The 121,896-nt window shown below is 42.2% G+C and overlaps 2 protein-coding genes across 3 annotated transcripts in view; one reads left to right on the forward strand and one right to left on the reverse strand.

The window, feature by feature from the left end:
• anks1b (ankyrin repeat and sterile alpha motif domain containing 1B) overlaps nucleotides 1-4,868 on the forward strand; it is a 316,968-nt gene extending 312,100 nt beyond the window's left edge. The window contains 2 exon segments of the mRNA XM_084049725.1: nucleotides 2,022-2,113; nucleotides 3,225-4,868. Of these exon segments, the coding sequence (XP_083905851.1) occupies nucleotides 2,022-2,113; nucleotides 3,225-3,273 (141 nt within the window). The 3' untranslated portion in view covers nucleotides 3,274-4,868.
• Nucleotides 4,869-52,421: 47,553 nt separating this feature from the next.
• On the reverse strand, nucleotides 52,422-116,275 carry apaf1 (apoptotic peptidase activating factor 1). Of its 2 annotated transcripts, XM_084050318.1 has the most exons (27): nucleotides 116,193-116,275; nucleotides 114,405-114,582; nucleotides 113,764-113,953; nucleotides 112,179-112,376; nucleotides 111,214-111,403; nucleotides 110,753-110,865; nucleotides 110,420-110,551; nucleotides 109,841-110,079; nucleotides 109,258-109,425; nucleotides 108,141-108,272; nucleotides 107,897-108,010; nucleotides 107,189-107,373; nucleotides 106,899-107,025; nucleotides 106,646-106,771; nucleotides 105,868-106,008; nucleotides 105,577-105,702; nucleotides 104,628-104,780; nucleotides 103,415-103,543; nucleotides 102,205-102,330; nucleotides 96,750-96,869; nucleotides 95,925-96,050; nucleotides 89,297-89,422; nucleotides 85,873-86,004; nucleotides 85,273-85,398; nucleotides 80,547-80,672; nucleotides 76,796-76,942; nucleotides 52,422-55,070 (listed from the first exon to the last, which is right to left on the reverse strand). In XM_084050318.1, the coding sequence occupies exons 2-27, from the start codon at nucleotides 114,546-114,548 to the stop codon at nucleotides 54,924-54,926; spliced, it is 3,783 nt and encodes a 1,260-aa protein (XP_083906444.1). In that variant the 5' UTR covers nucleotides 114,549-114,582; nucleotides 116,193-116,275; the 3' UTR covers nucleotides 52,422-54,923. The 2 variants fall into 2 exon arrangements, with proteins under 2 accessions (XP_083906444.1, XP_083906443.1); XM_084050317.1 differs by lacking the exon at nucleotides 116,193-116,275 and having other exon boundaries at nucleotides 114,405-114,590.
• Nucleotides 116,276-121,896: the final 5,621 nt, after the last annotated feature.

Below are 121,896 nucleotides of genomic sequence, written 5' to 3' on the forward strand. Positions count from 1 at the left end.
GGTCTCAACTTAAAGCTGCAATCCTATAAGAAAACATATCTGTATGGTGAAGTTCATTAATGCAACATAACTAGCACATCGGCAGTGGTTGGAGGTGGACTCCCTACTCCTCCATTGAGACGTTTACACCCTGGTGTCGGGTAGGGCACCTGCTGATTGATATGTATTCCTGCCTGAAGCTCATCAGCCCAATATTTCCCTAGGATATAAAGTAGGATGCCCTTGGGTTTGAATCCCAGGCGCTACAGTTGCAATTACCTCTCTCTGTCGTCGAGAGGACACAACACTTAGGGATTGCTGCTTTTTAGTGGTTAGATATTAGTAGAGAGCCAGTTTGTGAATAGAACAGTGGTTCTCAACGTCAGGTTCGGGTACCACAAAGGGGTCTAAATTGACCTTTACTGGTCTGTAACTCAGAGAGTGTACAGATGGAACCTTACACTCTCTGAGTTAAATAAACACTGTGAATTTTACAGTGTAGACTGGGGTTCCAGTAGTTTGGCTCAGTGATGCACAACCTTTTTCATTTTCAAGGATCCCCCAGTTTGATATGCATTAGACTACGAACCCCCCATTTGATACAGTTTTGTATCAAATGGAGTCTTTTAACTCTGAGGTTTCAGCCCCCTGTGAACTTGTAGATCTGCTATTTTTGGCTTATGTTCCCTTCAAAGTTGGGATTCTAGGGTTGAAGTTGTAAAAAGAAAAATCCATATCACACAAAGTTTGGGCCCCCCTGTAGTAACTCTGAGCCCCTGCTGTAAGGGTCCATTTGGACTCCTGGTGGTCCCCGGACTTGACACTGCACGAGAAACAGTGAGAATGAATGAATAGAACACACAGAGCAGCAACCCTGTGTCTGTTTCTATGTCGAAACTCAACTGCACATCCTCTGCTTGCTTGTGGTGGAGAGCCATGCATTCCTCCTGCAGTGTTCACAGTCAAAGACCCCCCTCCCTAACCCCCCAAACCCCCAACCCCCCCCCCCCCCCAATCGTCTTGGATTCAATCTCAGAATAAACCAATGGATTGGAAGAAAAAGCGCCCTTGGCAACAAAGCCAAGCCTTTGGATTGGTCGCTCGCGGACAAACGCTGGTGGAAGGGGAGCTTTTTAGGGTTATTTTAGAAAGCTGGCGTTGTCGACTGTGTGTGTGTGTGTGTGTGTGTGGCTTAGTTTGGGAGCCTCTCAGCCGTGTTAGCGGCACACATGGCAGAGAAACAACCAGAACGAACGGCCAGAGCATTATTATGATTTTAATCTGCAAAGTAGATAAATATAGAAAGGAATTTGACCCTGGTCACGTCCGTACAGAGACAGATACAGTAATAACACACATATACTGTACATATTGTTGTTGTCGGACAGAAACCTCTTTTCTCCATATTTTCACTTTTTGTGTTTTTTCGTAAATGAATGCCCTACTTGATCATACCACAGCGTCACACAAAAGCATCAAAAGTAGCAGATCTGCAAGCGCGAAAGATTTTAGCTTGTGGATCTGCTATTTTTGATACCTGAAATGTAACAGTTTTGGACATTTGAGGTTTCCACCCGACTCGTCCATACTCGACTCGGTATTGCTGGTGAATAGAAAGTGCTTTTGCTGTTAGTGCACTATAGCAGTGGTTTTCAACCTTTTTCATGCCAATGACCCCTAAATTGATATACATGTGTATATCAATTTGTGCCAGGGACCCCCAGAAGCAAAGATTTGAGTTAAAAATGTATGTAATGTATTGTAAATATATTAAAAGATTTGCACACATTTTCAAGATTTTCAAAAATAGCAGACCTGTACAAGCTTGTGTATCTGCTATTTTTGAATAGCCAAAACTAAGTGGTTAAAATGATTACTACTAATTTTGCTGGGGACCCCCTGGTACTCCCCCAAGGACCACTGGTGGTCCCCGGACCACTGGTTGAAAACCACTGCACTATAGCGTCAGACTATGTTTTCTCTCAGCCTGACACATTCTCTCCGTCTGTCTGTCTCTCTCTCTCTCCCTCCCTCTCTCTCAGATGGAGCAGCCCTCCATGGATCAGAAGGGTCACGCCAACGTGCCGTGGATTGTGGAGCCGGGTCAGGAGGTCAAGAGAGGAGTCAACACCAAGTATGAGACCACTATTTTCTAACATACACCCGCCTTGTCCACTCCTGTGTGTGTGTGCCTTTCAGAGAGCGCCCTCTACTGGGCCCCACCCCGCCCCCCGCCCCGGAGGGGGGCACGAGCGAGCGACGCACGCTGCCGCTGCGCCAACTCACTGGCCGAAAAAAAAAAAAAAACACAGAAAAAAAAAGCAAACCACTTAACCAAACCAAACCCTCCTGCCCGCCGCTAGCCGAGCCTGTCCACTGCATGATGATGACGTTTGCCCGCTGCGCTCTCTCTTTTCGTTCCCCTGCCTGTCTCTCTCTCTCTCACCCCCCCCCCCCCCAACCCAACCCAACCCTGGCCCCCTATCCTCCTGCCTGCAGGGCTGGCGCATGACCTTTGACCCTGACACTGCGGTGTACTTCTCTGCCTTCACCTATAGGGGGAGCGGGCAGCTCCGTGTTTTTTTATTTTTTGCCTCTACCTGTTTGTCGGTCAGTCGGTCAAGCGGTCGGTTGCTCTGCTGCCAGCTGTTCTTTTTTTTTCTCCCCCCGTTAGGGGGTGCAACCGTTTGGCTGTCTCCCTCTCTCTCTCTCTCTCTCCCTGTTTTTTAAGCCTCCATCCCTCGCTTCTCTCTCTTTATCTCAGCCCCTTTGTCCAGCTCCCCCCGATGAGCGGAAGGAGAAATGAAGCATTGTGCTGCTAGGAGCCTCATTCTGCAGTGCAGACGCTGAAAACTGAACCACTGCGCAGTTTATTGTTACTAGTGAGGGATTTAAGAGAGGACATGTTACTGCGTAGTTTAATATGGGTCAAATTGACTCATCCAAGAAGGTATTTGAAAATAGAACATTTTTCCTTATGTCCCCATTTTGTGTTTGAGTAAGTGTTTGAAGTTTTTTTTTTTTTTAGCAAGTTACATTTTTTGATTTAGTTGAGAATTGAATTGCAAATTACCATTTTCCCCAGCTCCCCCCCCCCCATAAACCTTATTTTATTTGACAAAAGAAACTAAAGAAATAGGAGAAGCGCATGGTGGTCATTTTTTTTTTGATTGATTGAGCGAGTGGGCCGGTGGAGAGGCGGGGTCTGAGGGCTCTCTGGATAAGTGATGTCATCTCATTCGCAGGGCAATGGCGGACCCTCATGTCTATTACTGTGGAATGCAAAGAATGTAGCCAGCCCTAAACACGGACCTTATCACACAATGCAATGCAAAATGGACTACAGTGTCAAAGGACTACAAACATGGACGCCCTCTCACAGTGTTTAAGGTTGACTACAAAAAAAACTAAACAAAACATTAACATCTGTCATCCACATGAGTGATGCTCGACACAGCAAGCATCGAACCAACAGAATGGACACACAGTTTCACCAAAATACACACATTTACACACACACACACACACACACACACACACACACACACACACACACACACACACACACACACACACACACACACACACACACACACACTGGACTGCATCTTGACGGACGGCCGTCTGCTCTGAATGTACACTTATTTGAAAGAAGCCACCGTTTCCTTCATGCGGCCAACCGGGAGGCATGACCTTTGAACTCTAAACTTTGGGGAGGTCACAGCATCTTTTTGGAGTATGGTTACTAGGGCGTCTGTGGGGTTCACCATGGGGCATGTGTCTATATGGGTTCAAGGACTCCTGGCGAACTCTCTTTGGTCTTATTGTCTTTTCTTTCTGGTCAAAAACCATACCGATATATTATGCACAAACAAACAAATGTGATTGGACGAGCTGCAAGCGCAGCCGAGATGCAACGAGTCGCGTCACAACAGAGGATGGACCTAAAGTGATCGAAACAACTGTTTAAAACAAAAGAGAAAAAAAAAGAAGTATTCTATTCGTATTGCCCGACATTTTAATGTTTACTATGAGAGTATTATATTACCATAATGATTATGATTATTCTTGTGCAATTCTTGTCTACTGTTGTCTTTAATGTTACATTATTTTTCTATGATATGCTGAGATGATAATTTTGAGCTTGAGAATGATGGCCATCCTTTAAAAAATAAATATATATGAATATAGATATATATAGATATATATTATGAAAGAAACAGCATAGTTCTCTACAGAGACTGAATGTCGCGGGTGGCTAGCTACAGTAACTCTTGTCAGGTCAACTTGTTATCTTTTCCCTTGGGGCTCTTATCTCACTCGTAGATGTAATATTTTAAACGCAGTATTACTGTATTATTTGGATGAAACATATATCCAGACTATAAAATGTACATAGATATTTTGCCAACTCATTGTTCATACATGTAATGTAATAAAGAAAACATGAAAAAGAGGACAAAAAAATATGGTTTGCAGTACATGGCACTGGAAACAAGGTACCACGCTGTAAAACATCAGTGTTAATTTAACTCTGATATCAGTGGAGATCAAAGTTCAAGGGATCAAAGATAAAAAAGGATCAAATGGACCCTTGTAGGGTGCATTTGGTTCCATTTGTACACTCTCTGAGTCACAAATGGACAAATTAACACTGAGGATTTTACTGTGCACAATTACGGTCAGGGTTGAAAAAAACAACAATCAGAGGTGATAGATTTTAAGTTTGTAATTTGAAATAAAAAGTGCGAGGAGGTTTATGTGGTGACATCACTGCTGAATAAGTAATGTACATAGGCTTGGGGCTTCCAGCACAAAGACTTTTGTAGTTTTGGTCATTATGTATATCCTTGTACAGCACATGGAATAAAATATGACTTGTACAACCATTATTCATCCTTGGTGTATGCATATATGAAAATATTTTATCTCATTCATTACACAGATTGACATAATACTCAGGGGTCTGTGATTGATTGATTGATTGATTGATTGATTGTTCTGTGTATGAGGGACCATTTTTAAACTTTTTTTTATTTATTTCAGTTTAGTTTTAGTTACTTTTTTTATTAGTTTTAGTGTTTTAGTTTTTTATTGTAATAGTAGATATTTTTCAGGGGCAATATTCAAAAAGGTCAGGAAAAGTATTCGCTGCCATTTAAAACTGGCACAACAAAAAAATTGGAAGCTAGATTTCATATCCACACAAAGCTTATTTATGGAATGAATGGACAAAAATAAGGACATGTTCTGATTTTCTTATGAGGGTTTCTGCATATTGATGTCTTCAGTCACTGATGTGTCAAGTTGGACAACACAGAAGAAGAGAGCCGGAGGCGAAGCTTTTGGTGACGTTTGTTTTCATCAGGAGTCCGGCATTGGAAAACTGCTCCAATATGTGCAACAAGGTGTTGCTGATTCAAGTTTGTTACTGCAACTCCAAGTGGGGTAACATAAACGTTAGTTTGTTTGTAGTCTCGCAAGCCAGACTGTTGCCTCCCACAATTTTCAAACGCTTCCGTCATACAGTCTGGAGCACGGAAGCTCTGAAAATGATAAACGCGGTAAAGCGGATTTGAAGCCTCCTCCCCGCTTCCGTTTCGTCTTTATAGTCGCTATATAGCTTGCTGCTTAGCAGAAATATGTAAAGATATTTTTAAATATATTTTCGTGAACGGAAATTATGAACAGATGACAGCTTCTTGCCTCGGATTTCGGGAGGTGTACTGTAGTTCCAAACTCTACATAGCATTCGGGGATTGTGGAATAGTTGTCTGGCTACGCGAGACTAGTTTGTTTTTAAACAAACGTTGACAAATATTTGTTTAGCGTTTGTTTTGACTGTGTCCATTTGTAAACACTTTGTGTGCCATATAATTTTATAGAGTAACACCACCTTCATGGTGCTTGTCATCATATTATTGGTTGAAATGGTTCCAGACCTGCTGAATCACACATCACATTTTAGGGACTTTTGATATCAAAATACCCAAAATGGAGTTATTTTCAGCTTTTTTGGCATCTGTTGTGAACTATGTCCCCATTATGACCCACGGTCCTTCTCAGCTCCTGTAGTCTCTGGCCGAGCACTATGGACAGCACCCTGCGTCTGTGAAGTACTTTTACAGTATTACAGTATAGTAGCCTTCATATCAGTAGTATTAGCCAGAAACTCATAAACTGAGTACTTTTATGAAGTTATGAATGTATTAACCCATTAAGACCTGAGGCCGATTCTACAAATGCCTTCTAAATCAGTAGTTCTAAAACTTTTTCGTGCCATGGATCCCCCAAAATGATATACAGGTATATATATGGCCACACGGTCACCAATCTGAAAATGTTTTGTGCCAGGGACCCCCAGAAGAATACATTCAAAATTATTCAAACATTTTTGACAAACACACACAAGATTTTTCAAAAATGTTCAAAAAGGTACAAACTCGCTGTGAGCTTGTATATCTGCTGTTTTCGAATAGCCAACGCTAAAATCTAAAATGTCACAGATGCTTTCCAGGTTTTCATTGGTTAAGAGTACCAGCTCCAGTACATAACACCTCTCTCTCTCCCTCTCTTGCCCTGTTTAATCCATTAATTAGTCAAAAAGAACCAAACCTAACCCCCCAAACTGTCATGCCATTTTTAGAGGCTGACATTTTGTGGAGGTGTAAGGTAAATCAGAGATCCCCAACCAACCCCTGGTGCGTGTGCGTGTGCGTGTGCGTGTGTGTGTGTGTGTGTGTGTGTGTGTGTGTGTGTGTGTGTGTGCGTGTGCGCGTGTGCGTGTGTGTGTATGTGCGTGCGTGCGTGCACGCTGTACTGTACATCATTGTAGGGCTCTGCATGCACAGAGGCATAAATCAGCCATTACACTGAGCCAATTATAGTGGCCCTTGGCTGGGATCCCAGGGCCCATGCAGACAGGCCTGGGTAACGTGCGTCTGTACATCTGTGTGTGTGTGTGTGTGTGTGTGTGTGTGTGTGTGTGTGTGTGTGTGTGTGTGTGTGTGTGTGTGTGTGTGTGTGTGTGTGTGTGTGTGTGTGTGTGTGTGTGGTGGGCCACAAGTCTCACTGGAGCTCGATGAGAACACTCTGCACAAGGTGGCTGTCAACCAGTGGTGGACAAAGTACTCAAGAGTAACAGTACATTCAACAGTCAAAGTATAGATACTCCTGGTCAAACTACTCGACTACAAGGGAAAGTTGCCATGTCAGGTTTGTATTTGAGTGTTTAACCCCTTAAAACCGGGAAAGCATCTGTGTCATTTCAGATTTTAGCGTTGACTTATCAAAAATAGCAGATCTACAAGCTCACAGTGCGTGGCGCGCTGCATGCTTGTACATCTGCTATTTTTGAATATTTTAGATTTTTTTTTAAAGTGTGTGGTCCCTGGGACAAAACATTTTCAGGCGGGGTCTGAAATATATATCAATGTGGCGGTCCTTGGCACGAAAAAGTGTGAGAACTACTGATTTAGAAGGCATTTGTAGAATCGGCCTCAGGTTTTAAAGGAGTAGTTCACCCAAAAAAATACTTATTTTCAATCAATTACACACACTATAATCTATACTTTGACTCAGTGCTGGGGTTGAGTACTTTGTCCACCACTGGTCCTGAGAACATGGATCTTCTCTATGTGGGATGAGGAGCTCTGCAATCAAGCCAACGCTGTCCAGGTGTGTTGAAGCTGTCTTTAAGCAATGGGGGACACAGTTCCTGAATCAACTGCAACAGTAAGTTTATGCATCATTCCATCATCACATGATGTCCAAACATTGCATACAGCACTTACAAATAACTGCTATTCACTCAGTTAATAAAAACAGTGATGGGCAGTAAATTTATCCTTTATCTACCAGGTTCTATAAATATTATTATTATATATATATTATAATATAATATATTCTATAAATAGATATTATAGAACTCCCTTTACAAGAGTTCTATAATAAATGATCCAAAGGTTGTGGCACACATCTAGCCATATGGTTCACATGACGCTCGTCTGTCACGATCGGCGGCCATTTTCTCAGAGTTATAATGTATCAGAGTGCAATACACCTCCCAGCCGATAGGGTCGCGTAGTTGAAAGCATATGGAGAAAACTCTGAGAAAATTGCCACCGATCGGATTAAAATGCTTTTTATTGAACAATACGGAAGATACAGGTACTGAGACGCGCCCGATGTAAATTGTAACATCCGTGGCCATGGGGTAAGCACTTTATATTTGAAATCTGATGTTTTTTTGCCTTTTTTTTACCTAAAGTTTTAGCTCATGCCTCCTTCAATGCATGAGAGCTGGCAAGCCGCCGCTTATCACCCGACAGAGAGGAGTATCCCTGATTAGACGTAGCACGTGGAAGGAACACATTATTCCAACCAGTTCCTTTCCCCTCCATCAGGCGCCCCAGCTGACCAGGGGGATGCAGTTTAGAGACCAGGATTACTGCATGTTTTTGTGAGGGTACCTACCCTGGGGGACATGGGGAGAACATGCAAACTCCACCCAGAAAGGCCCTTTCCACCTAGGGTATGGGCACTGATGACGCGGAGGAGAGAACTGATGTTTATAGATGTACGGGTTGTACGGTGCCAAGCTCCGCCATGACTGCCTGATGATGAGGTCTGGCACACATGCATGCCTTTAGCTAGCATGCATCCTCACACAAAACGTACTGTTTTAAAAAAAATAGCACATGTCACAAAATAGATTGAAACTGAACTTTTTGTATAGTGGTATTAGTCCGGGAGTCAAAGGGTGATTTTTGGCTGAACGTGGTTTCGTCGGTAAAAGTTTTTTTCTCAACTGATTCTTGCTGCTGGGGGTCCCCTCTTAAGGATTCAAGAGGGTGCCCAGTGAAATCCCTTGGGCATTTTTTATTATTAACCCCTTAATGCCCAAAACACTAAAAATTCACCCAAAATAGACTTCTATGGTATTTCATGCAAAATACTTGATCTAAATGCTTACATTTGGTTTCTACAGTGTGTATCCATGTAAGTGGATGTGTACAGTGCATTACATTTAATATTTATGCATTTTTAACCCCTTCCTGCCCAGAACAACATAATCTTTAAACTGTGATATTGTACATGTACAGAAATCAAATCAAATCAAATGCATTAGATCTGCTTTATACAATAGTGGAACTTGTTTCCTTTTGGATGAATGCACATTAACCCTTTCAGGCCTTCCATCTTGAGCATCCTGCACAAAAATATCTACAGAACATATTCCCCTGGGGGGGAAAAAGAAAAGAAAAAAACAAATATATATATATATATATATATTCCCCCAGCCCTAAGCCACCACTGCCTCAACTTATCCGCCCCAATAACCGCGCGAGCCACCTTCCGGATAACCTTGTCATTGGACAACCCGAGTCGGAAGGCTCGGCGGGCCTGGGCTGCAGAGACAACCGAGCGGAGCTGCAAGAGGCCGATGCCGCCATCGGAATTGCTTGAGTAGAGGATCCCGTTGCTAGACGATTGATGCAAGCGGAACCACTCCCTCACTCTGAGGTGTGGGGGCGGTGCCTATGTGATCCGCGGCGTAAAGAACCCTCGGTAGGGCAAAGCGGTTCAACAGATCAAACTTCATTCGGGGATCGAGGGGGGCCCTGCCGATCCTGTCACTCCACGCGGAGACCGAGGCTTCGCAGGCCGGAGACGAAAAACCGTCAAGCGGGCTCACTCTGAGGCCGAGATATTTCTCGTAACCAGCAGGATCGATCAGGTGCAACTGCTCACCGTCAAAGGCCCAATCGGTGTTAACATTGTAGGTCAGCCGGCTGCCCTTCTTTTCGATAAAGAACCCATGACACTTACCGGCGTTAACCCGCATGCCGGTAAGTTGGCAGAAAGCCCCCAGAATGTTCAAGTTTCTCCGTATGCCTTCCCTTGAGTCACTAAACAATGCTAGATCGTCAGCAAACGCCATCGCCACCACGGAGACATCCCCGAAGGAGAATCCCCGCCCTTCGCGTTCGATAGTGGTGATTAATGGATCAACCGCTAGATTGAAAAGTAGAGGAGACAGGGAGTCACCCTGTTTCACACCCACCTTCATTTCAATGTCTGGTGTTGTCCCGTCCCCACACCTGACCCTCGTCGTACATCCATCGTAGCCCGCAAAGATTACGTCCGCCATGTGCCGGTCGAGACCCCGCCTCTCCAGCACCGCCTGGAGGTGTTGATGCGAGACCGTATCGAACGCTTTTTGGAAATCGATGAACACCACGCCCAAAGGTTTGCCCTGCCCCTTACTGTGCTTTAACGCTGACTCGAGTAACATCAAGTTCTCCGAGCAGCCAGACGAGGGAATGAACCCCCGCTGTCGAGGGTGTAAGGGGCAGGCGGCTCTCATTCGCCCGTCGAGGATACGGGAAAAGAGACCGATAATCACCGAGGTGATGGTAATGGGCCTCCAGTTGCCAAGTAGGACTAGCTTGGCGGGGTCATCACTTTTAGGGATAAGCGTCGTACGGCACCGCTTCAGGCACTGGGGGACATAGCCAGCGACCAACCACGACAAGTAGATGTGCGCGAGTTGCGAGCCGTCAGGGTCCCATAGTAGCAACTCAGAACGAGTGATACCGCCGGGACCCGCCGCTTTGCCGTTCTGCATGCGCTAACAAGACAAGAGTGAACCTCTTCACCCGAGACCAAATCGCCGAGGACAGTATTGTCAGCCCCACCAAAGGAACGGAAATGGCCCAGTCCAAGAAACGGTCGCTCTAGCCCCCAAGCATTTTGGTAGAAACGATGTATTCCATGCATGGGTATCAAGCGCCGAAAATGGTACTCGGGAGAACCAAACCTTTAGGGGTAGTGGCTATCCTGGGCGAAACAATAGGACACCGTGCACGCCCGCCCCAGTCCCTGACAACACCAACCACCCGGAGGGCCCACAAGCCCGCCGCTCAAGAGCGACGAGACAGGACCCAGGGGCGATTAGGTGTCATACGAGGGCCGAGGGTAGGTGGACGGGTACCCAGTCGCATAAGTTAATGAGTCCAACTCGACACGCGTCAAGGAAGGTACTCGGAGGTATAGGGCTTTAACGCCCTGATACTCTCGAAAGGCTGTGTCCCCACTATCTCCGGGGCACAATTCATTGGAACCATAACTGATTTAATGAGCCTTTCGCAGTTTCACTGTACAAGCCGTTTGTACTTAGACATGCATGGCTTAATCTTTGAGACAAGCATATGCTACTGGCAGGATCAACCAGGTAGGCCTCCTGTTCCGCCGCAACAGCGCGCCCAGCTGAGGCGCGCGCCGTGGGGTTGCAGGTCCGCGGAGGCCGCCCAAGGCCCCCCGTGAGAGGGGCGGGCGGTGGTCTCCCGGCGGCGTGCACTGCGACGGTCACCACTTCCTCCTTTGCCCCCTAGCCAGGTCGACGGCATGTTACGGGGTATCGGCGCCCGTGGCCCGGTACGCAGCTGTTTGGTCGGTCGCCGGAGTACCCGCCGCATACGGATCTCCTCGCCAAAAGGCGAGGCCGACAGCGGGGGCCCTCAGGCGGTCTGTGGCAGGGCAACTTGGTCAGACGGTGCGTCTCGGTCTCGCTAGGCCGGGGTCGGCAGCGGAGGAGTGCGGAGGACAGGCCACCGAGGCCTCTCCGCACGTGGTCCCTCCGCGCCTGGTCGGGCCCGCAGGCTGCAAGCAGCGTCCGTTGACGGGCATCTTCCACCAGCATGCGACCCAGTGAAATTTGGATTGGAAATGCAGCTGCAGAGTACATGGTTTGCCATGCACATTGTCCTGTCACTGTATTTTGTAGGATGCTCAAGACAGTTTTAGATAGGATTCTTTCCTTTTTCTTTTATACATTCCTTTAAACTTGGTTCTTGTCTCCGTCTCTGATTCTGGTGTCTCAGGAAAATGTGGTTAGTTGGTATCATTGGACCTTAACATAGGATATGCTGTATATGACCACTTCCACATAAACATTATTCATTTCTTATACAGCTAATTTGAAGCATTTGAATTGATTTACTGTGCATAACATGTCATAAATCAACATTTTTAATGGATTTTGGTGCTTCGGGTGTGAAGGAGTTAATATCTATGAAATGTTCTAATGTGAAATCAAAAAACAAAATTTTACACATCCACGTTCATTGATAAACACTGTAGAAATCAAATTTGATGCGCTAAATCAATATTTTTGCATAAAATGCCATATAAAACGTTTTTTTTTTTGGGCATTTAAGGGTTAATGATTAAAAGATGGTTGCCCTCAAAGGGTTAATATGCATTCATCCAAAAGGAAACATGACCAGTTCCACTATTAGACTTAGTAGAAAGCAGATCTGATGCATTTGATTTCTGTGCATGTTCTATTTCACAATATCACAGTTTAAAGATTAAGTTGTTCTGGGAATGAAGGGGTTAATATTTAAAAGTTTACAAATATTAAATCTAATGCACTGTACACATCCACTTACATGGATACACACTGTAGAAAGCAAATTTTAAGCAATTAGATCAAGTATTTTGCATGAAATACCATAGAAGTCTATTTTGGGTGAATTCTTAGTGTTTTGGGCATTAAGGGGTTAACAATAAAAAAATGCCCAAGGGATTTCACCGGGCACCCTCTTGAATCCTTAAGAGGGGACCCCCAGCAGCAAGAATCAGTTGAGAAAAAAACTTTTACCGACGAAACCACGTTAAGCCCCATGACTCCCGGACTATATAGTTTTCAAAAATAATGTGTGGTTGTCCCAAGGCACACCTGGACATAATAATAGCAAGGTGTTCCATAAGTGTGAATATAATGGCGTTCGCCCACTGAGCAAGAGCATCTTCTTTAACTACAGTAGACTGACATGTAGAGCGTGCCTTTGAAAGGCTGACCAAGCATTGTCGTGTGCCATAAACCACCGCGATGAACGAACGCCCACAATCTGGAGCAAGTCGAGCAGGGGCGATCTGTTAGCTGAGGCCAGTGACAGCCAGGCTGTTTTGTAAGTCTCAGGGGATGGGGGGTGGGGAATCCATGCCCCTGCATTTGATATCCCCCGTCTGGTCATTCATCATTAAAGGGATATTTCACTTGCAAAAAAACTTTGGGTCATTTTATCGTCTACACAGGCTTTTGTGAGCCCCCCAGACAGTTTTTAAGTTGCTTGATTCAATATTTAGATATTTGATATTCATTTTATCAGACACGCCCCCTTCCTATACAAACCCATTATAACTTCAAACTCCATTTTAACATGTTAGATTCATCAAAAACACCCGTCCTTGGTTCTGGTGAGTCACCCTGCCCTCCTAATACGCGAGGGGGCCGTGTTTTTTAGATTACTTTTTTCATTTATTTTATTTTTTTATTGTATTACATTTTTTTCATTTTCTAAAATCTTTTTTAAAAATAAATGAAAAAAGTAATGGAAAAAAAATATTTTTTTTGAAAGTGAAATATCCCTTTAAGTTCGGTTGGGATTATGTTTTGTCCCTGCTTCTGGTCAGACTGAATTAAATACATGCATTTCCTGTTGGGAAATGTAGACTGTCTGATATATGTTTGGCATACATGTAGGCTATATGGGTCAATGACGTGAGGCTATTTTTTTAGGAATGAGGGCAAAAATGTCAATTGGTGTAGCCAAAAAACTTTGATGGAAATAATTCAACTTGCTTAAAAAGGTTATCAATAAAACACCCTATCAACTAGGGCATGATCTCACATTAAAAATATGGAATAGTCATTGAAAGAAATGGATCACCACAGCTCTGAATATAATAATTCATTGAAATGGGGAATACTAACTGAATTAGGGTTGCCAACCATCTCTTGAAATACGGAATCACCACCCTTATAGTAAGGGACACACTTTGTTCCTAATTTTTGGGAATCAATCAATGACGCATATCTACAAGTTTAAACAGCTCATATACATATACTATAATACAGGTTGTTAACCACCACTTCCCTCTAGACCAGGGATAACTGAACCTGAGTTGTCTCTGTACTTGGACCGCTTTTTTCTGTCTATATCAAATCTCTTTGCCAAAAATAGCCGAACTACAAGCATCAGGACCAGCTGAATCTATTCTATGTTATTATTTTTAGTGATGTGTAATGATAGGATTCGGATGTAGGTACACACACTCACTCACTCACTCACTTTCTTACATTTTTGTCCTGATTAATTGTTGTCAAGTGAAATTAAATAAAGCACCTTAAATAAAGCACCTTGACCGTATTGACAAAATATTTGCTTGATTTTCAGTGTCACGTTATTCATCCGAGTCTTTTACTGTAGAAGCAGCATTGTCAATTGGTGTAAACATCATTTTTCATAAGAATATGATAATACACAGGGAAAACTGGAATAAGTTGTCATTTAGAAAACAGGTTTTCTCAGCATTATGTCCTGCTCAATGTAACAACAACTGCCATAAAATAAATCTAGAGATGATGCTAATACAATCGCATAACATTTCATTTGATATTTTTTTACATGTACCCCAATTGACATTTTCAGGCGCATTCTGTCATTTTCATTGTAAAAATGGTGCAAATGTCTTTTCAAATTACATGAAAACAACATGAGTACAAAATGTACATTTTAACAAACCTGATACATGCCTTTCAATTTGTCATCTTTGCAACCCCATTTTGTCACTGAGCCATATGCTAATATCACAATTTAACCATTTTATTAAAAATATACAGGTATGTTAGTCCTTTTCCTTTATGTTATTCCCTAGTTTGGGAATAGTTGTCAAAATGTGTACATTTATTATGTTTTTTAATTTAAAAAAATGTCAGATCTACAAGCTTGAAGATCATCAGCTATTCTTGCTATTGTATTTATTTTAAACAAATCGAACCCTGGTAAGCACAGTGGAGAAAGGATTGGGGCTAAACCAGTCACTGGGTTACTAAAACCTTAGTGCCAACATGCCGTGCAAGAAATACAAAAGGAACCCATGGTATTGTTTGTGCGAGTGCAGAGATGTGGGTTGGAGCTGGGAGGTGGTGTTGGAGCTTTACGTTCAGGCAATTTAAAGTTGATTGGTAGTGACTTTTTTTTTGGTCCCTAACATTCATCGAGCTCTGGACTTAGTAATTTTTTTTCCGTTTCAGTAGTGACACTACCGAAACGAAAAAAAAATTGTTCCCCCAAAAACCTGTTAGGAGTACGTTTCAGGCAATTTAAAGTTGATTGGTAGTGACTTTTTTTTTGGTCCCTAACATTCATCGAGCTCTGGACTTAGTACTTTTTTTTCCGTTTCGGTAGTGACACTACCGAAACGAAAAAAAAATTGTTCCCCCAAAAACCTGTCAGGAGTACGTTTCAGGCAATTTAAAGTTGATTGGCAGTGACTTTTTTTTTGGTCCCTAACATTCATCGAGCTCTGGACTTATTACATTTTTTTCCGTTTCGGTAGTGACACTACCGAAACGAAAAAAAAAAAGTTCCCCCAAAAACCTGTTAGGAGTACGTTTCAGGCAATTTAAAGTTGATTGGTAGTGACTTTTTTTTTGGTCCCTAACATTCATCGAGCTCTGGACTTAGTACATTTTTTTCCGTTTCGGTAGTGACACTACCGAAACGAAAAATAAAATGTTCCCCCAAAAACCTGTTAGGAGTACGTTTCAGGCAATTTAAAGTTGATTCGTAGTGACTTTTTTGTGACTTTTTTTTTGGTCCCTAACATTCATCGAGCTCTGGACTTAGTAATTTTTTTTCCGTTTCGGTAGTGACACTACCGAAACGAAAAAAAAATTGTTCCCCCAAAAACCTGTTAGGAGTACGTTTCAGGCAATTTAAAGTTGATTGGTAGTGACTTTTTTTTTGGTCCCTAACATTCATCGAGCTCTGGACTGAGTAAATTTTTTCCGTTTCGGTAGTGACACTACCGAAACAAAAAAATAAAATGTTCCCCCAAAAACCTGTTAGGAGTACGTTTCAGGCAATTTAAAGTTGATTGGTAGTGACTTTTTTGTGACTTTTTTTTTGGTCCCTAACATTCATCGAGCTCTGGACTTAGTAATTTTTTTTCCGTTTCGGTAGTGACACTACCGAAACGAAAAAAAAATTGTTCCCCCAAAAACCTGTTAGGAGTACGTTTCAGGCAATTTAAAGTTGATTGGTAGTGACTTTTTTTTTGGTCCCTAACATTCATCGAGCTCTGGACTTAGTACATTTTTTTCCGTTTCGGTAGTGACACTACCGAAACGAAAAAAAAAATGTTCCCCCAAAAACCTGTTAGGAGTACGTTTCAGGCAATTTAAAGTTGATTGGTAGTGACTTTTTTTTTTGTCCCTAACATTCATCGAGCTCTGGACTTAGTACATTTTTTTCCGTTTCGGTAGTGACACTACCGAAACGAAAAAAAAAATGTTCCCCCAAAAACCTGTTAGGAGTCCGTTTCAGGCAATTTAAAGTTGATTGGTAGTGACTTTTTTCACTACTCTGGGCCCTACTCCTCCCCCTACTCTGGGCCCTATTCCTACTCCTCCCCCTACTCTGGGCCCTACTCCTACCCCGGGCCCTATTCCTACTCCTCCCCCTACTCTAGGCCCTACTCCTCCCCCTATTCTGGGCCCTTCTGGGACCTACTCCTACTCCTACTCCCCAACTATATTCCCTCTTTACTCTACCCCTACTCTACTCACTACTCTACTCCGCCTACTCTACACACCCTCTATCTATCTCAGTAACTGAGACCGAATTGGCCAGATTCGGTTTCAGTTACTAAGGTGGTGACTGGATTTGAACCAGGACACTCCTACAAGTTATTCTACGGATATCAGTCAATTTATCCGCTGCCCCAATTTACCGGGGACTTGACGTTAGTGGGAATCGAACCCAGGACCGCTCGGTCCTGGGTCAATTACTAGAATTATCATTCATGTTAAGCAAATGATGCGTAAGACATTCGTAAAGAGTATGTAAACCATTTGTGGTGTTAGGGACCAAAAAAGTCACTACAAAGTACTACCAATCAACTCTAAATTGCCTGAAACGTACTCCTAACAGGTTTTTGGGGGGACGATTTTGGCCTTCACACTTAGTGATTATTTCGGATTTAACTTTCGTTTCGGTGGTGACCAACTTTCGTTTCGGTAGTTTGATTACAAAATGTAAGTTGTGTAAAAAATAATCTGACTATACTAAGTTGTTATTTGTTTGTTTAAGTCAGGCTATACTCTACTCAGAGTCATAAGTTTACAAAATGTACTAAAGTACAGTGAACGTCTGTGCGGTTTGTCTTCATCACTGAAAATAACGTACATGTAAACTGATGTCATGTGCAGTTGGGGTGAAGAAACACAACCATTTCACTCCTAATAATACCTATTTGATTTGACATCCTGACTTGCTGCTGTAGCTGAGGCTTGAACCTGTTACCTGCGGCTCACTAGTCAGTGACTCTATCCATTCACCTACAGCTGTTTCCTTGGAATCTGTGGTTCTGAAACGTTTTGTTGTCAACCCCCCAAATTGACATGTATTTGGGCAGTGGACCCCAATGTGAAAAGATGTAGTGTCAGGGCCCCCCGTGAAAAAGATTTATATTTATGCTGTAACACATTTTTTTAAAGTTATTTGTCTTGTTTGTTGTTCAAGTCAAAGCACCAGGAAGGCTGTACTTGTCAGCCAGCTGTTAGCTCAATGGGTAGAGACGCAGTATTCATGATCCAGAGGCCATGAGTTCAAATCCCATTGATGTCTTTCCTATGATTCTTTCCTTTGCAGACTGGCTTCCAGAAGATCAACTGAAAACTACCAGGAAGGCTATATTTGTCATCCAACTGTTAGCTCAATGGGTTGAGACGCAGTATACATGATCCAGAGGCCATGAGTTCAAATCCCATTGATGTCTTTCCTATGATTCTTTCCTTTGCAGACTGGCTTCCAGAAGATCAACTGAAAACTAGCAGGAAGGCTGTACTTGTCAGCCATCTGTTAGCTCAATGGGTTGAGACGCAGTATTCATGATCCAGAGAACATGAGTTCAAATTCATTGATGTCTTTCCTATGATTCTTTCCTTTGCAGACTGGCTTCCAGAAGATCAACTGAAAACTACCAGGAAGGCTGTACTTGTCAGCCATCTGTTAGCTCAATGGGTTGAGACGCAGTATACATGATCCAGACGCCATGAGTTCAAATCCCACTGGTGTCTTTACTGTGATGCTTTCCTTTGCAGACTAACTTCTAGAAAAACAAGTTAAAACCACCAGGAAACCTGTAACTCTCAGCCAACAGCTTAGCTCAACTGGTAGAGCGTCTGTCCAATAACATGACTTGACTTGACTTGACTTGAGTGGGTTCGATTCCCACTCGAGTCAAGTGTCCCCGGTAACTTGAGGCAACGAGTAGATTGACTGATATCCTTAGTGATGCTTCCCTTTGCAGACTAACTTCTAGAAAAACAAGTTAAAACCACCAGGAAACCTGTAACTCTCAGCCAACAGCTTAGCTCAACTGGTAGAGCGTCTGTCCAATAACATGACTTGACTTGACTTGACTTGAGTGGGTTCGATTCCCACTCGAGTCAAGTGTCCCCGGTAACTTGAGGCAACGAGTAAATTGACTGATATCCTTAGTGATGCTTCCCTTTGCAGACTAACTTCTAGAAAAACAAGTTAAAACCACCAGGAAACCTGTAACTCTCAGCCAACAGCTTAGCTCAACTGGTAGAGCGTCTGTCCAATAACATGACTTGACCTGACTTGACTTGAGTGGGTTCGATTCCCACTCGAGTCAAGTGTCCCCGGTAACTTGAGGCAACGAGTAAATTGACTGATATCCTTAGTGATGCTTCCCTTTGCAGACTAACTTATAGAAAAACAAGTTAAAACCACCAGGAAACCTGTAACTCTCAGCCAACAGCTTAGCTCAACTGGTAGAGCGTCTGTCCAATAACATGACTTGACCTGACTTGAGTGGGTTCGATTCCCACTCGAGTCAAGTGTCCCCGGTAACTTGGGGCAACGGATAAATTGACTGATATCCTTAGTGATGCTTCCCTTTGCAGACTAACTTCTAGAAAAACAAGTTAAATTGACTTGACTCGAGTGGGAATGAGTTGACTCGAGTGGGAATCGAACCCACTCAAGTCAGGTCAAGTCATGTTATTGGACAGACGCTCTACCAGTTGAGCTAAGCTGTTGGCTGAGAGTTACAGGTTTCCTGGTGGTTTTAACTTGTTTTTCTAGAAGTTAGTCTGCAAAGGAAAGCATCACAGTAAAGACACCAGTGGGATTTGAACTCATGGCGTCTGGATCATGTATACTGCGTCTCAACCCATTGAGCTAACAGATGGCTGACAAGTACAGCCTTCCTGCTAGTTTTCAGTTGATCTTCTGGAAGCCAGTCTGCAAAGGAAAGAATCATAGGAAAGACATCAATGGGATTTGAACTCATGTTCTCTGGATCATGAATACTGCATCTCAACCCATTGAGCTAACAGATGGCTGACAAGTACAGCCTTCCTGCTAGTTTTCAGTTGATCTTCTGGAAGCCAGTCTGCAAAGGAAAGAATCATAGGAAAGACATCAATGGGATTTGAACTCATGGCCTATGGATCATGAATACTGCGTCTCAACCCATTGAGCTAACAGATGGCTGACAAGTACAGCCTTCCTGGTAGTTTTCAGTTGATCTTCTGGAAGCCAGTCTGCAAAGGAAAGAATCATAGGAAAGACATCAATGGGATTTGAACTCATGGCCTCTGGATCATGTATACTGCGTCTCAACCCATTGAGCTAACAGTTGGATGACAAATATAGCCTTCCTGGTAGTTTTCAGTTGATCTTCTGGAAGCCAGTCTGCAAAGGAAAGAATCATAGGAAAGACATCAATGGGATTTGAACTCATGGCCTCTGGATCATGAATACTGCGTCTCAACCCATTGAGCTAACAGTTGGATGACAAATATAGCCTTCCTGGTAGTTTTCAGTTGATCTTCTGGAAGCCAGTCTGCAAAGGAAAGAATCATAGGAAAGACATCAATGGGATTTGAACTCATGGCCTCTGGATCATGAATACTGCGTCTCAACCCATTGAGCTAACAGCTGGCTGACAAGTACAGCCTTCCTGGTGCTTTGACTTGAACAACAAACAAGACAAATAACTTTAAAAAAATGTGTTACAGCATAAATATAAATCTTTTTCACGGGGGGCCCTGACACTACATCTTTTCACATTGGGGTCCACTGCCCAAATACATGTCAATTTGGGGGGTTGACAACAAAACGTTTCAGAACCACAGATTCCAAGGAAACAGCTGTAGGTGAATGGATAGAGTCACTGACTAGTGAGCCGCAGGTAACAGGTTCAAGCCTCAGCTACAGCAGCAAGTCAGGATGTCAAATCAAATAGGTATTATTAGGAGTGAAATGGTTGTGTTTCTTCACCCCAACTGCACATGACATCAGTTTACATGTACGTTATTTTCAGTGATGAAGACAAACCGCACAGACGTTCACTGTACTTTAGTACATTTTGTAAACTTATGACTCTGAGTAGAGTATAGCCTGACTTAAACAAACAAATAACAACTTAGTATAGTCAGATTATTTTTTACACAACTTACATTTTGTAATCAAACTACCGAAACGAAAGTTGGTCACCACCGAAACGAAAGTTAAATCCGAAATAATCACTAAGTGTGAAGGCCAAAATCGTCCCCCCAAAAACCTGTTAGGAGTACGTTTCAGGCAATTTAGAGTTGATTGGTAGTACTTTGTAGTGACTTTTTTGGTCCCTAACACCACAAATGGTTTACATACTCTTTACGAATGTCTTACGCATCATTTGCTTAACATGAATGATAATTCTAGTAATTGTTTGGTGTCTGCATTCATGAAAGCCAGGTAGTTTGCAACAGGTAAGGAGAAAGTCCACATTAACAGACAGTCATAAATGATGAACTGTCTTCACTTTACTGTAGGGCACATAATAACATGTACAAAGGATTTATAGATATTTTAGGAATGTTTTACAAAGCATGTTAAACATGAACAAACACATTAACAGACAGTTGTAAATGATGAACTGTCTTCACTTTACTATAGGGCACATAATAACATGTACTAAGGATTTATAGATACTTTAGGAATGTTTAACAAAGCATATGTTAAACATGAACAAGCTACCAATAGCTTGTATATATTATGTAACATCAGTTACAAATGATTTAATAATCATTTACAGATGTATTATACATGGCTTATTCATGAATAGTTACTAATACCTTTATAGATGATTTGTAACCGTAGTTATAAAGGTTTTAGTAATCATTTACGAATGTCAATAAACAGGTTGTTAATGATTTGTTAATAGTCTACAAACTGCTTATAAACGTTTATAAATGCTTTAGAATGGGTCGTTACAAATGATTTAATAATCTTTTACAGATGTATAGAAATGGCTTATTCATGAATAGTTCACTACTTACTAATACTTTACAAATGATTTGTAACTGTAGTTATAAAGGTTTTAGTAATCATTTACGAATGTCAACAAACAGGTTGTTAATGATTTGTTAATAGTCTACAAACTACTTATAAACGTTTATAAATGCTTTATAACGGGTCATTATTGTAAAGTGCTACCCAATATTGTTTTCTTACTGAACAGTAAACAAACCTAGCTTTCTGTTGTGCTTGCCTGTCTTCTATGGTGCTTCCGATACACAAATCCACGCAGCGCTGCCCTGTAGGTGGCGCAACCCAGTCAGCTGCAGTCACTGACTGCTCACGGTACGAGTGACTAACAAATAATATAGTCACTTATCAAACATAATTTGATAACACATTTCCCTTAAGAAGGATCGATCTTTACTAGGTTTAAGGACAACACCGTTTTCTAGTTTTCTAGATAGTTTTCATGACACCTCCTTTCGATGGAAAGTTTATAACATAAATGTTTTTAAATTTACCTCCCTGTGTAGATCATCTGTTTTTGCTTTTTGCCACCCCTCCTTTTTTGCTGAAATTACACCTCTGAGAAGGGATGAAAATACAATGAAAAGCAATGCAGATTTCTGCATCTACATACAAAGAGAGCCAATATGAAGACGATAACTATGATTTTATTGGTGATTAGACGATGATGGCGATCAACTACGTGTTCGACTTTCAGCAGAGGCCTGTGAGAGGGAGATATGGAAGGACAAGGACGTCACTATTTTTTCTCTGCGTTTCCCCCGGGCTGTGAGACATGGCCAACATCCCAGATGGTTGTGTCTTGCCTGTGGCCACCGACTAGACGCAGGCAACAACTATTTATGTAAAGATGGCGATTATATCTCTGGCAGTCCACTGTCTGGGCACACTCCACCACCGAGCTTTCACTTAATAAATCCACTGGAAAAACACATCTATAAACACATTTAGATTCTATTCTAGAATGTTCTTTTTCCTGTAGCCCATGTATGTATTCACACAAAGGATTATTGGAAATAGAGCCCGACCAATGTGCAATTTCTGGGTCCAATCAAGATTTTGGAGAGTTTTCCTATTACCGACCACTTTACCAACTGTGTAGGATCCCGAATGAAGCTAGCTGGCTGCTGCATGCTAGGCTTCATATCTTTCCCTAAAAAGTTACATCTGCCATTCCAGCACCTTTCATGCCAGCATGGCTCAAGAGATAAATCAGGTTCAAAACTCCTGAAGCAGGGGCGTCACTACCGTCACGCAGACAACGCGGTTGCGTTGGGGCCCATGACGTTAGGGGCCCCTATCCCCACCCAGAAAAAATAAAATAAAAAATATATATAAAAAAAGATAATTATGAATTAAAAAATAAACCTGGGTGGGCCCTTAACATTGTAATTGTTAAGTAGTTGTTACAAAACCGTTGTTTATGTACCCGAAATCCGTCACAAACCCGCGAAAAAAGAAACCACTAATAACCGCAAAATGTTTCTGCGCGCGCGTGCATGCGCGTTCATAGGGGTTAGAACAGTGGTCACGCTAATGAAATGTTTACACCACTGTAATATTTGAGGTTTAAGGGAGAGGTTGCAGGTAAAAAGTTGAAAATCGACAGCAAACACCTCTCCCTGACAGAATGACTGACTCTACTGATTCACCTACAGATGATCAGGGTTCATTATGACACGACAACTGAGATTTAGGTGTTTAAAACCTTCTGTTTTTCTCTGCACCCAGATTTACTTTTTCATTGAGAGCAAATAGAGAGATGTTTAGTAATGCCATAAATCCAAATTGATATCCGTTATTGTCATATCTTATAGTCATTTATTAGTTTTAGAAGACCAAAACTATAGAATACACATAGGCTTACTTGAAACATGATTTATTATAAATAATCAAAGACAAAGGCAAATTAACCAAATGAGTGAGTAGGTCTGTAAAATCAGTAGTGGATGTGAGAAGATGTGTGTAAAGCAGTGGTTCCAAAGTGCGGTCCTGGGGACCCACATGTAATGATTCTTTGAGGAGGTTCTAATCTAAATGGACCATTACAGGTCTGTAACTCAGAGTGTACAAAATTGAACCAAATGGGGTCTATTTGTTCAGTCTCAGAGTTATGGGGGTCGTTGAAATCCTATGAGGTCAACGGGTCGACCACTCCGTCCTCGCATTTAATCCTCTCCTCCTCGCAGGGGCGGGGCTTAGGCGCGAGTGGAGGACGCGAGGAGAGTGAGCGAGTGTGAAAGTTTGGGGTATCGGAATTCAGCTTAAGATACTCACTGACAACTACTGTACATACAAGAAACTGCCAGTGAACAGAAAACATAGGGGAGACTCAGCGTGAACACTATGGACAATTAAAACACGATTGGCTAGGGCTAAACAAGACACAGGTGAACAACATTTGCAAATGACAGGACAGGTGAGACAAGCCAGGTAGTGCGGTTTGGCCTTAAGGACATCACTACAGAATAATAATGCATCACATTACAACCATTTTATTTAACTACATAACCTGGCTATGACAAGGAGGAGGAAAACAAAGCCTGAAAAGTGCAAGAATATGTTTATTAATAAAAATAAATAATAACTAAAACATAGATACCATAAAGAATACTATATGAGGTGTGTTCATCAGTGGGGTCATTATACAGTAGTGTCAGCAATGTATGGATGTGTGTGTGGGTGGTGCATGTCAACCAAAGAATAAACTGAGGAAAACCAAGGCTGCTGTCAACAGGGGTAGAGAGAAACCTAGACTGGCCAACAGGGTGTTTTGAGGGCACACTGGAAACACTGGCCAGGTGCTCCCAGTCCCAATACACCCAATTGGAACCCCAAAGCCCAGCCTTAACTATTATCCCCAAATGGCAGTTGCAAGGAGTTGACTTGGTATGGACTAGCCTTTAGAGACACAGCACAGGCCCTGATAGGCCAGGGAGGGATATCACACCATGCACCCAAGTGAGGAAAAATGCTCAGCAGCATCTACTGGATCCGTCGACCGAAGAAGTTCAAAGTGGGCCCCCGCATCCTCAGTATTGAAAACAGCAGATCTACAAACTCACAACGCGTCAGGAATGCGACGCGTTATGAGCTTGTAGATATGCTATTTTCAGTATCTAATTAAAAATATATAATAATAAAAAAGTAACTGTTTTGGACATACAAGGATTGCATCCGACAGCAACGATTATGTATAACACGAACATTTGCATGACACTGTCATACAATGGCGAATAAAATAGAACTTCCATTTATGATATGAACATAAAAAGCCATAGTAGTACACGGTTTTTGCCTAACTGCTGTGATGTGATGCTTCTAAAACTGCTGGTGAACTTTAGATGGCTCGCTCTATCCCCGTCACCATTCCTACTAAACGTATTCATGGTTGCAAAAGCAGATTACAATACAGTGGTTTGTGTGTGTGTGTGTGTGTGTGTGTTTCTGTATTATCTGTTGGCAGCAGAAGCACCTTCTGTCAGCTTCAAGACTGCCGCTGTGAAGATTTTGCATTCAGAATAAACAGAGACAGAGAGAGAGAAATGAATCAATTCACATCATTCTTGAATGCACTGAATTGGTGAATAGTTAGCCACAGAACTTTGGGGGTAAAACGTATAGTGTTGCTGTCGGGGGGGAAACCTTGTATGTCCAAAAATTAACTGTGTAGCATCCAGTGGTGGAGATAAACTAAGTACAATTATGAGGTCATTTTACAGAGTATTACTATGTTATTTTACTTTATACTCCTACTCCACTACAGTACATATACATATGGGAAATATTGTACTTTTTACTCCACTACAATTATTTAACAGCTATTAGTTAGGCTACTAGTTATTTTGCAGATTTAGATTACTAGATTTTCAGGCCTCTAAGCGGCCTTCAAACCTAGTCCTATGTTGCGTAGATAAGAGCAATGGTCATTTGAAGTGTTAAACACTGCTCTCTCGCCATTACACTGCTGCCGAGCAGCGATGCACTTGCAGCACCCAGGTGCACTTACATACCTGTGCGACCTTGTGTTCGGGAGGTAGGGGTCTACAACCACTTCCTGGTAAAACCGGAAGTGGTTGCACCATTGAACTCCACACCCCTCAGAGAGTGTGTGGGTGAAGTTTCTAGGCAATCCGACAAACCGGAAGTGGCCATTTCTGATGAAATTGGAAGTCTGTGGGACCACCCACCAAGTTTGAAGCATTTAGCATACTGGGAATTGGAGTTATGGTTGTTAAAACCCCAGCCAAAAGGAACACAGAGGGGGCGGGGCAACAGCAAAATACAGCCTGTCCTTATTGGCCGTCTTAGAGTACCCACCAAGTTTGGGGCCTTTAGCATGCTGGGAACTGGAGTTAGAGCTGTTTAAAGCCCAGTCAAAGGGAACACAAAGGGGCAGGGCTTAAGCAATTACAGCCTGTCCCTTGTTGGCCATATATGAGCACCTACCAAGGAACTGGAGTTATGGCTATTTAAAGCCCAGCCAATAGGAACACAGAGAGGGTGGGGCTTAAGCAATTACAGCCTGTCCTATTGGCCATCTAAGACCTACCAAGTTTGGAGTGTTAAGCAAGCTGGGAACTGGAGTTATGGCTGTTTAAAGCCCAGGCAAATGGAACACAGTGGGGGCAGGGCAAGACCACTTTGGTAGAGGTTTGGGTTGTGTAGGTACCTTGCCTTGACTTAGTCTGCTCTGTTTCCCCTCTAGACCAAACCTCTTTAGCTAAAATAGCAACTATTTTTGTCAAAGTTCTCCTCAGAATAGAGATGCTAGGGTTCAAGTGGTTAATGTAAAACAATTATCTTATCAGACAAAGACTTGGCGGCCTCCCTGTAACTCTGAGGACCCCCTGTTGAAGACCCCTGCATTATAGTATTGCTACTTTTACTTACAAAATGGGAGTACCTCTTCCACCACTGGTAGCATCCACCATGGAACTAGGAACCATCCTGGCAAAGGGCCCTCTGGCTCGTTGAGGGGCCCCAATAAAAGGCGGCGCGCTGCTGAGCCAACAGCTGACAGGAACAGGAACTAACATTTGGCCAAGGTCAGGGGAGGCAGGAACGATGCGCACCACACTGTGCTGAGATGTGAGGGGGGATGGGGGGAACGTTATTAATGTGACACCATGCTCAGACGGTTCAGAGGTCACAGGTGGACAAGTGGAGCAAGGTGTGTGTGTGTGTGTGTGTGTGTGTGTGTGTGTGTGTGTGTGTGTGTGTGTGTGTGTGTGTGTGCTGGCTGCCCTGTGATCAACTCAGGTGCCAAATGTTGGCAGATATCACCATGCTCACTGCCAGATAGAAAACCACACACACACACACGCGCGCGCGCACACACACACACACACACACACACACACACACACACACACACACACACACACACACACACACACACACACACACACACACACACACACACACACACACACACACACACACACACACACACACACACACACACACACACACACACACACACACACACACACACACACACACACACATCTTGGTGGAAGTGTGACTTTTGGCCACTCTCTAAATTACAACTTATCAAAAGAGTATGTGTGTTACTAAATGAAGTAACACACACATACACACGTCCCAGACTCTCTCTCTCGGTCTCATTCACACACACACACACACACACACACACACACACACACACACACACACACACACACACACACACACACACACACACACACACACACACACACACACACACACACAGAATAGTCTGTGGCACTGTGAAGCCTCAATGGTGTGTGTGTGTGTGTGCGTGTGACTTTCCATAATCTGGATGCACATTTCTGCACACAACGCAGCCTTGAGCCGGCGGGCTGAAAAAATAAGAATATACTGAAAAATTAATGAGAAAAAAAAATCCTCTCCAGTCAGGAATGGAGAGGAGGAAGGAAAGACGCGTTGGACTGCATACAGCAGAGCCCAGGAAACTCACTTCTTCATTCTGGAGGTGCAGCACGAACCAAACGAATCCATTATTAAAAAGAATATCCAAAAGCCATAATTTAATCAAATAATCGATTAGTAATCAATCCCTATATTGGGCATATCACTCTAGCGAAAAGCCTATAATGATAAAGAACATTTTCAAACTAGAATTTTCACAATTCAGGGCAATTGCAAAGTGTGGTTGCGCCGACGCAGAGTTCTAGGTTGCGGCCATGGGGGTCCAAGGAATCCATCGTCACATAGTAGTTCACAGTCCAGTCCCCAGTGGTGTTGAAGATCTCAAAATAAATTATTGTTAAAGCATACTTGCCTTTTTTTTTTTACCTTATTGTTCTGATCTGAGATATTGAGAGGAGACAATACCCTGTGTATATAGAGTAAATGGCATATCTGCTATTTGCAAACAAGTTGTAAATACTCAGAAGACATTTCACGTTTTCCTTATATTATGATGTCATGTTTTGTGAGTATAAGATTCAGCACCTATTTTCCCCAGCCTGATAATAGATATTAAATACCTTGTAATGTACTTGGGAATGTCTCACCATATAATACATGTGGAACCATTACGATACATGTCGACCTGGCTAGTAGCTGGGTTGAAGACATACCATTTTGTATATTGTAAAATAGATACTCCCCAGCATATCAGGCACATCAATGTTACTGAATGGCGTCAATACCACAATGAAAAACTATTGTTTAGCCTACATTGTGACAGACTTGTCATCACCAGGCAGGACTTTTGGTTAAGCTCTAATGTCCATGTAGATTGCTTCACAGTTTTACACACAGTAGAGGGAATGAAGTCCATTGTGTCCAGCAGGCAGAGATTATAGTCTGACAACACTTTCAATTACAAGCTTTGACTCTTGCATGGATCAAACCGTTAAGTGGATAAGTTGGTCAAATAAATTAAAACACCAGATTGTAGAAGGCAAAAAATATTTTTTGCCTTCTATTTTTTGGCCGTTTCATCCACAGCCAGCACCTTCCTGGCATTTTTGCTTCCAGTAGCTGGACCCTACATTGAGAATAATGCAGAGTCAAGCTAGCACATTTAAGAAGGTGCTCATTTACTAATGACACTAATTTCATTTTAATTACAACATTCAGCAATGCATATACAGTATGAGCACAAATGACATGAGGATTGACCTGTAAAACAAACAATAGTTAAGTAAGCCAAGCTAAGACAACATGTAGTCTACACTGCAGTGAATCATGTTGTCTAGCGACAGACCAAAGTGAGACTAATGCACTTGACAGACTTTATGCTGCTGTGAGAAACATGGGATTAAACTAACGCATTAAAGTAACTGTTTTCCTGTTCTCTGTTATACATTATAGTTCCTAAGTACAGTAGCCAGGTTAAAGTTACTAAAGTTAAAAAAATGGCATTACTTGGGTGAGGCCTTCACTGAAATCTGTCATGCACGTCCCAGCAGAGTGATTCAAATTCAACAGCTAAGAAGTATCACAGTAGCTCTCACTCTCGATAAAGCATATGTTAATTCCAAATATTAACACCTCAGCCTGCAGTGGCCCCCCGTCAAACAAACAATCCACTTGAAAACACTTGATACTATTACTACAGTTTTCCCCCCTAATCAACGTGACGATGAGCTGACTTTGGTGGTTGCCAAAGTCGTTGTGATACAGGGATACACTTTTATCCCGCACTGTTCCAACAACTTCTGGCACCACATAGGTCACAACCCCCTTCTGCTCATCACACAGCACCACAACCGCTGTCATCAAAGTCACCGCTGCCATTCAGCCATTCTGCAGAGCCTCTCATGACAACCTGCGCCACCTGCCGGCCTTGCAGCTTCTTTCCTGGACTACTGCTTCGTCCCCCTTGAGGCAAGGTTCATGCATTGTTACATTCCTTTCTCATAAATCCACATAACTAATAGTGCTGCTGCTTAACACTTCACACACATATCACTGCCTTTCCTCTCACATAATCCCTCTTCAACATGTCACATTGTGTGGTTGATTCCTGGCTGCTCTTTCACTCCCATTCTGCAGGCCCTGCGTTGCCAATCTCTGGAACCTGATGACGTGCCAACTTCCTTTCATCATGGACATCTGCTTCTTCTCCATTGAGGTACATCTGTTGCATTCTTCCATGTGTCATTTATGCTTGCACTACATAATTGTCAAGGCCTACCACTTCACACAAAAGACGCTTCCTTTACTGTTACATACTCTATGCTGGCCATCCACATTATGTCCTTCTTCCTGCCTTTCTCCCATTCTGCAGGCTCTGCCATGAATGCCATCGATGGAAACTGCATCCCTCACAACATTCCTTCATGGGGAAGTACTCCTTCACAAATTAGGTACATCTGTTGCATTGTCACCTGTGCCATATCTCATTGACCTACATCACCGATGCAGACAATGCTTCTCACCACTTCACTAATACACCACTAGCTTACGTTTCACCTGTTCCCTGATGGACATGCCAGACTGCGTGCTTGACTCCTGCCTTCTCCTTCTCTCCCATTCCGCAGGCCCAGCCATGACAAGCTGTCGTCCTCAGCACGTTGCCACTGTCTGCAACACCTGCTCACTCCTACATCATTTTCTACAAATACAAAATCTCATGCAAATAAACTCCTCACTTCGTCACATGCAATTCCGTCTATGTCATTTATCTCACACTAGAGTTTCGGGGGGCTACGCCCCCCTCAACCCCAGCCGCGCACGGGGCCCAGCGTGGCCGCGTGTATATTGGGGGACCCAAATCGCCGGAGTAAAACTGTGGAAAAGTTTTTTTGAAAAAGGAAAAAATTAGGAGAAATAATATTTTTTATGTTCCGCGGACCCCCTGCTGGTCCACTGACCCCCTGTGGAGTGTTGGGACGCGCGGGGACACCCCTGGAACATTGCGGACCCCTACGGTGGTTTTTTTTTTGTCATGAAGGTGGTTGCTTGTTTCTGGCGCTTGTTTTTAGAGAACCTGGCATGCCTGGCAACCCGACTGACATCACTGACGTATCCTTGGTATTTGTACTTCCGGGTTGCATAATGATGACATCACTGTCGAGTCCTTTGGTGTCATGAACCTAGAACGGTTTGTTTACCACATTAGCCTGGGCAACGTGCTGTGCTGTGGCCGTCGCTGTTTGTTTGTGTGTTTGGGATGAACATGGCACGTGAAGGACGGACATATTGTGATCGAGACATGAGTGAAGTGAAAGTAACGGCCTGGGTGGAACAAAGGAGGTACGTAAGAAGGGGGGGGGGGGGTTGAAGCAAAGGAGCTGCGTGTGTGGTGTTGTGGAGGAGATGGGCAGAGTGCAATGGCGGCCGCTCGTGTTGTTTCGGCGAAACCCGTCGGCGTTCGGTGTCGGTGGTGTGCACGGTAAACGGTACGAAAGTGATTCACCTTCCGTTTTGTCCGACATTTGGTGAGTAGAATTAATTATGTTGCGCGGTGGAAAAGGTGTAGTGAGCAATGAGATGTCCCCTACGCGACGCGTAAATTCAGCGCGGCCGCCGTGGCGAGTCAGTTGGCGACATGTGGTCTGGCGGTGCGTTGTTTATTCGATAACAGAGCTGTGGGGTGTCCTCACCGAGGGTGCGGAAGTCGGTCGCCATTTATATAGTTAGATTGTTGCACTTCCTTTTCACATGTCATCACAACACATCTTTTCAAAATATCCATTCCTATGCAAGGCCCAGTAGCAAACAAAAAAGCACACAACCTCGCAAGCTATTCTGCCCTACGTACACACAACACTCACTCACACGATCAGGTGGCAATAAGGTGAGTCTGCAATAAGCCAATATTCACAACGCCTCTTTACAAACAAGAGAATCCCACGATCCACCTCCCTTAAAGGAGCATACATCCCATCTTAATGCCCACTCTGTGCTACAGCGACACTAACACAAAGACAGACACACGTAGGCACCAGCGAACGCAAAGCCCCGCGCAACGGCTGGGGTCTCGGGGGGCGTAGTCCCCCGAGACTCTAGTAAATGGATAAAGTGGTTAAAATGTTTATGATGCTACCTTAACTACTCTAGCTGGGAACCCCCTGAAATCCCCCCAAGGACCCCACTTTGAGACAGGCTAAGAGCTTGTAGCTGCGTTAGCATTTGGAACCGTATCCATCATACTGTAAGAGCTGGTGTGTGGACTTCACGTCTGATAAACCGTTTCAAGGACCACCATAACGGGTCCATTTGGTTCCATTTGTACACTAAAGAGTTACAGACCTGTAATGGTCCATTTGGTCATCAACAATTATAATGATAATGAAGGATCCCAACCCTACACAATGAACATAAAGAATAAAACAAACCATGTAAGGGTAAAAACAACATTATGAACATAAAGATAAAATAAACCACATAAGGGGAAATACAACACTATGAACAAAGAATTAAACAAACCATGTAAGGGTAAATACAACACAATGAACATAAAGAATAAAACATAAAACCATAAAGGGTAAATACAACACTATGAACATAAATAAAACAGACAATATACAATGGTAAATACAACACTATGAGTAGGGCACTGCAGGGAATTGAACCCCATCCCGGTAAACCAGGAGAACCACACCAGAGCCTTTGTTTTTATTTACAAATCATGGTAATATTCACTCATTTATATTTCAACAGTAAAGTCACTTCACAATTTTCAATGTAGATATTCATCTATACTCTTTGTCCAGAGTGACTCACAATAAACAAGGTAAACACATACATAGAATACAATCACATTCAAATACAGTAAATGGAAGTTAAAACAAAACATACATTACAACTGAAATATTTTTTGTGCAAATATTACATAATTTCCAATGATATTATCCATATCCAAGACTAATTCTATTATGTAATTTTGACAAGCCTATGAAGTCATGACGACCAAGAAGAAAACAGGAAAACAATAACCCAAAATACATGTCAATAATTAACATTACAATAAAAAAGGAGAAAAACTAAAACAAAATACAGATAAGATACAATAAACTAACAGATATTCAAATTAATATTTGCACAAAAAAAAAACTCTTGCTGACCTCCCTCATCTATCCCGTCACAGTTCATCCATTTACCAATTTAGTTTATCCACTTAACAAGGTTGCCATGTTAAAGGACAAGTCCGGACTAGAATAACAGACTTTTGTCCTACTTTTATTGATCCCAAATGACTGGCCATGGAAAATTCATGAACAGGCCATACATAGGTAGCCATGTTTTCACTCCACACAAACTTTAAGGAAAACTCCTTAGACAGGGATTAAGAAAATATATTTGCATTTTATTTGTTCATGCTCATAAAGCGCTCCAAGTGCTAAAAGTGAAAAGTGCAACAGCAAACGTTTGGGTCAAAGGACCATTATCAGTGCATCGCCTACTGACCGCTGTGAATAATGAAGCTTTACCCGCAAATGACAACACATAAATCCACATCACATACAGCGCCTATGGTCATATGTGATGTGGACTGACGTGATGAAGACTTACCTGCAAATGACTTATAAGTGACGTGAAATGATAAGACGAGACGCAAATCAAATTACGCAAAATGATACGAGACATAAATCCACATCACATACTACACTACACTACACCAGACACACACTATGGTCATTATGTGATGTGGATTGACGTAATGAAGCTTTAACCACAAATGATTAGATCTGATGATATAGCACTGGCGATGGTCTTATGACCTAAATGTGTGTTGCTGCACTTTTCACTTTGAGCACTTGGATCACTTTATGATCATGAAACAAATAAAACAAAAATAGATTCTTAATCGGTCTATCAATCTTTCTCTTTTTCCTTTAAGTTTCCTACATTTTTTTAAAATAAAACACTTACAGAAATAAAAAGTTCTCATATTTCAAAAGAACCTCATACATTTAAGGCAACAAATGGACCCTGGTCCGCTGTTTCCCAAGTTATGGGTCGGGACTCAATGGTGGGTCGTGGACACATTTTCTTGGGTCATGAGTAAATACCCCCCCCCCCCAAACCTGTTAATAAAGTATTCAATCAAATCAAAGATCTACAACATCAAAACATAACCCTATCGATTAACGCTCTGTACATGAGCAAAATGTAGTTCACAATTAAGATTGTTTTTAAAGGAAAAACTATTTTATTCAACACTTTTTAAAGCTCTGTGGATTTTTTGTTTTACTTTTTTTTTTAATGACAACCTGATAATGCATTTAATCATCGGGTAAACAATACATCATATTTTTATCAAAAAAACAAAGCAAAAATATCCACAGAACTTACAAGTGTGAAATACAATCTTGACTCTTCCAAACAAAAACATTTAGAAATTTGTAATAATTTATTCATTACAGACCATAAATGTGAAGCCATGTTAACATCTTTATACAAAAGGAAAACCGGTTGAAGAAAAGACTCACTCCACAAAAACCTTAAGAAAAACACCTTGGACAGAGACTAAAAAATATATATTAGTGTTTTATTTGTTCATGCTCATAAAGAGCTCCAAGTGCTAAAAGTGAAAAGTGCAGCAGCAAACGTTTGGGTCAAAGGACCATCGTCAGTGCCTCGCCTATTGACCGGCATGAATAATGAAGCTTTACCCACAAATGACAACACAGAAATCCACATCACATACTACACTACACTACGGTCATTATGTGATGTGGACTGACGTGATGAAGCTTTAATTGCACTGACGATGGTCCTACGACCTAAATGTGTGTCGCTGCACTTTTCACTTTGAGCACTTGGAGCACTTTATGAACATATAAAAAATAAAATAAAAATATATGTTCTTAGTCTCTGTCTGAGGAGTTTTCCTTAAGGTTTTTATGGAGTGAGTCTTTATTTCTGCCAGTTTTAATTTGTTTTTGAGATCAGTCAGTGAATATTCCTCTTTCCTTTTAGCATCCTACATTTGTTTTACATGAATAAAATACAATATTTAGAGTAGTAAAACGTTCTTATGTTTCAAAAGAACCCGATACATTTAAAAACAAAAATCAAAGAAATTCAATTTAAAATATTAAAATAAGAGTAATGAAAATAGCAGATCTACAAGCCGAGCTTGTAGATCTGCTATTCTCACTAGGTCCCAGGGAGACATCACATTTCTCTTTTGGGTCTCGAGCTAAAACGTTATGAAAATATTTACACTGAAATGTTTACATTCCAGTGTGTTTTTGCCATTGCTTGTTTATTGATAATTTCAGATCCAGATTCAAACAGTGACTATTTTTTCTGGGGTCAAATAGTAAAATGAAAATGAATTAAAAGCACATATAAGAAGCAAGCAAAATAGAACATGTGCTATTTCGTGAAAACAACACATCTAAGCAATAAATTAGAAACAAAACAAAAAAAAGAGGTTGTGAAAATAGATTTACATGCTCGTTGTGAGCTTGCAAATCTATTATCTTCACTAGTTTGGGTCCTGAGCTAAAAGGTTTGGGAACCTCTGCAGTGGCACAATGCCTGGTAGCTGTTAAATATAGAGCTTACACATTTTGAATGACATCAGTTATGACTGTAATGTTTAGAATGCAATCACACAGTTATGACTAATGTTTATTTTATTTTCCAGAAGTAATACAGTCTACAGTGACTGAACTGCCTCTTACACAGTGTCACAGTGGCTGCTAGCTGATGCCTATGAGTTCAATTCAAAGTTTCAATTTAAATGGTGCATTTATCTATAGTACCTTTAACCAAAGCACTTTGTAATCATTCACCAACATACTTAGCAGGGGGAGAGATAGAGAGATGAGGGATGAAGAGACAGAGAGAGGGATAGATAGAGACTCGTATAATTTACATCATTTGTGAACGATTGACATAAATCATACGAGGCGCATATGACGCAATGGCAGCAGCATTCTTTGTTTCATGTTCTCTGCATCAGTCTCAGTCCAGCATCAGTCCATTTTCTTCATTATTCTCCGGCCAAATGACGAGCATTGTACGCAAACAACGTGAAACGAAGTCCACATCACATACTGGTCATATGGTTGTATGTATCGTTTATATTATATTATTATATTATTATTATTATTATTATTATGTGATGTGGATTGACGTGATGAAGCTTTACTCGCAAATGACGGCACAAATAACGAGTAACTATACGTGATGCACATGCCGACATCCGTCAAACACCTTCACATCACATACTGGTCATATGCGATGTGGATTGGCGTGATTAAGCTTTACCGCAAATGACGCAACGCAAAATCAATTGTGCCAATATTTGTCAGCAATACAGCAACAGCATGAATGACATTAGTACACAACACTATGAATGACATTAGTACACAATATACAACACTATGAATGACATTAATACACAACATACAACACAAGCAACAGGAATAACCAAAGTCATTAAATGCATATGATATGAATGATGGCCCTACATCTCTCCCTGTTCTGACCTACTGTAAACAACGGCGTGTACCTCGCCTAAAAGAAAAAATTGCCGACCGATGTGAATGACGAGCTATCCGCAAATGTCGTGAAATAATCACAAAATCACATAAATCCACATCACATATAACCCTAACCCTACGACCAGTAATGTGATGTTATTATTATTATGGGGCCAGGCTTCCAGCATGGACCCATATTGTTATTCGCATTATTTCCGTTTCTTCTTCTGCCACTTTTGGCAGTTCTGGCTGAACCGTGCAGTCGCTTTTTATGAAACTCGGCCATATGATAGATGGTCATGAAAAACGATCAAGAAATAATTCTCACAATCTTTCGTCAAAAGGTGGCGCTATAGCACTCAATTGAAAAATGCCAACTTTGAACAGGTACAACTCATGCCGTGTTTGACCTACAGCCATGAAACTTCGATGCACACATGCGTCTCCTCATGCTGAACAACTTTCACACTCTGACTTTTGACCTCTGACCTTTAGATCTCCCACCATTTGGAATTATATGAAAAACAGTTAAAACCTATCTCCCCCTGGGATTTTTGAGTAATCTGCACGAAACTTTTTACACATGAACTTTGGACCTATACCAAAAAACGTTTGCAAAATATCTTCCATAAGTGAAAAAATGAAGCTTTAATGAGCCAATGAATATTGCAGTTTTATGACAATTATTCATCTGCCCCTAACACATACATGCAGACTTACCATTCTTTGAAACTTTGCAGAAATGTAAAGGGCCATTCCAAATATCACTGAAACCAATCTTACTCCAATTGGTCAAACGGGGGCGCTATAGCAATTTTTTGAAAATTGAAACTTTAAACAGGCAAAAGTCATGCCTCGTTTGGCCGACAGCCATTAGACCTGCTTACACATGTGCCTTGACTAATGAGGAACACATGTATCACGTTGACCAGTAAGCACCGCCCTTAGATTGTCCGCAATCTTGAGCAGTTTGAAAAACACTTAAACCCAGGATTTTTCAGCTATTTGCGTGAAACTGTATGATCTGTGTGATCTCCTTTTTCACAGGTTCTTGTCTGTTGGTGGCTTCTCGCTTAAATGTGTGCCCCACAACCTGAAGGTCACCAGTTCAAGCCTCACTTGGTGCAGACTTCATCTAAGTTGCATTTCACACAACATGACTATCAATGAATACATCTGCAATTGTTAAAGATAACATGAAATACTTAATTGAGTGTTTTTTACATACAGCTGATCTACAATCTCACAACTTTTCAGATAGCAATGAGAGTATGTTTTTTCAATGTATAACATACTTCATTGTGAAAATAGCCAATGTACAATCTGACAACTTTTAATGGTTTGTGAGCTTGTAGATCGGCTACTTTCACTAATTTTGGTTCTGAGGAGATGTACAATTTCTTCATTGGTAAATGGTTTGTGAACGAGTGATCTTAGTGTTAGTGAAACATGGGCTTGGGTCATGACAGAAGGCAAGAGTTTGTGATCCTCAACAGACAATATCAGCCTGGACAAAGATATAGCACTATAGGTAGTGTTGCAGCTACCTAAGAGTGCTTCATGACCGTAAGGTTGCCGGTTCAAGCCTCACTTGATGCAGACTCATTTAAGTTGAAATGCAAAAAACATGACTCATTCTATTCCGTTTCCATGGCGCTCTCTCTCTCTCTTCAATCTATTCCATTTCCATGTCTGTCTCTTCAATCTATTCCATTTGTCTCTCTCTCTCTCTCTCTCTCTCTCTCTCTCTCTCTCTCTCTCTTCTCTCTCTCTCTCTCTCTCTCTTCTCTCTCTCTCTCTCTCTCTCTCTCTCTCTCTCTCTCTCTCTCTCTCTCTCTCTCTCTCTCTCTCTCTCTCTCTCTCTCTCTCTCTCTCTCTCTCTCTCTCTCTCTCTCTCTCTCTCTCTCTCTCTCTCTCTCTCTCTCTCTCTCTCTCTCTCTCTCTCTCTCTCTCTCTCTCTCTCTCTCTCTCTCTCTCTCAGGGGTGGCCATAGCTGAGTGGTTAGTGAGCCCGCCCAGGGAGCCAGAGACTCTGGTTGCCCCAGGTACGATTCCAGGCCAGGTCAGCAAATGTGTCAATGAAATGAAATTTGTCCCTGAGCAAGACTCTTAACCCCTAATTGCTCACAGGCACTCATTGGAAACAAGACCGCAAGGACTTTCATGAACTGACCTGTTAAAGGAATTATCATTTCTCTTTCTCTCTCCTGGCCCCATATTATCGCTGCTTGCAGCTATATTTGTTATTATTATTATTATTATGTGATGTGGATTGACGTGATGAAGCTTTACTCACAAATAGCCTGAAACGGTCCAACGGCAATAAAATTACGCGAAACGACACACGACGTAAAGGACGACATGCATCACATACCTCCACATATGTTCATATGTGACGTGATGATGTTTTTCCCGCATATGTTGTGAAATGACACAACACAAGACATACATCACATCAATGCACATCACATACGGCCCCCGTGTACGGTCATATGTGATGTGGGCTGACGTGATGAAGACTTACCTGCATATGACGGAAGCGACGTGAAATCAAATGTAATTTTTACCCGCATGTGTTGTGAAATGACAACACATACATCACATCAATCCACATCACATACTACACTACACCATGGACTTATGTGATGTGGGCTGACGTGATGAAGACTTACCTGCACGGATATGACGTGAAATCCTGAGACGCGACGCAAATCAAATTACTTAACGCAAATGACGCGAAATGCTACGAGACATAAATCACACAAGCGCTGGCCGTGACCCAATAATAAAAAAAAATGGTCCAGTCCCTTACATATTCTTCACGAATGACGGGCATTGAACGCAAACGACGCAAACCGCTGGCCCGCTACCCGTTAAATGACGCAACGCAAGCGGCGCTGATAGTGCAAATTTTACAGTTAAAGCTAAAAAAATGTTTAGTTGATACTATGACAGGGCAAAAAAAAAAGCTATATTTTTAACTTTATCAAAAATAGATAAAGCACAAATAGGTTTAACTATGTGAGTTTGCTATGTGACCAAGAGCCACATATACTATACCCTGTCACTATATTATACAACCTAGTATACATACAGTATACTGTACCCTGTCACTATATTATACAACCTAGTATACATACTGTATACTATACCCTGTCACTATATTATACAACCTAGTATACATATACTATACCCTGTCACTATATTATACAACCTAGTATACATCTACTGTACCCTGTCACTATATTATACAGCTTAGCGTAGGCCTACATATACTGTACCCTGTCATTACATAAACAGCCTGGATACGTATACTGTCAGTACTACGAATAGAACCAAATGGACCAGTGACGGGTCCATTTGGTTCCATTTGTAAAAAACTCAAAGACACACTAGAAGGAAAAAAAGTTATAACTTTATTCAAGCAAATAATGAAGAGAAAAGAGGGGAAGTTAAAGTATGGAGGTCAGGCAGAAACCTTGTATGTCCAAAATTATTACTTTTTAAAATGGACACAAAATAACCTGTGTTCCAATGGATCCAATATAATTATCATGATCTTTGCGTTGTGAGCTTGTAGATCGGCTGTTTGTACTGCTTTAGTATGTGACACTGTCACACGGTATGACCAAGTAAAGAAATGTCTTTACGACAAAAAAATAATAATATATATATATATATATATATATATATGGTTTCTGCCCGACAACCAATGATAGACCGTGTCACTACTATCACCTACCTTGAACAGCAGCCACGACTCAAACAGCAGATGAAATTAAAAAAACACTAAGAAAGAAGCAAATGACACGCACATCATTTGCTTTCTCTTTTAGTTTGCACAGACCTACAGCATAGATGACTGTTAACACAGTGTTAATGGGGCTACATGCTACCATAATGATACCAGACATAAATCACATAGCTTCACATCACATACATTTGTACACACAAACCACTAGTGAAGAACTAGTGCAATAGACAGGCAAGAAGAAAGAAATGTGTTTGTGAAAAGAAAGATAGACAAAAATAAAAAATCGATCAAATAACTCAGACACAAAAGTAAATAAAAACAAATAATCTTGTTATTGCTTTATTAAAGCAAAGAATAGAGAAAAAGAGGAGTAGTTACGACCACATATGGTCATATGTGATGTGGACCGATGTGATCAAAGTTTTGGGCGCAAATGACGTGAAACAATAAATAAAATCACATTAATCCACATCACAGAAAGGCACATGGTCCTATGTGATGTGGACCGACGTTCTGAAGCTTTACCCACAAATGACGCGATGCAAATGACGTGAAACGATAGACGGCGCAAATTACCACATACATGGTATGGTAGCATGTAGCATGTAGCCCCCTTAACAAGCAGCAGCTGCAATCAAAAGGTTCCTACCTTCCTGCCATCTTCACTTACGGACATCTACTTCTTGTCATCTTCGTGTTCTGTAAAGACACAAAAAAGAAAACAAAAACGTTGAGTTGAGCAGGCCTTACAGGGTGACATTTTGGAAGCCAAGATGGTCTGTAGAGCCATAAGCTGGTCACTGACAGGGCTGTGTCACCATTATGGCATTTTACTTGAGTAATTGTCACAAATAATTGTGATTAAGGATTTAATTGTAATGTACATGAACATTGAACATGTTTGAAAATAAATCAACATTTTTGTAACTAGAAGAGTGGGCACCCGGGAAAAGTGGGCACTTCAATGTGTAATTGGCCATTTCTATTCCTCAAAGTAAGTAATTAAGTAACTTAAAGGAGTAGTTCACCCACAAAATGACTTATTTTCTATCAATTGCACACGCCATGAAGCCTTAATTCATGGATTTGTTTTTGTCGCATTCCTATGCCAATAATTAGATTCCCGTCTCCTACCGGCTAATGTATCCGGTAGGAGACACAAAGTAAACTAGACGCGTCGCAATTCCGGGGAAATTGCAGAGTGTGGTTGCGCCGACGCCGGTCGGACTATCATAATGTCGTTTGGACAGGTTTATCGCAGGGGTCCATAGATCACGTGTACCGATTTGTGTGAGATTTGGGAAAAAAATGTAGGAAAAGGAGCAAAAAGTGTGTTTTGAAGAAAATTCTAAATGGCGGAAAATCTATCCTGACGCAAATGGGCGTGGCCTATATGGGGAGCTGCGTAATGACCCAAGGAATCTAGGGAAAAAGACATTTTGATTTTACGACCTACGGTTCAAGAGTTATAGGCCAAAAGGTAAAGTGGGCTGTTATAGCGCCACCATGTGGCCGACTGGTGTGATTCTTTTCATAATAATTTCGCAAAAAACTATTAACCTCCCCTCCAAATCTTGTAACTGTAGCCTTTACGGTTTCCGAGAAAAAAATACTTGAATGGGAGTTTTTGCAATTCCCATTAAAGTGGATGGGGAAATTTAATGCAGAAATAAATCAATATCAAAAAATCTATCCTGACGCAAATGGGCGTGGCCTATATGGGGAGATGCGTAGTGACCCAAGGAATCCAGGTGAAAAGAAATTTTGATTTTCGGACCTACGGTTCAAGAGTTACAGGCCAAAACGTAAAGGGGGCTGTTATAGCGCCACCATGAGGCCGAATGGTGTGATATTTTTTTCAATAATTTCGGACAATATTATGAATTATCCCTCCCAATCTGATAACTCTAGCTCTTACGGTTTCTGAGAAAAAAATACTTGAATGTGAGTTTTTTCACTTTTCCATTAAAGCGGATGGGGACATTTAATGGCACTAATAAATTAATATCAATTAAACTATTCAACCAATCTCTTAGCCCTATACACGCGCACGATTCCCGATTGAGACGGTCATTTTGACATATGGCACAACATTAGGGGATAAAAACTGTGGGAGGAGATGCGTCTGAAAAAAAGTTTATCTATAAATAAATAAAGTGTATAGAGTACTATAGTCTGGTTGCCCTGTTGGGCAACCACACTAATTATTTGTCTCCTACCGGAAATACACCGGTCATCAAATGATTGGCTTAGTAAAGAGACAAAAACTAAATCATGAATTCAAGGCTTCATGGGGTGTGCAATTTATAGAAAATAAGTGATTTTTTGGGTGAACTACTCCTTTAAGTACTGTACATGCTTTGAAGAAGCTTGACTGGCCTACAGCCACTGTGGGCATAAAACAATACGTTTTAGGTCTGATAATGATGTACCCACCCGTACATGTTCACATCATGTATACTTTACATTACTTAAAAAGAGATACTGTAGTTCACCCAAAAACATACTTTTTTTCGATTAGTCACCCCACGGAGCCTTGAGTTATGGACTGGTAGGCACAAAGGAGACTCTTTGTGTCTCCTACCGGAACCGCTGCCGGTCATCAAATTATTGGTTTAGGAATGAGACAAAAACAAAAACATATTCATGAATTCATGTCTCCATGGGGTGACTAATCCATAGGAAAAAGTGTTTTAAACCGTTGGTTCTCAAAGTGGGGTCCGGGGACCCCCAGGGGTACTTGAGGGGGTTCCAGGGGGTCCCCAGCTAAATGATGGACAGGAACCAAATGGACCCTTATGGGTCTGTAACTCAGAGAGTGTACAAATGGAACCAAATGGACCCTAACGGGTCCATTTGGTTCCATTTGTACACTCTCAGTTAAATTGACATTGGTTTTACAATGTGAATTGGGGTCCCAGAGGTATAAATGCCACTAGATGGGGGTCCGTAGCCTAATGCATGTCAAACTGGGGGGTCCTTGAAAATGGTTGAGAATCACTGCTAGAGAGCCGTAAAAACCTTCTCTTATTGGGGTCCCTGGCTTATCTTTTCAAATGGGGGTCCGCGGGGTAATAAGTGTCAATTAGGGGGTCCTTGACATGAAAAAGTTTGAGAACCACTGTTTTAAACTATCCCTTTAAGACAGGGGTCTTCAACGTTTTCAGGCCAAGGTCCCCCTAGCTGAGAGAGAGATGAAGCAGGGACCCCCTCTATATTGTATAAAATTGTGTTTGGGATAAACTTTTGCTGCTCTTTTTTCCCTCTACACCTACAACTCTTTGCTAAAAAATAGCCGATCTACAAGCTCACTACGCCTTGCAGCGCAAGGCGTTGTGAGCTTGTAGATCTGCTATTTTTGGCTTAAGTTCTCCTCAGCAAAGGGATGCTAGGGTTCAAGTGGTTAATGTAAAAAAAGATTTGGCGGACCCCCTGTAGTAACTCTGGGTCCCGGACCCCCTGTTGAAGACCCCTGCTTTAAGACAATTTTGCAAATTCGTCATTTGCTTTACATTTTGGGAGAAACATTGCCAATTTAGCAAAGAGGTGCCGTCTATTCCTGTATCAAACACCATGTTCAAGTAAAGTCTACAATGCTTATCATTTCATCAAGTTTCAGAAACAACTAAAGACAGTGGCTCTCAAATGTTTTCATATCAAGGACCCCCACATGAATATTCATTTGGCCAAGGATTGGGCCTCTTCCTTACTTCACATTACCACGTTACCAATGATACAAATGAAGGCTCTGTTCTATTTAGTGTAGCACAGTGGTTCTCAAAGGACACCCATAACTCTGAGTGTACAAATTGAACCAAATGGACTGTAATTTGTTTCCATCTGTACACTCAAGAGTTACACACCCGTAAGGGTCCATTTGGAACAGAGCCTTCATTAGCATCATTGGTAACACCTGTGAAGGGAAATGAGGAAGAGGCCCGATTTATTTCCAATATGGCCGCTGATTCCAAAACTCCAGTTTGTGCCTCCTACCTCCAGCATGGTTGTGTGTTACAGTGAAATTGGTGACCTTCAGAAAACATGCGACCATCTCGTGGACTTCACAAAAACATCACCACGTCCAAATGTAAATAACAACCGTTTGTTTATGAACAGAGCAACTCTGTTCATGAACTAACAGCAGTGATTTACTTTGGATGTTTGACATGTGATGGACACGATGGACACATCTTTTGCCAGGTCACCAATTTCTCCATAACACTGGAGGAGGCAGAATGTTGAGGGTTGGGATTCGGCTTGAAAATAAAACCACAGACGTCTTGGTTCAGCTCTCAGCCGCTAGACCAGTGGCTCTCAAAGTGATGTCTGATACCAGTCATCAGTTACCATGAGTATAAACCCTTGGGTTTATACTAGACCGGTCACAATTATTACGCAATAGCCTAATTGCAATTATTTGAATTTGCAATTATGTTTTGCATAATCGTCAAAATCATTACCATGTTAATAATGTTCATATATTTTCAAACATTTTGTGGAAATAGCAGATCTACCAGCTCAAAACGTGTTGCGATGCGACACGTTCTGAGCTTGTAGATTGGCTATTTCCACTCTGCTAATCCCACTATGAATGTATTTGTTGTAATTAAATGATGTATATTATGTGTCATATCTACCTTGTGCAACTTTTGTTTACGAAGCCCTAAAAGCCAAAAATAAATTACATTTGTATTCATAATGTTCCCATGCTCAACGTCAAACACAATTAAATCTTTGATCGCAATCAATCATGTGACAATGAATCGTCAACTTCCATTTTGTAATGGTGACACAGCCCTAGTTTATAATGGCCAGCAGTGGTGGAAGAAAATACTGATTTGTTTTTACTTAAGTAAAAGTATCACTACTGCAATGTAGAAATACTCTGTTATAAGTTAAAGTCCAGAATTCAAAATTCACTTGAGTAAAAGTACAAAGGTACAGGTATCAAAATATACTTGAAGTACCAAAAATAAAAAGTACTCATTATGTAGAATATCCCGTTTCAAAAGTTTTCAAAATATATTAAAATCTTTTAAAAATAGCCGATCTACAAGCTCACAATGCGTCGCATCGCATTGTGAGCTTGTAGATCGGCTAATTTCAAATGGCCAAAATGTATATAGGGCTGAAGTGGTTAATAATTGTTTTTCTTAATTATAGTAAAAATCTACAAAGTAACTAAAATAAAGTTTTCAAATAAATGTAGTGAAGTAATAAGTACAATATTTGGATCCGAGATGTAGTGGAGTAAAAGTAAAAGTATTGAAATTTGGAAATACTCAAGGAAAGTACAAATCCCTTGAAATTGCACTTAATACAGTACTCAAGTAAATGCACCTAGTTACTTTCCACCACTGCTGGCCAGGTGTGATCCAGGTACGTACCGTGTGGGGCCTCCCGCCGCGTGGTTGAAGATAGCTGGTATTAATAGAGCCGCGTAGGTTGTATGGCACCACGTCCCGAGCACCGTACGCCTTGTATCTCAAACGGAGAACGTTCGTTGGCACCGTTATACGTTTCAGCTCTCAGGGCCTCGTTGTTGCGTCGACGCCATCGAGGTTCCATCTTCAAGCCCCTTGTCCTGAGTTACAGACACTCTATTACCAGCTATCTCCTGATGACTCCATCCATCCTTTGAACCTTCCCTGAAGCATTCATACAGTGAGTCAAACGCTGAGTCATAGCTAGGAGCCATGACTCAGCGTTTTTAACTCACTGTATGAAGTAGATTTAGTCCACTCTGCAGAAGGTCACATGATTAACCTGCAAGACACAGATATATACCAACATTAAATTTAATATATTGTATAATAATAACAATAATAATAGAAAATACCGTTTTTAAGTAGGCTATAGTGCAGGGGTGATACAACTTGGATGGTGTATAGGGCCACTATATTTCCACACTCACTCCAGAGGGACACATTGCATATTATTGTTACTGTCGGGCAGACGCCTCTTATCACCATATTTTTACTTTTTTTGTAAATTAACCCATTGAGACCTGAAGCCGATTCTACATGTCTCCTAAATCCCAACAGTTTTCTGAAAAACGTACGTTTCTATATCAGTGGTGCTCAATCTTTTTCATGTCAAGGACCCCCAAAATTATATGTATTTGGCCGTGGACCCCCATCAAAATATCTTGTTCCAGGGACCCCCCAGAAGCAAAGATTTGAGTTAAAAATGTTCGCTTTAGGCCTAGACCGTGGCGTCGCGGTCTAGGCACCCTGGTTGAAAATCCTTAATAGCAGTGTGCCGCGGGTTCGCGTCCCGTTCCCGTCGGCCTTTCCTGCATGTCTTCCCCCCATCTCTCTCCCCATTCTTCCTGTCAGACTACTTTCCCTGTCCCTCTCCAAGAAAAACAATAAAAAATTACCAAAAACAAATCTTAAAAAAAAAAAAAAAAAATGTTCGCTTTAAAAAATATATATTCAAAGATTTGCACACATTTTCACGATTTTTCATAAATAGCAGATCTACACGCTCGTAGCGCGGCACTCAGTGCCACGCTATGAGCTTGTATATCTGCTATTTTTGAATAGCCCAAAGTGTAAAATAATGCTTTTTAGCTCAAATCTAAAAATGACACAGTTCCAGGTATTAATGGGTTAAATTCGTCATTCTAGTATGTCACACAAAAGTAGCAAAAAATAGCTGATCTACAAGCTCAAAGCGCGTCGCATCGCGACGCGTTTTGAGCTTGTAGATCAGCTATTTTGGAATTGGAATCCTGACAGTTTTTTTTTTAATTTAATTTCAAACGGATTTGCTTATAATTAAGTTAACTTTATGAACTTAAATACAAATACATTGGATATAAAGTCATTGAACTAATAATATAGACTGGAGTAATTAAAGCGGGTCATGATTGCATGTTTGGAATTGGAACAGCTGAAATCAATAACATATATCACTATTAACCTGCGGGCCGCATTAAGTTAAGGTGAGGGCCGCGTGTGGCCCCCGGGCCGCCAGTTGCCCATGTATGCTATAGTGTTAACCCTTTAAGACCGGGAATGCGTCAGTGTAAACACTTTAACCATTATCTTACACTTTGGCTATTCAAAAATAGCAGATCTACAAGCTCACCGAGTGCAGCGCTATGAGCCTGCATATCTGCTATTTTTTGAAAATTTGGGAAAATTTCTGAATTTCTTTTACTCAAATTTTTGCTTCTGGGGGGTCCCTGGAACAAACATACATATCATTTTGGGTGGTCCTTGTCCTTGACATGAAAAAGTTTGATTATAGCAACATAAGTTTTTTTCAAAAAACTTATGATTTAGAACATTGGTTCTCAAAGTGGGGTCCGGGGACCCCCAGGGGTATTTGAGGGGGTTCCAGGGGGTCCCCAGCTAAATGATGGACAGGGACCAAATGGACCCTTGTGGGTCTGTAACTCTGAGAGTGTACAAATGGAACCAAATGGACCCTAACGGGTCCATTTGGTTCCATTTGTACACTCTCAGAGTTAAATTAACATCGATTTTACAATATGAATTGGGGTCCCAGAGACATACATGCCATTAAATGGGGGTCTGTAGCCCTAATGCATGTCAAACTGGGGGTCTTTGAAATTTAAAATGGTTGAAAATCACTGCTAGAGCCGTAAAAATCTTCTATTATGGGGGTCCCTGGCTTATCTTTTCAAATGGGGGTCCGCGGGCTAATAAATGTCTATTTGGGGGTCCTTGGCACGAAAAAGTTTGAGAACCACTGATTTAGAAGACATTTGTAGAATCCCCCAGAAGCAAATATTAGTGTTAAAAATGTTCGCTTTAAAAAAACATATTGAAAAATGTGGACACATTTTCAAGTAGTACCATCAACAGTAGCAGATCTACAAGCTTGAAACGTGGCACAAAGCAACACGTTTTGAGCTTGTAGATCTGCTACTTTTGCCATTTTTTAAATCCTGAAAAGTAACAGTTTGGGACATTCTATGGTTTCCTCCCGATAGAGACGATATTATAGTTTCATCTTAGCCTTAGATCAAGACTCAGATTTCTTATCGATTTTGATATCGATATTTAGTTTAGATTACTTATTATCCTGCCTGAGTGTTATTTATCTTATGTTACAATTTAGCTCAGTTTAATCTCTATCCTTAGGCTTCTACATTTGTTTTGTTCTAGATATTTCATGAAAAGTATGAAATGTGAAAAGTGCTGTACAAATAAAATGACATTATTATCATTATCCTATCTTTGACATTCTTAACACTCTCCAAAAATAGTGTTTGTTAGTTGGTTCCATGTTAAAGTCTCAAACATCTTGATAAATGTATGTTACTCTAAATATAACGTGTTTATCCCAAAGCCACAGATGTTATCCCACCATACAGACCCTTTATGTTCGGTAATATTCCGCATTATTCGATAAATAAATGTTTCAATCTGGTCTGTCTGAACATCACTGCATATATCATTCAATGGGTGTAAGTGGCGCTGTTGCAGGTGAACACCGGTATTACACCCCATGTAATTCAGGAAATACAATGACGTTCATCCACAGAGGGGATTAAAACACTTCTTTATTAATCTATACTGAACATTAACTGAACACCAACACCCCGTATGTACGGATAACATCTGTGGCTTTAAGATAATCACTTTATATTTACAATGCATACATAAGTATAGACGCACGAGCCTTAAACACAGAACCACAAACTATTTGGTAAAGTGGCTGTTGCAGCAGGGAAATGTAAATGTGGAACTAGAACGGCGTTCAGACGCACATGGGACTAAGACGCGTCTTTATTAAACTCTACGTAATATTACGGAACACAACAGACCCGTATGGACGGGTAACATCCGTGTCTTTGTGTTTAAACACTTTATATGTTGGATTGGGTTCATTTATGAGGATTTATGATCCGTTTAAAACTACCAACAAACATCAGACTCGATCACCATAAATAATACAATCCCTGACGGGCCGTCTTGATCCAAGACTAAAGTAGATTTATAAACACACATGAACATATGGCAGGGTTAGATCTACAAACCCCCACACAGTGAGTGTTTAAACTTTAGATATAAATCAAACATTACCTTCAGTAGAGCGGCGCGACGTGGGTGCAACTTGCAAGCTAAAATGTTTGAAAGCAGACGTAGTGCGCCTGCGTTGAACACGTTCAAACGAACGTCACATGGACAAACCATTTGCGTTTTCTGACCGGATCTTCATCCTGCAGAGTGAATAGATCCCCACAGAATGCTTTTTACTCATCAACACTAAATCATCTTCACCTGTGCAGAGCAGCGGTGTAAAGTAACTAAGTACATGTACTCCTGTACTTACGTACAATTTTGAGGTATTTGTACTTTATTTGAGTATTTTCAATACTTTTACTTCTACTCCACTACATCTCAGAGGCAAATATAGTACTTTTACTTCACCACAATTACTTGAAAGCTTTAGTTACTAGTTACTTTATAGATGTTTAATATGATTACAAAACATGCATTAACCACTACAGTCCTATGCATACTTAGGCTATTTGAAATCTACAAGCTCACAATGCGTTGTGAGCTTGTAGATCTGCTGTTTTCAAAGCATTTTACACATTTGGAAACTTGTAAAATGAGTACTTTTACTTTCAGCACTTAAGTATATTTTAATGTGAATACTTTTGTACTTTGCATATGTGAATCGTGTATATTTACATATTTGAATAAATTGTCTATTTAAAACCAGTATGTTTTAAAACAAAAAAAAATCGATTCAATTTAAAATACAGCATCACAATCATTTTAACCACTTTATCCATATTTTATACTTTGGCCATTCAAAAATATCAGATCTACAAGCTCACAGCGCGTCACTTCGAGGCGGCGCAGCGAGCTTGTACATCTGATATTTTTAAAAATGTTTGAAACATCTTGAAAATGTTTGGAACATTTTGAATGATGTTGAATTTCTTAACATAACTTTTCTCTTCTGGGGGTCCCTGGCACTAAATATTTTTCAGATGGGGGCCCCTGGGCCAGGGGGTCCCTAGGGGTCCGTGGCCATAAAGCATACGTTAATGTGGGGGTCTCTACTGATTTATAGCATCCATAACTAGACGCGTCGCAATTCTGGGAAATTGCAAAGTGTGGTTGCGCCGACCGTATCACGACTCGAGGGATACGTCGGGAGGAATACCGTCGGAGGCCGTGCGACGTGCCATTCGAATCGGGTGCCGATCGGATCCTGCCTTCGTGATACGTGCCGTTTTGATTTTAGGAAATAGGCCCCTCCCACTAAATAAATAGGCCCCTCCCACAAATGTAACAGACCAATCGTATTGTCACGTCACTCCTGATATCGCTTTTATTTCATTTTGAGAGGACTGATCCCCCCAAAAATCATGTTTTTGCCTCGGTTACATTTTGTGCATTTGTGGCGCCCCCTATGGGTCAAAATGGAAATGCTTTTGGGGATTTGTTGAGTAAACCATCCTCAACATGTGATTCAAATTTGGGATTCACCAGACGTTTCGTTCGTGATTTCTGGCATTTTTGGTAAAACAGGCCCCTCCCACTAACTTTGGAAGCCATTTACGGACAAACGGTAAGGACTATCAAAATGCCGTTTGGATATGTTTATCGCATGGGCCCAGAGATCATGTGTACCGATTTTTGACATAGACAATTTGGACAAAATATGTGGGAGGAGGAGCTAAAAGTGTGTTTTGATGAAAATTAAAAATGGCGGAAAATCTATCCTGACACAAATGCGTCATGACCCAAGGAATCTAGGGAAAAAATATTTTTAATTTACGACCTACGGTTCAAGAGTTATAGGCTAAAACGTAAAGTGGGCTGTTATAGCGCCACCATGAGGCCGACTGGTGTAATTTTTTTTCCAATAATTTTGGACTAAATCATGAACCACCCCTCCAAGTCTTGAAACTCTAGCCCTTACGGTTTCTGAGAAATAAATACTTGAATGGGAGTTTTTTCATTTTCCCATTAAAGTGGATGGGGACATTTAATGCACTAATAAATCAATATCAATTAAACTATGAAACCAATCTCTTAGCAAAATACAAGCACACGATTCCCGGTGAAGCCGGTCATTTTGACATATGGCACTAAATTGGGAAAAATAAATTGTGGGAGGAGATGCGGTTCAAAATAAACTGTTATGGCCTCGGAGGATAACAATAGTCTGGTTGCCCTGTTAGGGCAACCACACTAAAAATGTATATAAAGTAGTTAATATAGCTGATCGTGATGTGACACATATATATATATAATAATTTAGAGTAGACATTTACTTTTTACCCACTTTCCCCTAATCTAGACATTAAGCACGCACGCACGCACGCACGCACGCACGCACGCACGCACACACACACACACACACACACACACACACACACACACACACACACACACACACACACACACACACACACACACACACACACACACACACACACACACACACACACACACACACACACACACACACACACACACAGTGTGTTCACTGTCGTTGTATCCTACTGGCTCACCTGCCAGTGCAGGAGCCCCCACCGGGAGGACGCAGCAGCACCACCGTACCACTCCTCTCGCCCAACACTCCCACCACACCCCAGCCTGTACTTACACATATCGTCACTGTCGGGGCGAAACCTCATATGTCCAAAACTGTTACTTTTCAGGATTCAGATTCAAAAACAGCAAAAGTAGCAGATCTACAAGCTCTACTACTACTTGATCTGCTACTTTTGATGCCGTTATATGATCAAGTAGTACGATTATTAATTTACGAAAAAACTCAAAAAGTTAGAACAAGGAGGTTTTTGCCCGACAGCAACGACATATTAAAACCCATTAAGACCTGGAACGCATCTGTGTCACTTTAGATTTCTTTGGCTATTCAAAAATAGCAGATCTACAAGCTCATAGCTTGTAGATCTTTTTTTGGGGGAAATTTTTTTGGGGGGATTTTTTTCAAAAAACGGTTAGGATTTAGAAAACATTTTTAAGAATCGCCTCAGGTCTTAATGGGTTAAACTGGTGGTTGTGCACAGGCTTGGTCATAAACGTGCGGCTCCTCGGGTGTCTGGGTGACATTTGGAGAGGACATGCAGCATGTCACCGGGCTGTTCTGCTCAGCCAGCTGTCAGTCTGGAGGACGTGTGTGGAACGCAGACGGAGCGTGACTCAGCGGACGGACCCGCCCATCGCAAGAGGACGAGTCTATGGGAGGCAGCGTTCATGAAGAGCAGGTTACACACAGATCAGATGCCATCACAACTAACCCAATACGATTCCATAGATGCCCACAGTAAGCAAAGCATGTTGGGGTTAACCCATTAAAGCATGTTACTGTTATTGAACTAACACTCTATAGCAATAAGTACTATCAGAATATAGAGCTATTCAACACTTAACTATACAAAGAACATCACTTACCCTACCTTTAATAATTATTTGGGGGCCCACTTGCAATACCCTCACGGCCCATCAGTGCACTAAAGGGATCCCGGTGGACCCTCCACAGATCTGATTGCAGTGGGTGTTTTTTAAGTAGCTGCAAGCGTGAGTACAGTAGTGGAACCCGCAATAATCTGGATGTAGAGCATCTTTAAGCATGCAGCAGTGTGGGTGGAGCATGTTGCAGCATGGTGATTACAATACAAAAGCAAAGCAAGGAGCTCTGACACTTGGATGCATTTGTCAATTGCGGGAGCGGGACTGAGAAAATAGGCTGGCTGGCCGACGCGCGCACACACGCACACACGCGCACGCACACACACACACACACACACCCACACCCACACACACACACACACACACACACACACACACACACACACACACGTTATGCAGTACTAAGGACAGACGTGGTATAATTCAGTATCACAGCATATTCATTTAATCTCTTAGAAATGACACTTATCATGCACTTCACCATAGTGCATAATCAAAATAACCTGAGCTGACCGCAATATTTCATATTCTGACAAAGAAGTCCCGTTATTTGATTGGAAGGGATCAATCGCTGCAGATCGACTTGAACTGCCGAACCTTTGAGCACCACATTTTATGTCTCTTTTCGACTATGAAGGGTAAATCCAGAAACTTAACCTGAAACTTTCCAGAAACCCTGAAGTTCTGCAATGTTGTTTTTGTTAGAATGTTCTTTTTTGCAAGTTCTCAGTTCTGGGTTCTCAGAACTCACATTGGGTCCAGGACCCAAATTAGGTTCTGAGAAGTGTATCTGAAACCAAGCTGTAGCTTATGGAAACAAACCCAGAACCTGATGTCACAAGGCACAGCATGGTTCACTTAGTTCCTGTAGTCGAAAAGAGGCATAAGTCATTGTGGTATTTTGATGCCATGATTATCTAACATGATCTAATATGACATTTTGTGGCCACACCATTGATGAAAAGGCCAAGGCTGAATGAAAGATTGTCATGTCTGTTAACCACAGCACACGAGCACAGCCCAACTAAAAAATTGACAAAAATAGCCGATCTATAAGCTATGAGCTTTTATATGTCTGCCTATAATGACATGCCCAAAAAAGGCATGAAAGTGGTTAAAATGCCTCCGCAGCAGCAGCTGGCTCAGTGGCAGGTGTAAAAAAAATGGATTTACTGGTAGTCGTACTGGGAGCACAGGGAGGACTGGTGCACAAATCCAGGCCATTGTTAAAAAAAAAGGTGGAAATCACAACTATACAGAACAAAATCACACACCTTGACTTTGATACAAGTTCAGTGTACAGTACAAGTACATACATACGCGCCCTTTTGGGTCCACTTTCACCCCCTCAGAGTTAAATCAACAATGAGGATTTTAATATCGCTGTTGTCGGGCAGAAACCTCCAAATCTCCATATTCGAAACTTTTGTGTTTTTTACCTAAATTAACACCATCATACTGCAGCGTCACACGAAAGCATCATAAGATGCAGATCTGCTACTTTTGCGTTTTTTTATTGAATCCCTGAAAAGTTTTGGACATATGAGGTTTCCACCCGAAAGAGACGATACGTATGCAGGTATTCAAATTGTTTTAGGTTTGTTTGACAGAAATGCTTTCATTTCATGCATGTATAGGCACGGACAATAAGTTAACCTGATAGAGTGGAATGTAACCCCCCCCCCCCCGTATCTCTACTCCTTAATCTGATTAAGGCCATAGAAAACATTACAAATGGTGTAAAAGTGATTATACCGTTGCACAGATTTCAAGTTTAACAAGGCAAAGATTTTTTCTTTTAGACTTTCTCAAGACAATAGTGTTACTGTTACGTTTCACACCCTTGAAGACACCAACAGCACAGATAGAGAACAGTTTTACAGTTTACGACTCAACGTATAATTATAGGTGCACACACACAGAAGCTTTAAATTAGCTCACAAGGAAAAGTAGAAATCCCCTTAATGCAATATTAATCGAATGCACCGAGTGTCGTTCAGCTGGTCACGGAATCACATGCACATGACCTTAACCAACAAATTATAAGCATTACATTTGACATTTGACAACAACAATGGCAGAGGAAGTGCGGTTAAGGTTTACCTCTGTGTTTGTTGTGGTTCCCCTGAACCCCACGGCCCCAACTGACCCAGAAAATAGCAACAATAATAACAAAAATTGTGATAAAAATTATTTCTGACATTTTTCTCTATGCTAACAAACACCAGTTTCTGTTTTTGTCTCAGGGGAACGGTCAGTTACACACAGGAAGTTCTCCAAGGCTCAGGTGTTTACAAGATGATATATTGAGTATATACAGTAGGTTTCATTTAACCACTTACTGTAAGCTCTATTTCATACTTTGTCGTACAGCAGTGTCGCACAGACAAAATAGACAATCTATCTTTGAAACCTTTTGAATATTTTCTGCCTATGCTCAAAATAGGGGCTTGAACCCTACTGTAGCACCCGCTATCCTGGGGGAAACATTTGCCAGAAATAGCTCACAACGCGTAGTGTCGCAACACGTTGTGAGCCATTAGAGCTGGTATTTATGGCGAAGACATTTGGTGTAGAAGGAAAGAAGAGCAGACCAAGTACAGAGCCAACTCGGGTCTATTTTACTAAGTATAGAGGAGGGTTTAAGTGTTTAAAGCTGGTAGTCAATTCCTTGACTTGAAAAAGTTTGAGAACCACTGTATAGAGGATATGTTGTTCAGGATGCGGAACTTTGGATTGGGTTGGTAACAGACCCAGCATGATATTTTTTTAAGAGAGTTGACGCCACTAGCGTTGACTCCCATTGTAAGAATGGAATGCGGAAGTTCTCTTTCTATCTCAATGAGGAAGTTCCAATGTTTGGAACTACAGGAGGCAACATCCCGCTCTCTCTCTCTATGGGTCTGGTAACACCTCTCTCTCTCTCACTGCACCCGCTGGAGGACGTAGAGGATTCCAATGTTGTCGATGGTGATGAAGGTGGAGAAGTCAGGTGACACGTGGATCCTCTTCAGGTTGGCACCTGTGGGGTAGAAGGTCTGGAGGGCCTCGCCCCTCTCCACGTCCCACCACTGGTACAGAGAGAGAGAGAGAGAGAGAGAGAGAGAGAGAGAGATAGAGAGAGGAGAAAAAAGGAAAATGTTCATCTGTCGTTGGATCTATCTCCTCCACACAAGCCAAACCAACATGAACCACAGACACACACGGGCGCGCGCACGCAAAGACACACAATTTCTCACACTGTCTTAAAAAAAGGTACTCTGATCATGCTTGCATGCACACACAGCAAGCCCACTTCCAGCAAGTTTTGTAGAGTGATTCTGTTAAAACTGGGAGAGTGTCAGTGTGTGTGGGTGTTTACAGTACAGTGTGTGTGTGTGTGTGTGTGTGTGTGTGTGTGTGTGTGTGTGTGTGTGTGTGTGTGTGTGTGTGTGTGTGTGTGTGTGTGTGTGTGTGTGTGTGTGTGTGTGAGAGACAGAAGGGAAACATGCCTGAATTCTTAATGGTCCTAGTTTCACTCATTTACGCTAGCCTTACTTGTACTTCCTACAGCGGTTAAAGAAGGATGTCTAAAGCCTGTCGATGCGGCCCGTTGTGAGCTTGTAGATCGACTATTTCCACCATTTTTAAAAAACATTTGAAGATGTACAGAACACTTTTCCAACAGATAAATTCATACAGATGAAAGGAAATCGATTCTGATGATTATACACAAAATAATAGCTCTATTATATTATATGTATTATATAGTGATATATCGTCTCTGTCAGGTGGAAACCTCATATGTCCACAACTGTTGCTTTTCAGGATTCAGGATCTGCTAATTTTGATGCTTTTGTGTAGTGCGATCAGGTAGGTTCGTTAATTTAAGAACAAACACAAAAGGTTTGAATGTGGAATAAGAGGTTTCTACCCGACAGTGACGATACGGTGATACGTTGTATACATCTGGTTGAGTTTCAAATCTATCCGGTCAACTTTGTCATTGTTGCTTTGGTGGTGCTGTAGCAGGGTGGTTCTCAACCAGTGGTCCTTGAGGGGGATTCCAGGTGGTCCCCAGCTAAATGATGGAGAGTTGGTAACCAAATGGACCCTTATTAGATCTTCTCTTGAGTGTAAAATGAAACCAAATGGACCCCTTTCATTTTACGCTCTCAAGAGTTAAATTATTGTTAAACATCTGCATTACTTAATTTACAACAAGTCTACACAATTAAGGAATGTAGAATAATTGTTATTTTAATCAACGTTTGCCTGTTATCTCTCCTATGGTACTGTACCACATCAATACAGCAGGGAATTGTGGACAAACTCGTATCCAACGATAACAAAATATTCTAAGTCTTGGGTCTGAGAGTCTAAATCTCATCAAACGGTGGTCCATGGCTCAAATGCCAAATAAATAATGGACCTTGATATGAAAAGGGTTGAAAACCATTGCTGTAGCAGGGTGGCTCAGATCCTCTGAAGGAGGCAGTTACTGTACCTGCCAAAACCTTGGTTTGTTTACTCTGTGTCCTATAAAAAATATTGGCACAAAATATTGGCAAATATTGGCTACCAGTGTGTGCGGCCAGCTTCTTGTCTCTTGAAGACCACTATTTAGTTTATTCTGCCGTTGGCCGGCACCACTTTAACCATGCCGCGCTACCAGCTTGTAGATCTGCTATTTTGTGTTTTTAAATCGTGATTCTTTTTGCAAATCTTTTAGTACATATATTTTTTAAAGCGAACATTTTTAACTCCAAACTTTGCTTCTGGGGATTTTACAAATGTCTTCTAAATCCAGTTAAAAACAGATAAAAATACAGTATAATAATACCAGTTAAAAATACAGTTAAAAACAATATATAATATCAGTGGTTCTCAAACTTTTCTCATGTCAAGGATCCCCAAAATGATATATTAGTCCACGGACCCCCCTCCCCATCTCAAAATATTTTGTTCCAGGGACACCGAGAAGCAAAGATTTGAGTTAAAAATGTATATAAGATTTGCACTCATTTTCATGATTTGTTTTAAAAAAAATAGCAGATCTACAAGCTTATAGCGCGGCACTCGGTATGAGCGTTACCGGGGCCAGGGGGGGGGTCGCTAATACCCACCATCTCCAAAATGTTCATACACAGTTTTCATACAGGTGTACACAGTCTGCCGTAAAGTTTGTTGTTACGTTTTGCATGGGTAGTTGAGTGTAGGCCTCTTTCCGGCCCTGGTTTGGGCGTATGGTACACAACAATATAAATGTTAAATGAGACCCCCTGAGCAGCGCAATGTGCAATAAAGTGGTGGTGATGCACTTTCTTTAAGTAGGTTGTAGATGTTGGTTCTTAAGGTCTAGTTATGCGTGTGCGTAAGAGAGATTTTGAAAGAAAACAGGCCACTTCAGTCTCCAGATATACAGACTGGAACAGAAATATCAGAGGCAACAAATACCTAACTTACCAGCAAGTATGAGCATGTGCGTGCAAACACAAACACACACACACACACACACACACACACACACACACACACACACACAAGCAATGTTCATTAATCATGCAAACCCTTCAGCACTACTAAATGGAGCTTATTTTGCATATCGCTGTTATTGTACTGTAGGGGCTTGGTACTGTGACCTTCATCAGTGCTTAACCACTTAACCCATTAAAACCGGGAAAGCAACATACTATTTCAGAAAACTCTTAGGATTTAGAACAGTGGTTTAGAACAGTGGTTCTCAAAAATAGCAGATATACAAGCTCACAGACACGCACGCACGCACAAAATGTGACTGTAAAGGCTTACTTAATAATTAAAACCTGAAAGACCTCTCTCTCTCTGTGTGTGTAACATATGTGTTTCACTCTCTCATGCCATGCTTCCTTCTCACCTCATCTTTTCCCCCAAGTCCCATTCAGTACTGTACTTGATGTCATGAGATGGATTTCCACTTTGATCCCCAAAAAACAGAACAACACTGTTTGAAACCCACAGTACGCCTAGCCGATCTACAAAATCACAGCAATGTTTGGCTATTTCTTCCAGAATAGGCATGCTGGGGTTCAAGTGGTTAAAGTTCCCACCTATTTTGTTTAACCCATTAAAAACATTTAAAAAAAAGCATCTGTGTAATTTTAGATTCTAGATCTAGTATCTGCAACACATCAATTGTGCTTACAAACAGCTGTATAAAAACAACCCGTATATCTTTCTCGATAGGAGTATAGAGAACGCGTGCGTGTGTGTGATATCCTCAGAGCAGATGGTTCATGTGCTGATATGAACACTATTACTCGGGGACTGCTGATTTATGAGAGAGCTAGTGATGTGCAGATATAATGTACTGTATACTATGTGTGCGTGTGTTTGTGTGTGTGTGTGTGACACATGGAGGACAGTCCCCTGGGGGACATTTTACTGTAACGTGTGGGAGAACATCTTGGTCTCAAAACATTTTCTTTTTTCTACCAAACTCCTAGCACAGCTTATCTGCTTGACAGCTTCTCTTTATACCAAGGAAAAAACTAAGGAAAAAACATTTGAATATTTTAATAAAAACCTTCCAATCTAAACCGGGCTCTCTGAACCAAACACGTACAGTATTTTGTTGTTTTTGTCTGTTAACTGTCTGTTTTATTTGCACGAAAAGAAACCGATTTTTAACCACCGTTGACGGTGGTTAAATGTACGTCGTCCGTTTCTTTTCCCAAGGATCTATACTAGGCCCTTTCTTCTCTTTGCCGAAAATAGAAGATCTACAAGGTCACAAGACGTCTTTTAGGCGTCTTTTAAAGAAAAAATGTTTTGGCAAATTCCACGAGGGCGCTCTAATGCAACTTGGGAATGATTCCTCGATTCTGCTAGAAGGAATCGACGGATATGACGTCATCCCAAAAAACGTCACTTCCGTCGATTCCTATATTAGGATTTGGAGAAAAATACTAGCTCGGATTCTTTCTTTTTTTTGTGAAAACTAGCCATTTTCGACAAAATGGACGATTGCGGTAGAAATGTTTTTGTTCCAGTGGATAGACGAGACCCTCCCCCACCCCCGGACACTTTTTGTTTACATCCGCGTGCACGTTGTGGCTTCTGCGGCTCTCCAGAGATCGTCAAAACAAGGTAAAAAACGCTGGCACCCAGCGGATGAAGCGGATACATAGTACACTCAATGGCACTCAATGTGTTACGTAGTTAAATAAAATAAAACAAAGTTTAATCAGCGATGTTATTCAATATGTATTGGGGGTCCCTGCTTCATCTCTCTCTCAGCTAAGGGGTCCTTGGCCTGAAAAATGTTGAAGACCCCTGGACTATGCCCTCTTCAACACCTATTCCTACAGTACGTCCAATGAGAGCCTCCAACAGTGCAGTGCATAGTCTGAGGCAGAGCCAACCAGCTCCAAACGTCACATTTTTGGTGATGATAAACCTTTTACTGTTGGAGCATATTCCAGTGTGCGGTCTCTATTTAGTGTGGTTGCCCTAACAGGGCAACCAGACTATAGTACTCTATACACTTTACATCTTTATTTATTTATAGATAAACTTTTTTCAAACCGCTACTCCTCCCACAGTTTTTATCCCCTAATGTTGTGCCATATATCAAAATGACCGTCTAAATCGGGAATCGTGCGCTTGTATTTTGCTAAGAGATTGGTTAAATAGTTTAATTGATATTGATTTATTAGTGCATTAAATGTCCCCCATCCACTTTAATGTAAAAGTGAAAAAACTCAACTTCAAGTATTTTTTTCTCAGAAGCCTTAAGAGCTAGAGTTATCAGATTTGGAGGGAAAATTCATAATTAAGTCCCAAATTATTTAAAAAAATATCACACCATTCGGCCTCATGGTGGCGCTATAACAGCCCCCTTTACGTTTTGGCCCGTAACTCTTGAACCATAGGTCCTAAAATCAAAATTTCTTTTCACCTGGATTCCTTGGGTCACGACGCATCTCCCCATATAGGCCACGCCCATTTGCGTCAGGATAGATTTTTTGATATTGATTTATTTGTGCATTAAATTTCCCCATCCACTTTAATGGGAATTGCAAAAACTCCCATTCAAGTATTATTTTCTCGGAAACCGTAAAGGCTACAGTTACAAAACTTGGAGGGGAGGTTAATAGTTTTTTGAAAAATTATTAAGAAAATAATCACACCAGTCGGCCACATGGTGGCGCTATAACAGCCCCCTTTACCTTTTGGCCTGTAACTCTTGAACCGTAGGTCGTAAAATCAAAATTTCTTTTTCCCTGGATTCCTTGGGTCACGACGCATCTTCCCATATAGGCCACGCCCATTTGCGTCAGGATAGATTTTCCGCCATTTTGAATTTTCTTCAAAACACACTTTTTGCTCCTTTTCCTTCCATTTTTCCCCAAATCTCACACAAATCGGTACACGTGATCTATGGACCCATGCGATAAACCTATCCAAGCGGAATTTTGATAGTCCGTACCGTCCGTCCGTAAATGGCTTCCAAAGTTAGCGGGAGGGGCCCGTTTGACCAAAAATGCCATAAATCACGAACGAAACGTCCGGTCAATCCCAATTTTGAATCACATGTCGAGGGTGGTATACTACACCAATCCCCAAAAGCATTTCTACTTTGATCCATAAGGGGCGCCACGAATGCACGAAATGTAACCGTTTGATGCAAAAACATGATTTTTGGGGGATCAATCCTCTCAAAATGAAACGCAGGTGATCTCAGGAGTGACGCGACGATGTAATTGGCGCAGTCTCCGACGGTATTCCTCCCGGCGTATTACCGGAGTCCCGACCGCGTCGGCGCAACCACACTTTGCAATTTCCCCGGAATTGCGACGCGTCTAGTTTTCTACTGTTGTTCACTTCTGCCCTGCACCTGGATTTTAAAATTGGTTGGATGTGCGTGCTCTGAGTCTATACTTGTAGGCTGCAACAGTGCATATTTTGTATTCAATCCAATCCAGTTTGATACCTGCGTTTTTTTCTGCTCTGTAATGAAAATCATGTGTGTTTTGAGGAACATGCAGCTATGGGAATCACGCAGGTGAATATAATCAAGATTAATATGTATTCATAAGGGTCTATCTATGTCATCACGCAGAGCGTTTGTGTTTTCAGCAAGTAAATGGATGTCCATATTAAGACCACAGATATGCTCTAAAAGTGTGAAAAACGTATATTTCATTTCACCACGTCTTTAATATAGTCTTACCAATTAGGCTTTATCAGTACACTGTCCCTGGCCAGCCTTGTATCTATGAAGCAAAAGAGAGGATGTGTGTGTGTGTGTATGTGTGTGTGTGTGTGTGTGTGTGTGTGTGTGTGTGTGTGTGTGTGTGTGTGTGTGTGTGTGTGTGTGTGTGTGTGTGTGTGTGTGTGTGTGTGTGTGTGTGTGTGTGTGTGTGTGTGTGTGTGTGTGTGTGCGTGCGTGCGTGCGTGCGTGCGTGCGTGCGTGCGTGCGTGCGTGCGTGCGTGCGTGCGTGCGTGCGTGCGTGCGTGCGTGCGTGCGTGCGTGCGCGCGTGTGAGTGTGTTTGATGTGTGTGAGTCATGGCAGTGGTAATTGCTGATTTCTGGATGGTCCTTGATAATAGAAATGATTGTCCATTACACTGTTATCTTCACATGCACACACTCATGGCTGAAAAGCTACACCGTCCTCCAGCTTCAGATAAGCCCTCTGGTTCGGTCTCTCTCTCTTGGACACAAAAGCACACACGCACGCAGGCATGCACGCACACACACACATTCTGATTTTCAACGCAATGCAACGCATTGTGAGGTTGTGAATTAGCTATTTTAGTTATTTGTCATACAACAAATTATATAAAGGTATATATATGGTTAAGAAACGTTCCCCACATTTTCTTACAAATCAAACCCTGTGTGCGAGCGCGCGCACACACACACACACACACACACACACACACACACACACACACACACACACACACACACACACACACACACACACACACACACACACACACACACACACACACACACACACACACACACACACACACACACACACACACACACACACACACACACACACACACACCTGGTATAGCAGCCTATGTGCAGGTGCATAAGTCTACTTCAACCCACACAACAGCAGGAGACTGTACCCTAAATCTGCCCTGATTACAATTTAGGCATTTAGCTGATGTGTGCTTGCCATTAGCCTCACTTCCTGCACAACTAAATAGGTCTGCTAATTCAGGCTATCTGGGGAAAAAGTCTGCTTTGCATACATAAATAAGTAACCTGTGTATGTGTGTGCAGGTGTGCGTGTGTGTGTGTGTGTGCACGCGCAAGTGACTGTAGGAGCCAGTGTGGTATAGTGTAGTGCTAGGCCAAAGTGGGAGCGCCCAGTTTGCATGTCTTTCAGAGGGGGGTGGGGGGTGGCGGGGGGGCAATTCATCTTCCTGGCACATAAATAGCTCCAACACACAGTCTCTGGAGAGAGGTGCAGTTCCCTGGCTTTAAAAAGCCTCGTAAAGTCTCTGCAGCCAGGAGGACACACACAAAGAGAGGAGTGAGAGGAGGTGAGAGACCACAGAGTGACAGAAAAGACTTCAGCGGGCCACCTCCACGCCAGAGACAGACCCAGAGACAGAGAGAGAGAGAGAGGGAGACAGAGAGAGGAGAGAAATAGAGAGATAGAGGTGTGTGTAGACCCAGAGTCTTGCTCAGGGGGAACCATTGACTGACACAAAGGGTGAATTATTTATCCAAGGTTCCGTCCACTGAAATATTGATGCTCAGACAATCCACTGCTCTCTCTCTCTGTCTGTCTCTCTCTCTCTCCCTTCCTTTGTCTCCTTTCTTCTTCTTTGCTCTATTTCCACCAGCCTCTCTCCTCCCCTGAGGGAGGTGATCAGGAACTCAAAAAAAAAAGAAGAAAAAAGAATGTAGGTGTAAAATTGAAATCCACTCAGTTTCTCCCATCTAACTTCCTTCCACTGTCTTTCAGCCTGTCACGCTAAACATCCTGACCCCAACACAGTTAGGACTAACGTCTTAACCATGAAGTGTACATTTCATCAGGGTCGCCGCTAAGATGGCCAAAATCACAGTGTGGTCACTATACGACAGAGACAGTTGGAGCGTGTGATCGCTCGTTCTCACTTGTGTACTGTTGTCCGTGTGATTATCATCATGGCAGCAACTATTCATTATTTTCTTAGTGAGTACTCTGTTGATTGATTAATCTTGAAGCATTTTTATTTTTTCTATATCAGTGAATTGACATGACAAAAAAAATGTTATCGATTTTTTATAATCACTAAATTGATTGGTCTGATTAAAGACTCAGATGAAACCCCATTTTATACTTCGCCATACAATGGTGATAGCGAAATTTTTGCACAATATTGACATGCCCAAGAATCTTTTGCCATCACGACTTAGCAAGCAAATAACTCAAAAATATCAATCGTAAGAAATTCAATCTATAACTATTTCATGAATTAATACAAAAAACGTATACAAAAAAACATTTGTTTTCCTCTCCGTTTTCATTTGTTCCTGATGAGGCTGGGACAAAATGAGAGGCGTTCTTCTGTAGCCAAAAGACAATTAATCCTGGTTTTAATGAGCGAAGCACCGAGAAACATTTCAGCATCCTGAGAAATTCTACCTCCCAGCACACAACCCAGAGAACATATTCAAGACATTGTCTCCTTTACTACCGAATGCGACGATGTGACCAGCCTGTCAAAGAACAACAATGTGGATGTATTAAGATATTATATAAGGTATTAATATCTGGTAATTGATTTAAAAACAAATGAGGAACAAAGTGTGCTTTTTGAAATGAAAACAGCTGCCATTTCCTACTTCTGAGATGAAAATAACAAAATCCTAAAAACAGGGAGACTGGCACACTTCAGTGGTTGATTTGCTCTGTGTGTGTGTGTGTGTGTGTGTGTGTGTGTGTGTGTGTGTGTGTGTGTGTGTGTGTGTGTGTGTGTGTGTGTGTGTGTGTGTGTGTGTGTGTGTGTGTGTGTGTGCGTGCGTGTGTGTGTGCGCATAGCATAGTGTTATGGAGTTGTACAGCATTGACAGCAGAAACCATGATCAAATCATCACTCCAGCAATCTCAGTAGCCAGCAAGCAAGACCGCCATATCGACTTGTTTACAAACAGTATGCGAAGCAGGTGCCATGTCAACCGGTCTTACTCCCATCCCAGAATACATTACTTGTCAGAATGTTTAAGGAGGGGAGGACAATTGCGGTTGAAAATGGCAAACGGCACAGCCAGCCATTTCAAATTTCAATAAGTGGGATTTGCTAACAATTCTGCCAAGCTATTCCAGGGGGGGATGCAATGATGTAATGCTGACATCATTACTGTATACAGCAAAAGATTTGTTCCAAAATGAAGTATCTACGATATGCATGAAGTGACAATAATTATATTATATTTTAGACACATTGAATGGTGAACATCATAGTAGTAATAATAATAACACAATCACACACGTACACACACTTAACTACTTAAACCCTTTATACTTCGTTGAATGAGTCACCAAGGGCTACTTTTTATTTCCCGCTACACCAAATCTCGTCGTGGGAAAACAGCCAATCTACCAGCTCACAATGCGTCACCCTGTGATGTGGTGTGAGCTTGTAGATCGGCTATTTTCTCCAAATGTTCACACCAGAATAGGGCCGCTAGAGGTATGTGACATTTAGAATTTCCCTCATACAGAGATAAATACAGTAAATGTACTGAATGTTTCTGTATGTTCAATCTGCTGTATGTCGTGCTCCATTTGGGGATATACAAATTAAACACATTCACCCTGGTGTCCCTATTTTGGGCATATCATATCATATGGCTCCACCAACGGACAGCCACGATGGGAGGCATTAGGTCCTTCAGGTTGGAAGTCTGTTCGTCCGTCCGCACCGTCCCAAACTTGTCAACATGATACCTCAGGAATGCCTTGAGGGACGTCCATGACATTTAGCACAAACGTCCACTTGGACTCGAGGATGAACTGATTAGAAGCAGGTGGTGTCACTGTGACCTCACAAAACATGTTCATTAAGACCTGAGGCTGATTCTACAAATGCCTTCATTCTACAAATGCCTTCAAACACTTTCAAGATTTTTCAAATATGTAAAAAAATAGCACATGTACAATCTCGCAGCGTGGCACGAAGTGACGCACTGTGAGCTTGTACATCTCCTATTTTTGAATAGCCAACACAAAAATCTAAAATGGCACAGATGCTTTCCCGGTTTTAATGGGTTAAATTCCTTCAAAGCCTTCATTCACTAAACATACTATATTAGTCTGGACGGACACAAGATGTACATGGCAACTGGTTGTGGTATTTGTAGTTGAAATAGGGCTTTAAGTGGTTAATTCCTTCAGAGATCTATGGTGTGCTTAGTAAGGAGGATATTTACATGTTTCTCAATCTCTCTTCGGTGAGGACATTGAGTGTGTGACTGTGCGTGCACGTACTGTATGTGTGTATGTGTGTGTGTGTAATATCCCATCTATGCCTCTGAGAGGTGACTGCGTTCACGCCTCAAGTCTTGCATCGTGTTCTTCTCAGTCAATCTCTCACTCCTCACTCCTACGCAACCATTTCTTAATCTTTGCTCATTCTCTTCCCATCTCCTCTCTCTCTCTCTCTCTCAAGGGAAAGGTCAGAGTAACCTTGACTCCTTTCCCTCCTCCCCTTCCTCCCTCCCTGCTTTACCTTCCTCCAGTTCAGTGCCTCAAAGCCATAAGGGCCCGCCATCGCTCATTGACCGCGGAGGCCTCGTTAACATGAGTTTAATGACCATCACTATGAGCAAGAGAGAGAGAATGATAGAGAAAGAGAGGTGGAGCGACATTGAGAGAGTATAGAAAAGCGAGAGAGAGAGAGACCTGAGGGGTTCATATAATCTCCATTCACTGGAGACCTCCTCATAAAAAACATTCTTTCAGAAAGACAGCAAACAGACAATTCCTGCTCTGGCCTGCGCGTTGGTGCGGACACGTGCTCACGCATGAGCAGTGGTGGAAGTACATTTACTTGACTACTGTACTTGAGTAAAATGTTTATATATTTGTCTTTACTTGAGTATTTGAAAATGCTTTTACTTCTACTCCACTACATCTCAGAGGCAAATTTTGTACTTTTACTCCACTACAATTATTTGAAAACATTAGTTACTAGTCACTTTGTAGATTTTGATTATTATTACAAAACATACATTACCTACTTCAGCCCTATATACATTTCGGCCATTTGAAAATAGCCGATCTACAAGCTCACAATGCGTCGCGATGCGCCGCATTGTGAGCTTGTAGATCTGCTATTTTCAAAAGATTTGTATACATTTTATACATTTAAAAACTTGTGAAATGGGACATTCTGCATAATGAGTACTTTCTACTTTTGGTACTTTAAGTATATTTTGATACAAATACTTTTGTACTTTTTTAAGCAAGTACATTTTGAATTCTGGACTTTTACTTGTGAGTATTTCTACAGTGCAGTATTGATACTTTTACTTAAGTAAAACATTTGAGTACATTTTACCACTGCACGGTACGTGCGAGGGTGAGACTGAGAACGACAGGAAATACAGAATACAGAACGTCGTGTAACGACGTCAGAGGACTGTGAGTGTGCGAAGACGAGAAACGGCAAAACATGACGGTGACGAAGACAGATGACGTGGACAGACACGGGTAGTGGAGGAGGTGTGAAGACTTATTTAAGCACCGCCGCACGCCAAAATAACAGACCTACACACAACGTGTCGCATCCGCATTGCATTGTAAGCTTGTAGGTCTGCTATTTGTGGTGCACAATACCGTAGTGCGACTAAGTATATGAACGGTACATTAAGTGTCACCGTGTGAGTGTGGGACGCACGCACGCACGCACGCACACACACGCACGCACACACACGCACACACACACACACACACACACACACACACACACGACCGTGGGGAGTGAGAGATATGGTGAAATGTGCTTTTCTGTCACCCAGGGAGCGCGAACGCAGCACGGACTGATAAGTCAAGTCTGACAAAACCAGTGTCAGTGGAGAGCCGTCTTCTGATATGCCCATATTTGTCTGTGTGCGAGTGTATCGCCGCTGTTGGGCCTTGTATCTCCATGTTTTTTCATAAGTTAATGCCCTATTTTCTACTTTATCATAATGTGAGGGCACTTTAATGTAGCAAAAATAGCAAATATACAAGCTCACAATACATAGCATCGCGACAAAGTGAGCTTGTAGATCTGCCCCAGGATTTGTGCCAAAATTAACACTGGACAAGACGGACAGAGATTTTTTTTTATCGATTCTGACATTCGTATTATGTCTGTCAACCTTGGTCGACCCTCCCACTATCCACTGGACGTTCCATGTTTAGTGGTCATACTACTCCATACAAGCCACAGATGTTACGTGTCAAATCGGAACACTTCTGGAATATTCCATATTGAAGAAGTCTTTCTATCCTGTCTGTGCATGAATTCCTCAGTGAGTGTCGTAGCACTCTTGTAGAAGTTGAAAGCCGGAATTACAAGGAAACAAGTGTGAAATTCAAACACAGAAGGGATTAAGATTTTTTTTTATAAAGACCTGGAAAGCATATGTGTCATTTTTTTATTTGAGCTAAAAAGCATTATTTTAACACTTTGGCTATTCAAAAATAGCAGATCTACAAGCTCATCTACAAGCGAGTGCCGCACTATGAGCTTGTAGATCTGCTATTTTTGAAAAATCTAGAAAATGTGTTCAAATCTTTGAATATATATTCTTCTAATGCGATTTTTTTTTAACTCAAATCTTTTCTTCTGGCGGTCCCTGGAACGAAATATTTTGAGATGGGGGTCCGCAGCCAAATACATATCATTTTGGGGGTCCTTGACATGAAAAAGTATTTTCAGAATACTGTTGGGATTTAGAAGACATTTGTAGAATCGGCTTCAGGTCTTAATGGGTTAAACAAAATGGAATATATCAGAACACAAGCGGACCGATAACATCCGTGGTTGAGGGTAACCACATTATATTCTAAATTTGTACATGTGTAAAAGTAGGACCATTAAACACCGAGCCATTCCACTGGTCCACAGAAGCAGAGATATTCAGAGATAGTGTGTGTGTGATGAAGTGTTGAGATCTAGCCCCCTGAGAGAAGCTGTTATGAATGCAGTCCATCACTCCTCTCCTCTGCTCCAGGGTGCAGCGGGAAATGTGCTACCTGTCTCACACCTGGTCTGGAGACACACACACACACACACACACGTGCATAACGCACCTACACACACACAGGGTGTCAGTGAGACAATCTGTCACAGTGCCATGACCCGAAGAGCAGGCAGCAGGTGTGAAAAGGCTCATCCTGACCACACACGCGCACACACACACACACACACACACACACACACACACACACACACACACACACACACACACACACACACACACACACACACAGGTTGCAGCAAAGCAACACATAAATCATGTTATGAATTATGTGCACAAATATTCATAACTCAACTCTGATAAACCAACAGCGGACCAACTTTTTTTTTATTTGCAATAAAGGCATATTTAACCTGCATTACTCAGTCGCTAGTGAGTCTCTCTATTATGTTTCTCTCTCTCTCTGTGACTGTCTGTCTGTCTGTCTGTCTGTCTTTCTGTCGGTCTGTCTCTCTTTAGCTGTCAATCAAAGCTGGGTCTGATGATGCTGGGTTGTCAAGGGAGATGGTTGGAGTTCTACCCTGTGCTTTTAAACCCCCACGCTTCAACTGGATCAGAGAGTGTGTGTGTGTGTGTGTGTGTGTGTGTGTGTGTGTGTGTGTGACAGCAGCAATATATCATGTTGAAATTCCTTGGGTTCATTGCTCACCTAAAAAGTTGCTCTAGATAAGCCTAGCCTAGTATGTAAGAAAGCTTTATTCTCAGCTTAAAGGGGGTGAAACTGATTATTTTTTGTGAAAGTTAAAAGTGTTTTTGTTAAAAGGTTAAAGCTCCATGATGAGGATATAGGAATGATAGTAGCTGTTACGTTTCAGGATTCAATTCAAAATGATCAAAAGTAGCAGATCTACAAACTCGAAATGTGGCGCGAAGCGACACATTTCGAGTCAAATGCCGTGCTATGAGCTTGTCGATCTGCTATTTTTGAATAATCATGATTTTTTTTTAGCAAATCTTTGAATATATATTTCTTAAGTGAACATTTGTAACTCAAATCTTTACTTCTGGGGATTCTACAAATGTCTTCTTAAACACAATTGAATCACATTTTCATGTCATACCCCCAAAATGATGTAATTGGCCACAGACCACCATCTGAAAATATGCTGTTCCAGGGACCCCCCCAGAAGAGTAAAAAAAATCCCTATAAAAATATATACATATTCAAAGATTTGCAAAAATGTTCAAGATTTTTCTAAAATAGCCAAAGTATAACATAACTAGAAAAAGTGCTCCTCGGAGCACAGGTCTCCGCCAGGTCAGGTACGTTATTCTGGCCTCCTGGTGGCGCTATAATAGGCCAATGTGAAAATGGTGCCATTCATTGTTAGGTCTTTCACGGCAATCAGACACAGCATTCATGATTTGAGGCATTTTGTTCTAAAAATGTGTTTTTCTAAATTAGACCTGCTGGTGGCGCTATAACAGGCCAATGTGAAAAGGGTGGCATTTCTTCCTCGGCCTAGTGGGAATGTGTGTGTGAAATTTCACGGAAATCGCAAGCTGCGTTCATGGTTTGAGCAGTTCGTTCAAAACGGACCAATCCTGCAAACTTTGGATGGCAACCTTAACCAATGAGGATGGAATATTGAAAATCGGACAGATCAGGGTTGATCACATGACTATAGAGATACTGTGTACCGATTTGCATGACGTTTGGTTAAAAACTGTAGGAGTATGTGAAAAAATGGGTTTTGCACAAATCGGCCTCCTGGTGTCGCTATAACAGGCCCATGTGAAAAATTTGAGGCAGAGGTTCTGAATTGGCATCCAGGGAGTGTGTGTGCACAGTTTCGCAGCGACCGGGCCAATGGTGCCGGAGATTTGGTGGTAACACACGGACAGGACGGACGGACGGACGGACACACGGACGGACGGACGGACGGAGGGTAAAACATACTCTCTCGCCATGCCTTCGGCCTGGCGGAGACAATAATGCGGGGCACTGCTCCACAGCCTGTGAATGATCCAATCACCACTGAAGAAGAGTACACCCTGAAATCACGTGACCGCAAGAAAAAAAAAAGCTCGCCTCCTTTCATGTTAAAGGATTCACAAAAGTCAAATTTTCTCGGCCTTCTGTTGTTTTCCGCTTGTTTTTAAAAAAACAAGCCACATTCAACTGGCCATAGCTCAGCGAACAATTTTTTCACCCCTCTACTACGACACCCCTGTGCATGTAATGAACCGATCTCCGTGAGGACGGAGGTCACGGAGAATATTCCATGTTTTTTCAAAAGGTACAGTAAAATCTCTGTTTTTGAAGGGGACGGTAGACGGATGAATGAATGAATGAATTCCTGGCAGTGAATGAGTTAAAATGTCGTAAAAATAATAATTTAAAAAAGGAATGGTTTTGGACATACACAGTTATCACCCGACAGTGACGATATACTGTACCAAGTTGTGTTAATTACGACGGCGGCCAGGGCCATTTGTCATCCTCTCAGGCTGCATAGGACAGCATCAATCACGGCCCATTACGACGGGTTTGGTGCCTTTCGAGACGGCCGTAATAATCCATCACCGCTCGCCACGTCCGCGCGCCGCCGTGTCCGTCAACTCGGCACGTCTCGGACCGGTCAAAGGCAGAGAGGAGTGAGACACGAGGAACGGAGTGATGAATATGATCTGTCAGCCCATACCCTATCCAGACGACGCAAACTGCCATTACCAGGTAATGCAAGTAAGACATGTAGATAAGTGCCACGATGGTGCATCAAGTACACCGAGTTTATCGGCAGACTTCACTACCTAAGGCAGTGGTTCTCAACCTTTTCAGGCCGTGACCCCCCAAAATAATCATATTTGAACTGGGGGGACCGCCCATTTTATTTGACTCGGTTCCACAAATAAATATTGTGAAAATAGCAGATCGGCTATTCATTATTTTTTGGCCTCTTTCTTATATTATTTGACAATTTGGCCAATGTTTTATAGTATAGTTTGTGGATTTTGATGCAGTAATGGTCTTTTTCTTTTCTGTCTTTCTTTTTTGAGGTCTTAAAAGTCCATCCCCCCTGGGGGTCCCGACCCACAGGTTGAGAACCACTGACCTAAGGGCCCCGGATAGGGAATTTGAGGTTTATAATTAGCGCCTGCTCTCGGATGGCAGGTACTTTGTATTATTTCAGTCAGGACACTCTTTGTCTAGATCAGGGTCTTCAACGTTTTGCAGGCCAAGGACCCCTTACCTGAGAGAGAGATGAAGCAGGGACCCCCCCACTACATATCGTATAAAATTGTGTTGCACATTAAACTTTTTTCATAGACTGCTCTTTTTCCCTCTTCACCGACTCTCCGAAAATAGCCGATCTACAAGCAGATCTACATCGTGTAGATCTGCTATTTACGGCTAATGTTCCCCACCACACAAAGATTTGGCGGACCCCCTGTAGTAACTCTGAGGACCCCCTGTTAAAGACCCCTGGTCTAGATAAAAAAAAACATTTATTGCAATGATATTATTCATTCTATTTGGCGGTGGGACTAAATGGTAAATGGTGAGTACTAGTAGTATAGGAGGGAATGTGCTCAACAGCGCCACCATTCCCCCTAGCGGTAGGTTTTGGTAAAGTGGTGCCCTCCTATACTACTATGGTGCGTTTCTTTGTGTGCATTACAATGTACAACCTGCTCACCGGGACTTCGGGAGCAGATAGGGGTTCGGTGCCTTGCTCAAGGACACTTTGACACCGACACGGGGGGGAGCCGAGGATCGAAACCGGGAACCTTTCGATTCCCAAGTGGCCACTCTGCCTCCTGAGCCACTGCCGTCCAGAACGAATCTGTGCAAGGACTTCATAAACCCTCATGAGGCAGAATCTAAAGACAGTACAAGGACTAGGACATGATAATAGACACATGAAGGGCAGAACCTAAAGATACGCAGGCAGATATTAACCCATTAAGACCGGCAACGCATCTGTGAAACCACTTTAACAATTATTTTATACTTTGGCTATTCAAAAATAGCAGATATACAAGCTCATAGCATGGCGCCGCTCTATGAGCTTGTACTGTAGATATGCTATTTCTTTAATATAGATATATTTTTAAAGCAAACATGTTTTACTCAAATCTTTGCTTCTGGGGGGTCCCTGGAAATACATATAGTTTTTGGGGGTCCTTGACATGAAAACGTTTGAGAAACACTGATAATTATTAACATCATACGTTTGTAGAATCCCCAGAAGCAGAAGATTTGAGTCACAAATGTTCCCTTTTAAAAAAATATATATACACCGGTATTCAAAGATTTCCACAAATGTTCACATTTTTTCAAAAATATCAGATCTACAAGCGGCACTCGGTGCCGTGCTACGAGCTTGTGGATCCGCTATTTTTGAATAGCCAAAGTATAAAATAATGGTTATAGCTAAAATCTAAAATGACACAGATGCGTTCCCGGTCTTAGTGGGTTAAAAGAACATGATGATATGCATGATGTTCCCACATGGAGTGACATCCTGACAAAGTGGAGGCCTAAATGCTGCTACATGAGGAGGCTGGGGAGGTGGAGGGAATGTTCCCACTGATGAGCCGTCACTGTGGTAGCAGCGAGAGATGATGAATGAACATGTAAGTGTTTATCTTTATTCTGTAAGCCCAGGACCTCCCCATAGGACACCCCCCCTCCCCAGGGGGGTCCCCACACGATTCGGAGGGGGGGGGGGGGGCAGATGACAGTAAAGGCACAGTTTAAGGACTTTTAAGACCTTTTTAATACCTAAAAAGAAAAGAAATTAAATGGAAAAAAGACCATTATTGCATCAAAAGTCATCAACAAACTATACTAGAAAAACTAGTTCAAATATTGGCCAAATTGTCAAATAAGAAAGTTCCTGAAAAAAGTTAGAACATTGCTGATCTACAAGCTCGGCTATTTAACTGTGGAACCGAGTCAAACTAAATGTAATGCCTTAACTCCTACAATTCCAAGTGCTTGTCAGGATGAGGGGGTCCACAGTTCAAATAAGATTATTCAGGGGGGTCCCCAGTTCAAATATGATAATTTTGGGGGCCTGAAAAGTTTGAGAACCACTGCTTCTAGACCAGTGATGCTCAGCCTTTTTGATTTGAAGGACCACCAGTTTGAACTGCAGTGTAAAAACCTCAGTGTGTGAACAGAACTAGAGTTCTCAAATTCTGCCCGAACCCGACCCCACCCGACCCGACGTTTTCGGGCCGGGCCGGGCCCAAAATCTATGCTAATTTGCTGGGCCGGGTCGAGCCTCAGGTTCTGTGAAGAAAACAAAGAAAAAAACATCTATTAACCCCCCCCCAAAAAAATTTAACTGCCCTTAGCGGCCGAACGGAAATGGCAGTGGAAGTGTTCGATGCAGTTCAAAGTGAACTTTACTCAGGTATCTAGTTTGTCGCTGTCCGACCTTCCTAGCCCGTGTTATAAAAGAAAATGAACATCATACGTCGAAAATCGCCGATCGAAAATCGACAAAAAACAAACAGTTTTCAAGATGTTTTGGCCATTATCTCTGGAACGGAAGGTCCAATCTGCTCAGTTCAAAGCTTGTTGGATGTGTGACTTTGAGGACAATAACCACATAATGACACATTTTCGGGTATGGTAATTGTTCGGGCCGAGCCGAGCCTCGGGTCGGCCCAGTAAGGCCCAGTTAGGGCCGGGCCTTAATTTTCAGGCCAGTTGAGAACTCTAAACTGAACTCTGAGTGTACAAATATACATGAGTGTACATTATGTGACACTCTCTGAGTTACAGACAGATAAGTGTCCGTCTGGTTCCTAACTGTCACTGTCACACTAGGGGTCTCCGGACGCCACCTTGAGAACCAGAGCACTAAACTATGATGTCAAAATGACCTCACTGTGTGTGTGTGTGTGCGCCTTTCGCCGGCGCCCCATCTCTCTTCTTAATAGTCTAGTCTGGCCAATTCTTCTGCCCTTGAATCTGGACTCTCCATGTCTGCTTAGGGAGAACATTTATAGTTGTTGACGGGAAGAGATAAGACATCCACACCTCTCCAGAAATGAATCACAGCGTGAACGTAACAGGACAAACGGATCAGAAGACTAAAGGAACTGAGCCGAGTTGAAAATAAATGAATAAATAAATAAAATCGCAGTGAATTAAGACTATACTCTGGTGTGGAATGACGGCATCCGTTTGTCTTGTTGTTATTTTTTTGTATTCATAGTGCATAGCATTCTCATCGACAGAAATACGCCCCCCCCAGGCCAGGAATAATGGTTGGCTGTCATCATCTGTGTTTGCTCTCATTACACATTGTGCAGTATTCTGTCAACAGTAGGAGCTCAGGAATGTGTCACAGTGACCTTGGGCCGCAGTTTAGAACCCTGTCAACCACTGGCAGCCCATGATGACAACAGGACCACCTACCCTCACAAACAGGCGCGCGCGCACACACACACACACACACACACACACACACACACACACACACACACACACACACACACACACACACACACACACACACACACACACACACACACACACACACACACACACACACACACACACCAATCCTGACTGTTATTTTAACACAGAGTGTGTACAAATGGACTCTTATAGGTCTATTTGTACACACAGCACACACACACACACACACACACACACACACACACTAATGGGAGTAATCTAATGATATAAAGCCTCATCGATCAGCACCACTGTCCCTTGGGGATTACATCATCAACACCTGGCAGGCAGCCAATCACAATCTCTCGGAGGCTGCCCACTAACTGACCCTGTCTCTTGTGAAACGCAGCCAGGCAATAAGACAGGCGGGGGCTTTGAGTATGTACTACACACACATGATTGCACACACGTATTACACATAAATGCACAAACACATGCACACACACACACACACGTTACATGAATGCATAAACACATTTCACCCACTTCTTTACACCTGTAAACCTGTGATGTGACAAATAAATGAATTCTGATTGTGATTCACATGCAGCTGGCCTTCTTCTTAGAAGCCTTTTATATCCCCTCGTTTTAGTTTTAGTTTTGTTGTTTGTTTTTCCACAAATCTTCACCTCAAGATTCTTTTACTTTTTTACTGGCATGCCTTCTTTTTAACCTTTCTTTAGTGGCCCATCCCCCTATCCACCCCTTGCCACTACATTTATTTCGGGAGAAAGGTAGTGGACTTTCATTGACTACATTCATTCAATCTTAACCCTCATCACCACATGCCTAACAGGAACCCCTTACCAGAACCTTAAAGCGGCACTATGTCACTTTTTTTAAATGAATACATTTTAATTTTGTGCTATCTGTACAGTAGAGTATGTGAATACAATATAACTTATACAATTGGGGTGGTTGTATTTTGTCTCCCTGCACTTCTATTGAGACATTTAGATCGTGTCAAATGTCATGTCTCACCTAGACACAGGACCTGACACGAATTTTTACCTGATGGTCAAGATTCAATTTATCCCCTGAGCAAGCAGGCAGGCTCTATTAGCTCAATAGTAAAACAAATCATTTTGCACTTGTGCAGGAAACCAGGTTCAAAATGTTTTTTTCCAGCGACCCCCAGAGGCAATGATTTGAAAAAGGATATACATTCAAAGATTTGCACTCATTTTCAAGATGTGTTATAGGCCAATGATATAAAGCCTCACAACACGTCGCAAGGCGACACGTTGTGAGCTTGTAGATCGGCTATTTTCAAATAGCCAAAGTTTAAATAGGGCTGACGTGGTTAATGTATGCTTCGTAATAATAATTGTAATCTACAATGTAACTACTAATTAAAGTTTTCAAATAATTGTAGTGGAGTAAAAGTATAATATTTTGCTCTGAGATGTAGTGGAGTAAAGTAAAAGTATTGAAAATTGGAAAAAATCCAGTAGAAGTAAAAGTATTGAAAATTTGAAAAACTCCAGTAAAGTAAAACTATCTCAAAATTGTACAGTACTTCAGTAAATGTACCAAATAAAAATGTGTAATTGTTACGTAAATGTTACTTTCCACCACTGCTCGAATGGACGAGTACCAGTAAAATGTGTCAACTTTCCAGAAGTGTCCAAAATTTCTATTGTGTTGTTCTATGTTTGTGAAGACAGTTGCTCCTCATAAGGACAGTTCCCATGTCCCAGTGTGTGCTGTGCTGTACCATATTGTACTGTACTATATAGACTGACAGTCAGTCATATGAAACTGACAGATCCTTGCACGATATTCTGCTATTTTTATTTCAGGCTGCCCTGTGTGTGTGATTCATCCATGACATTGACAATATCATTATTTATTATGTGTGTGTGTGTGTGTGTCAGTAGCATTGTTGCCATGTCCACTTATTGTAAGCGACTTTGGGCTTGTTTTTATGTAAAGTTGCTTGTAGTAAATATTGCGGGGTTGCAATCCTGTGTCGCATCGCGACACGTTTTGAGCTTGTAGATCGTCTATTTTCAAATAGCCGATGCACATATCATGTTTAAAGTGCTCATGGGGCCTACATAAGTCGCTCGTTTTCATTGACCTGGTAGCTCATTTCTTTCGCCAAAATGTGTGTGTGTGTGTGTGTGTGTGTGTGTGGGTACCTTAATGTACCCTCCAGTGGAGACCAGCAGGGTGTTGTCGGGGGAGAAGTGCAGGTCTGTCACCCAGCCGCCGTGCAGCGAGTCCATGGCGTCCTTGGTGTTGCGGGAGCAGATCTTCAGCAAGGTGCCGTCCCTCACGTTCCAGAGCTGTGTGAAGGACAAGAACGTTAGAAATGATGTTCAACTGTCCAAACTAACACACACACACACACACACACACACACACACACACACACACACACACACCGTGCTGACAGTGTCCATTTTGATCTTACATCATACTATAGAGCAGGGGTCTTCAATGTTTTTCAGGGCCAAGGACCCCTTAGCTGAAAGAGAGATGAAGCAGGGACCCCCCTCCCCCACTACATGTTGAATTCATGTTAAATGTGTGTCTTCAGACATTTAACCACTTAAACCCTCGATACTTTGTAAACTTGACCTTTGCTGGCTCGGTACTTGGTCTGCTCTTTTTTTTCCCCTCTACACCAAACCTCATATCAATTCTACTGTAGGCCATATACAGTATCACCCTGTTCTGATGGAAAGTGTAACACTGAAACACTGCAATGTACGACACATTTTTCCTCCGGTCACATGAAGTCCTGTGAAATGTAATGTTTTAGATGATACATGAACCAAATTTAACCCAATAAAACCGGGAAAGCATCTGTGTCATTTTAGATTTCAGCTATATAATCGTCTGTAGGGGTGTAAACCTCATACGTCCACAATTGTCAAATTCAAAGGTAGCAAAAGTAGCAGATCTAGTTGAGTTGATCTGCGGATCTGCTACTTTTGATGCTTTTGTGTGACGCTGTAGTATGATCAAGTAGGGCGTTGATTTAGGAGAAAACACAACAAGTTAAAATATGGATATACTGTAGGAGGTTTCTGCCAGACAGCAACAATATATAGCAACATACGTTTTTCAGAAAAGTAGAATCGGCCTAAGGATGAATATATATATTTTTAAAGCGAACATTTGTAAAATATTTTGTTCCAGGGACCCCTACAAGCAAAAAGATTTGAGTTACAAATGTTCGCTTAAAAATATATATATATTCAAAGATTTGCAAAAATGTTCAAGATTGTACAAGAAACCACAAGAGAGCAAAATCTAAAGGAATCAGTTGAAGGACACAGTAAAAAAAAAGAAGGTGTTTGCCTTCAGCACCAGGTTTTGTGCACCAGTTACTATGGCGATGGAATTCCATAATAGATTGTGAGGACGTTAAGATGACATTCTGTGGTTCGAGGAAGAAAACGCCTACAATGACGAACCAATGCAGCAAAAATCTATCACACTGACGTGCCTACAGTAACATGCCATCCACATTTAACCGCTAAACGTCACATGTAATCGCTATATTTAATACTTGGCAGGCTTCACGGTGAGTGATTCACATTTGTTTCCATAGAAACAAGAGTGAGATTTCATGGCGGTTGGTGTAACTGGATCTGACGGATTTACGACATTTCCGGACGAGTGCGCAGTTTGGCAGAGAGGCCACCAGGAGGCATTAACCTATTGATTTTGGGAACCCATCCATGTTTTAATTTTAGCTGTAACAATTATTTTATACTAAGCTAGATCTGCTATTTTTGGAAAAATCGTGAACATTTTTGCAAATCTTTGAACATATATATATTTTTAAAGCGAACATTTGTAACTCAAATATTTGCTTCTGGGGGTCCCTGGAACTAAATATTTTAAGATGGGGGTCGGCGGACAAATACATATCATTTTGGGGGTCCTAGACATGAAAAGGTTTGAGCACCACTGATATAACATAGGTTTTTTCAGAAACCTGTTAGGATTTAGAAGACACTTGTAGATGCATTCCCGGATTGAATGGGTTAACCCCATTATGGACTGATGTGATTATGCGATTTGCTGCCGCTAAGTGACCCCTTCACACCACACACACTTCCCCTGTTGTGTTACTTTTAGGTTGTGTGTGTGTGTGTGTGTGTGTGTGTGTGTGTGTGTGTGTGTGTGTGTGTGTGTGTGAGACCAAATGTCCCCTCAAGTACAGTAGAATTATAGAAATAGACGTTGTGCTGACCATTTTCCTGGTCCTAAAAAGAAAAAAGGTTGTTTTTATGGTTAATCCGACAGATTAGGCATTTAGAGGCCAGGTTTAGGCATTAGGGTTAGAGTTTTGCCTATTCTATACTTAGCTGTGTGGCAAATGTCACACACCGAAAGATAGCCAATCTACAAGCTCACCACGCAACTTGTAGATCTGCTATTTTTTCAGCTATTGTTAGGCAATTTTCAATGCTGTCCTAAAGTGTTGATATCCTCACAAGTATAGTACAGGGTTCCGTTCCCAGGGTTCCCACACATTTTTACCAATACATTTTCTAAACTTTTCCATAACTTCTCCAAAGTATTTTACCCCATTTCCAGGCCTATAACAATCATATGGTGCAATAATGAGGCTCTTATTCCAGTGTGCTATGGCCAACACAGACTGGAGCGGAGGCTTCATGTGACAAAAAGGGTGCATATTTGCATATTTGTTCCTGTAGCTTGTAGATCTATTCTTTTTGTGACGTCCAGTATATAGGCTGCTCTAACGCAGCCTGTGCAGCGCAGCACTATATTTTACCATGTTGCATATTTCATGAAATGTTAGGCATGTTTTGGAACATGTTTTTAATGAACAAAATCAATGTATAGTCCATCAATGTATAGTCCAAAACTATGTATATCCAAACATTTTCCAAAACATTTGATTCATTCCAAACCTTTCCCAGGCCTGGAAAACTGATGTTCTCATTTCCAAATATTTCCATGACTGTGGGAACCCTGATAGTAATACAAGCGTGTGCGCGCGCGTGTGTTTGTGTGTGTGCGTGCGTGCGTGCGTGCGTGCGTGTGTGTGTGTGCGTGCATGTGCGTGCGTGTGCGTGCGTGCGTGCGTGCGTGCATGTGTGAGAGAGAGAGCGAGAGATAGGAGAGAAAGCACTGCAGGGTTTTGTGGATCCAATCTGGCAGCTTGAGTCCATCACCCTCGCCTGCCCCTCCTCCTCCCACTGTCACACTTCCTCCTCTTCCCCCTTCCATCTTTTTCCTGTTCTCTCACTCCCACAGCAACGCCCCCCACCTGTTCCAAGTCCTGCAGGCCTCCCGCAGAGAGAGAGAGGGAGAGAGATCTGTTTTTACGTCTGGAGAGTGAGACTCCCGTCCAGGATAGGCTTCAGATGCGCCTTCAGCAGGAGACTTGGCTCAGATCTGAACCCATTTACATTTGGCAGTATGAACCCGCTGCGACCGCATGCCCTTGCTGACGTTGACCCCCGGCAAGGTGGTCCACAGCTACCAATTTTGCTGGGGGGGGCCCGATGACGCTTATTGCAATGGATAACAAGCAGGTACAATGGAATAGACCAGAATGACTCAGCATGGAACAAACAGAGGTCACTGTGCATTCATTAGTTCCTCTTCCACGTTTGACACAGAAGCACAGTGTTGCTATGAATGGAAGTGCCCGTTCTGTACCTTTATCTTTCTATGTTCACCATCTGCACTGACTGATTAGGCTGAGGCGTACCAAAGTATGACACCGTCTACAATCTCAAGCAACACCTCGATCAACAACACCTAGACTAGTTTAACACCTCAGAAAAAAAACATGTTTTAGAGGAAAAACAAAAGTGATAGGATCCCGGCCGACAGCTGTAAATTCAAGTGTGTATCTATAATGCTGGATGTGTTAAAGTTCTCCTCCTCGGTACCCACCCTGATCTCTCCGTTATCGTCCCCCGTGGCGAGGCGCCGGGCGTCCCAGGAGAACCGGCAGCTACGAACACAGTCCTGATGACCTTTCAGCACGTGGACACACTGCCATGACTCACAGCTCCACACCTGAGGACCCATATGATACAGTTAGATTCCTTTTGTTTTGTTTTTCATACAGTGATAACGCACATAAACATGTTTGAAAATGAGTATTGGAAAATATTGCCATGGGATATTGAGAAGTCTAATAAAAACAACAAAGAAGTGCAACTAGAACATTATGATACAGTTAGATTCCTTTTGTTTTGTTTTTCATAGAGTAATAACGCACATATTTACATCCAATAAAAAACAAAGAAGTGGAACAAGAACCTTTTATTCAAATAAGACAACGTTTAAAAAGTTTACTTAAATTGTCACTTCATTGTCATGTGGGGACCCCCCCCGGGGGTCCCGACCCACAGGTTGAGAACCACTGGAATAGAAGGACATGGAGTAGAATGTTTGTATAATAACCATGATTTAGCTCTCTTCCTCAGAACACTGTGATTCAGTGACGGCTCAAATGAAGACCACCAATATCACCTTTCCCTTATGAACGTCTTGTAAAAGGTCTCTATCACAACGCCACATCAAAATAGAGTGACTCTAAATAAGAACTCTCTCTCTCTACTTTCTGCCTGTGTGTCTCTCTCTCCATCTCTTTCTCTCCTCGTTACCTCGTTCTACCCGGTTACGTCCCGGAGCTGCAGAGCAAATAACATGACTCATAATTAGAGACTTCATTTGGCAGCTGACTGACTACGTCTGGACACAGCGACTCATTCATCTGAAGGTCGGGGGGGGGGGAGAGAGGGAGAGAGGGAGAGAGAGCGAGAGAGCGACAGAGAGATAGAGACAACTTAATGTCCTCTTTTTTTCAAAGGCATTCAACAAAGATACTCAGCCTAACCTCCAAAGAAATGGAGAATGGAGACTGTGTCCTTGTGTGTGTGGATGCGTTTGTTTCAATCTACCAAGTCTTGTGTGCACAGACTAATGAGCACAGGCTGCTCAATTATCCCCCGCCCACCCGCCCACGCAAACCTCCCCTCCACAAACACACATACACACACACACTAACACAGAACTCAATTATCAGCTTTGCCAAATCCATAAAACACACATTCTCTCACTCTCTCTCCCTCACCACTATCAATTCACTGAAGCCAGTTTGGACACTGGCCTGATGGCTTTCCGGCTCCGCACACATTCCCATGTGAAACTCTCTGTTCACAAACATGGCTCTCGATCAACCAATAACCCTATTCATCCCCCCCCCTCCCCTCCCCGTTGTTTCAGCGCTGAACGGCGTGAAATGCCAGTTGTCACCCCTGGATGAACATTAAACCGAAAGGAACAAAACCGCAAACTCAAGCGAGGAACCCCACAAAGCTTCTCCTGTCCAAGAGGATGAAAGCGAGGCGCTGAGCGAGAGCCAGCCCAGAACCGAGCGGCAGAAGCTGAACTTAAGCCTCTCTTAATCCCCCCCCACCCCAACCGAGTGACAGAAAGTCAGTCCAAAGTCACAGCGCAGCAGTATGAAGGAGATGCACCCCGCCTACGCCCGCAGCGCAATCCGTCCAGCCTGGCATGAAGGTGCAGGGTCAGTCAGTCAGCCACACAGCCAATCAGAGGCCAGGTAAACAGTTTGCCAGCCACTGGGCTGCATCAGACTTAAGCTGACAGTATATGTCAAACAAAATCACATTTGGTGGGTTGGCGCAGGCTGTTGAACTGCTGTCGAACTGCTACACGCCGCATGCACATGCACTTTGTAAGTCTCTCTGAATAAGAGCACCTGCTAAATGCCTGACGTTGCTAATTGAAGATGGGGGAGCTTGCGAGTCGCGTTAGGAGGAGATGACGGAACCAAATCAATCAAATGGTCGTGACCAATCACGTGACATTTGGCCAATCGCCGGCGGTAGCGTGTATCTGTAAATGAGGCTGTGCTAGAATTTCAACTAGTTCGGCAGGCCAATAGGGCTGGACAATTATGGACAATTTTCATTGTCTTGATATGTACATGTATGCTAAATATCTCAACAGCGATACGATATGACTATGGGTTCACACTTATTATTATTATTTTAACCCATTAAGACATGGAACTGTGTCATTTTTAGATTTGAGCTAAAAAGCATTATTTTACACTTTTGGCTATTCAAAAATATCAGATATACAAGCTCGTAGCGTGGCACCAAGTGCCGCGCTACGAGCTTGTAGATCTGCTATTTTTGAAAATTCGGGAAAATGTGTGCAAATCTTTGAATATATATTTTTTTAAAGCAAACATTTTTAACTCAAATCTTTGCTTCTGGGGTCCCTGGAACAAAATATTTTGATGGGGATCCGCGGCCAAATACATATCACCTTGACATGAAAAAGATTGAGCACCACTGATATAGAAACATACGTTTTTCAGAAAACTGTTAGGATTTAGGAGACATGTAGAATCGGCTTGGGTTAAATGTAGCAACAGAACAAAACAAAGCATTCTTCCAAAAAAAGGCAAAAAAATGACACAGATGCGTTCCCGGTCTTAATGGATGAAAGGACTTTTTACTTTCAATATCGTGAGAGACGAGCAAGCAGGTAGGGAGATGCAGACAATCTGAGACGCGTGCGCAATCAAGTGAACCAGCCATAGTCGTGCTTGTCTCATACACACGCCCATCCATGGCAGAGATTTATTGTCTTTAGCATTTTTCTATACGAGGTGCAGGGGAGAGAAAAAAAATGTTTTTTTTTCTTTTGCCGCTGGCTAAAACAAAAGGATTGTTTGTAATTCACTGGCTTTATCTAGTGAATTTAGCCATATTTGCCTTTTGCAATGTTAACATCTTCCACGTTCATATCAAGATACGATAATGAAAACGATATTATCGTTTGCACACTATGGCTATCGGATGCCAAATGTTGCACGCTGTTTTGGTCGCAATCCCACCCTTTTCTGCCAGTCTCAATGCGCTAAATTGGATTTAGTTTGAAGTATATACAGTATGTATAGACACCATACTGCATATAATAGAGGCTAACACACCAGGACTGGAATCATCTGTTGGTCTGGTCCTATAACACCCCTGACAGATGACCAGAGATGCTGCCAGAAGCCATGCACAGCGCTGGCTGGCGTGTTGCCATGTCCGCTTATTATAAGCGACTTTGGACTTCTTTTTCTGTAAAGTTGCTTGTAAATATTGGTGGGTAGCGTTTTTTTGGGCTCGTTTCTAAGGTGTAGTTGTTTATTTGGGCTAATTATTATTTAAACCAGTGGTTCTCAAATATTTTCATGTCATGGACCCCCAAATTAATGTGCATTTGTCCCCTAACCCCTATCTGAAAATGTTTTGTGCCAGGGACCCCCGTACCAGATTTGTGTTGTTAGAATGTTTCAAAAATATTCCAAATATTCCACATTTTATTTGTGCTGAGCTTGTAAGATGTTTACAGTATATACTAGGTATAAAGTGTGGCCTAGTCGCTTCTTTTGGGCTTGTTTTCCTAGACCTAGTCGCTTATTTCTCTCACAAAATATGGCAACACTGAGTCTGGCTGGCGTGTGCATGTGATGCAGTGCGTATAAAAAGGCGTAGAATGACTACCAGTCAGGCCCCAATTCCAGTCAGGCCCCAATTCACGAGATGTTTTTTGGTTAAAAGAAGACAACATTTTCAGGTGGGTTGCAAAATTTCAGCCAATCAGGAGAGAGTACCCACTTATCAGCTTCATTTTTATAGTGTTCCAGTTCCAATTTTGTCTGTTCATTTCTTTGTGTCATCACTTCCAATTTCACTTGTTTAATCTGTATCCTGTCTGAGTTCTTTATCCTGATTGGATAAAAATGGTGTCCCGAGTCTCCCGGACAGATTTTTTTTTCTGTTAATGAAGAGCTGGAGAGACATGGAGACTCCTGTTACTGAACAAACACTCTATAGCAATGAGTACTATCAGAATTTAGTACAATTCAACACTTATTTTAACTAAAGAAAATCACAAAAAAAGAAACCCAAAACAAGTTAATGTAATGACAACCGACTGAATCTACACCTTAACAACTCCATATGATCACTGTGAATGTGGTTAAGTCTTATAAATATTTATCCAGTGAAAAGTATTAACAAAAGCTTGTTGTTTTGGACAAGGTTTCCACGCGACAGCGACGATATACAGTATATGAGCATTAATATGGAAAAACAATGTATTTGATAGCATATCGTCTCTGTTGGCTGGAAACCTCATGTCCAAATCTGTCACTTTTCAGGATTCAAATTCAATAACAGCAAAAGTAGCAGATCTACTAGCTCAAACCGTTTCAAGTGTACTGATCTGTTGCTTTTGATGCTTTTGCGTGACGCAACGATATGCTTTTCAGAAGCGCTTATTCTTGCCTAGCTATAGGTGTAGCCACGGTAGCCATGGTGACGGCTGTTTCCTGCCACATGTGGAGAGTGACAGGGCCGTCCCGCAGTTCCCCTCTTAATGAGGACAGCCCTGCAGAGCGCCAGAGTGTGACTCCATGCAGAGCTCCACTCTGGAGTGAAGGAACCCGTTTGTGTGTGTAATGGGTCACACGCTGCGAGTGGTTTCATAGAATGACAGGTCTCAACACACATTAAAGAAAGAGAGATAGATAAAGTGTGTGTGTGTGTGTGTGTGTGTGTGGGGGGGGGGGGGAGGTTACCTTAGCTGTGCTGTCAGCGGAGGTGGTGGCAAATAGGAGTCCATCTGGTGACACATGACAGGCCAGAACAGCCCCTTGATGCCCTGCAATGTCCTGGAGCTTATCTCCACTCTCTATGTCCCACACCTGATGAGAGAGAGAGAGAGAGAGAGAGAGAGGGACGAGCCAGTGAGTGAGTGAGTGAGTGAGTGACTGACTGACTGACTGATTGACTGACTGTGGTGGAAGAAGTACTACATTTTTTTACTTGAGTAAAAGTATAAATACCACAATGTAGAAATGCTCCATTACAAGTAAAAGTCTGGTATTCAGAATGTACTTTTAGTAAAAGTACAAAAGTATTGGCATCAAAATATACTTGAAGTACCAAAAGTAAAAGTACTCATGCAGAATGTCCAATTACAAGTTTTCAAAATGATAAAAATCTTTTGAAAATAGCCGATCTACAAGCTCAGTGAGAGAGCTTGAGTGAGAGAGTGACTGAGTGAGCGAGCGATAGATGGGTGTGTGTGTGTGTGTGTGTGTGTGTGTGTGTGTGTGTGTGTGTGTGTGTGTGTGTGTGTGTGTGTGTGTGTGTGTGTGTGTGTGTGTGAGTGGTACCTTGGCAGTGCCATCGAAGGACCAGGACAGCAGTCGCGTGTCAGTGGACGAGTGGTGGAGCAGAGAGAAACGCCTGACCTGCTCAGTGTGACCCTGCAACACCATGCACTCTCCTGTTCTCCACCTCCACACCTACAGGGGGCAGCAGACACACAAAACACAGACATAGTCCATTTAGAAGCAATCAATGGCCCAATTCCAATGTCCGCCCTAAGCATAGAGTTATAATATATCTAGAGGACGGACTGCCCCGCCCCCAGCTATTAATTTAAATCAAAGTTGCACACCATCGTCTGAAGCAGCCGGAATAACGCTCTACTTCCGCATTTTTCTTGATTTGGGTGCCCAAATGCGGAAGTCTTGAGCACCGAGCAGGCGCACTAGGGTTTCAAACGGTAGAAGCATGCGCAGTGGCGTTTTAAATGCGGAATTATTGCATTCTCAGATTTGACCACCACATTACTCCATTATGCCAGTGGAAGGGGTCTCCACAATGGACAACAGGGGCTTCTATGAAAAAAGTCAACTGCCCCTGGTATGTTGGTGAGTGATTAGCGACACATCAAAGTAAACACCTAAAATGACTGGAACTCTCCTTTAAGTGACGTCAGCTGGTAAGTGCTTGAGGGTGAGAGGCTGCAAGGGCTCCAAATGGTATAAACTAATGGGACAGCACTTTGAAGACGAGTCCTTCATTCATGACACTTTACATCACTTTTAAAACTCTTACTGTCCTTATTTACAGTCAGTGCTAAATATTGTGATTGTTGATTGTTATTATATTTACGTTATAAAAAATATTTAAATATTCAATTTAATTTGTAGGCCTATTTCCATATTCTGTATTTACTTTTCTCATTTCTCATCTTGTGTCCCTTATTTTTACTAAATATATATCCTCAATTCCGTCTCCCTTTGAGAACGGTGAGAAAGCACTAGCACTGTTTGTTGACATTCTAACCACGATGCGATACTAATTTGCATACTTACATGATTGAAGTTTGGAGGATTCCCTTCATTCCCCTGGTAACGCTATGAACTGTGGGTAATTCCCTTTGCCAAAGTCTGCATCGATGCTGACTTACAGAAAGGGTGCATAAAGGGGCTCTGCCTGAGCCCTCATTGACTTTCAAATGGGACAGCCCTCAAGCCCTCGCAGACTTCACGTGAACGCGTGCCCAAGTCAGTGAGTCTGTAAGGGAGCGGATTGGAATTGGGCCAATAGGCTCTGTGCATAACTGTCCCGTTTAGCAGAAGGTGGCATCAACATTACCTGTTCCCAGTCAGTTTCTCACAGCTTTATTTGATTGGCTCCGCAGCAGATTTGAACTGGAAACACACAACACCTTCATATGTGTTGATTGGAAACAAGTGTTTCATTACGCTTTTATGTGTTTATCCTGGGTTTAAGTTGTATTGTGTTTACTTGTTATTTCTTTCACCAAAATAAAATAAAATGAAGCTATATGAGAAACTGACCCGGAACAGGAAATGTTTATGCCAGCTTCTAGAAAAGGGAATTACAGTTATACACAGGTTCTCAAACTAGGACCCCCATTACTTTGAGTGTGTAAATATGGAACCAAATTTAAGGGTCAATCTGGAAATCTCCCCCCAAGGAACCCTGAGGGTCCCTGGGCCACATTTTGAGAGCCACTGACCTATCAGAAGGCGACGATGAAGACGATATCAGAAAAACGGACTTTTCATCATTCAAATTCAAACATGGCAAAAGTAGATCTACAAGCTCAAAAGCTTGCAGATCTGCTACTTTTGATGCTTTTGTGTGATGCTGTAGCATTATCAAGTGGGGCGTTCATTAATGAAAAAACACAAAAATATGGAGTTAAGAGGTTTCTGCCCCGACAACAGATATATGGCAGATATATGGCACAGGGAATAAACTATTACAGAACAGGCAAAGTTTGTGATTATTACGGCCTCACCTAGACCACAATGTTTGTTGTCTGAGAACTTGTGACTCTGTACTGCCCTCTAGGGGAGGTACTGCTTAACATCCATGCCTACATAAAAGCTGTATGGAAGTATTAGCAGTGACGTTACATTGTTTGAAACTGACATTTATTTAAGTATGTAACAGGAGAGTAAATGGGCCTTGACCATAACAGTGATGTGATTTTACGCGTCAGCATTGCAGTCTTTTTCAAAAACACACAATACATACAGTACATGCTTGCGTTCATGATCAAATTCCTGCTGCAGTGCAGACTCAGCATATAAACGTTATTAATGGATCTGGGGTAATAATGGTAAAGGCGCCGGCCCCGTGCAGGCATTGGCCTTTAAATCCATCTTCTTCGTGTATGGATCAAAGCTCTGGGATTTATAACAAACTGTGCAGGCGGTAAAGGCAGGCGAGCAATCAGTTCAGCTGAGTACATGCGACAGAAGGGCAGGACTGGCGGAATGACATCACCCTCACAATCATCAGGAGGGTGTAACAGTCGAACTAATCATGCATTCACTAATCTGAATGCATGTGCGCACGAAACCACCGTACAGCATCTCTCCTGAATAGTGCAACGTCAGCAATCCAAAAGGTCAACATACATCACAGGCTAAGCGGTTAACCAGACCAACGTCTCCTGCTGACCCCCCCCCCTTCAAAATGCAACCATTTCCATGCGAGCGCTTGTCAAACAGAAGCATAGCTTGTGAATAAACATGTGGATGGTTCATGAATAGCGGCGGTGGAAGGCAGAGCCTGCAAGTGTTGCAGTGGACAGGCCTGTCAATGAGAGGAGAGGAACTGGGGGTGATGGTGGAGGGCTTTGAGGAGGAGCGATGGAGTGGAACTGACCCAGCACGCGCACACTGGTGGTGTGCTGGGAACTGACCCAGCGCGTGCTGGGAACTGACCCAGCACGCGCACACGCACGCACACACACACACACACACACACACACACGCACACACGCACACACACACACACACACACAGCAGAACGGAACAAAAAAACTGAGAAATAGAGAGAGAGGGACAGGAAAGGATAAAAAGGTGGGTGAAGGATGGAGGGATAAACAGGACAGCCAGTGGAGTCAATCAGGTAGGTAGTAAGCAGAAGATGGTGGCGTGTGAGAGTGAGAGAGGGAAAGAGGGAAAGAGATAGAGGGAGGGAGAGAGAATAGTCAATAATCAAAGAGGAAAATGTATGTGCGTGTCAGTGCCTGTTGCGTACAAGGGGAGGGTGAAAACAGTCAGGGTTGAGAAATACACCACCAATTAGGAGAGAGAGAGAGAGAGAGAGAGAGAGAGAGAGAGAGAGAGAGAGAGAGAGAGAGAGAGAGAGAGAGAGAGAGAGAGAGAGAGAGAGGACTGACGAGAACTGGGGTTGAGGCAGATAAGAAAGAAACAGGAAGAAAGAAGTAGAACAGGAAGTAGCTAGCGGGGTATTGTGACCCACCCTTATAGTGGTGTCCTCTGAGGAGCTGATGAGCGTGTGTCCGTCCTGGCAGAAGAGACAGTGGAGAACCGTCTTGGTGTGACCCAGCAGGGTAGCCAGTGGTGTTCCTGTTGGAACCTCCAACACCTGGAGAGGGAAAACAGCATCATGGTGTCCATTATCCGTTCAATACATGATGAATTATAAAGATGTCTACCAAAACGTAGTGAGATTTGTCACTGTGTATTAACTGCACAGAGAGAGGAGAGAGGCTCCTCGGGAAGGGACTCTATGTCTAAAACCTGGAGTGTGAGGGACAGTGAGATAAAGAGAGAGAGAATGGCCAAACGGGAGAGAGATGGATCCATCACTTTTAACTTACAAAGGTTAAGATTTAATCCTTTTTAAAATGAATATTAAATCAACAGTAAGGGCAATAGCTTTTATTCTGGAATCGATTCGAACTGCTCTACAAAAGCCGACATTGTTTTCCCTCCAATCTTTGGGCAGATTAAATAAAATAAATGTTTTACCCAGTTGATATAGCCCAAATCTGAGTTCAGATTCGCAGTCTGCGTTGAAGCCTATACACCACCGCCCAGATATGAACTTACAAAGACGTAATCGTTTTAAAAGCTAACATCAAACAAACAGTAAGGGCTACTGCTTCGGTGCTAGTCTCGTGTAGCCTAGCCAGACGATCAGAGATCTCAGACTACTGAAAAGTCTGGTGACATCTACAATCAATGTAGGGGCTAAAACTGGCACCAGTGGAATCAATGTAAAGCCTTTAGGGTGATCCTTCGTATTGGGAGCGTGACATTAATGCTTTTCAAAGCTGTGCGGGTAGGTTTTTTCAGCAGCCATTCTCGCTGCTGTTCTAGTCCATATATTATAATTAGGTTTCCCAAGACGTATCTGTAGGTGGAGATCTCTGATCGTCTGGCTATGCAAGACTACTTCGGTTCAAACTGTTCTGGAATTACCTGTACTTTCTCTTTCTATAGAGAGAGACAGACACAGAGAGAAAGAGAGAGAGAGATAGTAAGACGGAGAAAGTACAGCTGCTGATAAGCACATCAAGGAAACACAATCCAGCAGAAACGAAGAAGCCATGTGAGTTTGGACAGTGTTTAGAGAGATGAGGATGTAACTGTAGCAGCTCTACTGTAGAAGTTACAGGCAGAGATGCAGAACAAAACAGCTTTGGTGCTCATAAGAAATATTGTCTGGAAGAAGAAAAACGTTCACAAACATGTCTCTGTAGATATCCCCGCTCAGACGAGACTAGGCTAAGGGATGGTAAACATTCACTGAATTAATTCAGTGAAAGTTTCAATCAAGTCAAGATTCTGAATATCCTCAAAATGATCACCTAACTAAATGTTGGCAGTAAAGAAGGTGCTGAATAGCTGAGATGAGTTCTTTAATAGACTGAAATCATTTCACTTATTGAACACTAGTGGGGAATAAAAAGCTTAAAAAGGACGACTTCACCCATTTTCAACCTATCTTTAAATAATTGGTCCTCACTGATGCTCATTATAATAATACAGTACCATTTTTGTCCATTCTGTGTGGACAGTTCAGAAATCCGCCTACCAGTGATATAATAAGTACTCAAACTTACTCGAAGCGCTTTACAATGGTTCATTCATTCATACAGGGGGGGGGACATTGGGAGGTGGAGCGGCGAACAGTCGACCCCAGCGTCCCCACTTATCCCACATTCACACACCAATGGTGGCAAGCTAGCGCCGACCGAATCATTGGAGGCAATGTAGGGTTCAGTGTGTTGCCCAAGGACACTTCGATATGTGGACAGGAGGAGCCGCGATTCAAACCGCCGACCTACGGATCATTGGACGACCTGCTCTACCTCCTAAGCCACAGCCGCCCTTCAAATCAGATGTCATCGATGGGGAATCCAAGCTAATAGAAACTGCAGGCTTTCTATTCCTGGAGAGTTAGCATGCTATAAAGGAAGCCATTATTCTTGCGTTAATAAAAATGTAAATACATTTAAAAAAATCTTGTTTGAAAAACAATATATGCCTATCCCTCACTGTTTCTGAAGTGTCCACAGCCCTCCTCTGAGTCACAGACAGAGTAGATTTTTTTTTACCATTTCATCATGAGCATTAGTGAGGACCAATTATATGAAGAGTTGAAAATGGGTGAAGCCATCCTTTAATTAACATTGGTATAATGGAGCACATCGATATGAATTATGATTATGGTTCTAAATAGTAAACAAAAACCTTCCGTTTTCCTCATTAAGCTCTTGATAGATCTGCCCAATGGTAATTAAAATGACTTTGAATGAACCCGCCTAATGACTGGAACTCTGCAAACAATACTTCAGAGTAGAACAAATAAATAAATTATAAAGTGCATGCTCACATTTGATTAATGACTTGCATGAATGGAGGAATGAACTGATAATCAGAAATGATGAAGCTTAACCATTTAAAAGCGGCAATACCACGCAGGATACCACTCACACACTCCACTACCTTCCATGTATTTATTTTGCACTGCAACTTCCTGGTTAGTGCTGGCAGTCGCAGGGACTACTTTCTTGTAGAAAATTAATTATTGTTGTAGTGACTGTTTGTCCAAAAATCGGGACGCTAGGGTTAAACTGGTTAAAATGCTTATTACACTGCAAAATAAATAACCAAATAAATAATCCAAAAATAAAAATGCCAAAAATGTTATTTCCTGTCCATGCACCTGCATACAGTATGTACTACATGGCTATGTGAAGTCACCACGTAATAAAACAAAATATTTACATCTCTGCAGAGAAGTGACAAGTGTATATGAGCTATAAGCCAGGGGGTAACCAGCAGTATTTGTGGTGTGAGATGCAATTCTCAAAGCCTGGGAGAGCAGAGCGCTCTGGACAGCGATACATGCCTGGCTCAAGGATTTGTTGATGGTGTGGAGAATGGAGAACAATGCCCGAGGACAAATGGTAGGGAAATGAAAAATAAATATAATGTATAAATAAATAAATAGAAAGGTGTGAGCATGTTCTAAACTAAACATTGATTTGGCGATTAAACTAAAGAGAGGTAGCCTGGTTCCAGACGAATCTGCCGTTGCAAAATTGCATTGCACTTTAGCCCTGCAGTGTGTCGTGTGATATTGTCTGGCCACGCGAGGCTAAAAGAGAGGATGAACACAGATTAAATTGGTTTGGCGATGAATGATGGAAAATGCCCTCTTAAGTGTTGTCCACCTCAAGAATGACAACTACAGTATAAAGATAATCAACGATGATGATGGGATTATCCACACTAATGAACGGAAACATTCTGTAAACATGTTGAACCGAACGCGAGTGACGTGATGAACGCAACGTCCTGTAAATCGATTTTGATTGGCTGTCGCAGCATGTCTTTGTTTCTATTTTTCATCAAATTGCCTTGAACGTGATCCCAATGATATTGTTCCCCAATGTCAGAGTTAGAACCATTTTTAAAACATGTTGTTAATAGTTATCGCTCTTTGTGTTGCTAGCCATTTATCCTCCACTGATGACCATGGACCTGATATTTGATATTTATGAGCCTCCAGCTCATGGTCCTCAGAACCTGCATAGAAGTTTCCTGCTACTAAAGCAAGCACGCACCCACCCACCCACCCACCCACCCACCCACCCACACACACACACACACACACACACACACACACACACACACACACACACACACACACACACACACACACACACACACACACACACACACACACACACACACACACACACACACACACACACACACACCCCTCTTCTCCAGTCCCATTTAATGTGCTGCTAAAGTTTGGCATGCCAGATATGCACCAGAGAGAGTCAATATCATAACCGGTGTGGACATTTCTGTTATTGACTTTCTCAGTCATGTATTTATGTAATTGTATCAGCCACCGACCAGAATATCAAAATATTGCACTCAGTGGCACCTGCACGCCATGTGATGGGCTCCCCCTGCTGTTAGCTGGAGGAATAACAGCAGAGTTTCAGAGCGAGAGACTTTGAGATAGAGAGAGTGAGATAGATAGAAAGAACAAAAATTAAATACCCTAACCCGACACGGGGTAAAATGTAGTATGCTATAGCTGAAGTCAGCAGATGATAGCAGATAAAACATCTCTAAGGACTGCTGACCTGCCGGACTGCACAGTGTTTTCAGGTAAAGAGAAACCCAAACTGTCCTTGAATCTGCTGTTGTTAATGATCAATTGTTTATTTCTGGTATGTAAAGTAGTCTTACCTCCTAGGACTGAGTCAGAACAAGCAGACGGCAGATCGCAAACATGGCATGTTGTGAGCTTGTAGATCAGCTACTTTTCAAAAGATTTTTAAATACAGTTTAGCCATATAACTTGTGAAACGGGACGTTCTGCATAATGAGTACTTTTACTGTTGGTACTTGTTTAATTTTGATGCCAATACTTTTGTACTTTTTTTTTCAAGTAAATTTTGTTACCGGACTTTTGCTTGTAACAGAGTGTTTCTACAATGCAATATTGATACTTTTACCTAAGTAAAAAATGGGGAGTACTTTTGCCACCACTGCTTGTAAGTAACTACGATGACTTGAACATAATTTGTCCCAGTTTGGCAACACTTCCCCTTCCCCTGTCCTCATTGTGTCCTCCTGTGCCCCTTCCCCTCCCTCCCCCCTTTGCACTCAGATGGGAAGTGAGGAGAGGTTAAAAAAAAAGAAAAAAAGAGTCACATGAGGTCAGTGAAGAAGCGTAATTAAAAAGGTTTGCTCATTAAACCTTTAGAAGCTCTTAATTAGAGCTGCTCTCTGCCTTCGGGAGATAGTCACCTAACTTGGGGACTGCGCGTGTGTGTGTGTGTGTGTGTGTGTGTGTGTGTGTGTGTGTGTGTGTGTGTGTGTGTGTGTGTGTGTGTGTGTGTGTGTGTGTGTGTGTGTGTGTGTGTGTGTGTGTGTGTGTGTGTGTGTGTGTGTGTGTGACTCAGAGAGCAAAAAGAATGGAGGACATTCACAAAACCTGCAATTAAAAATCATCTCTTTCTCTCTTTCTCTCTCTCTCTCTCACACACACACACACAGAACAAACAACCTCATGCATGCGCTACAAAGTAGACCAGGACTCCCTTCACTGCCAGCAAACCATTTATCATTGAGACAAGAAGACGTGATAGTGTCAGGAGGGAAACAAAGAGAGAGAGAGAATCTCTCTCTGTAAGCAAGGGAGAGAGAGTGAGAAGATATAGTTTAATGAAAAAAAAAACACAGGGAACACACCTGGGACCTGACATGAATATAGGTAATATACAAAAAACAGGTGAAGAAATCACAAATTGAGGCTTTAACCTTTGCTTTTATATCTATGCTGTCCAGCGCGAAACTGCTAACTCCAAAACGCTCATTGTTCAGGAAACGAAAAAACAAAATATACGTTTTTCAGAAAATTAAGAAAACCTTATATTTTTAAAACAAAGCAATACTACCTCATCAAAGTTGGTATAGTGACTGTATATATTGTGAGATACTTGCATGTGTCATTATATTATCAACACTTTACCCAAATCGCCAGCGCGAGTGGAGTTAGTAGTTTCAGACCAGCAGCAATCATGCTGAAGTGGAGTTAGGTGTCCAAACAACAGTAGCTCCACTCGCTGCTGAGAGAGAGGTTTCAAAAGGGTACAGATTCCCAAAAGCTAACAATGGATCTCCAAGCTCACAATGCATCACAACAACGTGTGAATTAATGCCCTGATGCTTCATGACACTTATTATATAGGCCTACAACAATAAACAGGACTTTAAATATTACAATAACTTCTGCAAAGAGGTAGTAGAACACTAGCGCGACAGAAATGCTATGAACGTCTTTCTTCTTATCACAATGCTCTCCTCATTAAACACTTCATAGATTTTAGAAATATAATTACTTGTTTTCATAACATTAGCGTCAGTGCTAAGTTTGATAAACAGGTACACTGCATAGTTTTAACAGACTACGGGGAGTCTGTTTACGTGTTCCTCCTCGTTCACTGCGCAACGCGCACTGCTAATGCTGTGAAGCAGCACTGTGTAGAGGAGAGGGGGGAGTTGTTTGTTTTTGACAGACAGTTTGAGGATCCAATGGAGTTGGGAGTTTTCGTCTGAGGCGCTTTTTAATACTTTTCATAGGTTCAAATGTTTAGATTTTTTACACAGATGTGATAGCGTCGATTTATGAAAAAAAAAAAAAAGATGAAAATGGAGTTAGCTGGTTCGTCCCGGACACCGACGATATGAAATAATGACATCTTAATACTATTAAGATGTCATGGACGGTGTTTCCAAACATATTGCTAGTTTAACCACTTGAAATGCTCTAATCTTAAAATAATAACCTAAAATATGCAGCAAAAATAGCCGATCTACAATAGGCTTACAATAGGCCTTGTACATAGGCTATTCTTGCTGTGCAACATGCTGATAGAAGTCATGCTGGCTTCTATGGAATCCAAATGACTGAAATCAGTCGTGGCGACTGAGAACTTTAATGCAATTCTGTGTGTGTGTGTGTGTGTGTGTGTGTGTGTGTGTGTGTGTGTGTGTGTGTGTGTGTGTGTGTGTGTGTGTGTGTGTGTGTGTGTGTGTGTGGTGCATACCTGTACGGTCCCGTCCTCGCGGCCCAGGGCCACGGCAGAGGGTTGTCTGCAGATACACGTGCAGCGAATCCTTGATGGCTGCTCCTCAGACTGGAACAACACTGCTCCTGACCGACCATCACGCACCTGAAAACCCACACACGGACAGTCGGACACACATAAGTATATACACACATACACAAACACACGCACGCACACAAATCATGGCAACAAGTCCCAGCTAATTTAATGATTTTTTTTATTATAAAAATTCAACATTTAAAATGACGTGATATTTAATGTAGAGCGAAAACAGAAAGGTCACTAGTATAGAGCCTGGAGGGACTCCGGTCAACCAAGTACAAAACTCCTCACATTTAGCCAAACTCTTATTCAATTATATCCCTTCAGGTAAAAGACTCCTCCACTATTAAAACCAGAACATCTTGCTTCCACAATAGCATCCTAAATGCTTCACTGGCTGTACTATAAACTTGCTCAAACTCCTTACGCACATGCACTTTAATTTGTGACTACAAGGGCATGGGCCATATTATCTCCAACGTGTGGAAACCTCATATGTCTATTGTCCAAATTCAAAAATAGTACATCTACAAGCTCGAAACGCAGCACGAAGCGACGCGTTTTGGGCTTGCGGATCTGCTACTTTTGATAGTTTTGTGCGATGCCGTTGTATGATCAAAGGGCATTCATTTATGAAAAAACTAAAAAAGTTAGAATATGGAGATAAGAGTCCGAATCATTGTAATGTTTTGGTGGACACTTCTTGTATGTATTGTGTGTTTAATCAACTGTAAAGATGTTTTATTGAATGTTGAATCTCACCTGCAGTCGGTTACAGTTGTCGGCAGCTGCCACAGTGAGGTCATTGCCGTTGAAGATGACATCAGAGTCTCTCTTCAGGGACACGGCTGATGAGGTGTGTACTTGTTTAGTCTCCCACAACTACAGGATTAACAGCACGTGAAACGATTATCACCAACTGTTTACTGTACATATCTTTCTTTCTTATTACTACTCGTATATGATGTTTTTGCATATTACCGTATATTAGTGTTTGTCTTTAAATGTCTCGATGTATGTATTGAATACACAGGACCTTAATGGAAACAAGCCCTGAGGGCTTATTTGGGTTGTCCTTTTAGCATTCTTTTGTATAAATCTGTGTCACCGTGCCATTTTCTTCCAAACTGTTCAATCAAAGGAGATATTTGACTGAAATGACATACTAGATATCACATGGGAAAGCCAGCATCGACAGCCCCATAACATCCCAACAGTAATATCTGCATTTCATGGTTAAACCATCATCAGAATCAAACATTGCACAATTTTGCCAATATGTTGTCATATTTTCCTATTCATATTTTAATATAGTACTTTTCAAAAACAGGTTTACAAAGTGCTTCACATATAATACACTAGAGTTTCGGGGGGCTACGCCCCCCTCAACCCCAGCCGCGCACGGGGCTTTGCGTTTGTTGGTCCCTCCGTGTCCCTGTGTCTGTATCCGTGTAGCTGCAGCACAGAGTGGGCAGTATAGATGGGGATTATGGCTGTTAGAGGCATGTACGCGCACGGGGCCCGCGTGGGCGTGTGTATATGGGGGTAGACAAATTGTCTAAGTAACATTTGCAAAAAGGGAAAAAAAAAAAAGAAATTGTAAGAAAGTGTAATGTAAAAGTTACAAAATGATGAAAAATAAGTAGAAGAAATTATATTTTGTATGTTTCGCGGACCACCAGGGGGTCCGCGGACCCCCTGGTGGTCCGCGCGGAAATCGTGGGATGAAAATTTCCAAAAGGAAAAAAAAAAAAAAAAAAAAAAAATATGAAGGTGGTTGCTTGTTTTTCTGAACGCTGGCGAATGGCAGCCCTTTCTGCAAGATGGCGGCCGCCTGGTGTTGTTGTGAGTACGTGTATTTGGGGGGGGGGCGGTCCTGCCATTACGTTAGTTACTGTAGTTGCTGTGGAGCTACATAGTTCTCCAGAAGACACACACAAACATACACCATCTACAATGGACGAACTGAGCAGCAATATAGACATTCACCACACGAACGTGCATTGTTGACAAAGTGATTGCACAGCCGCTGCAGGCATGACAACCAGGTTAGCGTTAGCGACATGGCAGCTATCACAGCGCCCTGTCCGTCGTGCTGCAACTGCCTGTGATGGCTACAGCAGTAACAGCAAGCTGTCTGCGATGCCATTGTCTGGAGACTGCTCTTAGCGTGACACGACCAATGAGAGTGAGCGCTGTAGTTGTTGCTAAGATACGGTGGCGTCTCTGCCCCATAGCTTGTAGATCTCTCACACATGATTGGCGTAGGCTGCGTTGCCAGGTCTGACTTTGTGTGTAAGCAATGGTCGGCTTATTTTTGCGCGCCTTTGGGCTCGTTTGCATTGTGCGCACGGCAGCGCTTGTTTAGCGTACGTCAGCGCGACGTGGCAACGGACGTGGCAACGTGAAAGGTGATTGGCTGGTGAAAAGAAACACCCGACGTTACACCAGAAATGGTGCCTGGAGAAAATGGTGACCAAAAAAAAAGTGTGGAAAAAAAGGAAAAAAACCCCGCAGCGGCTGCCTGCTGTTGTGGTGATGAGGTCGTGCGCACGGTAAACGGTACGAAGCTGCCTCCCCTTCCGTTTTGTCCGACATTTGGTGAGTAGAATTAATTATGTTGCGCGGTGGAAAAGGTGTAGTGACCAGTGAGATGTCCCCTACGCGAGGCGTAAATTCAGTGCGGCCGCCGTGGCGAGTCAGTAGGCGACATGTGGTCTGGCGGTGCGTTGTTTATCCGATAACAGAGCTGTGGGGTGTCACCACCGAGGGTGCGGAAGTTGCTCGCCATTTATATAGTTAGATAAACAGGAAATATAAAAGCAATTCGATGATGGACATTTAAAAACAAAGGAACAATAAAAAAATAAAATAAGAGTGAAAGCAGAAAACTAGCTGACCAATCCTTCTAGCTAAAAGCCAATCTGTAGTAATGAGTTTTTAAAAAACTTTTAAAAGCGGACACTGAAGTGGACTGTCTAATTTGTAGCGGAAGTTGGTTCCACAGAAATGGAGCCCTAGCAGCGAATGCCCGGTCACCTTCCGTCACAAGCTTTGTCTGGGGGGGGGGGGGGTCAAGTAAAAGTTTGTCAGATGATCTAAGATTACGGGTGGGTATGTGAGGAGACAGGAGGTCAAAAATATAAATAGGAGCAAAAAGACCGTTCAGTGCTTTAAAAACAAACAATGTAATTTTAAAATCAATTCTGAACGCCACTGGTAGCCAGTGCAATGAGGCAAGAACAGGGGTAATGTGACAATATCTCCTGGTTCTTGTAGGACTCTAGCTGCTGTATTTTGAATGAGTTGAAGGCGATTGATTTACTTTTAGTATTTGGTATTAAATAATGATAACAATAAAGGAATTAATTGGAGACTTCCTGGAAGATTGCATCAATTATCGGCCATCTTTCAAAAAAGTACTGATAATAGTGAGGCTTTCGAACACCATGCTTTTGTCAATAAATAGATTTAGAAATAAAGTTTAACCACCCATTTGAAGACTGGAATGTGGCAACACATTGATGTGTACAAAAAAGTTTGCACTCTTGTGCACTCTTTCAACTCACAACTAACAACGAAAATACGGACAAACCCACACTCCCATACAGACTAACCCATACTCCTATAGTGACTAACCCATACTCCCATACTGACTAACCCATACTCCTATACTGACTAACCCATACTCCTATACTGACTAACCCATACTCCTATAGTGACTAACCCATACTCCCATACTGACTAACCCATACTCCTATACTGACTAACCCATACTCCTATACTGACTAACCCATACTCCTATACTGACTAACCCATACTCCTATACTGACTAACCCATACTCCTATACTGACTAACCCATACTCCCATACTGACTAACCCATACTCCTATACTGACTAACCCATACTCCTATACTGACTAACCCATACTCCTATACTGACTAACCCATACTCTCATACTGACTAACCCATACTCCTATACTGACTAACCCATACTCCTATACTGACTAACCCATGCTCCCATACAGACTAACCCATACTCCCATACAGACTAACCCATACTCCTATACTGACTAACCCATACTCCTATACTGACTAACCCATACTCCTATACTGACTAACCCATACTCCTATACTGACTAACCCATACTCCTATACTGACTAACCCATACTCCTATACTGACTAACCCATACTCCTATACTGACTAACCCATACTCCCATACTGACTAACCCATACTCCTATACTGACTAACCCATACTCCTATACTGACTAACCCACACTCCTATACTGACTAACCCACACTCCTATACTGACTAACCCATACTCCTATACTGACTAACCCATACTCCTATACTGACTAACCCATACTCCTATACTGACTAACCCATACTCCTATACTGACTAACCCATACTCCTATACTGACTAACCCACACTCCTATACTGACTAACCCATACTCCTATACTGACTAACCCATACTCCTATACTGACTAACCCATACTCCTATACTGACTAACCCATACTCCCATACAGACTAACCCATACTCCTATACTGACTAACCCATACTCCCATACAGACTAACCCATACTCCCATACAGACTAACCCATACTCCTATACTGACTAACCCATACTCCCATACTGACTAACCCATACTCCCATACAGACTAACCCATACTCCCATACAGACTAACCCATACTCCTATACTGACTAACCCATACTCCCATACAGACTAACCCATACTCCCATACAGACTAACCCATACTCCTATACTGACTAACCCATACTCCCATACAGACTAACCCATACTCCCATACTGACTAACCCATACTCCCATACAGACTAACCCATACTCCCATACAGACTAACCCATACTCCCATACAGACTAACCCATACTCCTATACTGACTAACCCATACTCCCATACAGACTAACCCATACTCCTATACTGACTAACCCATACTCCCATACAGACTAACCCATACTCCTATACTGACTAACCCATACTCCCATACAGACTAACCCATACTCCCATACAGACTAACCCATACTCCCATACAGACTAACCCATACTCCCATACAGACTAACCCATACTCCCATACAGACTAACCCATACTCCTATACTGACTAACCCATACTCCTATACTGACTAACCCATACTCCCATACAGACTAACCCATACTCCCATACAGACTAACCCATACTCCTATACTGACTAACCCATACTCCCATACAGACTAACCCATACTCCCATACAGACTAACCCATACTCCCATACAGACTAACCCATACTCCTATACTGACTAACCCATACTCCCATACTGACTAACCCATACTCCCATACAGACTAACCCATACTCCCATACAGACTAACCCATACTCCTATACTGACTAACCCATACTCCCATACAGACTAACCCATACTCCCATACAGACTAACCCATACTCCCATACAGACTAACCCATACTCCTATACTGACTAACCCATACTCCCATACAGACTAACCCATACTCCCATACTGACTAACCCATACTCCCATACAGACTAACCCATACTCCCATACAGACTAACCCATACTCCCATACAGACTAACCCATACTCCTATACTGACTAACCCATACTCCCATACAGACTAACCCATACTCCTATACTGACTAACCCATACTCCCATACAGACTAACCCATACTCCTATACTGACTAACCCATACTCCCATACAGACTAACCCATACTCCCATACAGACTAACCCATACTCCCATACAGACTAACCCATACTCCCATACAGACTAACCCATACTCCCATACAGACTAACCCATACTCCTATACTGACTAACCCATACTCCTATACTGACTAACCCATACTCCCATACAGACTAACCCATACTCCTATACTGACTAACCCATACTCCTATACAGACTAACCCATACTCCCATACAGACTAACCCATACTCCTATACTGACTAACCCATACTCCCATACAGACTAACCCATACTCTCATACAGACTAACCCATACTCCCATACATACAAACTAACGCATACAGTACTCCAATACGGACTGCAGTTCGTGGGAGAGAGAGAGAGCACATCTTTATCAGATAACTTCTCATGTTTGGCGTCAGACTGACTTTGATTTCACCTTAGCGGGAGCCGAGGTAAGTAAGGCAACGGAGAGATCTGCTGATGTACATGAAACGGCAACACTCACTTACCCTGACAGTTTGATCATCAGAGCAGGACAGCAGTAGAGAACCATCAGGAGAGAACTGGACACCGTACACCCAACTGAGGTGACCGCTGCAGTCAGCCATCTTTTTATTGGTTTCAATGTCCCACAGCTGGTAGACACGCGCACACACACACACACACACACACACACACACACACACACACACACACACACACACACACACACACACACACACACACACACACACACACACACACACACACAGACACACAGACATGTCACAATAGTGTTCATTATCTATAGATCAGCTTCTAGAGTTGTTCAGATACCGATACCAGTATTGGAGAAGCTGCCGATACTGCCTAAAATGCTGGTATCGGTAAGTATGCCAGTCTATGCCATTCATGTAATTCATCACAGGATGATTTCATTTACTTTCATTTTGAATGCTTCAGTCGATGTTGCACGACTGTCTAATACTCTTACTTTACTATTTACGTTAGTATTTTACTAACTTGTAGCTGCACATTAACAATTATGAATGGGATTTTGTATTCATTCCTAGATCGGTGCTTCTCAAACGTTTTGAATTCAAGGACCCCCATAACCCGTTTGGTTCCATTTGTACACTCTCAGAGTTACAAACCTGTAAAGGTCCATTTGGAACCCCTCAAGGAACCCCGAGGGTCCCTGGACCCCACTGTTGAGAACCATTACACTCTGGTATTGGATAGGTATTGTACTCGGTATCGGGAAGGAAGAAATTGTATCGGTACATCTCTATTTACATCACACTAAAGCTGTGTCGCGTTAGTTTGCCAGAAGAAGAACATTTTGCCGTTTGACCTGGTCCCCTTGAGGAAAAGAGATTTTTTTTCCTACTGGTTAAAAAAATATATTTTTTTAGCTAGGGTTACTTATGAAAAGATACACGTTGGGTTTAGGTTTAGGATAAGGCATTTAGAGGTTAGGGTGAGGGGTTAGGGATAATGAACTTGAGATTATGGTTAGATGTAGTTACTTTAAGATCAGGGTTAAGGTTGGGTGTGATTATGATTAAGGTTAAGATCAGTGTTACGGTTAAATTTAGGTGTTGGTGAGGTTAGGGTTGAGGTTAAGTCAAAATGGCATTTCTGATGAAAAATGTGTTTTGTTGTCTCCACAAACTGACAGTTCAGTAGTGAGACAATTCTGTGCGTGTGTGTGTGTGTGTGCGTGTGTGAGTGTGGTACCTCCACAGCGTAGTGTGAGAGAGCGATGGCCAGTAGGTTACTGGTGGGACAGGCGTGGCAGTACTGCACCGTGCTCAAACGACTGGTCCTGATCTCCAACAGCATGTCCACCGTCTCCACGTCAAACACCTACCCACAGCAAGGACACGCTTGTTACAACACACTGACATTCACAACAGAGACTGGGGAACAGAGCAGCTTAATTTGCAATCCAGACACAATGTTGAACCTTTCTGCTGGACGGGCTCATATTAAACACACAAACACACACACACACACACACACACACACACACACACACACACACACACACACACACACACACACACACACACACACACACACACACACACACACACACAGTGTTTGCATAGACACCAGATGGACAGACGTGAACAACGGGGAAAATTATTTCATCAAATTCAGAGAAGCATTTCCAAATAGTTTATCAAACCATTCACCCCATTACACCGGTTAGAATCCCATGTGCATACACACTAATTGCATCATTGTTTAATTTCTACACTTGATGTCTTTTTCTCCCCAATTTCGCTGTTCTGCCAATTGCCCTTGAACAATGTACTACACTACATGGTCCCCGTCTCTGCTAACACACACTGATGGTCTGAGGAGGGTGCTGACAACCATGTCTCCTCCGACACACATGGAGGCATCAGCCGCTTCTTCTCAAGGGATTCACGGGGAGAGTGTAACGTGTGCGGAGGAATGCGCTCCACTCCCTGCATAAAATGATCCATGTTTAGTGTGTGTAATGAGATTGACACCGCCCCGTCTTCATACAGACACAAGGTGGCGCCTCGACTAACCAGTAGGAGTCACTAATAGTGCAGTGACAAAGAGCACAATCCCCTGCCGGCTTCCCACCTGCGAACATGACCAATTGTGAAGGAGGTGAACCCCAGTCTCCAGAGTGACGGGGTGAGTCCATTTGCCCTGTTTAACTGAATCGAGTGCTACAGTTTTTCTTTGGGTTCAGCAGTTAGGAACAGGAAGTGGCCCATACTAGCCAACTAGCCAACACACAAGAGGACGTTGAATGAACTGAAACCAGCGCTCCCCAAAACAACAGGTTTGGGGATCTGTTGGGAATTGATTACATGAAACGGTCACCTGTGCGACTCAATGTTTGTAAACAAATAATTGGTCTATATACACAATCTACAAATATACACGTAAATACAATTGTACTCACAAAGACAGCATTCCTGGCAGCGCATATGACACGCCTGCCGTCAGCGGTCCAGGTGCTACACTTGACGTGCACGTCGGTCTCGGCATCACTCTCTGGGAACTGGCTGTTAACGTCAATGCTCTTCCACTCGTTGGCTGACGATACCTCAAACAGCTGGAGACACACAAACACACATACACGCACGCATGCACACGCGCATACACACAGCCAATGTCAGCATACTGTATACTATATGACTAATGCATAAGGAGTTCAATTCAATGCACTTTAACCCATTAAAACCAGGAAAGCATCTGTGTCACAATCATTTTAACAACTTTAACCATTATTTTACACTTTGGCCATTCAAAAATAGCAGCTATACAAGCTCATAGGTATGAGCTTGTGGACCTGCTATTTTTGAAAAATTGTGAAAATGTGTGCTAATCTTTGAATATATATATATATTTTAAAGGTTTATTTCTTACATTTTTAACTAAACTCTTTTGGAAGTCCCCAGTATATTTTGGGAAGGGGCTCCGCGGCCAAATACATATCATTTTGGGGGTCCTTGACATGAAAACGTTTTGAGAACCACTGATATAGCAAGAAACGTACATACAACTGTTAAGGTCCTTACACACCGGGGCGATCTTTTCGTGCGAATAATGCGTTTTTTTTTAAAACCTTATAAAGTCAATGGCTCCGTACATGGAGCGAAAAAGCGAAAAAGCGAAAAAGTGTCTTTTAATTATTCGGAACGAGTCCGAATTTTGCGTATATTCGCTATATTCGCCGGTGTGTAACAACCTTTAGGATTTAGAGGACATATTTAGAATCGGCCTCAGGTCTTAATGGGTTAAGCAACTGCATCGCAACAGGTCTGTAAGCATGCGTAATGTTGCTGTCAGCTGTAAACACAAAAGCATTACTTTTCAGGAAAAGGAATAACACACACACACACACACACCTTGAGTGTCCCGTCGCTGGAGGACGTGGAGATGTAGGTGTCATCAGGAGAGAAGCAGCAGTGGTTGACGGGCTCCAGGTGACCAAACATAGTGTTCTGGGAAGATGGCTTGTTTAAGTTCCACAACTACAGGACACACAGAGACAGAGAGAGAGCAAAAAGAGAGTTTTTTTAAATAAATGGTCACAACTAGCGATTATGACATTTTACTTGGCTTTTAAGGCCTTGTAAACCAAAGTTGCACAGGACAGATATGACAAAAACTTAAACAACACACACACAAACACACACCTTGACATTCATGAACTTGTCATTGGAGCATGTGGCCAGCAGGAGGCGTCTGGGGGTGTTGGTGAACTGACAATGGTTCACCTGCTCCTCGTGTTCCTCGTCGAACGTCCTCAGCAGGGTGCCGCCCTCCGCTTTCCACACCTAAAACACACACACACACACACACACACAAAGACAGAAGATTTGGATGGGGACTTTCAGGGGAGGTTGATGGCCCAGCAATATAAAACAAATGTATTGCCATCTAATCCAGTGGTTGGTTCCTAACCTTTTTTCCTTGGAGCCCCCCTTCTTACATCTGACACAAACTGAGCCCCCTGCATTCACAAGCGCATGCACGTGTTTTTCAGACATTTCAAGCACTACTAGTATGACGAATAGCAAGATTCCATCTGATTGGCTGCAAAAACTTTTTATAGGCGGTCCCTGTCATAACGAGTGCTGTTCCCCTGTGAAACACGTGCTACATTAGACCTGCATTACAGAAGTGGTTCTCAAACATGTTCATGTGAAGAACACACCCAAATTCATATGTCTTTGGCCGCGGACCCCAAAGATTTTGTGTCAGGGACCCCTATAAAGGATTTGTGGAGTTAAAATATTTCAAATGTTTTCAACATTTCTCAAAAACTGTTAGAGATTTCTTGAAAATAGCCTGCATATATGGGGTTAAAGTGGTTCAACTGATTCTGATGCTAAATTCAATAATTTAGTCGGGGACCCCCTGGAACCGCCTCAAAGACCCCACTTTGAGAACCACTGCCTTACAGTACAGTACCTTGACTTTCCTGTCACTGGAACAGGTTGCGAGGAGACGGTCGTCGGGGGAGAACGCACAGCAGAGGACCTCGTCGTCATGGGCCTGCACCTCCAGGAGCTTCTCTCCTGACGTGGTCTTAAACACCTGACCACACGGGACAGGGCGGAGGGATCAAAAACAAGCAGAAACATTAAAGGTGCACAAAAAAGTTTGAGAACTACCGATTTAGAAGGCATTTGTAGAATCGGCCCTCAGGTCTAATGTTTTTTACCCTGAGCGTCTTGCTCTCTCCACAAGAAGCGATCTTGGCTCCGTTGTGGGAGAAGCAGGCAGAGTTAATGGAGCCCTGGTGAGGGTGGACCACCAACCGAGACAGGCTCTCCAGGCTGCTCTGATTCCTGTGAGAGACACACACACACACACACACACACACACACACACACACACAAACACACACACACACACATCGGCTTTAGCAGAGAAACAATTTACAAAGCTTTGTAAAAAAATAAGAAGAATATTTCCATGCAAGATAAAATGTTTGGTTGCTTATTTGCATACAGCCAGTCAAAGTAGAGTCTCCCCTTGCTGGCGGCGTCCTGCGCCTGCCGCATGGCCTGCCTGTAGACCTCGGAGGTGTGTGGCTGTGAGAGAGCCAGCTGAACCACGTCAGGGAGCGGCCGCTGCTCCAGCTGGTGGCCGTTCTGCGACAGGAACTCCTGGAACTGACCTCGCACCTCGCTGTTCTGAGGGGGACACATAAGACAGGCGCACGTCTTCACTTTCATCGACTTTATGATCATATGTGAAGAACTACATCTCCAAAGTTCTTTACACAAAAGTGTATATAATGTTGTTTTGTACGACTTACATCAGGTTTTGATGTGTTTATCATAAAACTCATAACAATACATTTATATACGGTATGTAATATTGTTGCTGTCGGGCAGAAACCTTATATCTTTCTATGTTTTTATATAAATGAATGTCCTACTTTATCGTACAAGAGTGACACGGAAAAGCAGCAAAAATATATTTTTTTGTATTTAAGAATCATTTTGAAAGTGAACGTGGTTAAGTGTGTCTGTTGGTATTATAAAGGTTGAACCAAAGAAAAGCATTAACAAGAGTGACTAAATAATAACTACATTGAGGTTCTTTCCATTTCCTTAACAGTAACTGTTTCCCGCCAACAGCAACGATATATTAGATAACATAGCAATAGATAACTAGAAAATGAAACGGTGACAAAATTCAACGGCTCCTCACCTCTTTGTCCAGAATGTTTCCATACTCCACATAATCATTGATGAGGTGAGCTGGACCCATTATCTGAGCCTTGGTTTTGACCCAGTCCAGTGAGAACATCAGAGAGTACAACTCCTACAGAAAGAGAGGGGGGTAATAATTGTGACAGGCTTGTTGGACGGCCTATTTACCCTGTTATCTTATCAGTCCCCTAACATAATATTGAAGTTAATCTCTGAGAACGTGCGTGCGTGCGTGTGCATACCTGGGAGAGCTTGGCGTTGGCCATGTGGTAGATGAGAAACCTGCACCAGTAGAGACATTCTTCATCTCCTGTGGTGGGAGGACCCTCTCTGTAATACTGCTGGTATTTACGGACCACCTTAGTGTGGAGGCTCTGAACAAGAACACACACACACACAATGCGTTGGCTACAATGCGTATGAAACATATTGTGAGAGAAGTCTATGCGCCTCACCACCGGCAATGGTACCCCTAGGCAGGGCAATTAGAAATGTAGATGAAGCAAGCCAATTTGAGAAGTACTTGCCCTCATGCCATGCAGGGCAAGTAGGAAAAAAACTTAACGTCAGACCCTTTTACGTTTCTGAAAGTATAATAAACACTTACGCCATAATATTTTGCCAGACAATATCTAGTCTCATATCAGGCTATTGATATAATATCAATATATTTCCCAGCCCTACTGCCTAGGAGTAGGGCTGTGGTAAGAGTGCCCTGAGACTGGGAGGTCAGGGGTCACTCCCCAGACATGTCTTACCAAAGACTATAAAAATGGTAGCCAGTGCCTCCCTGCTTGGCTCTCAGCATCAAGGGTTGGACTGTGGGTAAGACCCTGCAACATACTAGCGTCATGTCCAGGGGGTGTACTTGTGCATCCAGCTGCCTCACACCATACAAACAGAAGATGGGCTTCTACCTTATGGGTAGACCTGTCACAATTATTACATAATCGAAATTATTTGAGATAATCGCAATTATTTTTGCATAATCGCCATTATCGTTTCCATGTTGAAAAATGTTCACACATTTTAAAATATATTTAAAAAGAAATAGCAGATCTACAAGCTTACAATGTGTCACTATTTTTACATGTATAAAATAATTTAATGTCAATAATTTCTTGATAACTGAAAATATTTCAGTTATTTGTCATATTCATGTATGCCCCGTGCAATTTTTGATTACGAGGCTAAGGCAAATGTCCAATGCCAAACACACAATTAAAGCGTTAATCGCAATTATTTGAGTGACAATTAATCGTCACCTTACATTTGTAATCCTGACAGGCAGCTCTACTTATGGGTTCCCAAAGCTACTTGTACTGCCTAGCATCCAGTAGGAAGTGACAGCCTTCTAACCTCTAGCTGGGAGTGGTTCTGCTCAGCCAGGAAGTCCAGTTGCAGGTCATGGAGGTAGTAGAGGTAGGGTCGGTGGTGACAGTCCCTGAAGAGCAGCGACTTGTTGACAAACACCTGTAGGACGTCTTCCACCTCCTCCTGCTCCAGGTCCCACAAAACACAGAGAACCTGAGGAGAAGACAGAAGGTTATAGTACTGTTGGTCAGGTACATTTATGATTATGCATATGCAATGTGACTTGAGTTAACATAACATTCCATTTCTCACTATCTACTGTACACTTCATTGCATGGTTCAACAATCTATCTCTATAGCCAATTTCTAACGCTCAAAATGTCTGCCTCCTCGCCTTCTCCGTCCTCCAGCATGTAACGGAGAAGTTGGAGAATTGCAGAAATATGTGACCATCTTGTGGACTTGACATAAAGTCAACGTCAGAAGTAAATCACAGCTGTTTGTTTATTAACCCATTAAAACCAGGAAAGCATCCGTGTCACTTTAGATTTCAACCATTATTGTATACTTTGGCAACAATATAATGTGTTAACATCAGTTGATGATGTGTGACTGTGGGCATGCAGACCTTGGCAGGTACTTGAACGTCCTTCTGCAGCACGGTGAGGTCTCTGTACAGGTCTCTGTGCTCCGCGGGGAGGACCTGGATGCTGGCGTCCATGGCCTGGTCCAGGGCCTCGTAGTCGTAGGACGAGGATTTCCTGATGCGCTTGAAATGCTTCTGCTGCAGCTGCCGCAGGTAGTACGCCCAGCGGTCCGGGAACTCCCTGAGCAGAGCCCCGATCAGTGAGACCACCAGAGGCGAACCTTTAGGGCCCAAGAGGGCAGGGAGGGACGGGAGAGAGGAAGGGGAGGAGGCAGAGAGTCGGTTGAGGAAGGTAGAGATCAAATGTAGTTGGTACAGTATAGCTTTGAAATCCTATACTTGAGAAGTATTGGATGACAATTTTCAAGATGGAGTTTTTCCTCTGAGGGGCAGGTCTACTGTTCATTAAGAACTGATTTAATTAATATTGAATTTGCATGCATGACTCGTTTTCATCTTCCCAGACACACAAACGTACTCATCACACTGATTTCATGTTGAACGCAACTCAACACAAGTTGGTTAACTTGAATCCCTGCTGTTTCATGTGTGTCTACGTACCCTTACACTCTCGGACAATGCTACGAGCCTCCTCAGGCAGTTTGTGGGGTTTACTGTTGACGTACAGAGCAAAGACCTCCAACGCCTTGTCTTCATCCAGCCCACTCTCCACTGCTACCTCGTACTTGCCACCTATTTCACATAAACACACACAGGTATAGGACAGGTATTTTAACAAACAGGCTCGATGGATGCCTAGATTAGAAGTACCCTATTGACATAAGAGTTAAGTGTATTCAGACTAATCCGATGACCCTAAATACGACACAGACTCAGGCCTAGTACTGTCTTTGCACATACACAGAAGTTAGAATGCCCTTCAAATGAACGTACCGCTAACAGAGTCAGCGAGGCTTCTGTCCCTGGTGGTCAGAAGGATGCGACACTGGATATCAAACGCCCTCAGCACGCCACTCTCCCAGATGTCATCTAGAATCAGCAGAGACCTGAAAACACACACGCACATAAAACTATTATACAACACAGTACTCAACAAGTATGTTGTGGTGTCAACAGCCAGTCAGTCACCAGTTCCCCTCCGCACTGAACACGCACCCTCAACCAACCAGTAGGAGTCGCTAGTGCAGCAACAAGGACATGATCCCCTGCCAGCTTCCAGCCGACCAACAGCCAGATCGACTCAGATCGACTGCTGTGGTCAGGGAGTGTTTTACCTCTACGCCACCAACAGATGTTTATTAAACCCATGACAGCAAGGGATCAGCAACAACATCAGTATCGACATCAGTGTCATGTGGCTGTGTGTGGAACAGCTACAGTATAGTGTCACTCACCGAGGGTACTTGCGGAGCATGAGGAAGCGCAGGCGCTCCCTGGCCTCGTCCAGAGAGCCGGCGGGCCGGGGGACAGACTGAGGGTCCTGGCTCTGCTCCAGACGGAAACACAGGGACTGCATCTTCACCAGCAGATCTGGTTTGTCCAGCTGGCCAATGGACAGCCAGTGGACGCCTCCCGGAAAACACTCTGGGACAAGATCAGGAGAGGAACGCCAGGTGACTCGGTGTTCATTTAACACAAAGAGTGTACAAGTGGAACCAAATGGACCCGTACGATATTCACAGGAATAAAATAAAACAAAGCAAAAATATGTTGATTTAGTTATTTTTTTCATGTGGGAGATTTCCTACAGTATCATTTTGCACAAGCAACACTTTGTGAATTATTGCACTACTTTAGGATTATCTTAGCCTACCATTGTGCCTTTTAATATACATTTAATTTACTCATTATATGAATTAATTTGTAATCGTGACAGCCCTACGTGTAGAGCAAGGTTATGCTACTGTAACGTGGTCAGTCCAAGTGCAGATTTTTTTCCTTTTTTTTATGTGACTATTTATTTATTTTATTCTTGTATCTAAGCTGTAAACCTTTACTCTTACTTGTATCTATTCTGTGATGCATGCCTACTGCGGTGCTAAATTCCCCTCACGGGATGAACAAAGGACTATATCATTGCTGTCGAAACCCAACAGCAATGATAGTACTTTGTTGTACAAGAGTTTTGCTCAAAACAGCCGATCTACAATGTCTCATCATGAGGAAACATTTTGAAAGTTTAAGTGGCTAATTCTGTCTATTAGTTTTATAAATATTTAACTAATGAAAACAGCCTGTGAAATAATAAACTCCATTGAATCCTTGGAAGACAGGTGTTTTTTTTTTTCTTCGATTTCCTGAAAAGTAACAGATTTGGACATACAAGGTTTCTGCCCGACAGCGACAATATCTATCTTACCTTCAATGAGAGCCTGGTCCCGGACAGCCTCAGCAGCCAACACGGACTTGCCCGAGCCCGCCATACCGAAGACGGTCACCCAGCCAGGTTCTTTCTTGAGTCGGTACAGTTTCTCCCTGACCCGGTTCACCAACTGCGGTCTGTTGACGAACACCACGGGCCTCTGGGGCACGCCACCCTCACTCAGAACTGCGTGGACTGTTAAAGGAACCAGTTAAGAGGTTGAGAGACAGACGGAGAGAAAGAGAGAAGAGAGGAATTCATTTAAAAACAAAGTCTGTTTTCAAATTAGGCCCTCTGACAGACTCTCTGTGTTTGTGTGTGTGTGTGTGTGTGTGTGTGTGTGTGTGTGTGTGTGTGTGTGTGTGTGTGTGTGTGTGTGTGTGTGTGTGTGTGTGTGTGTGTGTGTGTGTGTGTGTGTGTGTGTTGGTAGATAGATATGGATTGTACCCAGACAGAGCCATGCGGTCCATACATGTCTAATAATAACACATACCAAAAACACAACCACATCTGTTTTGGATTAAGACCACACCTCCTTTCTTCAGCTGTCACTAGACACCATCGACCATTACAATTATTCCCTTTTAATAATAATAACAATAACTTCTTATCTCATTCCTTTCTATTGTGCTGTTTTTTTATTGTAACCTATATTGTAACCTTCTTAGCTCATATGTTTTTATAAAAACAATTACATATTACCTTCTGTTCCTTTGTATCTTTACAATATGTTTTGTCATTGTGATCTTTGTCTTTTTCTTTGTTTCAAGCGCATATGAAATGTGTTAGATAAATAAACTTCACTGAATAACTTCACTTCCATGTTTTTCTCCTAAACACCTTACTGTACTAATGTAGCAGAGTAGGCCTGCCTCAAAACCTTGAAGACTAATATCTCTGTTGGCCAGGGGCGAATTCCCCTTTGGCTGAGAGGTAGATGTTTGGTAGAAGACCCATGCTTGAATCAAGGCGGTTACACAGTGAGCTTTTATTTAAATTTTACCTAAAAATGTAGTGTAGTCAAGTCAAGTCAAAGAACAGATTCTTTTTTTAAAAGTTATTTAAATACACTACTCAAGTCTATGTACTCCAATACTCACAAAGGTAACCGGAACGCTCGCCCAAAAACACACTCGTCCCCGTTTCTTTTTGTGGCCTGCTCGCCCCTTGGGTTCATGTATTCTTGTATTTGTTTTGCTGAGGTTAAGGTTAGGAATCAGTTTAGGGTTAGGCATAGTTTTACTGAAGTTCAGTTTAGGAATAAGGTTAGGTTTAGGCATAGTTCTACTGAGGTTCAGTTTAGGAATAAGGTTAGGTTTAGGCATAGTTCTACTGAGGTTCAGTTTAGGAATAAGGTTAGGTTTAGGCATAGTATTACTGAGGTTTAGTTTAGGAATAAGGTTAGGTTTAGGCATAGTATTACTGAGGTTACGTTCAGGAATACCTGGTGGTGACCGTTCCGAAGTCGCCAGATTTTGACCCGGGGTGAGCGTGTTTTGTGGGGCGAGCGTTTGTGTATTCCTCACACACCTCTACTGATCATTTCCAGGTTTAAACACCACACAGCTCTCCCCATCCTCACCGTAGGGTGTGCCCCCGTCAGAGAAGCTCTTGTGGCCCTCTGGGGAGGCCAGAGGCAGGTTGTTGTGGAGCAGGTTGGCCAGGTCTCCATAACTCTCCCTGACCAGAGCGTTGTAGAAGGAGATGTAAGCCCGGTTGTCTTTCCTGAGCAGGAGCTCCAACAGAGCCACAGCCTGGTCCCTCCTGGTGGGCTGGAGAGATGCGCCAGGGAGGGAAACACATTTTACAAATCGTTGTTGTTGGGCGGAAACCTCCCATCTCTCCATATTTTAACTTTTTGTGTTTTTTCATAAATGAACGCCCTACTACTGGATCATACTACCACGTCACAAAAAAAGTATCAAAAGTAGCAGTTCTGCAAGCTCGTTTTGAGTAGCAGATCTGTACTTTGATCTGCTACTTTCGATACTTATTTTGATTCCTGAAAAGTAACAGTTTTGGACATTTTGGTTTCCACCCGACAGAGACGATATCAACCACATGAACCCTAGCCTCATTTACCAGCCTTTTTCACGGTTGATTTGTTGATAATATTATATATAACTAACACTTTTTTTAAATAAATACTAATAAAATGTCCTTCCCATTTATTCAATTAATCGAAAATGTCATCAATGAAAAAATCCCCAAGAAAATACTCACCAGACTTCTGATCCTTTCCTCCTCGTCAGCTGTCAACACTCCGTCACTGATCATGTGATCCATCAGGTAGGCAGCCTTGATGTCCTGCTCCAGGATGGGACGGGAGCGGAGCAGACAGCTCCGTGCCCCTTCCTCCATCGCCATGACAACAGGACGCACCAGTCTCTTCGAGAGGCTGCTGGTGACAGGAAGCCGGGAGAAAGTCAGGTAAGAACAGATGATTGTCTCTGTCTGAAATCACCAGACAATGTCTAATGTCACTCAATACTCAACATGAAGACCTGAGGCCGATTCTAAACCAGTAGTTCTTTCTAGATTTTTAAGAAATGTTAAAAAATAGCAGATAAGCTCACAGCCTAGCACCTAAGTGACGCGCTGTGAGCTTGTATATCTGCTATTTTCGAATAGCCAACGCAAAAATCTAAAATGACAGATGCTTTCCAGGTTTTAATGGGTCAATTGAAGCAATCATGGAAAAAGTATTTCATGAACATAAATCCCTCAAACTGCTCTTGCTCAGCGGCATCAGATTTTGTTCAAATTGACAGACGTTTCGGTCCCTCTGGACCTTTAACGAAAGTGTCTTACAACTTTAACAAAGTGGATGTGCAACTTATATTTCGCATAGATTATGAATGAATGAAATTATGAATTGCTGTGCATTACCACATTGGCGGAATAAATAATGAAATGATGAAATACATAGATAAATACCGACGGTGTGAAAAAATCAATAAAGATGTGAGATATAATACATCTAATATTTTTAACAAACTACTTCACTCTATTTTAATTTTTCACCTAAAGGCAGCAGCTGGCCATACAGCTAGCCTTACAAGACTGTCATATATTATATGACCGTCTTATGATCCAGTCAGTCATCAGACAGACAGACAGACAGACAGACAGCTGTTACTGTATGAGCTGAGCTATTTGACAGCTGTACAGTGTGCATGGCACTGTGTAAAATGAAACAACTCTAGATTCGACATGTTGTGTTTATAATGCAGATATTTTACATTATTATCTATTGGTTATTTATTGTGTTTACAATGCAGAACCGAGTTAACTCACAGTCTTGAGCTGCCTGTGGTCAGACTAGCTCCGACGGAACCTCTCCCTCCGCTGTATAGCTCCGAGATGAGGTTCCTCGTTAGTTACTGCCGTCTGTTTTCGAAATGGTCGCACGTCGTCCACTTTACATGTTTCTTACCCCTTTCTGCACATCGTATCCAAAAAGTAAAGCATTTCCGCCACTCTCTCAGATGTTTGAAGTTTTAACGCGCCATAAAAGCCATCCAACGGGTTGAAGAAAGTATTTAATTTGCCTCGGTTTTCATCCGGTTTCATGGTTTTTAAGACATTGCGCAAGAGTTGCGCCCGTAGAGATAACATTACTGTTTACCCTACTGGTCAAATGTTGAATTGCATCTTCTAATGCAAAATATTATGGAACCGGATGAAAACCGAGGCAAATTAAATACTTTCTTCAACCCGTTGGATAGCTTTTATGGCGCGTTAAAACTTCAAAACATCTGAGAGAGTGGCGGAAATGCTTTACTTTTTGGATACGATGTGCAGAAAGGGGTAAGAAACATGTAAAGTGGACGACGTGCGACCATTTCGAAAACAGACGGCAGTAACTAACGAGGGACCTCATCTCGGAGCTATACAGCGTACAGCGGAGGGAGAGGTTCCGTAGGGGCTATGGTCAGACTTGACAAGTTGCAACTTGACGTGGAAAATGAAATGAAACAAAGAGACTGATCAGCAATAAACAGTACTTACAAGTATATTCTTTAGGTGTAATGGCGAGACCCTCTGTCAAGTAGCCAAAGATCCACCAAATGAACTCTCTGTTTTAACAATTACATTCAATCTTCCGTGTTGTTGTTCCAACTCCACGCCCATACATACATACTGAGCTGTGCTCACACAGGTTTAAAATCTGCTTCCTGATTCCCAACAACAACAACTTGCCCGGTGGGAAGCAGCCAATGAGGGTACGAGCTACGTGACCACGTGACAGAATGAGCTCATACAAGCCTGGGCAAAGGCAACATGCTGCCTGGTGATAAGATAATACGGGCGCGCGCGCACACACACACACACACACACACCTATGACATACACACACAACTGATGCTCTGATAATTTACTTGCTCTATGACTGACCTACTGTAGGCTACTGTACAGATACCACAAGGTTAAGACATCAATGATGCAATAGGAATGACACTTGAAAACAACATGCTGTGCAGTGGTGGGAAAAGTACTCAAATATTTTACTTTAAAAGTATCAATACTGCAATTTAGAAATACTCTGTTGCAAGTACATTCAAAATATAATTGAGTAAAAGTACTAAAGTATTGACATCAGAGTATACTTAGTAGGGTAAGTGATTTTCTTTGGTTAAAATAAGTGTGAAATAGCTCTATATTCTGATAGTACTCATTGCTAATAGTGTTTATTCAGTAACAGGAGTCTCCATGTCTCTGCAGCTCTTTATTAAACATAACAATTAACATTCATATTATTATTTTAAAAAACACAATATATAATATGAGTTGATTGCTTAATTGCTATTTATACACTCTACTCTACTCCTGATCATTTTTTCCATATCTTCCTCATTTCATCTCTGTCACTACGAAGCCTCTCAAAGTACGCTTCCTCTGCCTCCTTACTGGCAAAGTTAAAGAACTTTGGTGGTGGGTCCATGGGTGTTTTATCTGGCTCTGACAGTGTATGGAAAAATATATGAGGAGGAAGGATAAATGTAGGAGGAAGTTTGACGCTGGCATATCTCTCGCTAATTCTCTGAAAGTACGCTTCCTCTGCCTCCTTACTGGCAAAGTCAAAGAACTTTGGTGGTGGCTCCATGGGTGTTTTGGCTGGCTTCATGAGTGTTTGGGCTGGTTGCGGGGCCGGCTGTGTTATGGCTGGCTCCGGGGGGGTTTTGCCTGGAGCTTCTATAGTGGTTTCCGCAGCAATCTGAGATTTCGGGACGCCTAGTTTCTTATACCTGATGGGCCTCCTGTTTAGCTGTAACAGAAAATGTATTTGATTAATATAACCATCTGTATGTACAGCAAGACTTTCACTAAATTATTATGCACCAGGTATGTACTTACCTTAGGCGTTTTAACCAAGGATTCGTCTATAGATGGTATAGTGGAGGTAGACGGGAAACCGGGAGAGCGAGCTGGGGAGAGACATGCAGTAAAGATAGTCGGGATCAGGACTCGAACCCACAATGCACTGTCAGGCTAAATTGGAGCCAGTGCCCGGACCGCCAGGCAAGCGGTCTGGGCCATTTAGATCCTTTTTTAATTCCATTTCTGATTATTAGTTGTACTGTTGGGTGATCGGTAAAGGGACATTATCCAGTGTATGACAAGATGTAGACTGGAACCCAAGCCACAAATCCTTGATCCACAAGGATGCCAATTGTGTTTTATAATTTTGAAATGTATTCCATTCCCCATTTAAATGTATTATTATTTTTTGTACAATCTTTAGATTAAATACTATGCAAATTTAGACTCTCAGGAAATTATCGATTTTTTAAAAACAAAACAGGTTTACCTGCTTTAAATGAGTCACTGTATTTTTCATGCTGGTCTTCGGTGCCTTCAACGAATCTACTGTACATACAGAAAGACACCGTTAATCACTTTCAACCTGACGTCCCTATTTTGCAGCTGTCATTATAGGTGAAAATGTTCAAAAAGCGCAAACAGGTGATCTACAAGCTCACAGCACATTGCATGTGAGCTTGTAGATTGTCCATTTTCTCTATTCTGATCTACTGTGAGCTCACAACGCGTTGCATGTGAGCTTGTAGATCGGCTATTATTTTTAAGAATAGATTAGCTAATATAAGTAGCTGCAATACTTGTGGTTGTAGCATTATGATGAGTGGAAAAGCCTACCGTTTCTCATGCTTTTCAGCAGGAATGGTGGGAGAACCTGCAAACAGGGTATTAGTCCTCATCAAAATGCAGAATGGAAGACATCCACTTAGAACAGGGACCATGGTTTGATTAAACCCACATAATCGTGACTAAAACGCATGCATTTTATCAATATTTCAAATGCATTACAGAAAGTTTAAAATAGTTTGGACTAGGAGGTTACATTACTTCCATTGCTGTGTTTAACTTTTTGATCACTTTCATACTTTTGAAGCTATCCCACTTCAAAGCTCATGTGGAACTCACAGTCTTTTCAGCTTTTCCAATACACACTAATTGTGTTTGCATAGAGAAGAGAGACGGAGACATGATGTAAACTCACTACGCCCACAATGTTTAAACTATACAGATATGTTTTTTTCCTCAAGTACAATACAATAATGTACAGTAATTGTACAGCATAATTATGAGGTACTTTTACTTTACTTCCATTTGTTACTTCTACTCCACTACATCTCAGATGCAAATATTGTACTTTTTACTCCATTACAATTACAGCATTTGACAGCTTAAATTACTTGTTACTTTGCAGATTTTATTATCAATACAAAACTGCTTAAGTCCTGTGTCATACGAAAAAAGCAAATCTACAATGTGACTTTTTTTTTAAGTTTGAAAAGTTTTGGAAAATTGAGATGCAAAGACAAACACTGCCTGAGACTTTTTTTACCACGCAGTTAGTTATTCTTTGAAAAATATAAATAAAATATTCTCATACCAAGGATGGTAGATATGTTGGGGGGCACTTGCATGCAAATGTTTTCAGCATGACTCAAGTTGAACGTAGAGTTCTTCACAGGTAAAGCTGTGAAAAACTGAGGTGACACAAGTCGCACTGAGTCGCCTGTGAGAGAGCAGACAACAAAACCAGAGGGAAAGAAGAGAGATATCAGGAGACAATAGAATGATATTAGAATAGCTATGTCAAATTCACAAACACTATGCCTGATGTCAAACATGGAAGAGAAAGTAATCAATCCATGACGTTCGTTCCAGTCATGGAATATATGTTTTAGAATAAACTGCACACTTTTACACAACATGCACCCACCATAATACTCTGTGAGGAGGATCTCAGGTGAGGGCAAGGTGTCGGAGGAAGCCAGGCTGTCATCGGAGTCCAGGCTGTCATCGGAGTCCAGGCTGACATCGGAGTCCAGGCTGACAGAGGTGGCCAGGTGGCTGGACGATAGGGAGACTGAAGAACTTGAGTCTTCATCAGTAGCTGAATGACTGCAGTCTTCATTGTCATTGGCGCTGGTATAACCTGTTTGCTCCTGGACCATATCCAGACACCTTGGCACTGGCAGGTCCACTTCCAGTGGTCGTTCGTGTTTTTCAAGAACCATCTTATTCTGTGTGGTCGTCCCTGGGTTAGCTGAGTCGCACATTCGGACCGTGTCTCCAGCGTTCCGATTTGTCAGTGGGGCAGGCAGTACTTTTCTCCTTCTCATTTGTTCAGCCACCACAGGGCTCATCAATCGTAAAGCCACTATAGGGTTGAATTGTACCCTCTTTTGACGGATAGTCCTACTGGTCTGTGTATTTAAATACAAGAGAAGAAAAAGAGACAATGAGAGAGAGAGCAGTGAAGTAGAGCAGGTAAATAATACATACAATTTATATTGTGCTTTCCAGGTACTCAAAGTCGCTTTATAGAAACAAAAGAAAAACAACTTTATTAGGAAAAACTAGTTAAAGGTACAAAGGGGGTTGGGCTTTATATAGGTAATGAGAGTCTGAAAAGATGGGTTTTGAGTGTGGTTTTAAACGTGTGCCCGGTATGCCAAATGGCCAGTCCGCCCCTGGAAGGCCCGGTCACCTCAGGTTCGCTTATTTGTTCTGGGGACGTCCAGGAGGTTGGCATCACCCAACCTGATGGAGCGGGAGGGGGCGTGGCGTTGTATGAGTTCAGAGAGGTAGCAGGGCGGCCTGGTTGTTGAGGGCTTTGAAGGTAGTGATTAGTATTTTGAAGTCTATTCTGTGCTTGACTGGGAGCCAGTGGAGGTCACAGAGGACTGGTGTGATGTGGTCCCTGGATCGGGTTCTGGTGAGCAGGCGAGCAACAAGCACCTTGTTGACTCAATACTGACCTGCATTCTGGAACTCTGTGAGAGACTGTGGATGCTTGTTCCAACTGGTTCCTCTGACAGTGGCTCAAATTGTGGGCCGTCCTTAGGCAGAATCCTCCTGTTCGCTGAAGAGTTGGAAAGGAAAAAAAAAAACACCTCAGCACAACATTTAAACCTAATGCCCGAAGTCTCCTCTGTAATTGCCACATCTATTTATTTTTAATTTAACAGTTTCAAAACATGGCAACCAATGTTTGCATAGTTGAGCTGCAGGCCTGCAGCACCCTTTGTGGGACAAATTGGAGGACACATTTTTGGACAGTGTGACAGAAAGAATATATTATACCGTCAAGCTTGTCCCAATTATTACATAGCCACAATTATTTAAGCTAATCAATTATTTTTGCATAATCATAATAAGGTATAAAATTATTAAATGCAGTGTAGGCCTATAGCCTGTTCTGGCCATAGTACTTTAATAATTGGTACCGATCAAGTTATTTATTATATATGCCTTGGCATTCAGTTTACAAACCAAAAGTCAAATATATATATAGTATATGCACACACACACACACACACACACACACACACACACACACTTACACTTTATTCATGTGCGCAATGTTCAATGCCAAAAACACAATTAAATCATGATCACAATTATTTGTATGACAAACTAAAATGTCATGATCGTGACAGTTAATTATGTGTGAGTGTGCATTTCTTACTGCGAGTTTTCCAGGCCCTGCCTGTCCTTATAGGTGTGTCTCCTTTGCAGGTTGTGCCTCTATGGCACAGTTTTGGACCCATCTTGGACACCTGCCTAAAACACCTCAGTAGCCTACAGGTCAAAGAATTTACAAAGCAAGATTTTGTAGTTCTATAAAAATGTGCAATAATAATAATTTCTAATGCGCTAAACCCCATACACATTCTTTAAGAAAATGTAGGCCTAACACTTGACAATTATTCCTCAAGGGGGGGGGGGGGGGGCAAACAGCAGTCAAACAAACATAACATTACATGTGATGTGAGATGTCCGTGTAGGCTAGCCATGTATCAGGACTATATAGGCATAGCTATAAGCCCACAACCCATTGCCCAATAAATTAAATCGTTAATGAATAATGAATGCTGATTCATCAATGATTCATTCTTCTTGAATAAAATAATATTGGGGTTGTGGCAGCTAGGCAGCTCCTTAGAAAACGTGTTTAGTGTCTCTCTAAGCTCACCTGACCACAAGAACACAACGTTGCCAAAAAAGTAAACTAATACCATTAATTGTTTCATTTGGGAATTTGGGGTGTTTCTTCTATGTGCCTGAACGAAGTCGCTTTGATCCGGTGAAGTTCTGTGGCGGATACGGAATCGGCGTGTGCATGGATGCGTGTGTAAATGACCGGATACGGAAGGCGGGATCTAGACCGGATCACACA

The sequence above is a fragment of the Gymnoscopelus microlampas genome, assembly GCF_963454915.1.
Source record: "Gymnoscopelus microlampas genome assembly, chromosome: 23".
Classification (NCBI taxonomy): domain Eukaryota; kingdom Metazoa; phylum Chordata; class Actinopteri; order Myctophiformes; family Myctophidae; genus Gymnoscopelus; species Gymnoscopelus microlampas.

What these genes read in the sequence shown, in the direction of transcription:
- apaf1 (XM_084050318.1), bottom strand. Translation starts at nt 114,548, where the DNA reads ATGGCGATGGAGGAAGGGGCACGGAGCTGTCTGCTCCGCTCCCGTCCC. An exon ending in AGACTCTACTTTGACTGGCT is followed by an intron (nt 107,026 to 107,188) that starts GTATGCAAATAA and finishes TGTCTCTCACAG; the next exon opens with GAATCAGAGCAGCCTGGAGA. An exon ending in GAGAGAGCAAGACGCTCAGG is followed by an intron (nt 106,772 to 106,898) that starts GTAAAAAACATT and finishes CCGTGTGGTCAG; the next exon opens with GTGTTTAAGACCACGTCAGG.